We start from the raw sequence: 144,179 nt of genomic DNA, 5'->3' as shown, positions 1-144,179 counted from the left end.
GGCTCAGTGGATGCGTGACAGAGTCCTAACTGGGCTGGGTGCCAATTTCCTACACAGGATCTAAGCCTGGGGTTTAATGTCTCCGTGTGATGACAGCTCTCTTGTCTGTAATATTAAGTCTGAAGCGTATTGTTGGAACAAATGACGAGTGCCTGTGGTTGGATTTTTTTCTCGTGGATCTGGGGTTTTATTCCTCTTAATGTCTATATGTGAGGGTACGTCATTTCTGTCGCCATATTATGTAACAGGCTGTGGTGGAGGTTTTCAGAGAGAAAGTACTGATTTTTCTATGCTTTAGTTGGCATCAATAGGCAGAAGAGAAACCTGCCATTCTGTTTATCACCATTGCTTAATCCGGATGGGTGATGGTTTTGTTACATGCAGGAATATAAGCCTTGCCAGCTCTTAACCTTGGCAGCGAAGCAAGCATTGACAGGCAGAGGGTTTGTCAGTTTAGGTTCTTCGGCATGCAGTCACTTCCTAGAATGACAATGGAAAAATCCCTCTCCACTAAACTTCACTGCATTCGTAATGGTTACACCATCTCTTTAAGGATCTTGCAAACCTACAGTGTGTGTCTAGCATGTTCCTCCATTCTGAAGAATTTGTGATTAATGCCAGTTAAGAAAGTTTGCATCCAGGCATTTAAAGTGTAATGGTGTTTAAAAGAGCAATTCTTTGCATTTTTTTTATTTCTCGTGATTCCATTTTGAAAGATTAAGGATGAGGCAGAAAGAGGAAGAAGAAATAAGGTGCAAATAGGCAAGCTACGCAGAGAGGGACAAAAAGACCCCATAGGGTGCAATACTGCTGCCCCTTGCACACTGAGAAAGGAGAAATGGGGGTCTGTGGTTTTCATGTCCCTGGGACCCTTTTCCCTCAACCATAAGGCCATGCCTCCCAGGACCCTAAGCAAGGTGCTTACGTAATTTAGGGGGAGTTTCTAGGCAGCCATCATCACCTTGGACTGCCGTTCCTTGATGCTTGTTGCACAATGTGTGCAAAGTATCTGGAGGAAGGGTCTGCCTCTGGCTCTTGTGCTGTTTTGGACTACAGCTCCCATCAGCTTTATCTGGCAATAGGATAGAAATCTGGCAGTTATTTTTCAAAACATCTGGAGAGCCAAAGATTGCAAGCCCCTGTACTAGAGAGAGAGAGAGAGAGTGTCTGTCTGTGTATGTGTGTGTGTGTGTGTGTATGTGTGTGTGTGTATAAGCAGATGGAACTTCACAATATCTTGCTTCCCTATGGCACACTCTGCTGTATTGTATTATATCATAGAATCTTTGAAACCGTGTGCATTTTGTGCAACAATGTATGATGCTTATACTTTCCTGCTATGTCTGTGCCTTTTTGCAACATTTTCAACTTTATTCTGCCTCTCACTAGAGGGTCTGGAGAGAGCAAGTATGCCTGTGCTTTGGATTATATTTTAGTTTATTTGCTGCATAAAAACACAGCTGTGAGACTTATGGTAATACTACTATGACGGCCTGGTCTGATCTAGGGGGTCTGTCCCCCGATTGGGAGACATGGCTGGAGTGGAAAACCAGGTTGCACAAAAACAGGAGGGCAACCCATTGATTAGATCCATGGGTAATCAAAATGTTTATACAAAGAAAGGGGATCTCTGTACGTACTTGCAGAAATTTCAAAAGCAACAATTAAAAAGGTGTGTTCAAAATCAACAGTGTAAAACTTTAGACCGAAATATATAAGTATTTTATTCCATGGAATATAAAAACATACATTCTAAACAGTCATCAATTTGAAGAGCTGATGATCCACATACATATATATTGTGTAGCATCACGCGTCAGACAATCACCTAAACAAATTTAACGACCTACATAACATTTAGACATAAACAATCGAATCACCAGAAGTTCCAGAAGCTGCTCAAGACGTTCTTCTTCTCCTTCTCTCGCCCTCTCCCTTGCTAATCTACCTGTCTGCTTCTCCTCACTGGTGGCCTGGTTGTCCTCAGAGTCACACAGGGTACCTCTACCCGCCCCTCTGCCCCCTTCAACCAGTCACCATGCACTGCCTCTGGCCTACCCAACACTTTCGGTCTGGGATTGCACCCATGTAGTCTTCTGTCGTCCTTGCAATTACTCAGAGCCCTGCTGCCCTGACTGCACTTACCGTCGTACCCCTCCCCTGCACTTCACCCGCACCCTCCCCCCTGCACTTCACGTTTGCACTTGGAAAATCTGAATGTCACAAGGCCTAGTAAGATAGATTGTCTTGTCATCCGACTGTCTCACCTCCTTGTCTTGTGGCGCCTGGAAACACTTGTGTATTGGCGCATTATAAATACCAAATATTATCATTTGAAAATAGCCATAATCGCCAAATGTCTGCATAGGCAGAAAGTGATGGTCCATTTTATTTTTACTGGACTCATTAGATTTGTTTAAAATTCATTTGGCTCTGTATCCATCAGCTGGATGAATCCAAACTATTGTTGCCATCAGTTAAGGAGATGTGTTACCAACTTAAGTTTCGGTTATGTAAGGCATTAGTTTAAAGCTCAGCCTTCTTCAGGGCCTAGTGTACTCACATTTTATGGTTATAGGAAGCATTGTGGATCTAGAATGAACATTAATTCTAATTAATATTTAGAGTTTATTATGTCTAGCATTAGTACAGTTATTTAAATAACACTCATGTAGTCACTTGCAGCAAATTCACTGTAATTTAAACTTTTCACATATGTGACAAACCTGAAGGTGTCTCGCCCACTAGTCCCCGGGGATCTCTCATCCAGGTGGCCAGGACACGGCCATCGCTATTGGATCCAGTTCCTGGGGGTGGACCAGTGCAGGAGGATCACCTGGATGGGGAGTCTTTGCGGAGGGGAAGTGGAAGTGGGACACCGAAGGGTGAGACACAGTATCCCCTTCCTTATGACACCTTTTCCGCAACTTGCCCAGTAGGATATTTAGAAACTCTACTCCCCCACACCCCCATTTCCAACGCGAACCCTTTCTCATACTGTGAGCGACAACAAACTAAAACCAGAGCCGTTTACCTTACATGTCCCAACACAAGGGTCAGGCAGAGTCCGGCAATTGCCGACAACTACACATACCTGACTGCCCTTTCCCTTCTCCATAGCGATAAAAGGCAGAGCACACTCTGAGCAAGTCCAAACACACGAGGAAGCAGCTATTACAGGACGACAGTTCAAACGGAGGAGAAAGGCGGCGAGACCTGAAAGGACGTCAAGGAGGGAATTTACCTTGCCCTTTTCAACCCAGACCCACAAAGCCTCGGACAAAGGAAACATAAGACCGGGAATCGCAGCTGGCGAATGGAACCCTCTTGCACCGATAGCCAGGGCTGCGAGACATGATTGCCATCGTGGTACCGTCCTTGACTCCAGCAGCAAAAGAAACGCCAAAGAGTTCAGCACAGCCGGTGAGTTGGAAGAACTGGATAGTGGACCAGACTGTGTTAGGCTCAAGGTTGCAGTGGCAACATTAAGAAGATTAACAGACGGTGGTATTTTTTGTGAATTAACTTGGTACCAGAGATAGAGTGGTCCGGCGGCATGTGGGCGCTCAATCGAAGGACTCTAGCTGCTAGCCCTCTCCTGAACAAAGAGTATGTGAAATTACAAAAGTATTGATACTACAAGTACCAAGAGGCCACAGGTCAAGCCAAACCCCTTGTACAATCGAAAGTCCTTGACACGTTGCAGAGGTTTTGACGGTTTGAACCTGGCTGAGGGTAATGCCGTGCGAACTGTGATTTTGTGAAGCCTGCACTTGCCATAGGCTAACAGAGTGACCCAGCGAGATGTGATCGCCCTTCGGAAGCCTCTGTTTAAATTGGCAAGTGCCTTGAGAGGCTAATGCTGAAAGACGGATCAGTGCCGTCTGAGGGGGATGCTAGGGTGAAGAGTAATCACCAGACGTGAAGGTTACCAGAAGGAACTGTTTGTTTTGCATATCAGGCCCTCTGAAGCAAGAGACTTTGCATGACACAGGACTTGGGCACAGAAGGCCCCAATATAGAGAAAAGGAACTGTAAGCTTGTGGCGGAGAAGCCTAGGAGTGTGTTGTGCTCAAGAGGTCCACCTTTTCCCGTGCTAAAAACATGGGGAAGGGAGACCCCCAACCATAACATCCTGACTTATCATTTTGTGAACACTTCTTTCTTTTCTTGTGAACATTATCCCACACTATTCTGTAGCATAGCGGTAAGGATTGGCAATAGTGTAGGCTCTTTTTATTTGACCACACTCTAGTAGGACTGTATTATTATTATTTGATGGTCAAGCTTGCTCCCATCTTAGATTTAGGTTTAGACTAGGACTTTATCTCACCCCTTTTTACAGTCTAATAAACACCCTTGAACTGTGATCACTTGTGTCACTGGGATCACTTGTGTCTGTTTTACTTTGATACCATGCCTTCCTTACACGTAGAAACCAAACATGCTGTTAGCAATCCCCAACATCAATTTAATTGGGTTGTATGTGTCGGTTTTGCCCAGTGTAATTGTGCCAACCCTATGGTAATAGTTTTCTGAGTGTGTTGGTGTCTGGACTACCTGTCTGCAACAGGTGGGGAAGACTGGAACACCTTGCCTGCCAGATTGAAATATAGTACAAAAATGTTTTTAAATGGATTGCCTTTCTCCTGTAGATTCCTCATCTGATTGATATTCCCTCCCGCTTCGCTCTTCAGAAAGTTTTTGACAGGGGGCATAGTGGACCTCGACCCGGCCGTCGACCATCAATCCGTCTTGCTCAGCGGCTGATCGTAGGCTTCAGACATGACGCCAGGTGTTGTATAAATTCCATGTCACTACACCCCAACCTCAGTTCCTTTTTTCTGTGCGCGAACACATTGCTTTGCAACACAGAGCTTCGACACTCAATTTTTTGTCAGAAAAATCCTCGACGCAAGATGTTGGTCGCTCGGGTATCAGGTTTCAAATGGTGTACCGATTGTGGCACCAAGATGTCCATCACTGACACACACGAGTTGTGTCTCTGGTGCCTCGGCACGGGTCACGGGACTGACGGGTGTCCATCGTTCACCTAAATGCAAGCTAAATGCCTTCGCGATCGAGCTGCAAAACTCGCTCTTGGTCGACCACCCTCAAAATCTCGACGGTACGGTCTTCGGAGGCCAAAATAGAGGGGCATACCCACCAGAAAGAAAACAGGCGGATGAAGAAACTGTCCCTCTAAAGGAGCCACTCGTCCTCGTCGTGGAAGAAGAAAAGGCGCCATCGTCAGGATTCTGAGTAGTCGATTACGGATAAAGGTAAGCCGTTGGCTGGGCTTTCCACCCGCCAAGAGTGGGAGGATTTAAAATCCTCGATGCTTCCAATGTTCAAGCAGCATGCTGCAGTCAGCGCAACTAGCCCCCCCCACACAGAATGCTTCAGAGCCAAGAGCAGAGCTCAGTATACCCTACCCCTCTAGTGCCCCAGTACCGACAGTGTCTGCGCCAATATATCTTTCGACGTCGAAAGAAATCCAATGGAAGCTGGATTATCTCTGTGCATCCAAGGATGTCGACGCTACAGCATCTCGACCTTGATCGTCACCAACATCCACCATATCGACGGCAAAAGACAAACCCTTGACGGTTGTCGAGAAAACATTGACTCTGCATACTCGGCCCGAATTTTTTGATGCCATAGAAGGTTTCTTCGGCGGTCATGATGCCGATGACCAAGCGGATGTCCACCCGATGTATTTTACCACTGATGACCAAGGGGATGTCCACCCAATGTATTTGGGTTCATGAGGGGTTGATTATTTTGACAACCAGAATCAGCTTTTACAGCTGGCTCAAGGCCTCCATGATGCCAGCGGTCTGGACACCTCACAAAGCCTCAAATTTCAGCAGTCCCAGCCTATCTTCACAATACCTCTAAATAAAGCGCTCTGGTAGAAAGGGTTATTGACACTCTGGATTGCACTGTTCATTGGCATCTGTCTAAGGTTACAAGCTCACCGACATTCTAGATGAAGGCCTTACCACTGAACGTAATATGCCCTTAAACCCTGCCATTGCCGATCCTTTAGCAGTTATGTGGCAACCCCCTAGTTCCCTTCCTCCCATCAGATCCACCATTTCTGGGAAATACCGGTCAGCTAGAGGAGACCCTTCATACATCTCCTCTCACCCTTCCCCGGAGTGGCTTGTTATGCAGGCTGCTACAGTCTCTTCTAGACCTGCATCTTCTACATCAACTCTGCCTCCAGATAGGGAAGCAAAGAAAGTAGATGCTTTGGCGATGAAGGCATTCACCTCAGGTAGCATGGCCATCAAAGCTACAAATGTGGCAAGCAGTTTTGCCAAATATTCCTTCAGTCTATGGACAGCAATGGAAAATGCTGCTCAGAATATCCCGGAACGAGTAATGCGTGAGGGCTTCCTACAGCTAGTGGAGGATGGGAAAGAGGTGGCCAGGCAGCTGCTGCAAACGGACCTGGACATTGTCGACTGTGGGCCGATCTATGACGTTGGAAATAACACTAAGAAGGCAGGCCTACTTAAAAACCTCTGATTTTTTGCCTAATTTCCAAATCAAGCTTCTGGACATGCCAAGAATCCAAGATCGCTGCCAAATCCTTAGGCCTAGCTACGCAGATGGCTAAACCTGCATTAAGCTTCATGGGGCATTATTATGGCAGGAGAGCGCAGCTCCCACCAGCCAGGCAAGGGCAGAAGCGTTTCTCACGCTCCGGATGGGGCAGAGGGGCTTCTAGAGGCCAACAGGCAGCGTCAGACCCAGCCTCCGAAGCCGCTTTGATTTTCCCCTCTCACAGTGAACCGGTTGGAGGACGGTTGACGGTACATTTGCTGGATACCGAGGTGGGGAAGGCCTTCCCTCCCGAGGAGAGAGTAGTCCGCTTGACACAAATGGTCGACTTGTTCCGGAATCGTGCCATTCGACCAGCAGCTTCCTTCCTCCGCCTCCTAGGCCTCTTGGCCTCAAGCAATTTTCTAGTGCCAGAGGCCAGGTTACGCATGAGATCCTGCAATGGCTACGGAGGGATCAGTGGTCTCAGTACCTCGGCTCTCTCTCGGATCTCCTCAGTGTGTCCGCATCAGTGGTCACCAACCTGTCCTGTTGGACGGACCGCAACAGTCTTTTGGCGGAGGATTCCTTTTGGCCTCCTTGGCCTTAGACACGAGTGGTCATGGATGCGTCTTCAAAGGGTTGGGGCGTTCACTGCAAGGATTTGCAGGTGAGCTGCCTCTGTGATGAAAGCCAAGTGGCACATCAACAGACTGGAGTTGCAAACTATCAGGATAGCCCTCAAAGCATTCGCCCCGTCTCTGAAAACATGCTTGTTCTGACGGACAACACAGTGGCGATACACTATCACAACAAGCAAGGTGGTGTGTACTCCTGCCCCCTCTGGACGGAGACAATGATGCTTTGGTTCCAGTTGCTGGAGAACAGGATCTCGGTCTTGGCAGTTCATATGGCGGGCACAGAGAACAACTTGGCGGATGCTCTGAGCAGGCAGAATATGGCCTCACACGAGTGGGAAGTGTTCCAGGAAGTCCTAGAGGAGGTCCTCGCTCTCTGGGGTACCACAGCAGTGGATCTGTTCGCACCAGAGTCCAACAGGAAATGCGAACAGTTCTGCTCAAGGGAATGCCCAGCGAACGATGCACTGGGGGATGCATTTCTGATGGATTGGACCTTCCCTTTCCTTTACGCGTTCCCTCCGATGCCCGTCATTCCATGGGTTCTCCGGAGGTTGAAGAGGTTTCGACCGACCATGATATTGATCACCCCGGACTGGGCGAGGAGAACATGGTACTCCGATCTTTTGGATCTATCCACCTCACCAGTTGCCTCCACGTCCAGATCTCCTAACCCAGTCGGAAGGTCGGATACTCCATCCGACCCCGGAATCCCTCAACCTATATGCGTGGCTCTTGAGAGGATGAGATATGATGACTGGGACCTCTCTGAAGAAGTACTTGAGGTGTTGCTGGCTGCACGCAGACCATCTGCAAGATCTTTGTACGCGTGCAGAGGGAGAAGATTGGAGGCGTGGTGCAGGGAACTCGAGATTTATACGATCTCTTGCCCCACCACTATAGTGATGGAGTTCCTTCAGTCACTGGCCTCTTCAGGTTACCACAGTCGAAGGATATTTGGCGGCCGTGTCTGTGTTTGAGATCCCCGGCTCAAGGTTTGTTTTTTACCTGAAAGGCCTTGTAAATAAGTTTCTGCCAACTACCTTTGTTGTCCCAGATTGGGACCTTAATCTGGTTCTGTCATTTCTGATGCCGGCTCCATTTGAGCCTGTGCACTCTTGTCCCTTACAGTTTCTCTCTTTGAAACAGCCTTCCTGGTGGCTATTACATCCACTAGGCGGATTAGTGAACCGGTCTTCTATTCTCCTCTGCACCCTCCTAAACTGAAGGAGCAGTTACATCGCCTAGACCCAAAAAGTTATATTGCCAAAACAGCTGATTTCAGGAGAGCTGACCAGCTCTTCGTAGCCTTTTCCTTAACCCAAAAGGGCCTGCACATAACGAAGCAGACTTAATTCCATTGAATCATTTTCTGCATAGATCAATGTTACCAGGCCGCTGGGAAGGAATAACCAGCAGGCATCAGGGCCCATTCCACAAGGGGAGTGTCAGCATCCACAACATTGCAGAGGGGGGTAGCTGTCCGGGACATTTGTAGCGCTGCAACATGATAATTCCTGCATACCGTTGCAAAACATTATAGCCTGGATGTGGCTCGTACTTCTGATGCACGTTTTGGCAGGGCAGTGCTGCAAGATTTATTGGTATAACTTTCTTCCCGCCTCCTTCATTTACTGCTTTGGGAGTCTATCAGATGAGGAATCTGCGGGAGAAAGGCAATCCATTCAAAGAGAAATTACTTACCGTAATGTTCTTTCTATGGATTCTTCTCCTACAGATTCCTCATCTCCTTTCCCATCCATCCCTGCTCAGAAAGTTGGTGGTTGGTGTGCATCTTCTCTTTCATGTTAACTTGGTGATGGTCCTCTGTATCTGGTTTCTATCTCCCTGCCAGTTTCTTAGAACAAAGTTTTTTCTAACGGTACATGTAGTGTTTGCTCAATTATTCCCCCTTTGGAGGTTTATACTTATTGGGCCTGATTACGACCCTGGCGCTGATGGAATGAAGTGGGCCGGTACGGGACCGGCCCACTTCATTCTGTCAGGGCCGATTATGAGGTTCCCTTTGCGGGACCCGGATCAGACGTCTGGTAAAACCAGACGTCTTTTCTGGGTTCCGCGAGGGGAAGAGGGAGGTCACAACGGGACACTTGGAATGTGTCCGTTGTTACCTCCTTCCCTGTTCCCATTGAGCCGTATTGGGGCTCAATGGGAATGGTGAATGGTTCCTGCAAGGAGGAATTACCGGGTCCTCCTGTCTCGGAATGACCCCGTTATTCCTCATTGCAGGAACCCGGTAATGGAGCCCGGTTTGGAGGCCCACTGTCTTTTAAGGGCTCCTTAGCCTGTTTGTTCGCTCTGTTTTCCTATGCAGTGTGTGGTGCTTGGGGAAAAAAGGGGAACTGAGGTTGGGGCGCAGTGACGTGTTATTTATACGACGCCTGATTTCATGAGCCTGATCCTCTTAAGTTCTGGAAACTCCTCAAGACCTTTCTCTTCTCCTCCTTCTCTCTCAGCCTACCCTGCTAACCTAGCTCTCTGCTCTTTCCATCTCTCCCTCCTCTTCCATACAGCTTTTCTGACTGGCAGCCTGGTGTACCTCAGAGTCTCACAGGTCCCGCACACCCCCGCTAGTCCTCTTTGCACTTGACGCAGGGCCCTGCAGCCCATACCCCTCACTGCACTTCTGAATAAATCCATGAGAGCTCCTCTCTCCGCACTTATCCCAGCCTCTACCGACTGGGTGCACTTGGACCCCGCAGCCCCCTCCCTTGACTGTCTTGTACTTGGAACAATTTGAATTTATCTCTGCCTGAAAATCGTCTGTCTGTTTCCATGTCTTCACCCCTTAATGTGCACTTGATAAAAACCACAGAATTGCTGTTGGGCCTATTTGCTGTAGCCAAACTGTTAAATTTATCTTTTTTACTTACTCTGCCTGTGCAGACCGTTATCATCTCAGAATTTCAAGGGCTCTGAGCGACTTGTTTTTTTCCCCTGTGTTCTCACCCTCCTTGAGCGCTTTGAAACACTGCCTGTGTATAGGCGATTTATACATAAACAATACCATACCAAACAATACCATGTCCGGAGCCGATGGCCAGACGCCGAGCAAGACGGATCGATGGTCGACGGGCGGGTCGAGGTCCACTACGCCCCCTGTCGAAAATGTTCCAAAGCAGCAAAGCTGGAGGAAATGTCTATCAGATGAGGAATCTGTGGGTGAAGAATCCATAGAAAGAACAGTACGGTAAGTAATTTCTCCTTCTGCCCACAATAGTGCGATCATTGTCCTGTTGTGTCTTGGCAAATCATTTGTACCTTGAATTGTATATTTCCTTTGTCTGGTTTTATTTGGTATTATACTTGGAACATTGCATCATACTCCAAGTAAACAGACATTTAATTATGTGACTTCTTTGACATTCTATATAGCTTACATGCATTTGCTGTGCATAGCCAACAATCACCTTTGGCGCACATGCATTGATGTTTCGACAATTATTTAGCTTTGTCAAGGCTAAAATTGCTGGTTAATGATCTTTACAACAGTGTCTATATTTATAACATTGGTATCTTTGACCCAGTGGGTCTGCTACTTTCTGTTTGCAACCAATTTAGGTAAGTACAATTTGTGCATACTATTCATTTTACACATTCATAGGGAATCAGTAATGTTAACTATTTATGGTAATTCCATCTGCTGATGAGCGATCTGGTGGATGACTGGTGTAGGGAAGGCATAGTATCACAAGTATTAACACTGACACGATGGATGCAATTTGTAAAACCTTTATTGAAAATGTTGGGGTCCGAGAAACTCCTATTTTGCCCTATAACTAAGATGGGAGTAGTCTCGACCATCAAACGATAAACAAAACAGTCCTAGTGAAGTCTGTCAAATAAAAATGGCCTATGCTAACAAAACCTTATGCCTACCCTATCACTTGTACAAAAAGTGCAAAAAGAGAAAGGTATACAAACGGAAAAATCACTGTTAAAATTATAATGTGGCTGAACCAGCTCTCCTCCCCACGTTCGGACTCGCAAAGTAAGGCGATCCTTGTAGGTAGGATGACACACTCTTGCTCGGTTTCTAACACAGTACACAGTTCAAAACCGTGGATCAAGGCCCACCTGGCCTTCCACGTTAATGTCTCTTTCTCTGACTTCAAAATTAATGTTTCAACCAAAATGTTCACAAAGGTCCCCATCTGCTGGGCTCAGACCTTCCACCACACAGTTGTTGAAGGTCCCACTCTGCCGGGCTTAGAACTCTCACCACACAGTTCTCGTAGGTCAATCTCTTCCGGGCTCAGACCTCTCACGATAAAGTTCAACACCAAGTTGCAATGGGGCTCCCTAGCCCAAGCTTAGAATACCTCGGGTCTCCCTCAGTCAGGCTCGGACCACTTTCGGATGTCGAAGTCTTTGGAATGTGTGTGGCTTTCTTACAGACCACTGCAGGACAACTTCGACTCAACGTTCACTATTTTACTTTCACTCTTGCTGTTTATTCTCCTTTTAGCTTCAAACAGTGTACCTCTCACAGAGACTTTCGAATGGGCTATTTCCTTTCACCAGACCACTCTGTTATTTAGTATTGCTGATCTTGCAGCTGCATTTTACTTTAAAGTTTATTCACGGGTCTGCCTACCTTCGCATCTCATCCACACGCGTGCAGCCTTCACTTGTCATATAATGTTGCTACTTCATACACTTTAACACAAACCAATCTCTCAGGTCGTTTGCCAACTCACATCTGTGTGCGCTTCTTTCTTTTATTGCGGTTTCCAATTTTTGAGTCAAGGTTAGTACCACAGGACCGGGAGGGTCGCTGGCAACCTTGACACACAATGCAATTTTCACTTGTGGGATCTGGCCTTCTCCAGGTGTCTTTCATGGGCTGTCATAGGCAACGACCTCCAGTATGGATGCCTTGGGGTTTTCGACATGCTGCTCTCATCTGTTGCTCTGCTCCATAACTGCTGAACCCATATGCATGCATTAGTAATGGCCGAAACCCAAACCCTCACCCATAATGATAGGCACACAAATTGTTTCAAGTGTTGGCAATAAAAAGGCCGTAGGATTTTATTGTACAGATATGGGTTATGACAATAACAATATCACATATCATGATGGTATCATACTTTTTGGCACCGGGTCCTGAGGTTACCCCCTCGGACCCGTGCCGCCTTCTTGTGTCCCACGACTTGTTGTGGGCACTGTACAGTGCCTTGTGCTTCTTTTTGTTCTTCTCCCCTTTTGTAGGGTGGGTGGGTTCTGTGGTAAAGAGGCAAGAAGATTTGGAAGACACTGAATAAACAGTGCACCTCCTGTTTGCTTGGGTCCCCGTTCAGGGTCCACAAACAGATTGTGATTACTCTGAGCATGCTGCTCTCATTTATAGGACCCAGGGAGGCCCTGGGTCTTTGTTGTGTATGTTATGGGGGCCGCTGTTGTCGCAGCCCCCGGCCGGATAGCCGACTGTCTGACCCCATGGTGGGGGCATATCTTTGAACCTGATGGTTGTTTCCTTGTGGCGCTTTAGCAGCTTGCTGTTTGGAGGAAGGGTGCGATGACTGTTCGCACCTTACCCTTCCGTGGCTTTTGTGCTGGCGAGACTCTGTAGTCTCCGTGTCTCCGTAGCTGGGGGGAAGGAGAGGAGCAGGCGCGCGGGGTTGGGACTGCCCCTCTCCCAGCTGCCGATGGTAACAGCAGTTACCCTGCCTCGCTTGTGGGATGCCCATGCAGCTTTGCCCATAACTGCTGAACCCATATGCATACATTAGTAGTGGCCGAAACCCAAACCCTCACCCATAATGATAGGCTCACAAATTGTTTCAAGTGTTGGCAATAAAAAGGCCGTAGGATTTTATTGTACAGATATGGGTTATGACAATAACAATATCACATATCATGATGGTATCATACTTTTGGGCACCGGGTCCTGAGGTTACCCCCTCGCACCCGTGCCGCTACACACGGGCAGGTTCCCGGCTGACCGTGTTCCCCCAAGAGTATGCCCTATAGACAGCCCCTGTGAGCAAGCGTTGTATTGATTTCCCGAAAGAAATGCTCCATGCCCTGGTTAGACAGATGGGTGCCGTCATGGAGAAAAAGGTCTGGGTTGCCTAGTGTAATGGCTGGGTGTTTTATGAAACCCAGTCCTCTTGTCATACAGAATCTCTCTATCGTCCTGTTCAGTTTTCTTCTAGATATGTCTATAGATTTGTAGCAGTTGGCCCCTAGCCATACCTTTCTTGGTAAGATGGCTGAGAAGTATATTTCCGTCCCCCCTCCAGTTGTGTGAAATGCCTGCTAGGGAGGAGCAGATTTCTTCGCATAGGGTGCGTCTAGCTGTGTTAACTAGATCGTTGCCCCCTAGATGGATGATCAGGAATTCTGGGGGGTCCCTGTATGCCACCAGTTCTGCTAGTGTTTCGTGGATGTCAGCCTAGCGTAGGCCTCTGTATCCCCACCATGAAGTAATGGTGTTTCTGAACGGTTTCCCTTCTTTGGTCTCTTCAGCCCATCTGCCTGTCCTGAAAACGAAAGAATGGTGTGCTGATCGTAGTGTGGTCCTCGATTCACCTGTTGTTTCTGTGGTGGTGGGAGGAGGGGAAAAGAAAGAAAATTTTAGGGCGGAAGGCTATATCAATTTCGGTCTGATATATCTTTTATAACAGTCTGACTTCCATCCCCCTATGTTTTTTAGTAGTTAGTAGTTGCGGTGCTAAACCTCCTTGCCATGCTGCCATGGCGGCACCTATCCTGAAGGAGTGGGTGCTGAATTGTTTGGGATCCCACGCTGCTCTGCTGATTGCTTTTGTCAGCACTCCTTTGAACTGGTAGCGGCTTAGGGCCGACGTATCCTTGTGGATTAAAAAGCTCCCCCCTACTTTGGGTCGTTGCGCGTAATAGAGGTTGGTGATACAAACTGGGCAGTTTGTTGCCTTGTCGCTGCAACAAATATTAATGGTTCTTTTCGCACCCGCTTCCGACTGTTGCATTTCTATGTTAACTCTCTCTTGCCTCACCCTGATTTCCATGACACCCAGTCCGTTTGTGGCCTTGGTGCTGGAAGCGATGAGTTCTCCCACCTGGAAAGCCCCGAAGTAGGCTAGTAAAAAAGCTGTTTTAAATAACGTTATCTCGTATGGGTGCCAAAATATGGCTTCCAAATGGCTTGCTATCTGCACCAGTTTGCTGAAATCAAGGGGTCGGCAGGTGTCCACTTGTGGACCCTCTATTCTGCCCCATCCCTTCATTGCGTAAGAGATGAGGGTGTTCTGGGTGGGGTCTGAATTGCCCCGAATTTTTGTAAAGTATGAAATTGCCACCAGGTGTCTTTTTGCCCAATCCCTTTTGAAACCTTGTTTCCGGGCCCATTTTAAAAATACTTCTATATCTTTAATCGTAATAAGTTCTACATGGTTTACACCTGTGGCCTTAAACACTGTTTGCAAACACTTACTGTACTGCATTGCAGTGGTGCTTGCCACCGCCCTCTCTGTCATCTCTGTTAGGAAGCCTGTGAGGTTGTTGGCACCCGTTGTTGATGTGCCTGATTCTTGTTGGGCATCCCGGCCTGGGCTCTCTGGTGCAGGCGTTGATGCCAATGTGTTGTTGGCACCCGTTTTACAGGTGCCTGCTTTGTATTGGTCATCCCGGCCTGTGCTCTCTGGCGTTGGCGTTGATGCCTTTATTATTGTATTCCCATTATTGTCCAGCATTCTGCTGGTATTGGCATCATCTGTTCTTGGGCGTGCAGCGCTAGCTCTCGGAATCTTGTCCACTGGAAACGAGATAAGGCATCATCAATGTTATTATCTGCCCCTGAAATGTGCTTCGCTTTGAGTACAACGTTTACTTGTAGTGTGGCTGTTGTAATGGCTCGTAGTACTTTTAGTACTAGAGGGCATTTTGTAGAGCTTCTGTTTAAGGAGACCACTACAGCCATGTTATCGCACCAGATCAAAAGTTCCGTATTCGCTAGTCGCCTGCCCCAGATGTGTAATGTTAGCCAGATGGGGAATATTTCTAGTAGGGTGATGTTTCTTGTCCACCCTGCTGTTTGCCATGAATTGGGCCAGTGTCCTGCCACCCATTTGGAGTCTAGTATGTCGCCAAACCCCTTGCTCCCAGCTGCGTCGGTGTATAGGACCATGTTTGACCGGGTATTTAGAGGCGTTTGCCAAAATAAAACCCTGTTGAAATCTCTGAGGAATTTTCCCCATGTTTCCAGGTCTTGTTTCACCTCTCTGCCTAGCCGGATATGCAAGTGTGGTTTGGTGAGTGATTTGATTTCGAATTCCAGGCTTCTGGCAAATATCCTTCCTTGAGGTATTATTTTGGATGCGAAATTGAGGCTGCCTGCCAAGGATTGTATTTCCTTTACGGTCCCCTTTTCTCTCATTATCAGGTTTTATATTTTTGCCAGGAGTTCTGATATTTTTGTTTTGGGGATTCTGCGGAGTCCCTTTGCTGAATCTATTTCGATGCCCAGAAAAATTATGTTTGTGTCTGGTTTGGTGGTTTTTTCCTTCGCTAGGGGAACTCCCCACTGTGCGGCCGTGTGTTCGAGGTTTGCTAAAGCCCAGCCGCATTCCTCGGAGTTTGGTGGCCCTATGACCATGAAATCGTCTAGGTAGTGCACTATTTTTGTCCCTGGTCTCTGTTTTAGGAAAGCCCATTGAAAAAAGGAACTGAATTGTTCAAATAGTGCACAGGATACTGCGCACCCCATGGGGAGGCATCGATCTATGTAGAATTTGTTGTTAAAGGTGAAACCTAACCACTGCTGTGACTCTGGATGGACTGGCAAGAGTCTGAAAGCAGATTCGATGTCCAGTTTTGCCATCAGCGCGTTTCTGCCGCACTCTTGCATGAGCCTTACCGCCTCTTGAAAATGCGTGTAAGATACAGCGGATTCTGTGTGTGGGATGGCGTTGTTTAAAGACTGGCCTTTAGGGTAGGAGAGGTGATGAATTAGTCTCATTTTTCCGGGTTCTTTTTTGGGGACCAGGCCTAGTGGAGATATTAAATAGTCTTTTAAACGCATGAAATCTCAGGGACCTGCTACCCTTCCAAGTTGCAGTTCTTTCTTGATTTTGGATTCTACTATCTGGGGTTTGTCCCTGGCTGACTTTAGGTTCATCGGGATGTGATGTGACCCAGTGCCGTTAAATGGAATGAAAAACCCTTCGGTGAAACCTTGCAATATTATCCCACTGGTTTCCTTGTCAGGGTAGCTGTTTAGGGCGTCCCTAAAATTGCCCGGGTTGATGGGCATAAGTCCTGGTTCTAAAACTGGGATATCATTCTTTCTTGGCTGGTAGTCTGGTGCAGTTGCTTGCTGCATGGTCGCCGTTGCAGTTTGTGCAGGCGTGTTTGTACCAGCATTCTTTGCCCCACGTACACTTGTTTTTCCCAAAATTTCTGCATGGGATGTTGGATTTGACAGCCTGCTGTTTGTTCTGTCTGTGGGCATTATTTTTAGCCGGCCAAGGCTGGTTCCTCCGAAAAGGCTGCTCCCCTTTTTTGGATTCATCATTGTCATGGGATTTGCTTACTTGGGAATTTTTGCTATTTTTGGAAGAAGACTGCATGGTATCTTCTTCCCGGAAAGGTTTGGCGTTGAGGGTATATAAATCGTTCTGAACTTCATCCCACTCAATGGTCGGCATTTCTGACATGCTCCTTCTAAATCTAATGTCATATGCAAGCCATGTCTTCCCCCGCTGTGTTACTTTTACTTCCCTTATTTTATCAATGTATGCCCAGATCTTCCTGCCATCTAAAGGGAATTTTTCTTCGTATATTGTTGCTAAAATGGCAAAAGCCTGTAACCAGTTGTCCCAATTTTGTTCTACCTGGGTGTTTCTGGCAATAACTTTTTCTTCTATTTTTTTGGGGTCTCTGAAAGCGTCTTTCCCGTTGCGCTGGGCTTCTATTAGGGAAAAGATTTCTATAAAGTATTTGGCCCATATCGCTTCTTTGATTGTGGTATCAATGTTCCATGCCAGGCATCTTTTATATCTATTTAATATCTCTGTTTGGAAGGATTTCATTTTCTGGTCTAATTGTGCATTTCAAATTGTTACAATGTCAGTTGTTTTGCTGCCGGGTGTCCCTGTCGCGCCCGTGTTGTCTGTGCCTGGGGTTGTCCAAGCTTTTAGGGCACCTGCTGGATCAGTTGCTGGAGTTGTGGAGGCTGTTGTATTTATAGCTGCAGGGGCTATTGGCAACTGCTGTGTTTGTTGTGGCGGGATTGCTGTAGGTGGTGTTACGGGTGGGTTGGCAGCCGTTATTGCAGGTTCTATTGCGATGGTGGAGTTTGAGGCCCCAGGTTCCCTTGTGGGCGGTGTCTGCTTCCCCCTTATTTCTATCATTAGATGCTGTAATTCCGCTACATTCTCGCATAGTTCTGACAATTTTTTGGTACCTTTTCTGGCGCCTTCGGATACTTTTCTCCTTTTTAATAGTGCCGAAACCTCCTCCTGGCTGGGTGGGCTGGTAATTCCTTCCCTGGGTAGGCCGTACATGTTTTCTCTAACCCATGCCCATCCCTAGTGCTCTGCCGCTTCAATGGCTGCTACCAGTTGTGGAGATTTGGGCTTCTGCGCCGATGTTGGGGGTGCACGTGTTTTCCGTTTGGGCCCCATGTTTTTCTATGCCTGCTATAGGAAAAAGAAAAAAGGGTGGGTTTTATCAAGGAGTTAAACCGTTGTTATCGGCGAGTTCTTTGCGCCTGTTCTATTTGTTGCCCGTGCTGGGTAACTGTTGACTGGTGCCTTCTTGCCCGGGTTCAGAAAATTGGGCAGCCCCCAGGTTTGATTTAACTTGGTTTCGCTGTGAAGTCGCCCGGCAATATTACAGAAATTAATTTAAATCTGCAGTTTTTGGGCCCGCCGCGCTTGGAACTGTGTGGTTGTAAAGCAAAGACGAGGTCCCAAGCTGGCTTTTGACTCAGCTCGAGTTTAAAACCGCCCTGTGTTATCTTGCCCCATCTGCCTTACAACGCGGGGGTTATGGTCCACTGGAAACAAAAACTTACGGACATAAATGTCTATTTATCCTCCCTCATAGCCCCAGCGCGGTGGCTCACCTTAAAAAATGTTGAATCGTAAGCCGTCGGCGCCGTGCCTGTTCGTGTGCAGCTTCTCCCTCGTTTGCACTGGTTTTGGGGATGATTCCGCGGCACGCGTCTTTGTTTTTTTTTGTTTTGGACATGCTCGCCGCTCGCTTTTCGTTCTGTGCTGAAAATGTTGAAATTGACAGCGTCCGCGCTGGCCGTTCGGTTGTCGCTTCTTCCTTCGTTAAAGCTGTATTGAAAATCCTTTGAACAGTACAATGTTCGGGAAGGAAAAAGACACTGCAATATACAGCAAACCTCCTCTTTGCTTGGGTCCCCGTTCAGGGTCCACAAACAGATTGTGTTTACTCTGAGCATGCTGCTCTCATTTATAGGACCCAGGGAGACCCTGGGTCTTTGTTGTGTATGTTATGGGGGCCGCTGTTGTCGCAGCCCCCGGCCGGAAAGCCGACTGTCTGACCCCCTGGTGGGGGCAGATCTTTGAACCTGGTGGTTGTTTCCTTGTGGCGCTTGAGCACCTTGCTGTTTGGAGGAAGGGTGCGATGACTGTTCGCACCTTACCCTTCCGTGGCTTTTGTGCTGCAGAGACTGTGTGTCTCTGTAGCTGGGGGGAAGGAGAGGAGCAGGCGCGGGGGGTTGGGGCTGCCCCTCACCCAGCTGCCGATGGTAACAGCAGTTACCCTGCCTCGCTTGTGGGATGCAGCATTGCCCAGTAGGTGTGCCTTCGCCCCAGAAGTTCTGCTCGTTCTCTGCCTTGCTGTCATGTCCTCTTAGAAGATCTGGGATAGCTGGCGGCGCCATTGAACATTCCATCACGTTTTATACCGTTCTGTTAGTAATGGTCTAGTTGTTTTTCTAAGATGGCCGCCACCAGGCTTATACAGACACAACACTGGCGCCTTGGTGTGTTGCACCTTGGATTCTTTCTTTGCTTTCACGCTTGCGATAGTGTTTATTCCTACCCTTCTTGCTTGGGAATTCCTCTCGGGAGTTCTTCCCTTCTTTTCCTCTTAGTTTTCTTAGTCTATCATACTTGCTCCTTTTTGTCCTTTCTTCCTGTTTATTTTTTCTTTCTTTCTCCTCGTGGTCCGTCCACGTTTACTTACCCTTCGCCTTACTTTGTTTCTCATCTCTGCTTCAGTCGCCAGTTCTGTCTCCGATCCTCTGAGATTTCCGTGGCTTTTTCTCCTCTGCACTGTCTCTTCTTCGGTATCTCGCCGAAGCTCTGATTTTGTGATGAATGCCATCCATGAGCTAGCACAATGCGAGGAGATTACTACACGGAGTTCGATTCCTCCTCACAATATGGAGAAGTTTCTGTTTGCCGGCAACGGACTAGTGATTCCGACTGCCGACGACGTGCTGGGAGCCCTGCCTCCCGACACACGCACTGCATATCAGGATACACGGAAGGTGCTCCAGTGCGTTGCTACTCTACAGAGAGATCAGCCACGCTTCGTGAGTTCGTTTTCTCTACTTGCTAAGGAATCTGTAGTATCACATTTGCATTAGATCAGGGGGTCCCTGTAGTTATAATCTGTCTGTGTTTCTATTTTTTTCTTAGCTCGGGGCTGGGCAAACAAAGGACTGTTCACGGCTTTGTTTACTTTCACTTTCACTGCGTGACGGAGACGCTGCTCCCGATAACCAGCACGCAGCGGGTAGGTTTCATCAGCGGTTTAATATTTCCAATCTCCCCGCTCTCTTTCCCCCAGGTCGCAAGGCATCCGAATAGCGTTTCCTTTTCACCATTATTTTCACCATTATTCCCTCTATTTTTCTAGATGTCAGAAGTTTAACTTGATCTATGGGGAATGCGCCCGTTCCGATCCTAAGTACTTGCAACTTCCAGAACACACCGTTCTTCGCCTTTCTTCCCTGAGGGTAACGTGAATTCAGTCTCAGTCTCAGTAAGATTTTCTCTATAGTTACTTGGTATTATCAAGCCTTGAAAACCCCTCTGTTCCTTGTTCCTTCTTTACAGTCCCATGGTGACTGCTCCTTAGCTTCCTGTTTCAAAGACCACTTCCTCCGATGTTCGGAGATTTCTGATTCCTTAATCAGGGTAAGCCACATTTTTACTATTGGAGTTCTCTCTTGGTTTCCTCCTAGTTCAGGGTAGCTCCTTTGGTAGTGAAGTATATTTTTACCTCTGTATTTGTTCTTCAATCCTCATTAGCACCTATCAGCCTTGTGAACAGACTTGACCACCTTGAAAGAAATACCATTCAGACCTGACAAGGAAGGCGGTTCTCTGGCCACTGCGAACCCTCCAGCCCTTCCCTGCACATGGTTTTTTCCCCTTTCGGGGGGTTTTCCCTGGAGGTCCCACCGCGGACCGGATCATTCAGTTCCGGTCAGCGGAGGGGTTTCTAGGTATTTCCCCATTTTCTTCCTGTTCAGAAGGAAACCGCACAAGAGAAGAACTCAGGTGGGTGAATCCAATTCAGTGTTTGAACCTTGTTAAAACGTATGTGTTAATGATTATTACAGATTTACTGGCTTCTGCTGCTACTGAAAGCTACTCCTGCCTGGCAAGGCGGACTCCTCCCATCTTGAGTCCGCCCCTTCTCGATACCTTACCTTCGGTGGCTGCTGCTCGCACACTGTTTCCAGAGTGTTTAGGGAAGCTGTTTTCCTAGAGACTTCACTTCACAATGTTTCCTTCGGAACCAACGTATCAGTAAAGCCATGCCAGCAATTCCAGCTTCTATATTGCCTCTTCTTCGATATCCCTTCATCTGCATAACTTCAAAGTTGGACATGCAGGGTTTTTCAGCCCGGAGGCTTTTCCCTGTAGTTTTGGGCTTACTCCAGGGAAGACAACTCTGTTGGGGACTTCCCTACCAACAGAATGGCATCCTGAGGAGAGAGACCCTATTTACACCAAAAGAAAGAAAAGAAGGGAAGTACCCAGCAAAGAACTGCTAGAAGAAAGAAGAGGAATCCAAAAGAAAACTCTGCTGAAGAAACAGGTGAGGAGGAATGGAGGGAGGTATCAACAGATCTTGACAGTGTGCAACGCCAAAGGGACACTATGGCCTCATTGGAACAATACCATGAACTAGTTACAGCCATACAAGGCTTGATTGCAGAGGTGCAGACCCTCCGCTCGGAGAATGTAGCCTTAAGACAGCAGGTTACAGCCAGAGCCGATGGAACCCGGGTTGACCTACCTCCCTACCTGTTACCCTTCCGGAAGTACGATGGCAACCCAAAGTCTATAAAAGAATTACTGGATGCTTGCTTTATGTACTTTACCTTCCGGCCTCAGGTTTTTGATTCGGACAGAGCCAGAGTAGGATTTTTGGTATCTAACTTGGTAGGCAATGCCCTAGCCTGGGCGACCCCCTTGATAACCCAATCTGATCCTGTCATGAATGACTGTGCCTTGTTCACCCAACGGTTCAAGGCACGTTTTGAGAGACCCGAAGTTCAATTCTCCACATACGAAGCCTTGCTAGACCTTTGACAGGGCTCACAAGATGTATAGACCTGATTTTTCAGCCTCTGGCAGCTAACGCTGGATGGCCGGATTCGGCACAACAAACACTTTTCCGTCGTGGACTCCACAAAGACATCAAGGACGAGTTGGCAAGAACGGCTCGACCTCAGACCTTCCAGGAGTTAGTAACCCTCGCCCTACAGATGGAAATCCGTCTAGGGGAAAGAAGACTTGAAAGAAGGAGAAGCCGTGCTAACCCATCACCTCTGGTTAACCCTACTCCGATGGGTGAGAAGCCTGCAACCCCTTCAGGAGAAGAGCCGATGCAAATCGGAGCAGCCTCGGACCCTTGACCCCTGAAGAACGGAAAAGAAGGAAGGAACTTAGCTTAAGCATGTACTGCGGCTCTCAGAAGCACCTTTTAATGAACTGTCCAGTGGTTCCTCCACGACGGCCGGGAAACGCTGCCCACCAAACCTAAACAGGGATAGGTGGGGGGTGGTTGCCATCAGTCCCTGTAGTCTCTCCAAAGCACCTAGAAATCCAGAAGACAATCGTTTTATGGTTATAAAGGTGAAATTATCTTCTGACATACGAGAATGGGAAGCCCTAGCCATGCTGGATTTTAGAGCAGCCGGTAACTTCCTAGATATTGGCTGGCCAGAAGAAAACCTACTTCCTATTCGCCTAAAGACTCAACCGATTCCTGTGGAAGGCGTAGATGTCTCTTCTTTATCTCTCTGGAGAGAGAGAGAGAGAGAGAGAGAGAGGGAGGGAGGGAGGGAGGGAGGGAGGGAGGGAGGGAGGGGAGGGAGGGAGGGAGAGAGAGAGAGAGAGAGAGAGAGAGAGAGAGAGAGAGAAGAGAGAGAGAGAGAGAGAGAGAGAGAGAGAGAGAGAGAGAGAGAGAGAGAGAGAGAGAGAGAGAGAGAGAGAGAGAGAGAGAGAGAGAGAGAGAGAGAGAGAGAGAGAGAGAGAGAGAGAGAGAGAGAGAGAGAGAGAGAGAGAGAGAGAGAGAGAGAGAGAGAGAGAGAGAGAGAGAGAGAGAGAGAGAGAGAGAGAGAGAGAGAGAGAGAGAGAGAGAGAGAGAGAGAGAGAGAGAGAGAGACACTTACTGGCGACCATCTTCCAACATCAGGAGAAAGTGGTGTTTGATCTCATTAAGGTGGCCCACTTCACCATTATTCTGGGAATGCCTTGGCTGCGTCGGCACAACCCTTCCATAGACTGGGCTGATAAAACATTAACCTTTACATCCTCCTACTGCAGAGACCACTGTTTGAACTGTCCCAAGCCAGTAGCCCTCCAGGGTGTTCAGGGAGAAGGATCACCCGTTGTTGTCAGTTCTGTGCCTATCCATTACCAGGAAGTGTTCAAAGACAAGGTCCATCACCTCATTCCTCCTCACAGAGTTGAAGATTGTGTAATAGATACCACTCCTGGAGCCTCCATTCCCTTCGGGAGGATGTACCCTCTTTCCATTCCAGAACGTCAAGCCCTCAAAGAATATCTACAGACCAATCTGAAGCATAGGCTTATACGAGAGTCCAAATCGCCTGAGGGAGCATCACTTTTTTTCATTCCAAAGAAGGGATCCACAGAGTTAAGACCTTGCATAGGCTATTGTCGGCTAGATCAACACACCATCAAGGACCGATACCCCATGCCACTAATTAAGGATATCCAGGAAGCTGTTCAGGGGCCTCCATTTTCACAAAGTTCGTGTTTTTTAAGCCTGCAAACTTTTATCGTCGGTTTATAGCCAACTTCTCTGACAAAGCTTTGGGTTTCACTGCTCTGCTAAAGAAGGGGGTACAGTTTCAGTGAAGTCCAGAGGCCGAGAAAGCCTTTACCCATCTCAAGCATGACTTCACCACTGCACCCATCCTCAGGCAACCTGACCAAAGCCTCCCGTTCGTGGTCTAGACTGATGCCTCGGATGGAGCAGTTGGGGCAGTTCTTCTCCAGAAAGGGGATGATGGATTAGAACACCCTATCGCTTACCATTCAGGGACCCTGACCACGAGTGAACTCAACTATCCAGTGATAGAGAAAGAACTGTTAGCCATACGCCAGGCTTGTGGAGAAGGGCGTCACCTTCTACAAGGAGCATTGCATCGCTTATCGGTAAGAACAGATCATCGCAATCTCTGAATCCTACAATAAATGGAGTGTCGTAATGCTCGTCATGCCCGCTGGGCATATTTCTTTTGTCAGTTTGATTTCACACTTACTTACATACCAGGCAAAGAAAACACCCTAGCCGACGCACTGTCTCGAAGCACGGGAGACAGGCTCGACTCATCTCACAGAGGTGAAAGGCTATTTGTAGGTAATGAAATCATTGCTGTGGTCAACACCTTTCTTCAAGACGTACAAGACTATTCTGTTCCAGGAGCATTATCACTTGTACGAAAGAACCCTCTTCTCCAAAAGGATGGCCTCTACTTAAAGGGACAATCATTGTTTCTGCCGACTAAACAACTCCAGGATCAAGCTCTAGCCTGGTGTCACGACCTCCCTTCAGCGGGTCACAAGGGACAAAAGGCTACCACCAGCCTCTTATCACAGTATTTTTGTTGGGCGGGAATGCGGAAAGATATTGCGGTCTATGTTTCTACCTGCCCAACATGTGCACTGGATAACCATATGACGAGTAAACCAGTTGGGCTTTTACAGCAGGAAGCTCTTCCTTCTCAAGCATGGACTTTAGCCCACTTTTCTCCTCTACCGAGTCTTCCATCAGTCCCACAGATGGATGCTCTTTTTCTAAAGGATATTGTCCGCCTGCACGGCCTCCCGGTCACCATTGTATCTGATCGTGGATCTCAATTCATGTCTTCCTTTTGGTCTTCATTATGTCAACAGATGGGGATTCAGCTGGCTCTCTCTTCAGGATGTTATCCTCAAAGTAATGACCAGAATGAAAGGTTAAACGCTACCTTAGAACAGTACTTACAATGTTTTTGCTGTCATAAGCAAGATCCGTAGAACAGTTTCCGTCATATGGCCGAATTCACTTACAGTAATACAATGCATACTGCCATAGGGATGAGCCCATTTCAATGTCCCTATGGTTTCCACCCCAGACACCTTCCTCTGAATCTGTCAACGTCCACTAAGATACCTTCTATTGAACACCTGGTAGATACCATCAAGGAGACCCACAACAGGCCATCGAAACACTGGAAGAAAGCAGAAAGGGCTACAAGAAGAAGGCAGATGAGGATAGACAGCCAAATCCTTTTTGGGACAGGGAAACACAGGTGTGCTGGTCCACCAGATTCCTACCTAGATGGATTAGAAGAGGAACATTTTCTCCCAGATACATTGGTCCTTTCTACATACAAGAACGCATAAATCCAGTGGCGTTCCGTCTCGTCTACCAGCAAGTATGAAAAAGATACATCCATTGTTCCACTCTTCATTATTGAAGGAATACCACTCAGATCCTTACCAACGAAAAATTCTGAAGCCGGAATTCTCCACTCCACCTTAAGAGGAAGAATATGAAGTCTCCCATCTCGTAGATTCCACGTACTGGAGAGGAATACTCCAGTACTTGGTGTTAGGGAGAATTCTCTCTTTAGGCTGAATTTCCTAACCTAGTGAGTCCCCCAGCAGCTTTGCTGTATTTCTGGAGTTTGTTTTTTTCTCCTGCCAAGAGTGAGACTCTTTTTCTCCCACTCTTGGACATGATTTATGGTGTTCCTTTGACTGTTTATGTGTTTTATGGGCTATGGGGTCCTTTGCTCCATAGGGTCTCATGTGTTTTTACTATGTGTGTTACACAGCACCCTCTGTGCAGTGACACAGGGGTGTCATAGTGACACCCCACCATAGACTCCATTCCCTGGGACTGACTACTCTCTCCCATGGCATGTAAAGTCACCATTGGCTTTACTAGTCCCAAAATATTAACAGAAACCAGTACAAACCATCATATTGTGGACGTACTGGTCTGGGCAATTCGATTGCCCTGGGGTCTGTTAGTCGAGAGGGCAAGTTTCTGTCCCCCCTGATCGAGTTTTGGCTGGTGGCAGTGGAAACTACTTTTTATATTCGACCGCGAATATTTCCCTATGGGATTTTCCCATTGTTCGAGGCTACCAACTTTAATTATTTAATTCTCATAACCTCGAACATACCGCCGGTTTATTTAATTAATATTAATTTGCCGGTTGGTATTTTTTGCCTGGACTCGATTCTAAAATGGCGTTTGTGTTCTCTTCTGTGACTCCAACCCCAGTCGAGCCCTTTGTTCCACTTTTTGGCGGGCTTCTCCACAGAAGCCTCCAAAAGTGGTGTCACTCTGTCTGGGTACCACAGGGTGTGTGGGAGAGGGTTTAGGCACCCTGGACTGAGTTACCTTGGTAACTCAAGTCGCACTCTTGTGTGATTGGCCCAAGTGGTGAGCCGGCCGGCTCACCACTTAGCATGTTTGATTGACAGCTAGGCTGAGTGAATGGGGGTGTGCTGCATAAAAGCAGGGCTTTGGGGACTGGAACTTCAGAAGTCGCCTCAGGACCTGAGAATACGATGAGGGAGAAGCTGAGCCGACCTACCACGACGACACCACCTGTGCAGCTCTGCGGAACCGACTCACCACTTCCCGACGACAGAGAAGATCTCCCGGCTGGAGAGGCTTCTTCCCCTGACTGGTGGGCACAACCAGTTTACCTTCTTCTCTTCGCACCCCAGACTGGTTTGTGGTCGAATTGCCCGTGCCAAGCACCCCGGCAGCCGGATAGCCACTTACCCCTGGACATCGAATCAACGGACCGCTCCTTGTACCTGAGAAACTCTGCGGCTGGTTTCTTCCCTGGCAGTGCAACAGACTCCTGTCTTCCTCCCCAACAAGATCCTCTCTTCCCCCGGACGAAGCACCGACTTGCATCCGCTGCCAGGAACAACTGCCCCCGCTGGAGTATTCTCACCACTTTAAGGTACCATGTCCGCCAGGCCTCCCTTTCTAAAGATTGCTACAAGGTAATAATAACCCCTTAACCTTCTGGACTGCGCTGGCCGCCTTGACCCTCTAACTGGTCCCTTTCTTCGGTCCAACTCCTTTTTGAACTGTTACAAGACTTTTGTGCACTGCAACCGTGTGACCTTGGACACATTTCGTTTTGATCCTCTTAAAGTGGATCCAGCCTATTGAACTCTAACTTCACGGTTATACTTTGCCTTCCTCTCTTATTGTGTTCTTGTAAAAGTGTTGGGACCTGTTTCAATTTATTCTCTGTTTTTCTCTCCCTTTTAAAAACGAATTATTAGAGTGCCATCTACGTTAAGCGCTCACCGCTGTCTGAAAATAAGTGGGGCTTTACTTACGACTTGTCTAAAATTCTTTTAAGGGAGTGTATATCTTTTAGTGACCGTGTTTGTGAATTGCCTACTATTAGTGCCTGTATGTTTTTCTAGATGTGGTTTTAAATAAATAATTATATCTCTTTTACACCAAGCCCTGGTTAGTGTTTACTTGTTCTATTGTGTACTCTTGACCTATTGTGAATACTCTGTATACTGCCTAACTCCTCTTGAGGGACGTCTGACTGCTTAGCCACAGCTACCAAGTGAATCTGTGTGGTACAGACTGCTACCAAGTGGGTTTACTGCCAAACACCTGTAGTCCTAAATCTTTTGCAGTGGTCCCAGAGGGAATTAGACAGGTTTCTGCCTAACACTTGGTACATTGGAAAGGGTACCCTGAGGCTGAAAGTACTTGGGAACCAATAACTAACATTCATGCCCCTCTTCTTATTCAGAGATAGGCGGTACCCAGGAAAGCCGGGAGCACAGCTGAGAAAGAGGGGTTATACTGTTATGCCCGCTTGGAAGATCTAGGATAGCTGGCAGCGCCATTAGACGTTCCATCATGTTTTCTACCGTTCTGTTAGTAACGGTCTAGTTGTTTTTCTAAAATGGCCGCCACCTGGCTTATACAGACACAACACCGGCGCCTCTGTGTGTTGCACCTTGGATTCTTTCCGTGCTTTCACGCTCACTCCTTATCGCTTGCGATAGTGTTTATTCCTACCCTTCTTGCTTCGGAATTCCTCTCGGGAGTTCTGCCCTTCGTTTCCTCTTAGTTTTCCTAGTCTATCTTGCTTGCTCCTTTTCGTCCTCTCTTCCTGTTTCTTTTCTTTCTTTCTCCTCGCGGTCTGTCCGCGTTTACTTACCATTGGCCTTACTTTGTTTCTCATTTCTGCTTCAGTTGCCAGTTCTGTCTCCGATCCTTGGAGATTTCCGTGCCTTTTTCTCCTCTGCACTGTCTCTTCTTCAGGATCTCGCCGAAGCCCTGATTTACTGGCTTCCGCTGCTACTGGAAGCTACTCCTGCCTGGCAAGGCGGACTCCTCCCATCCTGAGTCCGCTCCTGTGGGTGGGTTATTCAAATTGTGTTCTAATTGGGATGGATTAATCATAGCGTACGGCTACTTCCTTGTATGTAGAATGAGCCTTTGGTGGCTTCATCTATTTGTTGGTCTGGCGTGTGGCAAAGCCCTCTAGGGGTTCCTCTGGGCTATGCGCGTTACAGTGCAGGACACCCAGAAGCACCATCCATTTAGAACCAGCATGAAACAAGGACCCACTGCATAGCCCAGAGGATCCCCTAGAGGGCTTTGCCACACGCCAGACCAACAAATAGATGCAGCCACCAGAGGCTCACTCTACAAACAAGGAAGTAGCCGTACGCTATGATGAATCCATCCCAATAAGAACGCAATCAGAATAACCCACCCATTCAAGGAAGACAAGAGGTTTTCTACCGACTTGCCCCGACACTGGCCAGTCATACACCAGATTGCTCATCAGCAGATGGAATTACCATAAATGCCTATGTTAAAATGAATGACTCACTATGAATGTGTAAACTGAATAGTATGCACCAATTGTACTTGCCTAGATTGGGTGCAAACAGAAAGTAGCAGACCCACTGCATCAAAGACCGTAATGTTGTAAAAATAGATATTGTTGTAAAGATCATTAACCTGCAATTTCAGCCTTGACAAAGCCAATTAATTGGCAAAACATCAATACACGTGCGCCGAAGGTGATAGTTGACTATACAAAGCAAATGCATAGAATGTCACAGAAGTCACACAGTTAAATGTCTGTTTCCTTGGGATATGATGCAATATTCCAAGTATAATACCAAATAAAATCAGACAAAGGAAATATACAATTAAAGGTACACATTATTTTCAGAGAGACAACAGGACAACGATCGCGCTATTGTGGGGGTGAAAAACTATTTTGTACTACCCATCATGAATGTACTCTGAGGAGAACAAACAAGGGGTCGACTATGAAGTCTTTACCACCATTTGGGAATGTGGCTAAAAGAAAATTAGGGGTGTTGTGACATAAAGAATCGTCATTACCTCTTGACCAATTTGTAAGTCACATTATGACTCAAAGTTCTGTTCTACAGTTGCAATTTGAGGTTTTAAGGCTGTAATCACATGAAAACAAACAGGCACTCATAGGGTAGGTAGACATTTTTTTAGATTTGTGTTGCATTTTCAAGGAACGCATCCGTGCTCGGAGTTCATAGTGGTATATTTACTAACAGTTAAACTGCAGCTTCATGTGTTGGCCTCCATGCTTGCCGTTGCACGCTAACAAGCTTAATTTCACTTACCTACAAAACGGAGATGAATCCGATGGCAAGTTCCTCTGCAACTACGTTGCCGCTGCCTGCTGTATTTTTAATAGTGTCTGCTGTGTTGAGCCGCATATGCATATGCTAAACTCCCCAGAGCTAGACCACAGTTTCGTTTTGGTGCATGGGATCATCCCTACACCATTCTTCTAGATCAACCAAGCAGTTGCGGATGTGAGCACATCTACATGCCTGGGGGGTTTAGTAAGAGGCTTAGATGAGTAAATCTCCAGGCGATCGCATCTCTGTTACAAAGAGTTCCTTATACCAGTTTTTACAGGAGATGATGAAAGAGAACTCAGCCTTAATTAGTGTGTCTTCCATCGGCTGTAATTATCAGCAATTGAGGGGTCGACAATTGGTCATTCTATTATCGGCACCAATGCGCTAGAGATATGCTTATACCATATGACAAATGTAAAATGTTGCTGAACTGTGGACATAATAGCAAATCAGAATAAGCCAATGGATATCTTCATTAAGTCCGCTGACATGCGTGGAAAGGTGACAAATCCATATTTGTTCTTTTTTTAATTAACAATTTGGCATGGAAAAATTGTGCAAGTCTGATCACAAACCATCAGTTGGTATCCATGTCATATTATTTTTTAAATGCCCAAATTCCAAAAAGTGTCTGTCTAACAGAGCCTGTGTTTTAGCATTACCTATCAGTGAACAATGTCCTGCTAGACCGGTAGAAATATCTCTGGTGGTCATACCTATATACACTTTATTACAGGTAATAGTATAGATACTGTTTTAGAGTGTGTGGTGAATCTGATGATGTCATCACTTCTTTCCCGGCAGTGACCACTCCTCATGTGGCCAGGGCCCAGCAGCCGCTATCTGATCCTGACCCTGGGAGTGGCTGTTTGAGGGAGGGTCACCTGAGGGGAGGAGACCCGTAGGGGGATGGCAAGACATCATCAGGTGAGACACGATATCCCTGCAAATTAAGAGACACTAGAAACCCCTTCCTACAACCCTAGGGATAATCCTTTCCCTAATGGACTCATGGCTTGTACTTATTCTACTATTCCCCTAAAAAGTACTGGGACGAGGAAGAATATGAATAATCTACATGAAGATCCCTTTCCCAGTACTGTGACGAGGAAGATCCCCAATGCGTCACAAAGGAGTTGTGAGATTGATACTGTGACAAAGAAGAATGGAGGAATGAGGATTGTATGTAAGAACAACATGTAGCAGTCTAGTCTTTCCCAAAATCCTATTGGCCACAGCCGGTATAAAAGCAAGGAAAGACTCAAAGTATGAGAGATGCCCTTCATGGAGGACCTGGCTGCAGGATTTGTTGCAGAAGAAGGGGACTTGGACTGCTGTTCCAGAGAAGAAAAGGGGAAACGCTTGCACATCAACAACTTGTGGAGAACTGGGGACCGCTGGGGGAACTTCTGTGGCCTCCAAAAGGGTGTAAACCCCTGGCCACCAGTAGTGTGCCAGAGAGAAACTGGAGGCTCCCTCACTGGTGAACTGCCACTGAAAGCAGGAAGTTCAAATCTGCTATTGCTACAGCTGAGAGGAAGAGGCTGTCATGGAGGTCCTGTCCTCTCTGTGCTGACCGAGGAACTGATGGGGTGCTGCAAGGTCCGTGGAGCCAACTGGCTCACAGAAGAAGCTAAGGGGAGCAGACTGCACGCTACATTACACTGCAAGGACGCCAGAACGGAAAGGAAGGCTTCTTCGCATGCACAGGCACCGAACGGCAGCCTCCACATTGCTTGAGTGGAAAGAAACCCAAAGCAGGTGAACAGAAGCCACGGAGCAGAGGCGGCGAACCAAGAGAGAGAATGCGGGATGCCGAAGATCCGCTACAGGCTTGTCGTGGAAAGGCCAACACACGTTACAGAGAGCCGATGAGCCCACCCAAGGGAAGCAGGGACACTGGGGCATGTCCGCAATACTACCTAAGGCACATACTAAACGAAGCATATCAAAAGGAACGAGAGATTCCACATTTCTTAAAGCGACAAAAGGGAACAAATGTAAGAGACTGTCAAGTTTACAAATGTGTGCAATGTAATTATATGAGCAAAGCCCTAGCAGGTGAGTGTACCAGACAGATTCAGGTTGCAAGATTACTTTCATGAGAACAACCCTGGCAGGATAGTTTACCAGGCGAATTCAAGTTGCAAGTGTGTTCATAGAAGAAATACCTGTTAAAGGAGTGTACCAGGCAATGTCAAGTTGAACAGTGTGTAAAGTTTTTCACATGAGGAGATCCTGAGAAGTATACATCAGGACTGAGTGTAATATATGAAAGAGGATGCGAGACCTGGCAGGAGAGTACACCAGATATCCTACCAAGTATCAGCCAAGTTGTTTTGCCTACTAGTTTTTACTGATCTAAAGAAACCCAAGGAATTGGCATCCTTAAAAACTACTATAAAGCAGAGGGAAGAGAAATCCAGGGGAAGGGAACTACCCTTTGGAACTTGGAACGTTATCCTACTGGAAGTTTTGTGTTGGAGTTACACATTTCCTTTGTGAACACTTATACACTTTTCAAGGCCAAAGACATTACCCTTTTCACCTTATATTGATTTTTCGACTGTGAGTGCGAGAATAGTACTTTGGACACAGGACATTTTGCTTTGGACATCTTAACAACAGACAGACCCTTAGTTTTGTTTTTAGGTAGGGAAATACCACCTATAGAGGCATTTTACAAACCCCTTTCACTTTAATAAAGGTCTATAGCCAAAAGTTTGAACCCCCTGTGTCCACGTCTTACTCCTGGCTCCTCACAAGTGGCACTTAAACATTTTTTATTTCCCACACAAAAGAATTGTGGGAGAAAGCAGCTGTCTTCTTTGTGAGTGGACATGCCACACAATTGTTATAGCTCCCATCAGCAATATTCATCATTAGGGAAGGAATATGAGGTATTGTTCAAAACATCTGGAGAGAAACAGGTTACAAGCTCCTGTACGAGAGAGAGAGAGGGGGGGTGTGTGTGTGAGTGTGTGTGTGTGTGTGTGTGTGTGTGTATGTGTGATATCATGCTATGTTTAAAGCTTTGCACAGTGTGTGCAAAGTTTTATGATGTTTATACTCTGCAGCTGAGTCTGTGCCTTTTTGCGTTGTTTGCAACTTTAGTCTGCCTCTCTCCTAGAAGGACTGGCGAGAGCCATTATGCCTGTGTGTTTTGGATTATATTTCGGTGTATTTGCTGCATAAAAACTTAACTGCGAGGCTTGTACTAGTACTGCTTTGGCCTGTTCTGATCTAGGAGGTCTCTCCGTCTTTTGGGTGGCATGCCTGGAGTGGCAAGCCAGACTGTGTTCAATTGTTTTCAACCCAATTTGTTGCATAAAAACTCAAATGTTAAGGCCCTTGCTGATAATAATAATAATATCTTCGTATTTACCCCTCTTCTCTTGGCCATCATGCAGTTGGCTAGGTGTTAGCCCCACTTAGCCATCTGTGTCAAGCTGCTAGCAACCATTTTAGCACCTAGGCACCTCTTTTTTTTCAGTGGATACCCAGTACAGTAAGTGTTTTTGTTTGGTGGATATTGTCTACTGATATCCTCCTTAAAAGTACTAAATCAAAAATATTGACTATGATCAGAAGTGCAGAGAAACAAATAATATTCAAGCTTGCCTTATGAAGCAGGTAAACACTGGCATCGAAAATGGAGGGATATTGTGAGAAGCGTTGCTTACTTAATGACATGCTACATTTGGGATCCTCCCAACAGAGGCAGAAAAATGAGGGACTCGTTTAGGCCAATCCAGGTTCAACAGTGCAATTAGGAAGGTTACATTCCATGAAACTCACAGAAATATAATTTAAGCAAGCGCATAGCTGCGGATCCACTTACAAATTATTAATGAATGGGCGTGCCTTTCCCTTTCTAACCCTTTCTCCGTGCCAGTAGTCTTCTGTATCCCATCTCTTCCTGACCTTCCCAGAGTACCATCAATACTCTGTCCTTCTTATTCTATCCATTATATTGGACCCCATCATTGTGCCCTCTTGTACAATGCTCTCGTGTTTCATAGTTGGGTTTACACTATATAAAACCCTGGCTACACACACACACCCATACTACACTGAGATGCCAGAATGAGGGATGGGGAAGAGTAAGGGAAGAGATGGGAGCGATGGGGGGTGGACGTAGAGATGGGGGGCATGGTTAGCCGGCATACCCTGAGGATGCAGTTAATGGCAGCTCCTGGATGTAACCCTGCAAAGTAATAATTGAACCCCAGTGATTTCATCCTCTGAATGATGAAACTGATGTACTGCTGACGAAACTTGGAAACACCATGAGGGTCGAGTGAGGAGGGTCGAGTGAGCTGACGAGTGCCTGCGATTTGAGAAAGGCAGCAGGTGGTAAGCGGGAGACGGGCACAACCAAGATGGCGGTCAGTATCGACTAGGGAGGGTGCTCTGCAGCGAGGCAAACCATCAGAGACGTTGGGCACCTCTGTTGCTTGAAATAGCACTGATACACAGACAAGTGCTCCTCTGGCCTGCACGGGGGAAGCACGGATAAAAACACAGCACCTGCTGTGATCCAGCAGCTGAGCTTGAAACAGACGTGCTGGGAAGCAGGAGAAGGTAGACTCTCCTACAGTGCTGCAGCGTTAACCAAGGCAGTGCAGCAGACAGAGGTTTGGGCATCTCCTGTAAGTTAAGCAATGAGCTGGATTGACTGTTGTGGTTAGTGCAGCCACCATTTGCTAACATAATATTATATTGTTAGATGCCTGGCTGGACTTGTATGGGGTGATCTTGTGGAGGTGGTGTAGCATCTGAGGGGAGACCTGTAAGGTGCATTGGGTACTAGGGCAGCATACCCACCCTGATTTGGATTATAAGCAAGATTACTGGCAGTTGGGGTTTGATACATATGCCTAACCCCAAATATAAAGGAGGGTCGAAGCAGACCAAAATGTACTGCTTTGCACAAAGTGGCGCCCAGAAGGATGCCCCATCAGTGCAGCTGGAGATACAGGAAGTGTAACAGAACTGGTTGTAACCTTTGTTAATGATAATAAGGTCCTTGAAGTTATTGTGGCGTTGCGCACCTCGGTTGAAGCCAAAATTGATGAGGTGAAGATAGATGTTAGCCTCCTGCGCCAAGATGTTCGATCATTAGCGGATAGAGTGGCTAATACTGTCGGATACTATGGATGCTACAGAATCACTAAAGAATGCTGTGGAGGCCGTAAAGCTACGAATAAGGTTCTGGAGTATAAAGTTAAAGATGCCGAAGGGAGGTCGAGGCACAATAATGTCCCTATTTTAGGGCTCCCAGAAGGTGAAGAGTGGCGCAACCCGACCAACTACATCGAAAACATGCTCATCCAGGAAATTCGCCTGGGTATGCGCCCCCAGGGGTTCACGATAGAGAGGGAACATCACTCAATTATGCGGAGACCTCCACCGGGTGCCCCTCTTAGGCCTGCTATAGCTTGAGTGCTCAACTTTAAAGACAGGAACAGAACCTTTTTTCCAGGGATGGCAGCAGAATAAGATGGGGATCCATCACACTGACGATTTACCCAGAGTACACCGCGCAAGTAAAGAGGAAGCGCAACATGTTTATTTCTTTGAAAGAGAGGTTCCGCCAACAGGGACTCAAATGTATGTTGATAGAAGTGGCTTCACAGAGGGAAGGCTCTGTTCTATAAACCCCAGGGGAAGCGAACCATTGGATGGACAATAACGGAATTACCAATATACTAATGGGGAGAGATCGGGCAGATGAGATCTGTCTGAGCCCCTAAATAATTGCGGCTGGAGGTATCGCCCGACTGGACACTTGCTGCATTGAATTGCAGGCGAAGACCCACACAGGTAGGTATTGAGCAATCATCTGGTGGCTGTCTGACAGCCCTTACGAAAGGGAGTCTATCGGACACAGACGCATGACCGTGGGTGGTAGCCGCAAACCCTTTTTTGGATTTCTTTTTGGGATACCTAGGTTGGATATCAAGTTACCTGCTAGGGTTTCCGTTCTTCATTGGACCAAAAAGTCAGGTTGGCTTCAATGGTGACACACTGTTGAGCCTATTGTTTGTCTGGGTTTTATTCTCTTAGTTTGCACAGCTTGCTTGGATATGATGGAATGTTTTTTATGAAAATGGGTGTACAGTTTCATTGATACGGGTCGAAAAGTGGGTTTGCAGATTTTACAGGGATCTCTTCGAAGCCTGTGTTCTGTCTTGACGGGCATAAAGCCCAAAGGGGTGGGGGCTTATGGAGATGGACAGAGATGGACATACATAGGTAGGGAATGGGTGGATTAGACATACATGGCATGCATTAAGATCAAGACATAGAAATGGAATGTTAGCGGTTTCAATGGTTTCCTTTAAAGAAATGGGGTGGGTTCATATGTATGTAGGAAAAACGTAGAGATTGCTCTATTACTAGAAACACAACTCTTTAAAGATTTGCAAAACAACATCACTGTGAAATGGGGTCTTGTGGGATATGGCTCTAGTTATTCTACTTACGCTAGAGGAGTTCTTTGGATTGCTGGATCTTTCCCCTTTAGACTGATAGATGTTTACACAGATGATGAGGGCATATTTGTGGTTGCCCATGGGTATGTTGAACATAGGGAGGTGCGCATTTTCAATTCATATCCCCTCCACGCTTTCTTCCTTTCACTGTATGGCAGGTTGGCATATGCGGGGGATGCATTATGGATTTGGGGAGGAGATTTTAATTGCACATTGAACTCAAACATGGGCAGGTCGGATGATTAAAAACACAACACCATCCGTGCCAGCAAAGATTCTCAATAATATATTGATAGATTTAGGCTTGGTAGATGTCTGGCTTGGTAGATGTCTTGGGGGCTAACTATGTGGATGGTCGGAGGTACGCTCGCTTCACCATAGAGTACATACACACATTGATTACTTATTCACATGGGTGGAACATATATGTGAGTTTATTGGCGTGGAATATATGGGTAGATCGATATCTGACTATTCGCCCTTGCTTGCAACATGGAGCTTGAGAGGGTCAGTACCTCCAGTGCCAACTTGGTGTATGCAAGCTCAATCATTGACTGAAAAGGGGTTTAAAGATCACCTAGAAGATATGATGATTGAGTTTTTCGTGACCAACGAAGGAAATGTAGATAAATGGCAGACGCTCTGGGAAGCCTTCAAAGTAGTGGTAAGAGGTGTGATGATAGCCAAGCAAGGAGGGATTCGGAAATCTCTGACAAAAGAGCTGGAACAGGTAGAAAAACATATTTCATTATTGGTGGGATTAAAGAAAGGGATCTAAAGAAAGGGAACTGGTGGCCCTTTGACAACAATTTATCAGAGTCTTAGGAAATTTGACTTTAGTGTGTACACGAGCAGGATGCATTGGGAGTGGGGGAGGGGACAAAACGTATACATTGGGCCTCATTACGACCCTGGCGCTAAGGGATTACCGGTACCGGTAAGGGTACCCATACCGGTAATCCCTTAGCGCCTGATTACGAGGTCCCTTTGCGGGTTCCCACCTTAACGGCTGGTTTTACCAGCCGTTAAGGAATGGACACGCAAAGGGACCTTGGTGCTAATTACGGTACCGCAATTTGCGGTACCGTAATTACCGCCTTCCCCATTCCCATTATGCCCTATGGGGCAAAAATGGGAATGGGGAAGGGCCATGGAGGAAGGGGGAATTACCGCCCCGCCAACCTTGTAATGGGGTGGTAATTCGCCCTTTCTCCATGGCGGAGTCAGTAAGTTACCGGCATGGACCATGGTGCTAATAGCACCATGGTTTTCCGCCTGGGTCGTAATGAGGCCCATTGTTAGCATTGCTCTGCCATAGCGAGAATCCTCACCATGTGATTTCCTCTATTGTGGATGAGTGCGATAAGAGTTGGAGGTACAAGTCCGAGATAAATTAAACCTTTAGCAGATATTATAACTCAGTGTATGGGGATGCAGGAGGATTGTAGATGGAAGAGATTGGGTTTTTCAGGAAACACATACCTGATCAAGGCCGCAACAGTTCCCTTCTTCTGGGACGCTTGTGGCAGCCTTGTTGGACACAGCGTTATCTTGCTGGTGTCTCCAAGATGGCTGCCACAAACGGTCAATGCTGATACCAAGATGGCCACCCCTTTTCCACACCATACCCTCACCAAAATGGCCGCCCAGTGTTGCCATGCCGTGCCTCCACCAAAATGTCCGCCACCGTAGATCCAATTCTCTGCGTTGTGTTCGGCAGACCATTCATTATTAAAAAATTGACTCCAGCAGGAACAATCGTTTTGAAACTTCTTGTACCAGGACCCAGAGACTCGCTGAGCCTCTATAACAGACTCTCCCATCAAGATCCAGGCTCCAAGTATTAATTAGGTAATTAGAACCTTGTTGTTGTGTTATTTCCTTTTGGGGCTTCCATACTCTACATCAATGCCTCGCATGATTTTAGTTGGAGTAGCTAAGCAAGTGGATACCTTGTTTTGATCAAAGAGACGGCTTTCCAAATTCCCACGTAATTCCCATCCATTGAAGGGAGAGAGGGTTTTTGTCTGTGTATGCATACTTCATTATATGTCCCTCTCTCATTCCCAGTGCCAATCCTGAAACCATTCTGGTCCTGGAAGGTCATCACAACCACGCTCTATTGATGGCGAATGCAGTACATCCCATCCTACCAACCAAAGCCCCCCGCACATGGGGAGTAAGGCGAACCTACAGTTCTTATGTTAAAATAGGGGTTTCAGTTCCTTTGCTTTCTACATGGTTCCAGAGAGTTCAGGTCAGTGATTTTGGTTTATATCTGACAACGGTGTCTCAGATTAGGCTACTTCGGTTATCCCCAGAGCAGGTGGAATTGTTAGATGCACACTGACTGAGATGGAATTGACTGCAGTAATAACCTCTCTGAAGATTGGTAAAACACCATGGGGAGACAGTGTGCCGTCAGAGTTTTAAAAACCTATGGTGATCTTCCGGTGCCAAAACTGTTGAAATTGTTTGAGAAAGCATATGAGGTGACATCCATGCCCGGAAGCATGTGTGAATCTGTGATTTTGTCGGTGCTCAAGCCAGGGAAACAGCAGTCCCTTTGTGAATCGTATAGGCCACTATCATTGTTGAATCAAGACTATAAAATTCGGACTGCTCTCCTTGCTGGAAGACTGCAACAGGTGGTTGGATCAATCGCACCTCGAGATCAGACCAGGTTTACAGCTGCCAGGAACACTTATTTGAATTTTCGGAAGGGTCCATTATGTAATAGATCGAACCCAGTCGCATGACGCTGCATATGTGGTGACCTCATTAGATGCGGTCATGGAGGCATAGGATCATTTTGCCAAACCTTTAGGTATCTCGATAAGCAGAGACAAATCATTTATTTTCCCACTGCTTAGGTTACGTCAGAAAAGTGTGGAACAGTTACCTATGTTGGACATCAGATGGGCCACGTATTCTTTTTTCTGTATTTGGGGATTAATGTATGTCATGATATTGCGAATACACACACGCACAATACGGTTAAGGCACTTGATGGTGTAATAAAGTACATATGTTTTTGGAAGAAATTACCTTTCAGTGATGCACCGAGTGGCAGTGGTTAAGATGGTTGTCCTACCTCATTTACTATATTATTTTGTTAATGTGCCATTCAGTATTCCTAGAGCCTTTTTTAAGAAGTTGGATTCTACGATAAGAGGGTTTCTTTGGGGCTCTGGGAGGCACAAAATTGCACTGCTGACTTTATGTATGAGAAATGATGGCTGGGTGTAGCTTCTTTGGTTTGAATTATACTACTTGGTGGCCCAAATGCAATGTCTGACTTGGTCGCTGTCGGATGAGACGACATTGGACACGGATTTGATGCAGGCAGCTATTAGGCCAGTTATGTTGAAAGAGGTTTTACCGATATCAGAGAGTTGCATGCCATGCATACCTTTTCTTTTTTATTTCCACGTAGGAGTATATGGTTAGGATGCTGCCGTTGCTGAAAATACAGGACCCATATTCCCCACTTCTTCGGCTGGCGGTAATTGTGTGCAGGGATAGGAGTGGTCTTAAGAATATGAGGATGTGGAAAGATTTGGGACTTGCCACTTGGCAAGATGTTTTCAGCGATGGGACACTGATGGGATTCTAAGAGGTAATGAAAGTAAATGGGTTACGTCCGGGTCACTTCTTCTTGCACATGGGATTGCCAAAAGGAAGTGGCCGGATTTACCTGAGGAGACACAAAATGATGAAATGTTTGCATTGGTGTATGAGCTGGAAGTGGGTGTCGAGATTGTATGGTAGATTGCTGTCGGGCATGTGTTAAGACGCTTCGAGTAAAGCAGGCATGGGAAATGGATTTAGAATGGACAGTTGAGGATGAGGCATAGGATAATGCATTGATATACGTTAAGCAGGTTTCTAGGAATGTTAGACATAGATTGGTGCAGTAAAATATCCTACATAGGCCGTACATGATGCCACATAGAGTGACAGGATTCAGCATGCAGGCATCTTCCAATTGTCTGTTGTGTAGAACTGATATGGTGGACCTGCTGCATATGCTTTGGAGGTGCCGGGTAATCCAGTCGCCCGAAAAAAGGCTAAGCATGTGGTGAAGTTAATGGACCTGGCCTGCATACTAGTTAAACGCAGGATAGTCTTGTCATGGAAAAAGATAGCTGGTATGCTGTTTGAAGTATGGTGGGAATATATGAAGAGGTGGTCTGAGGCTGAAACTGCTGAGTGGTATAGAGCTCTACAGATAATATGGCAGTTTGGAATGCCCATATTCAAGCGCTGTTTTGTCCCTCAGACGATAGGCCTTGTTAAACACACTGAAAGGTTTAATATGAGGACTGTAAGTATTGTTTTACGTATCTATACAATAAGTTCAATAATATAGATATTCGTGGAGGTGCTGCCCTGATGTAAGCAATGGAGGTGGTTGTAATATCGAGAGAAAAAAGTAATCTAATGACATTAGGAGATGCCTGCATGTACCCGCCCTGAAGTATGTATACCTGGAAGTTTTGGCAAGCTGTTGTTTTCATGTAGTTAAGCTGACTGTTATGTTATTTTGATTATGTTGTAATGAAAATAATTTCTGTCATTGATTTGGAGGTTGATGTGAGATAATGTATACAAAGATTTAAAAACAAAGAAAGGGAAGAGATAGGGGTAGCTGTTGGGAAGATGGAAGAGGGCAATGCAAGAATTGAACATATAGGATTGATACGGAAGACTAAAGAAGTTTGGGATATATAGAAGTAGGAGGAGAAGAATGAAAGCAGAGTGTTGGTAAAAAGAAGGAAAGTGCATAGAGGAAGACTGGGCTGACTCAAAGAGGTGTGGAAAAGAACACATTGGGTGGTGAGCGTGAGGGAGGGGGAAGAAGATGGCAAAGAATAGAAAATGAAGAGTGCAGAGAAACGATGGGCATGATGGAAAGAGCAAGACCTGTGCAGACCAAAAGGAGGGGAATGAGAAAATAGAAGGCACTGTTTGGTTGTGGATGAGTGGACATGGCGGAGGTGGGGGGGGCGGGTGAAGTTAAGAGGAAATGAAAGGGCGAGAAGAGGGAGATGGCATGATAAGGGGAAGCAGAAAGGAAGAAAAGAGTCTAAAGATTAGAGAGACTGAAGAGAAAAAGGAGCCAATTGATTGATTAGTGGAGGGAACCAATGCAGAAGACACAGTAGGGCGAAATGAAAGGCATGGATAACAAAGGAAGGCATTGGCACCGAGGAAGATGAAGGAATGGTCAACTGAACCAAAGGCACAGAGACTGATGATAGAGGATGAACAGAGGAATTAAATCAAACAGAGGTAGGAAGGTCGGTAGACAGGTAATGGCGGGGGAGATCAGGGCAGGATCAGATAGTATTAGAAATGAGGGCTCAAAGAAGGTGAAAACATGAGAAATACGAAGATAGACATTAAATTGGGTGATCCAAGAAAATGTACATTTGCCATTTTAATTTAAAGGTTTTTGCCTTTGGCTGCAGATGTTGTTTTTTCGTTTTGAATTTTCTGGCTCTGACTGTAGTGTGAGCTTTGAACAGAGGAGGTTGGGCAGATGCGAAACCCAAAGCTGTTGGCACAGTTCCTGGGCACTGGAGTGTGTGCCAGGTTTTTTCTGTTCCCCTCCGCCTCGCAGTGCCTCATTCTCATGACGCCTGCCAGCCAGGCAACGCCTATTTCCTGGTGCTGAGATCGCTGGAAAAAATAAAACGAAAAGAGAAGCTGTTTATCCTTCAAGTGGGCCTGAAAACATTTCAAACGGTGAGTCTGGGAAACCTTAAGCTGATACATAGACTAAAATACTGTATTTTTGGTGAGTGTGCAGCTTTGTGCCTGGTGTGGGCAGTACAGGCTGCTGCCATTTTAGTGTATTCCTTAATGCTTCGTTTCTTCCCTCTGTGCCTGTATTATTCTTTCGAACTTTACTGCACTCAAAACAATTCTAGCCTTAACTCTAGCCATAAATAGAATGATCCCTTTATTTGTAGAATTCAAATTCTGCATATAGAATCAATGCACATCAGGTTTAGAATTGAACACAGCACAAACAACAACAACATTTCCAGTCCTGCTGCACTCCTTCCATGCCACCTTCTAATGAAGGTTTGTGATTCTGAGAGGCCATTTTCTTCAGAACACTCTGCCCCTGAAGTCTACTCGACTCTGCTGAGCGACAGGTTTTCTTCATGTTACGGAGAAGTTGAGGACAGATCAGCTTGTCACATTTCTGTTCAGAAACTTGCTATACTTTTTATTCTTTTTAGAAACGCTTGTATGTGTACTATTTTTAATGCCAAATAATAACTTAGCCACATCGTTGCTTGTGTAAATATAAGTGCTTGTGAGGGAAAGCCATCCTTCCCCAGGGCTTGAAAGGAGAAGAACAGGATCATGAACCTATGGATGAGTGCGGCCAGGGATCGCCAGCCCTCAGGCACAGGGTTTGTCATAGAGAAGTCTGAGTTATGTTATGGAATTATATTTTTGCACTAATTGTTTATCTATAGGCATGAGCTTAGATTACGTTTTGGGTGGATTGGGTGTGGGTGGATTGGCTGTTAGTGGCACATCTGTGCACTATCAAGTATTGTGCGTGGGTGCTTATACATTGTTCTACCTTAGAATGTGGTGTGGGTCAATGAGTGCCTCGTGGGTCTCATGCATGTTGAACTTTGAGGTTCAGCCTGTAATACAGTTATGTGTTGAAGCTCATGGCAGAGTGTGCCTTGCTTTGAGTCTGAGGTGTTTGGCACGCTCTGAAATTGATCATGGGCAGTATGGGTTTTCAGACGTTATTGTACATATTTCCCTTCAGAAATGGGTGCAGGGAAATCCGAGTGGCTAGAAGGCCTTGTTCATTTTGTACCGTAGGTTTTGGCATGGGTGATAGCATGGCCAAAGGATCAATACAATAGCTAACTCAAAGCCAGTATATGATTTTAGATTGTTTCTAAACAGAAAATAAGGGAATAGGTTTAACCAAGTTTATGTGGAGGAGTTTTGCAACAAAACTCATTTCCTTGGACCCTGAGTTGACTCCTCCATGCCTAGTCATCATCAGAAAGTCACATTTGTTATCTTCTGCTCTGCCTCAACCTAACATCACCACCCCTGCTGCCTTGGGTCATCTAAATCAGACTTTTGAGATTGTGTTGAACCCCGGGGTTCTGAGGCTTAATGCCTTCCACAGGCTTTGCAGACTTTCCGGGTTGTTGCTCCTCTGCCAACTTATGAGACTCTCCAGGAGCTTATGGCAGCAGGACATACCTCTTCTTCTCGTACTCCTGTCTTTGGGCACCTCTTCCTCCTTTTCCTTCACCTCTGCTCTTTCTACCGACTTACCTTTGCCTGTCCTCCTAGATTGATCTTCTGCCACACTCTACCTCTTCAACTCCTCTATTTCCTATCCTTTACTTGCCTTTCCCTCCTTTTTCTGAGGTTCTCAGGCCTCCTCTCTTGCCTCATCCACTTTCTTAATACTGCACTCCTCCTCCTCAGATCTGAACACTCTTTCCTCCTCCTCATCTTTAATATGTTTCACTGCTTCTCTACCTCCTCCTCAGATCTCCACTTCCTTCTCAACCTTAATACTCTACTGCTCCTCCTCTGATCTCAAACACATCTCCTCTTCACTCCTTTTCACCTCCTCATCTCTGCTTCTATCTCAGTAGCTCACCTCCTTGCTGCACATCACACTGCCCTTTGCCTCACACTACCAATTCACACATTCCCTGCTGACTTTTATCCTCATGCAGGAATTCACAGCCACCTAAATGTAGGTGGGGTTTCCCGTGTGTGATAGCGGTGAGCAAGTGCTGTGATTGATGCTCATACTATAGAACTACAACTCTGGAACCAATTTATTAGTGGGGCCTGGTCGGCTATGCAATCTATGGTTGCTTTAAGGGAGGACACTATCTTGGATTTAGACTATGTACTGTAGCAGTCACTGCCACTCTCCCTTCTCTCCATTTGAACTGTGTAAGCAATCGATTCCCTGTGTCATGAAGGTGAATACTGGCAGACTGTGGTCACAAAGAAGCAAAGAGGTGTGCAGTTAAATTGTAAAACTAATCCTCCATATGTATTTTGAGGCCTCTAGTAACATCTGTAGTCATGGATCTGCCATATATCCTTAAAGGGCCTGAATCCTGGAGCGAGTGGCAACACCCTGCCCACAAGTTCACCCTATTACCATAACCCAGCCTTCAATGTGGAACTGATGCCCTTCTCCAATTTGTACTTCTTTGTTGTGTGTGGGTTAGTAGAAGTTATATTATGTGTTCACGCATATTGTACTACTGAAAGGGTGCTGGTCTGTGATAGTGGTTAGAAGGTTTGGCACACTTTGCAACTCAGAATTGTACATGTTTTGGTGCAGGTGTTCAGAAGCGTTCTTACTTTTCGGTGCAGGTTAATCGAAAGACTGATATACTTGTGCATGCTGTGACTTGCGATTGGTGTGAGTGGTAGAAAATTCTTGTTAATGTTGTTCCTCAGTTTTCGGTGTGTTTGTTTCACAGGAAGGATGCACTCTTGCATCCTATACCTCAGACTGGGTGTGGGTTAGTATGATGCAATAATACACGTAGCACCTCAAAGTTTGGTGTGGGTGGTGAGAAACACTTGTGTATGATACAAATTAGGACAAAGTGTGCGTTTCAGGGAATAGACGAAAGTGCTTAGATGCTGCCCTTCATGTTTGGATTGGTGTGAATGAATGGACTTGTGTTTTGGGCTCATGTGGATCACTGCGAGTGCAAAGAATACCTAATGGAGTAGAATGCAACACTGAGGTGGTGGGGACAACAGGTGAGTGTTCAGAAGTCCTCATGCAGTGAGTTGTTTTACTTTGTGTTTGGGATGTATTTGATGTGAGCGAGTGGCAGGCCTTGTCTGTTGGTATCCTATGTGAATGATTGTGAGTGCACAGAAGACCTGTAGCAGTAGAGGGCTGGTGTAAATGGATATAAGCATATAGAGATATGTAAAGATATATAGTATAGTGTAAGGTTTCAGTGTCAAGTGGATTTAATGCTTTGAGCTGTGAGATCTTCTATAGATTGGTGTGAGCACTGTCACAAAGCAAAGTGGGCTCAATATGAGGCAGACACAGAATAGGTTTTAAATTATACTGATAATATTACGGATCGTTACACAAGCGGACCAACTAAGGAAAAATGTAATGCAACAAAAGGATGTCTTCTACTTGAGGTTCAAACAGAAAGTCTCAGAGTTTCCTTACCCTTTATCCATTGGTCTCCTCTCAGGATTTCTATTCCATTCTCAGTCACTCAGTCTTAGGACTTTGAGTGTCCACAAGCATCTTTATTGGCTCTTTGTTTTATAGATTCCTCGTCATTCACTTCTAGCAGATCTTTCACCTGGGTTTCAGGGCCCTATATGCACTTGTACATTAGGCCTTCACAAAAGCAGATGGTCTGTCTAGGTGACAGCAGGGTAACCAGCACGTGGCTGGTCACCTGAGCTTCTCTACAGGTTAGGTCTATATGACTTCTCCACACTATGTCTTAGGTTACTGGCTCTAGTCCCCAACAGTGCATCGTCATCTACCTTCTTGGCGAAACGCAATGATCTTTTGCCTAAGGGGATCTCTCTTGCACCTCCTACTCTCTCCTCTCTCACTTCAATTTCTTTGATACTTCACATAAGTGTTCTTCTCCTACACTCACACCCCAGAATTAGGATGCATCTTCTCCTCTCACCTCCTTCTGGTATTGTCTTTTCCTCCTCAACTCCTCTTCCAAACTCCTCCTTTTGCTGCCTACCAAATGTTCCTCTTCGAATGGATTGTGTCCTGACACATATTCTTCATCTTTATCTCCTTCCAGCGTCAGCTGCTTAGGAAATGTTTTCCTCTCGTTAGAGGGCGCTGTGCGGCATCAACTCAATGCCCCTCAACGGCCTCCGTCCGCCTTCAAGCATGACGTCACTGACTGTATATATGTATATGGCTGTTAGGGAGAATTCTCTGTTTAGGCTGAATTTCCTAACCTAGTGAGTCCCCCAGCAGCTTTGCTGGATTTTTGGGGTTTATTTTTTCTCCTGCCAAGAGTGAGACTTTTACCCTCACTCTTGGGCATGATTTGAGTGTGTTTCTTTGACTCTAGATGTGTTTAATGGGCTATGGGGTCTTTTACTCCATAGGGCTTCATGTGTTTTTGTGACGTGTGTTACACAGCACCCTCAGTGCAGTAACACAGGGGTGTCATAGTGACCCCCCAAGATAGACTCCATACCCTGGGACTGACTACTGTCTCCCAGGGCATGTAAAGTCACCATTGACTTTACTCGTCTCAAATTCTGAACAGAACCAGTACAAACCATCATATTGTGGACGTACTGGCCGGGGCAATTCGGTTGCTCCGGGGTCTGTTAGCCGAGGGGGCACGTCTCCGTCCCCCCTGATCGAGTTTTGGCTGGTGGCAGTGGATACTACTTTTTATATTCGACCGCAAATATATCTCTATGGGATTTCCCATTGTTCGAGGCTACCAACTTTAATTATTTAATTCCTATAGCCTCGAACATACCGCCGGTTTATTTATTCAATATTAATTCTCCGGTTGGTATTTTTTGCCAGAACTCGGTTCTAAAATGGCGTTTGTGTTCGCTTCTGTGACTCCAACTCAAGTTGAGCACTTTGTTCCACTTTTTGGCGGGCCTCTCCACAGAAGCCCTCCAAATTGGTGCCACTCTGTCTGGGGTACTTAGGAGGGGTGGAGGGGGATTTAGGCACCCTGGACTGAGTTGCCTAGGCAACTCAAGTCGCACTCCGTCCTGATTGGCCCAAGTGGTGAGCCGGCCACTTAGCATGTTTGAGTGACAGCTAGGCTGAGTGAATGGGTGTTTTCTGCATAAAAGCAGGGCTTTGGGGACTGGAACTTTAGAAGTCACCACAGGACCTAAGAATCCGACGAGGGAGAAGCTGAGCCGACCTGCTACGACGACACCACCGGTGGAGCCCTGCTGAACCGTCTCACCACTTTTCCCAACGACAGAGGAGATCTCCAGCCCGTAGAGTCTTCTTCCTTCGACTGGTGGGGATAACCAGTCTGCTTCCTTTTTCGCTTCCTGGAGCATCTCGTGGCTGCCTTGACTGTGCCAAGCACCCCGGCAACCGGGATACCACGTTTTACCACTACCGCGAATCAAAGGGTAATACCTTTAACCGGAAAACTCTGCGGCTGGTTTCTTCCCTGGCAGTGCAACGACCTTCAGCTTTCCTCCACGTCGAGATCTTCTCTTCCTCTGGACGACGCCGCGACTTGCACCCGCTGCCAGGAACAACTGCCCCCGCTGGAGGATCCTTTCCACTTAAGGTACCGTTTTCCGCCTGGCTTCCCTTGCAACCGACTGTACGGGGTAGATTTAGCCCCCGGCTTTCGAACCTGGGTTAGCCTGGGACACCCTAGCTAAACTTTTCTGAGCCTAACTAAAACCTTTCTGAACTCCCTGCAAGACTTTTTAAGCCTGTTGTCATTGTGTGATCTTGGGTGCATTTGTGCCCTGCTCTCTCCAAGAGTGGGCCCGGCCTATGGACTTTGGCTCACAAGTACCTTTTGACTTTACTCTCTTGCTTAAGAGTTAAGTATTAGTGTGGTGTATTTTCCTACATTCTGCCTTTTTCCCTCCCTTTTTAGTTAACTTATTGGAGTGTCATCTATAGTTAAGCGCTCACCTCTGTCTGGAAATAAGTGGTGTTAACTAAGACTTGTCTGATAAGTAATAAGGGATGTATATATAATAATAGTAACTGCGTTTAGAGTGATTTACAATAATCGTTCTGGAGTGTTTCAATAAGTGTGTTTTTAAATTAATAATTATATACCTTGATACCAAAGCTCTGGTCAGTGTTTGCTTGTGCTATTGTGTCTGAGTGCCTATTGTTATACTTTACATACTGCCTAACTCTTCTTGAGGGAAGTCTGACTGCTCAGCCACAGCTACCAGGTAAATCTGGGTGGTACAGACTGCTACCAAGTGGGTTTACTGCCAACACATGTAGTCATAAATCTTTTGCAGTTGTCCCCAAAGGAACTGCACAGGTTTCTGATTAACAACAGCACGCACTGTGCCTGTTAGTTCAGTTCTGTTTTTCCGCTGCACAGTTAACTTCAGATTGGTTCATTGTCCTCATAGCGACGGTTATTTTTGAAATGTTGACTCCAGAGACAGGCTTTAAGAAATGAGTGAATTGTGGGGCCAAAATGTCTATCAATTACCCCCAACGCATTTGCCTCTGGTGTCTCGGGCTCAAGCACAAGACAGAAGACTGCGGTTCCTGTCAATCCATGACAGGAAAGGCACTAAAAGAAGGAAGGGGAAACTTGCTACAGGTAGGTCTTTATTTAAATCCCCATCAATGACTCCTTCGAAGAGGAGATCTTCAGATGAAAGCAGTTTGAGGGGAGATACAACACTGCAGAAGCGTTCCAAGAATCGCTCGCAGTCTTGAAGTGGTTCACGCCACTCGTAGTCCTCGGCATCTTAAAATAAAGCCAAGAAAAGGAATCATAGGTCCAGCTCGACGTCTTCCGACTTCTCTCCCGAACGCAAAGTCTCTTGCCCAGGTAAGTCGGCCTCTAAGGACGAGTGGGAGTATTTTCGCCTCCAGATGTTAACGATTTTTCTAGAAGACGGCTTCTCCCGCCCCTTCCAAAGAGCTGTGGAAGGCCCATGACCTCATCACGCCTCGTAAAGCCAATAAGGTGTCTGTCAAGGTTTCAGCTCGCGTGCCCTCGAGCCCAGGCCCAAAACCTTTGACCTCCTCAAGTAGACTTGAAGTCTCGAGACAAGCAGAGGTCTAGGCCTCAATCCTCTGACACTCCTTTGAGTCGCGGGTTGGGTTCCTCGACGTCGAAGCCTTCAGCGTCTAAGCTATCAACGTCGTTGATGGAGCCAGTGAAAGTTTTCAAACCTCTACCAAAGAAATACTTTTTTAAGTTGGGCTTCTATTTTTGAAGCGGATGAGCCTTCAGACCAAGATACCCCTCCTTTTGTACTTGAGTTTGGGTCCCAAATGTGCCTGGGGCTTTGATTTGAGAGGAGTGCAGGATGGAACATTTAATTTGACACTTTAAAAGATGCAAGTGGCCTAGTTACCTCTCCTGAGGTGGTGTTTGCTTCATCAGACCCTACTGATCATGCAGAGGCCTCTTACAGGTCACTTATGAATAGTGTTACGGAGTTTCTAGGATGGGGAAGGCTTGCCACTCTTTACCAGCAGGATGACCTTACTGCTATTTTGGATAAGGTCCCCAAAATTATCCTGTTTTACCTTTCCACATTGCCTTAACATGTAGGGCAATGCCCAATTGGCAAGCCCAGACACAAACCCTGCAGTGAGTAAAAACCTCATTAGAAAATTCAAGTCATCTAGTGTGGACCCAGATTTTTTGTCCAAACAGCCGACTTCCGAAAGTTTGGTAGTGCAGGCTTCTATCTCATTTAGGGCTGCGCCTATTCGACTATACCACGTGACAGGGATGGCAAAAAGTTTGATACATTGGCCGAGAGAGTTTTCTCTGCCAGCAGCAAGGCGTTAAAATCCATTAACTCCACTTGTGCCTGGCCAAAATTACATTCACGCTATAGGATCTCATAGCTATGGCTGCGGAACATATCCCGGAAGGGGAGGAAAGGGATGCTTTCCTAAACATCATTAAGGATGGAAAGGAGGCCATGTGCGAATCTCTGCAGTCTTTCCTTGATTCTGCTGACAGTGTCAGCAGAGCTATGGCAGCCAGTACTGTTTCGCGCAGGTTTGCATGGCTGTGTAAATCAGCCTTTGCACCTGATGTTCAATCTAGAATATTGAGCATGCCTTTTTCGATGATTCCCACCTATTAGGAAGTAAGACAGATCAAAGTTTGGAGAAGCTCCAATCATCCAAAGTGGCAGCAAAATCGAATGGTGCGGCGATAAGACAGGAACAATCAACATATTCACCTCAGATAGCAATTTCAAGACACAGTCCTTAAACAGATATAGGCTGTATTCTGTGTTTCAAATCATCATCAGAAAACATTTTCTTCACAAAATATCATTTTTAATATATTAATCTCTTGTTAAGCACAAGTAATACAAAAATTCTTTAAAAAACATATACACATCACATAATCATATACATGATAAAATCACTACCACCTCACAGTATCGAAACTAGTATGCTGAAATATTCAACCAGCACACCACACTCATGGCAACTCAATGAATCTCATTTTAACCTATTTTGCAGGACGTTGAATTGATTGCAGATTGGAGGACTTTTGAAATAGCCCATGGTAGGTAAGAACTTCCAGGGTTAGGCAGACTCATAGGGTTGTATGAGCATTTTGCCTAGTACCTTTTTTATGAAATCTTTAACCTTAATATGACTCCCACGTTATTTGATAGGTTACAACTACCTATGATTGGGGTATTGGCCCTGTCAGTATAAATTGGAAAGACCTAATTATGGTTTGTGAATAGACTATTCATAGTACTCTATAGTGTTTTCTGCCTACTCTAGTAGTGAAGAGTCAGAATGTGTTTGACTTATGAGGTACAAGACATGAAATTCTTGTTACCATGGTTCAGATATATGATTTACTGTATACTGGACACCCTTTTGGTGATGGGGGATTGGCTATGGTGTATAAATTGAACCTATTATGCCCGTATCAGTGATACGTTTGTGTTATGTTTTTATCCTCAGAGATAGCTATTGGTGTATTAATGGGAAGACTCTACCTAAAGCACAGGACTACTTCTGCCCCTGATGAATGTCCGGTTACGTTGAACACAGAGGACAGAAACTTATATAAGTTGGGCTTTGTCACACAATGGAAAATGAGATTCATTGAGTTGCCATGAGTGTGGTGTGCTGGTTGAATATTTCAGCATACTAGTTTCGATACTGTGAGGTGGTAGTGATGTTTTCTGATGATGATTTGAAACACAGAATACAGCCTATATCTGTTTAAGGACTGTGTCTTGAAATTGCTATCTGAGGTGAATATGTTGATTGTTCCTTCCTTTTGTAGAAAAATATATCGTATATCCTCACTTAGTAGGAGGGAATATCACCAAAGTGTGGGGTTTCCCCTGTAGAATGATTTCTCGCGGCGATAAGACAACCATAACAGGCCCATGAAACTCATCAGGGTTGGAAGGGACAGCCCTGTCGATATTATTAATCTTTCGGAACGGCACGAGGGCCAGGCCAGCAAAATGGGCCAGAGAAGATTTCCTCGAGGTGGACAAGGTCGTAGTGGAAAGACTTCCCAAACAGCAGCCTCATTGCCTTCAGCCCCTACCACAACTACACCAAAACCAAAGCCTTAGTCCACAGGACTGTTGTGGGGGCAGGCTCAAATAGCATTTGGAAGAATGGCGGGGCATTACTTCTGATGCTTAGGCTTTGCAAACTGTAGACTGAGGGTTACTGCCTCCCTTTCTTAAAAAGGCCTCCAGATCATCCACTAGGGAGCCACTCCCTCAAGGTTTCAGATCTGTTCCTTCTGCAGGAGGTTTCCATCCTGCTGGAGAAAGGTGCCAAAGAGCTGTTACCTGTGACGTAGAGGAACCAGGGGTGGTACTTCCCTTATTTGTTTATCTCTACTTTCTCTGCTCCTCCTATTCCTGTGGCTGACTCACACCCCGACACAGCCCTTTCTAATCTGTATCTTTCTATTTCCAAACACCCTGGACATCTTTGCCGCTGTCATGAGAATTCGGCTGAAGCCTACCTCCAAGTGCAACTCTTGTTATGATTCCGGCCTCACCGTCCTGAAACGCAAGTGCAGGGTGACTGAGAGGAAGTGGAGGGCTTCAGGCGCATACGCTGACAAACTGGCCTGCTCCAAAGGCAATACAGACTCTCTGTCCTGTCCAAGAAAAGAGCACACATTCAAGCCCGTGTCTCTGCGGCCTCTAACAACATGGCCAAACTTTTTAAAATATGCAAGGAACTCGCCAATCCTGTTGCAGTCTCTACCTCTCCTATTCCCTCCCAGACCCTCTATACGGCTCTAGCCTTTCACTTCTCTGCTAAAACTCAGGACATCCTGTCCTCTATCTCCTCTTCCTCTCCTTCTTCCTCTCTTAGCCCCCCTTTGGCCATCTCTCTCTCTCCTCCTCTTTCTCCTCTTTCTCACTGACAAAACCTGAAAAGGTTTCTAGACAAGTCCAATCTATGAAAGTGATGTCCAAACAAGTGCTCCCCTGCTCCTCCAGAACCATCAAGGACCATATTAACACCCTTGCTCCAGGCTTTAACGATTTCTGTAATCACTCTTTCACCACTGGAACTTTCCCCTCTTCCCTTAAGCACTCCCTTGTGCACCCCCTCCTCAAGAAGCCGTCTGCCGATCCTACCTGCCCGGCAAACTATCGCCCAAGCTCCATCAATCCTTTCCTGGGCAAACACTTGAACAATCTGGCCATCTCCCATCTTACTCTCCACACTGAATCTGTTAGTTGTCTCCATGACCATCAGTCTGGCTTCAGAGCTGCCAGAGGCACGGAAACTGCTTTCCTGCACACCCGTGAAGATCTGCTCTCTAACCTTGATTCCAGCATTCCTTCTGTCTTCATCCTCCTTGATCTTTCCTCTACTTTCAACACAGTCAACCACGCCATCCTGATCAATCGACCCTGTGAAAACCTGGGCATCACGGATCAGGCCCTGGAGTGGCTGACCTCATTCCTCTTGAACCGCACCTCCCAGGTCCAACTTGGTCCGTTTGTCGCTGCCACTTCTATCTCTACATGTGGTGTTCCTCAGTGCTCTATCCTCTCACCCTGGTTTTTTAACCTATACCTTTCCCCTTTGGCCCACCTGATCTCGACCTTCTCCTCTAACTTTCAGTTTTAGGCGCATGACACTCGGCTTTCCATCAGGCTCCCCTCAGCCTTCCTCTCTCGCTCATTGCTGGCTGTCTATCCGCAATTCAGGATTAGTGCGCCTCCAACTATCTCTGTCTTAATGCCAGTAAGACGATCCTTCTCATTTGAATCCCTGCCCCTGCTTTCCCTCTCTCACTCTGGGTGGCCTGCCTTGGACCCTCTTACTTTGCGTGAGGCAAAAAACCTTGGTGTCGTCTTCGACTCCACACTCTCTTTCTCTCCTCACATCTCGGACGTCGCCAAGAAGTCCCAGTAGCAGCCGCTCCTCCTCAAAGGGACACTTCACTTTCTCACTTTCCACCAGAATCTCACTGTCTCCAGAGACCTGGTTCGTGCCAAGCTGGACTACTGCAACAGCCTCTTTCTCAATCTGCCTTCCTCTACTCTCTGCGCTCTGCAACTAATCCAGAACAGGACTGCAAGAATTATCCTTGGCATCAAGCCCAGGGACCGTATCTCTCCAGCCCTGAAATCTCTCCACTGACCCACGGTCGCTGCAAGGGTCAAGATCAAGACCCTTTGCATTGTCCACAAGGCTTTCTGGGGCCAGGCCGGGACCTGCACTACGTCCAGCGCTCTCTTCCAAAATACCTTCCTTCTCGAGCCCTTTGCTAAGATACCTCCAATGCTGTACGGCTTAGATGCTTCTCCAGGCAGATAGGGGGGGTATGTCATGATGCCTACCTCCAAGGAGCCAGGTCCGACCCAGCAACCCCAGAGGCAGGCATCATTTCCCCCAGGGAAGTGCCAGCGGGCCCAAGCTGGGGCCCTTTGGACACAGTCCTGGCGCCTTAGGCGCCAGGCTCATGTTGGACCCCTGTCCTGGCGCCTTAGGCGCCAGGCTCATAAAGCTAGACATGTGTTCAAGTGTTTTAATGTGCACTTACCTGATGCAGACCATGCTGCTACATCCAGGCCCTCTTGAGGCCTGAATGGAACTACTTTACCTGTGGGACTACTTTCCCTGGGTGTGGTCGGGGAAGGATACATACCTGATCGGTGGAAGGATACATACCTGGAACTTCTTCCAAAGCTATTTAAACCACACCCGATCAGCAACTCACGCTTCGCGTTGTTCTGCTCCTCGCAGCTGGACGCTCACCGTGTCATGTCCTGGTTTTTGACTTCAGCCACGCCTGTCAGCATCCTGGGTCACCTGCTAAGAGAGAATTGGAGAGAAAGAAGACCTTACCTGCTAAAGCAGCATCACGGAGACATCACACCGACAATCCTGAAAGGGAAGACATCATTTTAAAAGCATTTCGCTTCGATCGCTGCAGCGCTGCATTTCACTCACCTTTCCTGGGCACCTCCATCTTCAGCAGCGATCATCCAGATCCGCAGCCACTTCCCAGAGCCTAGAGAGAAAAAGACAAGAACACAAGGTGAGAGAAGGAAGGGAATAGGAAAAGCTCAGTTTCCTTCTAAGACTTACCTGTTGGGTAATTCCCATTTCATTTCAGGTCCTGCCGCTTCCTGGCATTCCGGACCCCGGCCCCTATGGGGAAAAAAGACAAAGATATTGAATGAGCGAATGCAAAGACATTACCCGAACGCTCATCCAGAACTTACCTGTCATTTACTGGAAATGCACGTTTCACTTCGGGTCGGCGCCATATCTCCAGCATTCCGAACCCCGGCCCCTAAGGGGAAAAAGACAAAAGCGTTAGCGCTTGCTGCAATAAGACAATGAACATTATTATTAAGCTTGAACTTTTGAACTTGCTACAGAACTCTTACAGCGCCTCACCTGAATAGTCAAGCTTATTTGAACTCCCATCAAACCTCAATCCAGTGAAGTAACTGGGTTTCAACGCGCCCCTGCATCAGAAGCAGGATGGCAAGCTCATCCTTCCTGAACCTAAGGTGAGACTTCACGGGGAATCGAGGAAGGGTATCGTGGAGGGTTGGAAGGGAGTGGGAGGCTTGAGCATTATTCCGTCAGTAGGTAATACTCCCTTTTCACGCACAGGGGAATATTCCTGCGAGCCAGTGAGTCCATCTTCAGAGTCCTGCGCTTCACCATTGAAGAAGGATCAGCACTCGAAGCCAGACCTGCGCCTCCGTGGGAATCAGGTGAGCGTGACAGGGTAGAGCTCTCTCCTCTGCTGGTGCCTCCCCCTGGAATGGCCTCCCTACTCCTCTCAAACTTGAGCCTGACCATATGAAGTTCCGGAAGCAGCTCAAAACTTTCCTCTTGTTTCTCTCTCTCCCTCCCCTACTGACCTACCTGTCTGCTGAACCGACTGGTTGCTTGGCTATGCTCAGAGTCTCACTGGGTACCAGGCTATTTCTTGATCAGTCACCAGGCCTGCCACACACTTAGGGGCTGTAACTGTAACCCTTGTTCTCCTAGCACTACCCAGAGCAGCGCTGCCCTGGCAGCACTTCCTAAGAGCATTGCTGCCCTGCTTTCCCCTCCCCTCTCCCTTGCACTCCCCCTCCCTTTCCCCTTGCACTTCTCGTTCTCGCACATGCACAATCTGAATGACACAAGGTCTAGTAAGATTGTTTGTCTTGTCCTCCCTCTGCCTTCCCTCCCTTGTCTAGTCGCGCCTAGAAACACTTGTTTTCAGGCGCGTTATAAATGGCTCATCATATCATATCCCCCAAAAAGGACGAAGGCTTGAGACGCATTTTGAACTTGATATGCTTGAACAAGTTCCTCAGGAAGGACAAGTACAAATTGGTCACTCTTTCTCAAATCCTTCAGGCCCTCCAGCTCCAGGATTGGATGTTATCATTGAACCTTCAGGATGCTTACTTTTACGTGCCTATCCATCACAAGCACAGGAAGTACCTGAGGTTTGCCATTGGCAGTTCTCATTTTCAATTTCGGGTTCTGCCACTCTGCCCATAGAGTTTTCATCAAGTTAATGGCTGTAGTGACAGCAAATCTCAGAAGGGGGTGGGGATTCACATCTAACCCTACCTAGACGATTTGCTGATCAGGACCCATTCTCCGGAACAGGTCCTTGAACATCTTAGCATCATTCTCGCCACAGACTGGGCTTCTCCCTCTATTTCAAGAAGTCCCACATGATTACCTTCCCCAAAAGCTTCAATTTATTGGAGCAGTCCTGGATACTTTCTCTGGGAAAGCCTTGCCACCCAAGGTGAGGACTCAGCACATTTGACAGATGGTCATCAAGTTTCAGAACGCCCAACATCTACCGGCCTTTGACTTTCTGAGGTTACTCTGTCCATTGGCATCTTGCATTTTCCTTGTGCCAGAAGCTCGTGTGAGAATTAGGTCTCTTCAATGGGCCATCAGATCCCAGTGGTCTCAGTTCTTTGGCAGAATGATGGACCTACTTCAGGTACCAAGCAAGGTTGCGCACAATCTCCTGTGGTGGGCCTGCGAGAAGAACGTATGAAGGGTGAGCCCTTTTGGCAACCATGGCCGAAGATGACAGTAGCTACGGACGCCTCCCACACCAGCGATCTGGCGATCAGCGGTCGTTAGTCTCCATCTGAGTCCAAACTACACATCAGACTTTTGGAGCTGAGGTCAATCAGACTAGCGCAGATGGACTTTCTGCCCTCTGTACGGGGAAAGAATGTTCTGATAATGACGGGCAAGACACCATGCATTACCTCAACAAAAGACGAGGTTTGGGGTCACTACCACTGTGCAGAGGGGCAATGCAGCTCTGGTTTTGGGCACTCCAAGAAGGGATCTCTCTCACAGCCGTTCACCTAGCCGGAGAGGAGAACACAGCAGCGGATGCTCAGACCACAATCTCCTATGAATGGGAGCTAGCACAGGAAGTCCTTCTAGAAATATCCGCCCCCTTGGACAACTCCTCAGGTGGATCTGTTTGCATCCAGTGTCAAAAGGAAGTTCGACCTGTTCTGCTCCAGGGAATTTCCTCAGAGAGGAGCTATGGGCTATGCCTATGTAGTGATTTCCACTCCTGTATGCGTTTCCTCCAGTCCCTGTCATTCCTCACGTTATCCCAAGGTTGAGGACGTTTGGGAACTCCATGATCCTGATTGCTCTGTACAAGAACGACGTGTCTGTTATTTGCCCTACCCTAACTTGAGCCGTGTTTTCCTGATTTAGCAACGCCATCAAGCTCACTAAATGGCTTCTCATGTGCTCCTTCACAGATTTCTTTCAATAACTACCTGCGCGTTCTTTCCATACACACTGCAGCCATTCCTTGACGTCCCGCTTCACAACTGAAGGGTGGACTTCTGCACCTTCGTCACTCTACAGAAAACCGCTTTGAATCTTTGTTGTCTAAATAACTGATGGTAAGCGCTTTTCTTCAGCTAATACGGCGCATATGTAGGTACCACAGATGTCTAAATTTAGATGTTTTAACCACAGCTCGTTAGAATCATGACTCACAACAGTCTAAATTTGAGTAAGAACCATCCGACCATCCTTTGTGAATAACTACATATCACTGTGTCCAATGTCGGTTTGGCTTCTCTCTTCCTTTCTCTACTGCTCTCTACTTGTGCTTACTCGAGGTACAATTAGGTTGCCCTTATTTAACATCATCCTGAATGACTAGCCAGTTTAGGTTGATATATTGTTGATTCTGAACATATGCTCAAAAGACAAATGGACATTGACCCCATTGTCTTCTCTATTGCAGGTGATACGCCGAGCCACCATTTGTCGCGTCGTGGACACATTCTCAACCTTGCATTTACCTTTAAGGTGTATGAAGTGTTTTTTTAGCACTTCTCAAGTGCTTTATGCAATCTAGACTGTTTCTTCATTAGACGGATACTTTCTTGATTGCATCTTTTGTTGCATACTCTGCAGATTCCAGTGCTTAGTTTTACCCCAGACAGTCCCTGACGAATTGCCTTGCACCTTTGCACTTTTTGTTTTGGAAAGAAACATGTTGGATGTATATTGTTGATAGTATGTGGATGAATGAGTGATGGTGAGAATGATTGGCGTGTTGGATGTAGTTAAAATTGCGTATTGGCACAGCACAAAACACTATTGTTGACACCGCAGGACTTTATAGGGCTGAGTTATTGCTCATAAATTGTACTAAATTACTGTCTGACACCACTTTGCACTGTTTCATTGGTGCTGAGTAGATATTCAAGTCGGATGTTTACAAACTGTGCGCTTATCATATCCATACTGTCATGCCAAAAAACGACCTCAACCGTTTTAACATTTGTGACCATTATGTGGCGTTTTTTTGTACTTTTGTGTATTTTTTGACAGATTTGAAATTGCTTCATAATTTAATGGACTAAGAAGCATCTGCTATTGTGTATTACTGGTTTGGCCTTGGCAACCACTTGGTAACAATAGAGTTTGTTGCCCTTTAAACCCTTTTGTTTGTTTCTAAAGGTGATGTACCTTAATGAACGTAGGTTAGAAGGGGGCTCCCACTCCCTCAACCTCTTGTTGTGTTTGTTGCTCTGGATTTGGCCAGGAGCACGTGGTACCCAGACCTTCTGGACACGTCCATCTGCCCTCCAATTCATCTTTCTCAAAAAGAGGATCTACTCTTGCAAGAGGGAGGTCACATTGTTCACCCAGAGATCAGGACTCTCAACCTTCACACCTGGTTTCCGAAAGGTTGAGGTACAAAGATTGGGACCTCCCAGAAGACGTAATGGAAGTGTTGCTTCCATTACCAGCGCCAAAGTCTCTGTAGCACTACTATTGGAATATATTTTGCAGCTGGTGCAGAGCTAAGAATGGGGATCCTTTTGCTTGTTACACACCGGTGGTGTTGTCCTTTTTGCTTCATTTGATCCATCAGGGACCTCAGGTTGACACTGTTAAAGGCTATCTGGCAGCGCTATCTATTTTTAAGCGCTCACTTGGCGGGGATCCTATTTTAAGATCCCTATTGTAATCCTGTTTTCAAAGGGGCTTACTAATGTGTTACCACAGTAGCTTTCATTACACCAGTTTGGGACCTTAACCTTGTTCTGAAATTCCTTATGGGTGCTCCTTTTGAGCCATTACATTCATGTCGTCAAAGGATGTTGACCCTCAAACCTGTTTTCTTAACGGCCATTACATAGGCGCGTAAAGTCAGTGAATTGCAAGCTCTTTCGTGCAAGCCTCCTTTTACCACCTTTTACAAGGAGAAGGTTGTTTTGAGGGTCCGTCCTACCTTCCTACCTAAGATAGTTTCTGAATTTCATCTAGCTCAAACAATTGGACTTCCTACCTTTTACCTGCCACCTCATCCCTCTAAGGAGGAGGAAAAGAGACTTCATTGTCTTGCTCCTAAGAGGGCCTTGAGCTTTTACATCTCCAGACTGGCAAAGCTTAGGCAAGACAACCAACTTTTTGTGGGTTATGCGGGTTATCAGCTAGGACTGGCTGTGACCAAGCAAACCGTGTCCCACTGGATTATACTCTGCATATCAGAATGCTACGGTTCAGTGGGTAAAGGCGTTTTTATTGGCTCACGGGCACACTCAACTAGGGGTGTGGCCACTTCATCGGCTTCACAGCGAGGCGTACCATTACAGGGCATTTGTACTGTGGCCCCTTGGTCCTCTCTGCATACGTTTACAAAATATTATTGCCTGGATTCTGTGGCGGAACAGGAGGCAACATTTGGGAAAGCTGTTTTACAGTGTTAATGATAAATACATTATTTTTCCCACCTCCTACATCATACTGTTTTGGCAGTGTATCAAAGATGAGGAATACACGGGAGGACACAATCCACTCAAAGAACAAATTACTTACGCGCTGGTTGTGTTCTTTGGATTGGATGTTCCTCCTATGTATTCCTCATTGCCCCTCCCGTTCTTCCCCTCAGAAGAATTTCTGTGTATTACACCTACCTCTCTTTTACCATCTGGTCGTTTTGGCCTTGTAAATGCCTGTGCTTTTGAAGAGAGGGGAAAAACTAGAACTGAACCAATGGGCACAGTGCGTGTTATATATATATACAGTTAGTGACGTCGTGCTCAAAGGTGGATGGAGGCCGTTGAGGGGCATCGAGTTGACGCATGGCGCCCTCCACTGATAGAAAAATGTTTCTGAAGCAGCTGACGCTGGAGGGAGATATTAAAGATGAGGAATGCATGGGAGGAATAACCAATCAAAAGAACATTATTTGTTCTTCTCAGTTCCTCTCCGAACCTCCTCCACTTCGCCTTGGTGTAGCCCCTTCCAACCTCCTCCCGAACACACTCATCCACTGCGATGCCATCTCCAACATCCTTGCAAACACACTGATGTCGTTGTCACATCTCATGTCCTCTATACTATACAACTGACTCCTCCCTTTCCTCCTTAAGCTTGCCCTCCAACAAGCTCAGTCCTCCTGATTTTTCCTTTCACCACCTCTGTACTGCTCTCCACCTCCATAGTCGTCCTCTTCTGGCCACCTCTCCCTAGCTGTCTTATTTGCTTCACCTCCATGTCCTTCTGCCTTCAGCTACAACTCTCTCCATAGCTCCTTTGCCATCTCCAATCACAGACTCCTTCGTCAAAATGCCAGAGACTCCTATAGGGAGCTGGCCCTGACTACAAGTACCACCCATGCCTAACTACACCCAGGTATTCACTTTCAGCAATCTTGGAATTAGATAGGTTAACCCTCTCTGTGCTGAACCGCATTAATAGCCTTGATTACTGCCGGCCGCCATTTTGGGATTTAACTTTGGGAATTCCAGTGGTGGGGCTTCTGCCAATGAAGCTACATGTCCAGATTTAAAGGAAGTATTGCTCAGCCATACATGCAAGACGGCAGAATAACTTTTCTTTCATTCGCGGCTGCCCGTGCAGTGTTGAATGTAGGGAGCAGTAATATGGACAGTATTTTTTTCCATATTCTAGTAATTATGCCGCTGTTTCAGATGTTCAGTTCCACGTAGTGGGTGCCGGGACTTGCTGCATGTGGCCAACCCTCCCTCTACCTCAAGACAAAGGCAAACGATTTTGTCACCGTATACAGAAGACTTCTTGTGCTAGAGTGGCTTCATCACATTAGGCAAACGACCTAGCTGCCTTCTTCCAGAGCAAGGTACTTGAAATATCTCATAACATCCAGTACTCAGGCTAGATTCAACTTAACACGACTGCTGCCCATCCTATGCACCATTGTATTGTTGAAAGCTCTATGTTTTTAGTTTTTTGCAGAACTGGAGGGTGTTGGGGGCATTAACAGCCTCTTACGGGGTTGAGTTTTAGATGTTCGGGCGTGGCAGGAGACGGACTGCTTGCGCATGTTCTCCTTACATGCTTGCTTAGGCTCCAACACATTGATAGTTTTGCTACATGAGGTGGAGAGATACTGCAGAGGTGTGGACTTTAGACGCCAAATACGTTGGTGTTCCATTTAAGACTGCTTTGGAGGTGATGCATGCCGTTTTGAATACAATCTGGCTGGTATGGTGAGCCAGTGAAGCTTGTGCAATGTTGACATTTATTTTTTGCCCATTCTTTCATGCTTTCTTAGGCTGCTTCACTTCTTCTAAAAGGTTTACGACTTCTGACATACCTAATATTCTTCAACCTCTGCTCAAATATTTAATCAGCTGATTACCGGATAACCTTCTAGAAAACCTAGGCATGGGTTTCCCCAGTGAACACACATCAACACAGTATTAACCATGTAGAAACATCAACTTCCAAGTGGACATTTCAAGATGTGCCAAACTAAACCTGAGAACATGGGCCCAGATAAACCTAGAAATAAACATTCACGCAAGGGTGGTTAACTGTCTAGCATCCTCTGTGTGCCATCAAAGGGAGGGAGATACAGGTAAATGGAGATGATGCTCAGACACTTAGTGTGGTCTGGGAGAAATAGGTAGTTAATAGCTTTTCAAAAGATTAAACTAAACCTGCAAAAGGAAGGTTTTTCTTTGCCGCTGCTTAAAAATACTGCCATGCCTTCTATGAGACATTGATTCAAAGAATTCAGCCAGGAAGAAATGGGTTGATGCAATTTGAGTGAATCTCTGTAGTACACAGTACTCTTGTGGTGATGCCACACAACAAACGGAAGATAACAAGGCACATTCCAACACCAACAATGGATTGTTTAAAAAGACATATCACTAGATTTGGGCAATGCTAGATAAACACCCATAACATAGGCTTAAAGTTCATCAGTATATAGGAATCCAATGGTCAACCTCCCAGGCCCGTCACAGGTGTGAGAAAACGGGTTTAAAGGGAAACTGTACACCATAAGGCATCTGGTGCAGGGAAATTAGGTAATAGCCTTCCAGATCCTACAAGTTAGGTATCACGTTCCCGAAAAGTGAATTGGCACAAGATAAAATGGTGGAAAGAATCCTGCAACTTCATGTGCTGTGATTATTTGGTAGTACAAGGGACATTTATGCGAATACCTAAATCCATGATATCAGAATAAAAGAGAGCTACATGCCGGCATCATATATATATTTCTGAGGCTTGTGGAATCTGCTTAGATCACATGCTGTGCATAGGCCGACATCTAGTGGAAGCTGCGGAGTATTACAGTTTGTTTTTCGAAGTCGAAAAATGGGCGTCGACACAGGGCGTGCCAGTAATACTATCCCTAGTGTGACGTCCCCTGTACCCATGATCCCTCACGCGTCTAGGATCCCCAGATTGTTTTTTTCCGCCATTCTGGTCGGAAGCACTTCATCGGAGTTCCCTGGCTTTGCCATATTTTCACTCTAAACTAATTCTAATTTGCCCCGTTTGGCCAACCTTTCGTCGATCAACATCTCGACGCCGAACCGGGGAGGAGATCAACGTCGAATACCCGACGGATTGGGCCTTGAGGCTTCCGCCTCGGCTCGGGCCTGGGCCGCTGGCCTCGGCCCTACAAGTAGGGAGAGTGGGGGTGGTACACTTCCACACTCGACACCTTATTACCTACACACACTTGCCCGCTGCCCACAGGCGCGTATGGAGGGTACGCCCTTTCAGTTTTGCCCCAAGTGTAATAAGAAATACCCTTGGGTAGATAAGCACGCTACGTGCAACCTTTGCCTACCCAGAGACCACCCCGAGACGGGTTGCAGGGCCTGTAGCAGGTTTAAGGCAAAAACTCTTAAGGACCGCTCCACCAAGCGTTGGGCCCACCACGCCAAGCTAGCAGCTATGGAGGCGGAGGGTACCTTCAGCGACGGCAGCGACGCCGAACTTTCGGACGGCGAGGGCACCAAGGCGTCGAAGGACAGCCGAACGCACGTCCCCGGCCTCGGAAGGTCGTCCGTCCCGGCGACTATGGGGAAGTCCCCCGGCGACAAAAGCGTTACACATACACACGCTAAACACAAAAAATCCACCCGAGATTCGACGTCGTCGAAACCTCGGAAAGAGGCACAGAAGGAGCGGTCCGAAAGGACGTCCTCTGGGCGGTCCCGGTCGAGGTCGCCGCACGACGTCAGGCAAGCCTCCACACTTGCACAGAGTGCCTCGACCATTAATATCCCGGAAGATCAATCGTCCGGAGACGAACACGACTTCCACCCCCAGACTGCACCCCAGGAAAAGGGTACATCACTTGGGAGTAAAGAGGGGCCAGTTTCGAAGGCTAGTTCGAAAAACAGGGATTCCACCTCCGATCCTCGACGCCAGGCGTCGAAAGATAAGGGAAAGGGGAAACACACTTCCACCCACGGGGAAGGGGGTAAACAGCAAAGGAAACAACCCTTGCAGTCCTCCACTACAAAAGAACTGACCAAGTCTTCTCAGGGCCAATCCATAGAAAGTCCCAGCAAGGTCACCCCAAGCTCAAAACTCTGGTCATGCGAGGACATTGACAGAGTAATGTCAAGGATGTCTTCCTTGGCGAATTTTTTCGAAAGACACCCTGAACAACTCCTAGCTTTAAACCCTCAGGAAGATTCTCCCTCAGGGTCAAGGGACCCTATCCCCTCAAATAAAAGACCCCGGGTCGAGACACCATTTAGGCCTTTAGACCCCATCGAGGTCCAACCCTATTCTTACCTCTTCCCTACAGACCAAGGAAACTCTTCCCTTATAGAAGGTCAGGAAATTGACACGCCAGAAGATCCTGCAGGATCAGACTATTACGGCGAAGACGAAGACGAGGATGAGCCAGAAAATAGCCCAGATATTTTCAGAATGGACTCACCAGTCGAAAGGGAAGCCCCAGTGTCTGACTCCCCAATAGATAATCAGCCCCTCCTGAATGAACTGCTCTTTCGGGCAGCTAACCACTTCCACATAGACACACAAGGTGTCCAGGAAGAAAGGGACTTTGCGGAAGAACTAATAAGGGAAAGGAAGCCAGTAGCCCAGACCATTCCCATCCTAAAATCTGTTCAACGCAGAATAGCACCATCCCTTGTCAACCCAAACCTGACAAGACCTGTAAATCCGAGAGTGGAGAAGCTGTTTAAAGCAGCCCAGTCGGACCCCCTATATATTAGAGGTCAACTTAAGCCAGACTCTCTAGTAGTAACCAACACCCGCAAAAGAGCTGGTACACCATTATCTTCCTCTGAGGCTCCCCCCGACAAAGAAAGTAAAAAACTTTATGGTTTTGGCAGGAAAGTAGCTTCCACGGCAGCCTACCAAGCCAGAATCGCGAATTCCACCACACTGTTGGCTAGCTACAACTGTCACCAGTGGGAAGAAGTGGCAGCACTAATAGACTCTGCTCCCGAACCCCTTAAAAGCCAGCTAGCTCGCATTTGTGCGGAAGGAAGGAACGTGTCAGGCTGCACTGTAAAAGCAACTCTGGACGCCGCTGACAATGCGGGTAGACTTATAGCAGAGGGGACTGTCATCAAAAGACATGCTTGGTTGAGGCAGTCGGGATTCAAAGCAGAAACACAAGCTGCGCTCTTAGACAAACCAGTGGAAAGTGATCTCCTGTTTGGGAAGGCAGTCGAGGACGCTCTAAAAAACGCTAAGGAAGAATTCGACACCCTCAAATCCCTTGGCCAGTTAACTACCAAACCACCTAACCAAAGAGGGAATGGCAATTTTCGTCGCCCCCGCGGCCAAAATTCCAATAGAGGAAATAGCTACTCCCACACCCAGGGTACACAGTGGAACACCAGCTCACAACAGTCTACCCAGGCGTATAGTAGGGGTAGTAAAAGAGGACGTGGTAGAGGCAGAGGCAGCCCCAGTAAAGGAGGAGGCACGCCTCCACCAAAGCAGTGACGCTCAGTTCAGGGTCCCTTCCCATGCAACCCCAGTAGGGGGACGAATATCAAGTTTCACCCAGGCATGGGAAGGGATAACATCCGACAGATGGGTGCTGTCAACAGTATCCAATGGGTACTGCATAGAACTACTGCAACGTCCCCTAAACCATCCTCCAAGACAAAAAGTCCACTCTTTACAACATCAGAAGATCCTCCTCGAGGAGATCGCCATTCTGCTAGAAAAGGACGCGATAGAACTCGTCCCGGGACACCAGGTAAACAAGGGTATCTATTCAACTTACTTCCTTGTGCCAAAGAAAGATTTAACAATGCGCCCAGTTTTAGACTTACGGCCTGCCAACAAGTATGTCAAGCCCCAAAAATTCCGTATGACCACACTACAAGAGGTAATCCCACTCCTAAAAAAGGGGGATTACATGGCAACCTTGGATATGAAAGATGCCTATTTTCATATTTCCATGCTCCCGGCGCACAGAAAATACTTGCGCTTCAAGGTGGACAGTCGCCACTACCAATTCAAGGTACTGCCCTTCGGGATAGCTTCTGCACCAAGGGTATTCACCAAGGTACTGGCGGTGGCAGCTGCACACCTACGCAGGGAGGCAATCCCAGTGTACCCTTATCTGGACGACTGGCTCATAACGGGGGAAACACCAGGAATCTGCAGGTCAAACATTCAGAGGACCATCGACCTCCTCCACGAATTAGGCTTCTCCATCAACGAGAAAAAGTCAAGTCTGGTGCCAAGCACCTCAAAACAGTTTCTAGGAGCTATCCTAGATACTCAGAAAGGATTGACCTTCCCTTCGGAAGAAAGAATTCGGAACATACTTCTGCAAATTCCGCATTATCAGTCAGGTCAACAGATAACAGTACGCAAAGCTATGCGGTTACTCGGCATGATGGCGTCATGCATTTACCTGGTCCCCCACGCGCGTCTGCGCATGCGTCCCATGCAGGAATGGTTGGCGAAACAGTGGTCTCAGGCAAGTGGTCAGTGGGACGATCTAGTGGTCGTTTCGCCAACACTCGTACAGAACCTACACTGGTGGACAAGAGAGAATCTCGCAAAGGGGAAACCCTTTTACGATCCCGAAGTACAGGCAGTGGTAACTACAGATGCATGCCTGACGGGGTGGGGAGCTCACCATCTCCACCACACAGCTCAGGGTCTCTGGTCTCACTCAGTAGCCAAGAACCACATCAATCTGCTAGAGCTTCTGGCAGTATTCCGAGCGCTGCAGGCGTTCGAGCCCCATCTACTAAACTTGTCGGTGCAGATCAGGACGGACAGCACGACAGCCATGTTCTATCTGAACAAGCAAGGAGGGACTCGTTCGCCAAATCTGTCCAAGCTTGCCCAGAAAATATGGAGATGGGCACTCAGACGGAACATCTTCCTGTCATCGCAACATGTTCCAGGGGAGCTCAATTCCCTAGCGGATGCTCTAAGCAGAGACTCCCTCCCAGAAGAACACGAATGGGTCCTTCACAGAGACGTAGTAGAAGATCTCTTCTCTCAGTGGGGTTTCCCCACTATAGACCTATTCGCCACAAGCGAAAACAAACAATGCCCAGGATTTGCATCCAGGTTCCCACAACCGGACTCCCAGGGGAATGCCCTGTGGATGAACTGGTCAGGGATGTTTGCGTACGCTTTCCCACCAACTCCTCTCATCAGGAAGGTGGTGTACAAGATGAACAAGGAATCGATGACGCTCATCCTAGTTGCTCCCATGTGGGCGAGACAACCATGGTTTCCACACCTACGCAGGATGGCGGTATGCGAGCCCATCAGACTCCCAGCCTGGTACAACCTTCTGTCCCAGCAACAAGGTCAAACAGTGCATCAGGAACCCAACTCTATGAACCTAGCAGCATGGCTCCTGAAGTCATAGAGTTTGGACATCTCAAATTACCACAGAGGTGTATGGACATTCTAAAAGAGTCTAGGAAACCAAATACAAGGCACTGTTACTTTGACAAGTGGAAAAGATTCGTTATCTGGTGCCAGAGTAAACAAATCAACCCGGTTGATTGCACTCCTTCCAACGTTGTAACATACATGCTCCACCTGCTGGATGCAGGGTTGGTTTTTAACTCTCTGAAAGTACACCTGGCAGCCCTCTCAGCCTACACCACATCCCATAACAAGGTTTCGTGGTGGAAAGTACCAGTGGTTAAAGCCTTCATGGAAGGAGTAAAGAGACTTCACCCTCCTATCTCGAACCCACCGCCAGGATGGGATCTCAATGTGGTGCTATCTAAGCTCATGGGGCCCCCCTTCGAACCCATGCATAAAAGTAGTCTCAAACACCTGACTTATAAAACGGCCTTCTTAGTAGCCATTACCTCCATAAGAAGGGTCAGTGAAATTCAGGCTCTGTCAGTGCAAGATCCTTTCTTTACTATCCACAAGGACAAACTGGTTTTACGCACACACCCTAGATTCTCACCAAAATTCATATCCAAGTTCCATGTAAACCAGTCCATCGAGCTTCCGGCTTTCTTCCAAAACCCACAAAGCTCAGCTGAGGTGAAACTACACACCCTAGATGTGCGTAGGGCGGTCTTATACTATGTAAATAAAACCAGACCGCTAAGGAAAACAGATCAACTGTTTGTCTCCGTAGCTACAGGCAGAGAGGGGGATCGCGTCTCTAAGGGCGCTATCTCAAAGTGGATTATCAACTGTATACAGCTGTGTTACTCTCTTTCTGAAAAAACTCTGCCTTTTACGCCAAGGGCCCACTCTACCAGAGGCATTGGGGCCACTCTGGCTTTCATTGCAAATGTTCCCCTTGACACCATTTGCAAAGCAGCTACTTGGAGCTCTATTCACACTTTTACTCAGCATTACTGCATTGACACTCATTCCAAGGCAGATACACAAGTGGGACAAGCGGTTCTAAGACACCTGTTTGCTCATGACCCTTCTCACATCCCACCTCCTTCTTCTGGTACTGCTCGCTAATCTATGCACAGCATGTGATCTAAGCAGATTCCACAAGCCTCAGAAGGGATACATTACTCACCGTAATCGTATTTCTGATGCTTGTATCTGCTTAGATTCACATGCGACCCACCCTTCCTCCCCTCCGAGAGAAGGCGCATGGTTGCTTGTAGTCTTACCTTTCTGTCTATCTGCTTGGACTATCTGTACTCACGCTACTCCTCATGCTACCTCATGTCAGGAAAAACACAATCTGGGGATCCTAGACGCGTGAGGGATCATGGGTACAGGGGACGTCACACTAGGGATAGTATTACTGGCACGCCCTGTGTCGACGCCCATTTTTCGACTTCGAAAAACAAACTGTAATACTCCGCAGCTTCCACTAGATGTCGGCCTATGCACAGCATGTGAATCTAAGCAGATACAAGCATCAGAAATACGATTACGGTGAGTAATGTATCCCATATATAAGTATTATAAGTTTGGAAATTAACTGTCTGAGTAAAACAAAGGGACTGCGAAAAAGAACTGCAAACTTATTTGTCAGAGGAATTCCGGTCGAGGCACTTAAGTGGAATTCCGAAGACAGGGTGGGCCTGAATATGATTCTTACTGATTTTTATTTTTTATTTTTTTATTGGACATTTGTAAGGTGCTTATACATCAGGAAATTGAGTTTCAAAGCACCCCACTCATCAGAAAATTGTCCTGAAAGTATACTGGTCTGCACAACTTTACAGGTATGGACTAAACTAAGATGACACTTGCTGGAGTTGCAAGAAGGCAGTGTGACCTTTACTTGCATGTTAGTGTCTTTGCCTCTGATGGTGAGATGATGGAAGGAAATAGGTAGACGATTCTTTCTCATAATGGGTAAGAGTTGGGATTTCGAAAGAGATGTTGCTCTTAATGATAGAATATTCAACAGGAGAGCTCTACGAACAACATGAGTTAGTTCAAAGCACCATGATGGTGGCATACAAGTCAATCCTGTGTATATGGAGTTCCCTGAAGATAAAAAGGAAGAACCATAGCTTTGATGCCATGTGCAGTGAATTCCTGGAATTTCTTAAATAAGGTAAGATAAAAAATGCACAACATTTATTGACACTTTGATCTAGTAAGGCTGTGTTATGGTTGTCATATCTTCGTCCCCCTGTAAGTCTTTCACTTGACTGTCTTCCTCCTACTCGCCTTTTTATATAGTGCTGAATGCTCCGATAGAAACAGATGAGTTAGACCTTTAATAGCATGTTTGAAAAGTGTGACAACTCCCAGGGTATTGTCACATCTTCCTCTTACAACACCACACTTTATGCTTTTGCCAAGAATGGTACTCACGGATCTTTGGGTTAACTGGAGACTTGTAGAAAAAAGAAGCGTCACCCCGGAAGTCCAGAGACTATAAACTATGCTCTGTGCAACCAGGGGGCCACCCCCTGGGAAACCCTTGTGGGGAAGAAAACCCAGATACAGATGTAGGTAGGTATCCAACTGTAAGGTGTAGGAATGTCCACTGAAGAAGATTGAATGGAAGCAATAGATCCCTGAAGCTTCGTTCCAGTAGAAGAGAAGACAGGAACTGGATACTCCGATGGAACTGATCTAAATGATCCAACCGAAAAGGACAGAAGAAAGGATGAAGAAGGAGGCAAAAAAGGAAAGGAGCCGAATCTCCGGTATGAAGAAAAGCAGAAGAAGGAATCCGAAGACTGGCAAACTGGTAGAACGGAGAGTAAGAACTGAGAGTAAAGAAGCCGAGGGTCAGCGAAAGCGGCTGGGAGCCGAGGGGTATAGAGAAATCCGAGAGCGGTAAGTGTGGCCAGGAGCCGAAGGGCAGAGAGGAGCCGAGGGTGGCCGAGAACCGAAGGGTGGAAAGAACGCCGAAAGCGGCGAGAGCTAGAAGGGCAGCAGCAACAGAACGCCGCGTAGAAAAACAAAGCATAATGCAAAGCACTAATAAGGAAAACCTTTTAAAGGTTTAGCAGGAAGGAGAATTAAGGACCAATGCTATCGAAGGGTTAGAGTAGCAACGCAGTTACCCATTGTGTCTTGGAACATAAGTAGGAGTGAATCCAGCATGCATTTCCTATCGACTGGAACACTAGACCTTCACTGCTTGTTAGTGGAAACGTTGTCTAGTAGGCGCCATCTTGGATTCCACTGAGTGCATTGTGGATGGTGAATCTTCCATTGTTTCCAAAGGCTTCTAGGAGTTCTTCTAACACTTCCATGGGGGAGGCCCCTTTCCATGAAGCCAGGGAGGTGAGGCCGCTACCCGATAGTCCCCCTCGGGGTGGTACTCAGCGGGTGGATCTCATGGAGAGGGAAACCTTTAATGGGATTGGTAACAATGGCCCTAGGAGAACGCTGTATTCATGCATCGTTTTGGTGTCCCCACCTTCCTTAACCCCCACTCCAGGCCCTCTGATCCCCCACACCACTATTTGTTATAGTTTTGCAGAGGGCTGTGAGAAACCTGAGGTCGTCCTCACATCTACTCCCCTTGGATCCTCTTCCCAGTTGGCCAGGGAAAGGCCATCGCTTTTGGATCCTGACCCTGGAGGTGGAGAAGTGATGGAGGATCACCCGGGTGAAGGGTCCTTGGGGATTGGAGATGAAACGTCCTTAGGTGAGACAGGGTAACACTTATTTCCATTTCAGGAGGACCCCTTAATCCCAGAAACAGTAATGGGGTATTGTAACCCCTGCCCCCGGGCCAAGAAAACACCTGGAGATCTTATCAATATAAGAACACGGTGGGCGTCGCTAACTAGCCATGTAGGAGGTTGGGCTGCTGCGGAGCTCCCGAGGATCCGGCCATTATACTGCTGATGCTCGCCGCCTAATTCACTGAAAACTGTTCAAAAAGCAGGCGAATGGATGAGGAAGAAAGCGGCACGAAACGAGATGTCCAGAAGTTGCAACAATGTGGCACTGAGGAAACTGACCCAGTTGGAAGAAACGAACCGACGCAAGGAACGCTACAACAAAATGGCCGCTCTGTAGAACAAAGGGCTCGGGAGACTGAGCGCTGTGATGACAAGTGAGCGCAGACCCGCATATGAGAAGGTCTAACGAACCCTGGGCAGCGCTCGACTGTGGATCTGACTGCGTGTAGTGAAAAGAGCATGCATTTCCTATCGACTGGAACACTAGACATTCACTGCTTGTTAGTGGAAACGTCTAGTAGGCGCCATCTTGGATTCCACTGAGTGCATTGTGGATGGTGAATCTTCCAGTGTTTCCAAAGGCTTCTAGGAGTTCTTCTAACAGTATGCCCTCCTCGTGGGATGGAAGGCCCGGGTTTCCACGGGTAAGACCTATGGAATTTATAAACTAAGGCAGGTGCATGAACAGCGGAAGCTGGTTCCCAGGTTCTATCAGAAGGTCCATAGCCTTTCCAATCGACGAGATATTGTAGGGTTCCTCGATGGTACCTAGAGTCAGCTATGGCTGATACTTCATATTCTGGTCCTTCGGGTGTGTCGATTGGCGGAGGAGTGATTGTTCTTCACCTGTGAAACCTGTCAGATACATGAGCCTTTAACTGAGAGACGTGGAATACATTATGTATCCGGGACCATGATGGAGGTAACAGAATCTTATAGGCCACCTTCCCTATGACCTTGGATACCTGAAAAGGACCAAAGAATTTGGGGGATAATTTAGAAGGTATTAGTCTCTTTTGGAGATATCTAGAAGATAACCAGACTAGGTCCCCTTGATGGTAAGTGGGTTCCTGGGTTCTTTTCTTGTCAGCTTGTATCTTGGTCTTTTGTTGTGTCTCCTTCAGAACAGTACGGGCAAGGGCATGTCCAGATTGAATGTTGGCCACCAATTCTTCAACCTTTGGAGAATTTGTAATCCTGGGGGGGGGTAGGTATTATTACAGGGTGAAACCCATACATACAGTAGAAGGGAGACATTTTGATCGCTGAGTGTTGGGAGTTGTTATATGCAACTTCTGCATAGGGAAGTAAGACATTCCAGTTGTCTTGGGCTGCGGAGATGAAGCATCTAACGTACTGCTCCAGAGATATTGCGGATTTTCGGATTACGCTCCAGAGATTGGTTTAGCCTTTCTGTCTGGCAGTTTGTTTATGGATGATATCCAGAGGTCAGGTTCCGTTGTATGCCTAAGGATTGGCATAAGTTTTTCCAAAATGTCGAAATATATTGTGGCCCCCTGTCAGAGGTAATGCTCTTGGGTAACCCATGTAATCGGAATATAGTCTGTAAAAAACATGAGGCCATTTGGGCTGCTGTGGGAAGTTTAACCATGGGAATGAAGTGAGCCATTTTAGTCAAATAATCAACTGTCACCATGATGATGGTGTTATGGTTTGAAGGAGGTAGATCTACTATAAAATCGGTAGAAATCCTTTCCCAAGGTTGATTGGGTATGGCTGGTTGGACCAGCTTTCCTACTGGTAGTCTCCTCGGTGTCTTTTCTTGCAGACATATTGCACATGATGAAACATAGTCCTTAACGTCTGCAGATAATGTAGGCCACCAGAAATGGCGACTGATCAATTCTTGGGTGTTGGCTATTCCTCTATGACCTCGATCTTGTGGTCATGACACATGTGCAGTACTTGTTGTTTTAGGGAATCAGTAGGCACATACAGTTCTGTGTGGTGGTAATATAATCCTTGTTCTTCCTGAAGCTGATATTTTTGAATATAAATTTCCTTGATTTGCTTCCCTTGTCTGCGGACTTCTTGAAGAAATGATTAAACTACAAAAACAAAAGTGGATTGTGGTAATATCTTCTCTGGAATACAGCAGTCCTCGGTTTGAAGAGCATCAGCCAATTGATTATAGGTGCCTGGGATGTGGGTAATATGAAAGTCAAAGGAAGAAAAAAAATATGCCCAGCGGGTTTAGCGGCTGTTTTGACATTCATAGTTTTGGAGGACCTTTAGGTTTCTGTGATCGGTTCTGATGGTTATGTGATGTCTTGCTCCAATCAGAAGATGTCTCCACTCTTGGCATGCCTTCTTGATAGAGAGTAATTCTTTTTCCAGAACCGTATAATTCTGTTCTGAAGAAGACAATGTCTTTGACATGTAGGCAATGGGGTGCTCTTTGCCGCTTAGGGAAGTCTGCTTCAGTACAGCTCCTATAGCCGAATGAGAAGCATCTGTCTCAAGGATGAATGGTTTGGTTTGGTCTGGTAACCTTAAAATAGGAGCAGTTGAAAAGGCTGTCTTGAGCTCGTTGAATGCTTGTTGTGTTTCTGTAGACCATACAAATCTTTTACCTTTTTGTAGAAGAGTAGTCAAAGGCTTGATGATTTTGCAGAAGTTGGGGATGAATTTCCTGTAAAAGTTTGAAAAGCCTACAAATCTTTGAATCTCTTTTACTCCTTTTGGGGCTTTCCACTGCAAAATGGCCTGTACCTTACAGGGGTCCATGGAAGCCCCTTTTGCAGAAAGGATAAATCCCAAGTAAGGAATACTATCTTGATGAAAGGAGCACTTCTCCAATTTGGCAAAGAGATGGTTGTCTTGAAGGCGATGCAGCACCTCTGAGACATGGTGAATGTGTTCTTGAAGATTGTTAGAGAAGATCAATATATTGTCAAGATATACGATTAATGAATGAAGCAGCAAATCTGAAAACAAGTGGTCCACGAATCTTTGGAAAACAGAAGGAGCGTTAGCTAGCCCGAAGGGCATTACGCGATATTCGTAATGCCCAAAAGGTGTGCGGAATACGGTCTTCCATTTGTCTCCACTTTTGATCCGGATTAAATGATATGCCCCTCTTAAATCCAGTTTCGTGAAGATGGAGGCACCCCTTACAGCTTCAAGGATATCTTGTATAAGGGGCAAGGGATATCGATCGTTGTAGGTGACTCTGTTTAACCCTATATAATTGATACAGGGCCTTAGTTCCTTGCAATCTTTTTTAGGTATAAAGAACAAGGACGTTCTGCTGGACTTTTAGATTCTGTGATAAGCCCATTGCGTAAGTTGGTCTAAAGATAGTCCTTCAATGCTTCCTTCTCAGGGTTAGACAGAGTATACATCCGTCCAAAAGGGACCTGAGCATCCGGCAAGAGATCAATACTGCAGTCTTCTCTTCTCTGGGGAGGCAATTCCTTAAATTCCTCGTTAGAGAAGACTTTCTGGTACTTATGATAGCATTCTGGTAATAAATGTAGGTTCAATACCACTGAGGAGGTGTTCTGAGAGGTGAAATGTGGATTGGAGGTTTGTACCCCTGTGGCACAGCTTGGTAGACATGTGGAGATACAGTATTCAGATCCCGGAAACATAGTTCCAGCCTTCCAATTGATGTAGATATTATGTTTGGTCAACCAGGGAATCCCTAGGATTATAGGGTAGTGAACTGCTTTAATAAGATCAAAGATCACCTCTTCTTCGTGGGTAGATATCTTCATTGTGATAACTGAGGTATTTTCTTTTATTGGTCCAGAGGATAATGGTTTTCCGTCAACTCCTTCGACTGGTACAGGTGAGGTTTTAGCTAAATGAGGTATCTTGTTCTTATAAGCCCAGTCGGCATCCATGAAAAGACCTGCTGCTCCGCAATCCACAAGAGCTTGAACCTTTTCGAGGGTAATGTCATTGAATTGGAGTGTTATCGGCAGAACCACCATCTGAGGTGAATTAGCCACCCCATTTAGGGAACTTGGAAAGTTGGACCCATTCATGGTTCCCTTTATGAACGGGTGGAGGCGTTTCCCGAACGCCGGGGAGGAACCAGGTTACAGTCCTTAAGTACATGCTTGTCAGATCCACAGTACATGCACAGGCCCAGAGTGCGTCTCCTGTTACTCTCTTCGGAAGTAAGAGGTCCTCGGGTGGTACCTATTTGCATAGGTTCATCCTCAGTGGTTCGTGAGGTCCTGGCGGATTCACTTTTTAGGGTTGGCAGAGGTCCTTTCGCCCATCCTTTTCGCTTTTCTAAGTTCCTTTCTTGGATTCTGTAATCCATTTGCAGGACAAGTGGAATCATCTCTGCAAGGTTGTGTGGGCGGGGAACTCGAGACAGCTCATCCTTCAATTCTTCGTTCATGTTCCTTCTGAAGATGGTTTAGAGGGTGTCATCTGACCATGCCGTCTCGTTTACCAACTGCTTGAATTGCGTGATGAATGCCAGAAGTTCCATTGTTCCTTGTTTCAAGTCGAGGATGTTTTCTTGTGCTGTAACCACTAATTCTCTGCGTCCAAACATGGCCTGTAGGCTGTTAGTAAAGCCGGATAGAGAGTCTAAGAGTTGTTTGTTAGTGGTCACCAGCGGAGTAGCCCAAGCCAGAGCACTTCCTGATAGGTTAGATATCATAAAACTAACCTTAGACCGGTCATTAGGAAAAAAGGCCAGTTTTAATGTAAATTGTACCGTACATAAGTCAATGAATTCTTAAAGTCTCTTAGGATTGCCTTCATATTTTCCCATAGGTAAAGGTCCTGGAGGTAGTTCTGCTCTTGAATGTACCATTTGGCGAAGCATGGTGTTTTCATTGCGCAATGTCTGCACTTCGGTATTGAGGTTTTGTACGGCTGCCACAAGTTGCTGGATTTGTTGTTCCATTTCTCTTTTCCTTTTTAGGCGTTGCTATCTCTTACAACACCACACTTTATGCTTTTGCCAAGAATGGTACTCACAGGTCTTCGTGTTAACTAGAGACTTGTAGAAAAAAGAAGCGTCCCCCCGGAAGTCCAGAGACCATAAACTGCTCTGTGCAACCAGGGGGCCACCCCCTGGGAAACCCTTGTGGGGAAGAAAACCCAGATACAGATGTAGGGAGGTATCCAACTGTAAGGTGTAGGAATGTCCACTGAAGAACATTGAATGGAAGTAGTAGATCCCTGAAACTTCGTTCCAGTAGAAGAGAAGACAGGAACTGGATACTCCGATGGAACTGATATAAATGATCCAAACCGAAAAGGACAGAAGAAAGGAGGAAGAAGGAGGCGAAAAAGGAAAGGAGCCGAATCTCCGGTATGAAGAAAAGCGGAAGAAGGAATCCGAAGACTGGCAAACTGGTAGAACGGAGAGTAAGCACTGAGAGTAAAGAAGCCGAGGGTGAACGAAAGCGGCTGGGAGCCGAGGGGTATAGAGAAATCTGAGAGCGTTAAGTGTGGCCAGGAGCCGAAGGGCAGGGAGGAGCTGAGGGCGGCGAGGGCGGCCGAGAGCCGAAGGGTGGAAAGAACGCTGAAAGCGGCGAGAGCTAGAAGGGCAGCAGCAACAGATCGCCGCGTAGAAAAACAAAGTATAATGAAAAGCACTAATAAGGAAAACCTCGTAAAGGTTTAGCGGGAAGGAGAATTAAGGAACAATGCTATCGAAGGGTTAGAGTAGCAACGCAGTTACCCGTTGTGTCTTGGAACATAAGTAGGAGTGAATCCAGCATGCATTTCCTATCGACTGGAACACTAGACCTTCACTGCTTGTTAGTGGAAACGTTGTCTAGTAGGCGCCATCTTGGATTCCACTGAGTGCATTGTGGATGGTGAATCTTCCAGTGTTTCCAAAGGCTTCTAGGAGTTCTTCTAACACTTCCATGGGGGAGACCCCTTTCCATGAAGCCAGGGAGGTGAGGCCGCTACCATGGGGAGGGAAAACTTTCATGGGATTGGTAACAATGGCCCTAGGAGAACGCTGTATTCATACATCGTTTTGGTGTCCCCACCTTCCTTAACCCCCACTCCAGGCACTCTGATCCCCCACACCACTAATTGTTATAGTTTTGCAGAGGGCTGTGAGAAACCTGAGGTCGTCCTCACATCTACTCCCCTTGGATCCTCTTCCCAGTTGGCCAGGGAAAGGCCATCGCTTTTGGATCCTGACCCTGGAGGTGGAGAAGTGAGGGAGGATCACCCGGGTGGAGGGTCTTTGGGGATTGGAGATGAAACATTCTTAGGTGAGACACGGTAACCCTTATTTCCATTTCAGGAGGACCCCTTAATCCCAGAAACAGTTATGGGGTATTGTAACCCCTGCCCCCCGGGCCAAGAAAACACCTGGAAATTTTATCAATATAAGAACACAGTGGGCGTGGCTAACTAGCCATGTAGGAGGTTGGGCTGCTCCGCAGCTCCTGAGGATCCGGCCATTATACTGCTGATGCTCGCCGCCTAATTCACTGAAAACGTTTAAAAAAGCAGGCGAATGGATGGGGAAGAAAGCGGCACAAAACGAGATGTCCAGAAGTTGCAACAATGTGGCACAGAGGAAACTGACCCAGTTGGAAGAAACGAACCGACGCAAGGAACGCTGCAACAAAATGGCCGCTCTGTAGAACAAAGGGCTCGGGAGACTGAGCGCCGTGGTGACAAGTGAACGCAGACCCGCAAATGAGAAGGAATAACGAACCCTGGACAGCGCTCGACTGTGGATCTGACTGCGTGTCGTGAAAAGGGCCCGCAGGGAATTGAAGAGAGGCCCCCTGCATAATGGTAGGACTCCGGGCATCGATGCGGACAAAATAGGCGGACCAGCTGATAACACTGGAGCTGGTACATGAAGGAAAGCGTGCCCAGGCAGGGAATCGGGTCCAGACAGCTCCATCGGAGCCGCACGCAACACGCGCCTGAACTGGAAAGGAGCGGAGACCAGCTGCACCCGATGCGACTGGAGCCTCTGCACTACAGCGGTATAGGACTGGCCGCGATAGGTTAGAGGGACATAAAGCTAACGCACGAAAAGCAACCCATGGAACCTGGAGAACGGCACCGCCAGCAGGCCAAGCTAGGCTAATTGGGGAAACACGAAGAAAAAGCAGGAGGGAGAGACACAGGAGGATAAAACCCTAGCCCCAGCTGAAAACGTGAAGAAGTGCAAGAGGCAAGACAGGGGCGCACGAGACCGGCGGAGGGGGCCCCATCCCAGAATTCCAAAACACGACAGACCACACCGTACAGAGGCTCAAGGACACAGTGCCAAGAAGGCCCACCGCACAGAAGGAAACTGGCACATAAGAGCCTTCAGGCAAGGCACAGTCCATGCCTCATGCAAATAGGGGAAAAGTCAAGGGCATAAAAGGCACCAAAGAATAGCAGGCGAAACAGGTGCCAGCACAACGCACGAGGAGGCGCATGACACAGCGCCCCAGGACACCTGTGAATGAACACCCCCAGTGGCAGGGCAGGACATCTGCCCATGGGACACAGTGAACCTCGACCCTAAAAGCACGCACAGGGCGAAACCACCAGTAATGAGCCTGAGTGGGGAGAGGAATCTAAAGGGATTGTGAGACACCTAGGCACCCTACATCCTGATAGCAGCACCACGCCTATGCAGTGAATAACCCCCGGATGGACTCTAGCATCAAGCAGGAGAGCGTGCGCAAATACAGGGAACCTTGGCCCCATCCACTTTGATTTGCAACCGTGTGACACACAGTGATGGCATCCAAGCTGCCCAAGTCGAAGGGGAAGCAGCCCACAATGGAGGACTTAACCAAAACTTTACAAATAATAGAAGGAACCAGAAACAAGGAGAGGACTGCTCAGGGAGACTGATCGCCAACACGTGGACATCGACAGATACTAGAGGCTATCGCAGACCTGAAAGCGACATGGGAAATGAAACTTGAAGCGGCCATGACTACACTCAGAGTCGCTAGAGGTCAAAATTGATGCGGTACAGGTGGACGTCAACTTATTGAGACAATATGTAAGGTCAGTAGCGGAGCACACAGGCGCGCTGGAAAAGGAAGCAAAATCAAACACGGCTGACAGTGCGACACACGCCTCGGAGATTCATGCATTGCGGCAACAAGTGAGCAACTTGGAAGATAGAGCCGAGGAAGCCAAAGGACGCACACTGAGGAACAACATACGTATTGTGGGGCTCCCGGAGGGGCAGGAAGGATCAAACCCCACTGAATACATTGAGACAATGTTGCTGCAAGAAATAGAAGGGGGAGCGCTTACCCAAGGATTTGCAGTGGAATGGGCGCATAGAGCCCTGGCAAGAAGACCCCTCCCCCCCACACCCTCCCCGAGGCCAGTCATAGCCAAGATACTGAACTATTGTGACAAGTAGTGGATCTTGGAATACTGTCGCAAAGCCAGTACAATACAAAGGGCTTTGGCATCCATCACGCCTATCCAGATTACACACTCCAGGTACAAAGATGGCGACTGAACTTCAGAACAGTGAAAAAGAGGCTGCGTGAAGCGGGCCTCAAATACATGTTGATGTATCCAGCGAAGCTAAAAGTGTTCCATAGGAACCAGGCAATATTCTTCGAGACCCCTGAGAATGCGATGGAGTGGCTGGATACACTGAACTGCCCGATGGGGACAGAGGATCAGAAGAAAGGCGGAGCTGAGAAATGAGGCATTGGCTCGAGAGACTGAGGTGCCGTATAAACTGGGACATTGGGACTTGATTATAGACCTGGAAAGCCAGACGAAGGCAGGCAGAACTTGATGTAGCAGTGGTTCGGGAGGTACGGAGGACCCAAACTCATACCCCAGTAAATAGTCTAGTTGGGATAACAGTAGTACGGTAACCCCCTGCTGGGCACCTAGCACCGGTTTAGCCAGGGTAGGGCCAAATGCGGGTTTCGCCTGAGATCCAGGGATGGAGCTGGGCAACAGTTGGGGCAGGGAAGGGAGGGGGTCGGGGGGAGTTGGGGAGTTTGTTGTGGGGTTTGAAGAGGAACGAGCATACACCCATGTGCTATTGCGTGTGATATGGATGACAACAGAGGTTAGAGGTGGAACAGGATACGGCTGAGAATGGGGGACCTCAAAATAATAACCTGGAATGTCGGGGGACTCAACAGTTATTTAAAAAGGAATAAAGTAATGATGTACCTGAAGAGACAGAAAATAGACATTGCCCTACTTCAGGAAAACCACTTCACAAGGGACAAGCAGGAAATGATACGGGGAAAATGGAAGGGAACCACCATTGGGGCAACCTACTCGACATATGCCAGGGGCGTGGCCACCTGGATTGCGCCTTTCCTTTTTCGCCTCCTTCTTCATCCTTTCTTCTGTACCCTTTCAGCTAATACAGTCCACAGAGGGCACAGATGGGAGGATGATAGTGATAAGGGGGCTGATCGAAAATAAGGAGGTGAGCATTATTAACACATACGCACCCAACCAGGATACTGTGGCATACTTTAAGACCCTATACGGTAAAATCAGCCCGTACCTAGGAGGGGTAGTTATATGGGGAGGTGACTTCAGCTGCACGCTGGACCCAGAGATGGATAGATCAGATGATAGACAAAGTTAACCCACCCCTGCTGCTAGAACCTTGAAGACCCTGCTAAGGGAACTACATCTTGAGGATATTTGGAGGTCACGCCACCCACAAGATAGACAGTACTCGCATTATGCGGCCCCACAAAACTTATACACCCGGCTGGATTACGTGTTCGTCTCTTCGTAGGTTATGGAGGAAATGGTGCAGGCAGAATACAAAGCAAGGGTCCTCTCAGACCACTCACCATTGATAGTAACATGGCAATACCTGCCCCCTAGACCAATGATCCCCACATGGCGGCTCAGAGTTGAGGCATTGAAAGATACAGTATTCAGAGAGGATCTTAGGGAGGATATTGTCAAATATTTTGAGAAAAACACCAGTAGTTTACGAACAGCAGGCACCCTGTGGGAGGCTTTTAAGGTGGTGGTGCAGTGGTCAGCCATATCCAAATCCAAAGGGCTCCAAGGGGAAATAATTCGGGACTTAAGAAAAGCAGAGGAGAAACTCAAAACAGCCATGAAAAAGGAAGACAGCTCCCAGGGGGGCGCTGAAGCCATAAGTAAACTGCAGAAAGAAAGGGAGAGATTATGTAATCTAAATTATAAGAAATATACAGAGAGACAACACATGGGTGAAGATAAACCGGGGAGGCTGCTGGCATAGCTGTACAAAAAGGAAATTCCCAGATCGGCTATCAGAGCGATAAAACGGGAGGATGCTCAAATGCTAGATACCCAAGAGGGAGTGAATGAAGGGTTTTTTAAATTCTATCAACAACTGTACCAAGACACAGGAAAAGGGGAGAGGAGCGAGATCACAGAAATATTGGAGGATATAGGCTTACCCAAAATAAGTGCGGGGGAAAGAGAGAATTTGGATTCCCTGATTACGCTAGAGGAGCTAGAAACAGTGGTTAAGCAGTTGCCCACCAGTAAGACCCCGGGGACGGATGGACTGCCTAGTGAATTTTATAAAATGTATAGCACGGAAGTACTCCCCCCTGCACCTCCCCCCATGCTAGATATGGTAAATGAGGCATTAGAAGTGGGGAGATTGCCAGAATCCCTCAGAGAGGCTATTATTATCCCACTCCTTAAGCCTAACAAACCAAGCGCGGACTGCGGGTCCTACAGACCGCTCTCCATGTTGAATCAGGATAGTAAGATTCTTACGGCGGCACTGGCAACAAGTCATAGGCAAGCTCATACATCCAGACCAAAACAGACACGTACCACACAGAAGCATAGCTGATAACTTAAGGAGGCTCCACCATGTTAAAGAACAAGTACAAGGTGACACGAAGGAAGTGGCTATAGCCTCGCTAGATGCGGTGAAGGCCTTTGACTCAGTCAGATGTCCTTGGTTGCTGGCCGCCTTGCAAGAATATGGAATAGGGCCAGGATACTTACGATGGGCTAAATTGTTGTACAGCTCCCCACTAGCCAGAGTCAAGACAGGAGCCATCATCTCGGATAGATGGCAGCTCTGCAGGGGCACCAGACAGGGCTTTCCCTGGTCCCCAATGCTGTACATCCTGGCATTGGAACCCCTAGTGATATATCTGAGACAGCAATATGAAACTGTGGGGATACGCACAAAGGGGGGACCACACCTCATATCGTTGTATGCCGATGATATACTGCAATACCTGAGATACCCAGAGGAAAATGTGCATTATTTCATGGAAGTGATGGAGCGTTTTGCATCGCTCTCTGGGATGGCGGTTAATCCCTTGAAATCCAGTGTGTTCCCCCTAGGCAGATACAGCAGGGCTCTGCTAGAGGGCCTACCAGTGTTACAGATACCTTGGCAGACCAGTACCTTTAGATACTTGGGGGTGGATATATACCACAGGGTGGAAGACCATACATACACAACACAGAAAGGGCAGTAGCAAACTTGGATAAGAGCATGAGATTCTGGGCGAAGCTCCCCCTGGCCATGGTAGGGAGGGTAGCACTGTTGAAAATGGTGGCACTGCCCAGGCTATTACACTTCTTTTTTAATATCCCCTACATGATACCCAAGCGATTCTTTAGTAAACTGCAAAACTTATGCAGAGGCTTCATGTGGCACAATACCAGAAACCTTATGGAAGTTGCAGAACACCTACGACGGAGGGGTATCAAATTACCCAATTTCGAGATGCACTACCTTGCTAGCCAATTGCAGCACGTGGCTACATGGTTAAAGGAGGACCCCACGGCTGAGTCCAATTTGCTACGGTCCGAATGTGTCCCCTACTTCCTGAAAGAAATGATATGGGTGCCCAAGATACAGCTGAGAGTGCGAGCGAGGCTGTTGGAGCAGGGATGGAGGGTATGGCGTAAGGCCTGTTGGGCCTTGGAGAGCCCGACTCTGAGCTCCCCTCAGGTGCCGCTCATGGCGCTGCAGGGAGTGGACAAACAGCTGTGAAAGACGATCAGGAAACACTGGGAAACGGTGGGTGTTGCAACAGTAGGAGACCTATGACAGGAGGGAAAGGCCATAGAATTTGACGAGCTGGTAGAGGGAACCGGAATACACCCCGGTCAATACATTACCTACACCAGGGAGGTCTAGCAGGTGAGAAAAACGTGGCCAGAGTTGGCACTGGAAGATCAGACAGATGCAACTGTTGAAACAATGTATGATATCTCGGAGGGAGGACATGAGGTCTCCCGAATCTATGAACTCCTGATGTCCAAGGTGGGAAGGGAGGTGTTGCAACTGAGGCGGGATTGGGAGGAGGAAGTAGGAGCACCATGCATAACGGGATGTGGGAGAGAGCCCAAAGATACCACAAAAAAGTGTCCAGGAACGCGAGGTTGCAGCAGATCCAACTATACGTAACCCACAGAGCATAAATGCCCCCCCAAAGGGTCGCTAGATTTAAAAACACAGGAACCCAATCTCGCCCCAAATGTGGAGATGTGAATGCTGGGATGGTGCACATGTTCTGGGCATGCCCAGAGATTGGGAAATTCTGGGGCGAAATTACCCAACGACGGGCCGAGAAAGGAATCCGGCTAGACATGGAATCAGTGTGGGCATGTATGGTGGGGGGTTTCACAAGACCACGCAATCTGAGGCATATAAGCAAAATCAAGGACCTGGCCTATATACTGGCCAAGCGTAAAATTGCCATGGGATGGAAGGCAAGCCACAGAATAGAGGTGTGGTGGCGGGACCTCCTGAAATGGGCAGAGGCGGAAACAACTGTGTGGTATGAGGCGGCCAATAGAGGCAGGGGAGGTGGAAGCGGAAACTCTGATGGCATGGAGACACTTAATAGCTACACTGCATGGGACCACCCAGGATTGGCCGAATGAACAGGATTCCTCTAACGATACAGAAGGAAGTGAACCTTGGGAAGACACCACGCTGGAGCGAGTGGGAGAGTAGGCTCAAGTTGGGGGGAGGGTTAAGGAAAGCATGGATAATCTTGTGTTAACGTTCAAATGTTTGATGAAAATGACATACACTGCTGGATTGTTGCTGTTTTTTCCTTTTTTATTGTTTTTCTGTTTTTGTTTTGTTTTGTATGTTGTTTGTTACATAAATAATAAAAACATCTTAAATAAGTATATATAAGAACACCAGGAAGAGGGTGAAGAAGAAAAGGTTTAAGGGGGTGGGGGCGGGTGAGACATGGTATTCCCTTTTTCCTTATGAAAACAAATCTAACCCTTTATCTGCTTTTATAGACCACTGCAATACATCTCCCAACATTTCCCCTCATTCAAAACACTCTAGTACTGCGACGAGCAAGAGGCGACTAGGAGTAGTGAATACTAGAAACATATTTCAACACGTTGCTACTGAGACGAGGAAAGAGCTTGCAGAGTTTTATAAGGGTCAGGCACGTCCCAAGATCTCCTCTAATTGCAACCAGGAATTTATAATTTGGAATTCACACCTGTAACTGGTCAAGTGGTTGCAGGTGTAGAAGAAGGGATGGAACCAGCAGTATGAGAGACCAAACCAGCAGGGAAGCTTGTTTGCGAGGAGGCTGCCGAGGTGGCACCCGCAGGAGAGACAGGATGCCGGCAAAAGGAGACACCAACGGACTGTGGAGCTCAGCAGTTGACGGGCTGCGATATAGCCACAATTGGGAGGCCTAAATGGTCCAAGGTGTGCCAAAGCGGTAAGCATAGTGAGAGGATGGTGAATGACCGACAGCATCGACAGAAGAAAAGCAAAGCTGTTGGTTGTGTGCAGAGCGAATATGAGGTGCTAGCAGGGCTCGCGTACGAAAAAGACATGCATGCGAAAGCGGAATCAAGGTGCACAGCTGGCCAATGGAGACGCCAAGGCTGGTGAGTGCAGAGGGATGCCTCTCAATCTGGGGCACGCCTGGGGCTGTAAGGGGAAATCAAAATGGAAACTGAATGAATGAAATGCATGCAGATGAGAAACCAAACTGGATAAAATATTAAGTCATTTAACCTGCACGCGCTGGAGTGAAAGATTGGGCAGATTGAATACCGAACTAAATGAATGCTTTTGGGCAAAGCTAAGTGACAAATGTACATGAACTAGAGATACTGCCTATTTGAAAGCCAAATATAAAACTGTATGAATCACAACAGAAAGCAGAGATGGGAAATTGAAAGTGAACACAAGAACAAAGTGGTAAAGAAACCATATTGACATAAAATATAAGCAAGAATACAGTGTGACTAGGCCAAAGACTGGCAAAGGAGTTGTGACACTTTGTGGCAAAGCCAAGTGGCTAACAAGGAGAACCTAGGGTTCCTGGTTGTGTGACCTGGAGTGGGTGGACCTTGCGGTCCGACAACAGCGCCTAGACCAGGGAGCCCCAACTGTGCGAAGATAAGAAGGTTAAGTGTGAATACTGATACTGATACAGATACAAACACAGACGAACCTGTGTGAACAGGAGAGCCTAGGACTCATAGTTGCACGACCTGTAGTGGGTGGACCATCCAACAACTTCGCCTAGGCCAGGGAGCCCCAACTGTGAGGAGTGAAGGAGGTTGCTGAAGCAAACCAAGGGAAAGCAACCTGATGAACTGGTAAGAAAACCAAAGCAGTATAAAGTTGATCTGGAACTAATTTTGAACATCTGAGAGACTGAGAACAAGTACAAGGTGCATATTTGAACTTGGGGAAGGGGACTCCAAGGTGTTGTGGAACTGTCATGAACTTGGGGAATGGAACCCCAAGGTTTTTGGGGAATTGCTTGAAATCCAGAGACTTTGATAGAACGGTCTTGAATTTGGGGAAGGGAAGCTGAAGATTAAGCCAGGAGCGGGAAAGAGGTCAGAACATTATTTTGAATACTGTTTTGTTTTATTATGGACATCGCTACACATGGTTTAGCTTTAGTTGTGAGGGCAAGTATAGGCTTTGGACACAGACAGACTTTTAAGTTGAACTTTCTGACTCAGACTTTTCTTAGTTTCTTTAGGTAGGGAAATCCCACCTTGAGATAGGGCAATTTAGGCCTTTCACCATCCCGACATTTAGTTAATCAAACCTTTTTGTTTGAATCTGGAATCTGTTGCCTGTGTCTTGCTTCATGATGTCTTCACAAGGCATCCTTAAAAAGACTGGGATGAGGAAGAGGGTGACTCACCCAAGCCTGATGCAGAATATCACTGTGACAAGGAAGATGAAGCAAGGAGGCGAAAGCCCATAGCAGAACCAACACACACGGTACAGCTGCCCAAAGACAAGGCTAATAGTAAAAAGGAAAGAAGGACTAATTCTGTGGTCAAACAGCCAGCCCTCGAGGAGCAGGGAAAGAGATGCTGGTCCAGTACATGGGAACCCGAAGACTGGAGGCAGGGACATGGACTGCCACAGGTACCAGGGCGGTCTTAGCGAGGTGGACCTGATTGGTGGCAGAGACACGGAAAGCCAGACTAGCAAAAACTGACCAGGAACAGAGACGCGGGCAGCCGAAGGCGAGAGAGACACGTTGGAGCTGCACAGCTGCGAGGAAAAGAACGCCGAGCGTGGCAGGAGCAGAGAAGCTTTGTGCCAACCCCAGAAGAGACCGGAGACCGCCCAGAGAGTTCCCAAAGGTAGGGAATGGGCCAGACTGGTCAGGGGGCATTGCAGGAGCTGAGGAGGCTCGTGAAAACGATCCTGAACATCCCAAGGGGGTGAAACGGATCCTGTGCAATATAATAAGAACTTTGCAAACTTTATTTTTTTTAAAAACAGAAGATTACAAGGGTATGAAAAGGGAAACATAAGATACGAACTTTAGAAACCCAATAAGAACATCCTGAAGAGCACAAAGGGGTGAGAAAGAGAATCTACAATATAATACAAACTCTGTGAAGCAGATATGCACGTCGTGAGGGACACAATGAAATAACAAAAGAGGCAGTCAGATATGAACATTGGGAGTGCACCTAGGTGGGAAAGTACCTGGCAGCTGAGTTTACCAGATCTGTCCAAGTGGACACTAGGTAACGCAGGGAGACGATCCTATCGAGCCAAAGGAGCAGGGTCTGGGCCCGTATGAAAGTGGGCTATACCCACTAATGAAATGCATAAAGGTCGAAGGCTCACCACAATACAAGAAGAATTATAACCAGTCGGTGAGAGACCAAAACCATATCTTGGAAAGTGAACATTTTGGAAATTCAGTCTGGCAGGTGAGTAAACCAGACTTGAAACACTATTGCAAAATTCTACGGTAAGGTCTGGCAGGTTAGTGAACCAGGCTTCACAAGAGACTGGGAAGGGTCATTTTGTGCTATGGACTGGGGAAGAGGAATTCCACAAAGGACTTTGAGGAACAGCCTTTTGTGAATAAGGGGAACCAGGAGCCCAGGAACGGGATCACCCATCCAACCCCCCGCTCCAGGAGAGCAGGGAACTCGGTTAACTTTAAGTTGGCTGATATTGGTGACCAGTGAACATAGAACCATTCATAATTCTTTTGCATAAGAACTGTGCTTTGGTGTCAGCATCCAGAACGAGATACCTCATTCTAGAATTAAGAAGACACCCCTTTTTCCTTTAGATAGATTGAAAGTGTAAGCGGCGGAAATAGGTTTAGACACAGGTGGGTGAACATTTTTGTGTGACGGACATCGCCGGGTCCATAGTATTCTTTTTTTGAGACAGGGTAACCCCTCATAGTAGATGGGGACAGTTAGGCCTTTCTCCAACCCCATTTCTTTTCTTTTTTGTGCAAATAAAAGTCTATAATAACCATTTCCACCATACTTGTATCAAGATTCTTACTTCTGCACCCTTACAAACATTACATTTTAAGTAGCATTAAATGGACATGAAATGTTGTATTTGTACTTTTGAATATTTGTATCCTTAATAACCAATACAAAAAACATAAAGAAGCAAACCTGTTGGTGAGTATTTTATTGTACGGTTCTGGGCATCCCTAATCGTTGCAGTCCTTCATGACCCGAGATATAGGCACTGTTACCACATTTGTAGAGCAGCCCAGTGGTGAGACCCCTTTCTAAAGGGGAATGTCTAAGGTACAAGAAAAGCCAAAATACAATAGAATACAGGAACCAGTCATCTGAAACCCTACCAAACAAAGAACTAGGTTGAGAAGCCTGCAGCAGTTCATCTGGGATCAATCCAAGAACAGAAATGGTTGTGATGTATCTTTGTCTACTTGCAATATATAGGTACATTTTTCCTGTAGGGAATTATTCACCTAATACATTGAGCCTCATTACGAGTCTGGCGGTAACCGAGCCAGAAAAACCAGTAGGTTACCGCCGGACCCGTATTACCATTCTGCCTCCGTGATTCCCGGAATCACGGAGCATTACGACCCTGGTGACCCGGGAAATCCGGAGGCGGAATTGTGTAAGTCCCCATTCCCATGGAGCCCCATAGGACTCCATGGGGATGGGGACAATGGAAACACCGGTTCTGTCTATTACAGAGCCGGTGTTTCCATGTCTGCCTGCAGGCGGGTGGTGTTAAACCCGCCAGGTCAGATCTGGCGGGAGTGACACCTCCCGCCTGCAGGACTCTTAATCAGCCGGTCTGGAAAGAACTGTGGTGGAGACGGTTTTACCACCACTGTTCTTTCCGGACTGGCAGGGTGGTAATGAGGCCCATTGTCTTGTTTTTTAAAGGATAAAATACAAATATATATATGGATAAAACAGCCCTTGCTCAACTCAAAATTTCTAGATTTCTTACAGCCCCAGTTCAAAAGCTGGAGCAGAAAACAATCATGGGTTTACTGGGGATGCCTTGTGTGTGCTTGTATTATTGGCCGTTGCTGTGAGTAATATCTTTCTCCTTAACCATGCCCGGTAAACATATTGTGATACAAAATGTAAAACATTTAAAGCTGAGGAAGATTTGCAAAAAGCAAAAGCCTCCGCTGTAAAGCGGATGCCATACAATCAAAATAAGGATTTAAGATAGCTCACAACCCTTCACAAATAAACATAAATTGGACAAGCGTCTCCTCCACTGCGCCACATAGCAAACAACTAGCTCCGGGCAAGGTTTTCCAGCAACTAGTATGTTTCCATACTTTTAAACAACCAAAGCGAAACTCCAGATACAAAGCCTGTACAATTGTAGGTCCAATGTCATTATGCAGGAGAGATATTCTGGCCCGTGGACATAAGTGAAGCAAGAGCTTTCCATTTTCCTCAGTCTGTTCCTGCGTATGGCCTCCTTCCCCCATGCTTTAGATTTCCCATTGATGCAGGATGGCTCGTCCTAAAGGCTACGTAGCCCCAGCATCAATTGGTAACTCTTGGCATGAGATAACCAGGGGATTTGACGTCCCCCTGCCAGAGATATAATATGGATAAGTGCCTCTTCAGAAATGGATTGACCTAGATCCGTAACCAATACAAGAAAGGTCTTAGCCTAGCTTCATCTTCAATAAGGCTCAGGTCAATTTCCATGTGAACAAGCGCAGTTGGTACACTTTGTGGTAAGTGGAGAATGCTTTTATATGAATGTATTTTCTATTTTGGTTAAGGATTGTGTGTTAGTTTAGCCCAGATGTCAGACCCATACAAAGCAGAGGACTTGGCCTTGCATAACAAACAAACGTTAGAGAATGCAAAGAGAGCTAAGATCACACTGAGAGGGTATAAACAGGCTATTTTTCTAGCAAAAAAATAGTTTCTTGGGAAAAAGTTAAATGCAGCAGATAATCTCCCTAGGGAACTATTCTTTATTATATCGAAATGTTGTAATCCAGCCTGTAACACCGATTGAACCTTCACTCATTCAGGCAAACCTGTTCAATTCTTTTTTTATAGATAAGATTGAATATATCAAAATATTGCTAAAAAGATCCAGCCTATAAGGGACGTGTTTGATGAATCCCTTAATAATCCAAGTACAGCTGATTCTAATGCTCTAATCGAGCAGAAGTCAAATTTTGATTTTCAACAAGTTGATTAAACAGAGATCCATCATCTGTTGGCTATGCTTAAGCCTACAAATGATTCTCTTTGCTCTTCCTGCCTATGTGGCCAAACATCTGGCTTCCGATTTGATGCCATTTGTAACCAAGTTTGTTAACAAATCTCTTTCACAGGGTTTATTTATTGTTAATATGCATTCAGCCTGCAAGGCTTACACATTTAAATTCTAAAAACATACAGAATTCCATCTTTTCCAACAAAATCTATAATATCAAATAAAAACAGTATATTTAAATTATTATTTTTGTTTTTTTATTGAACTTTACTCAGTGAAACTAAGTTTTGTCAAAAAGAAAGTGTTTCGATCGCCTTCAGAGTGCTGCCGTTAGGGCAACACGTACAATTTTCAACATGTTTGTAGACCGACAGTGGGGATTTGAAGTTAAAATCACAATATGCCACAGGACAGTTATTTTAAAATTGATAAAACTCCATCATAAAATGTCATCATATGAAGCATCAGGTTCTCATCATTACCTTGCAACAAAAGTTCCCATATTTCAATTAGATTACACCCATTCTTAGTGTTATCATAGGCTAACAAATGTTTAAGCCGTAAGTGTAACAAACTATCACATTCGCATACAATATGTTTGGCTGTCTCAATTAGGTTTATGCCGCACAATCTACAATATGTTTCTTCCTTTGGAATTCCCATTTTCGACCCTAAAACCTCCAAGATGTCATACATATTGTATTTAAACAATAAGTATACACGAATAGTTTTTCTGTCAGGATACGCCATCTGATATGCTGGTTTATCCATTTTCAGTGACCAAAATTCCAGACACAGCTCACTATTGGCTTTGGTCGCCAAATTGACCATATTTTCTTCTGTACCCACAGCATATATTGATTGTTTCAGTAACCATTTTGTCTTATTAATTGAACAGTTGTCACCAAAATCTAGTGTCCATTTACTAAATGTTTGATCCCATGTATATAATAAAATTAAGTCACATATGTTATTCAACTTGGCGTTTTGGGCTATCATTTCAACAATAAATGTATCATTATCTAGTCTTAGCAATTTTGCAAACAAGATAGCCACCATATATTGTATTCTGCTGTTTACACTATTTATATTGCATTCTAGTAGGATATATTCCCTAGGAAGATGTCTAGGCATACGCAATAGCACTCTCAATATTTTAGCTTCAAATCTCTCGGGATCTTTGACAAAAAAACCTTCCCCAGATCTCAGCTCCGTATAATAAAAATGATACTATCCTAGTAGACTACAACATTATATTGGTGCATATTGATAGATTACCTTGACTACCTATGCATTTACTCAGAGTCATTGTGGCGATCATACATTTTTTCTTAGTTGCACTCCAGTGTTGTTTCCAGCTAAGTCTGTTATTGACAATCACTTCTAAACATTTATATTGGTCTACCAGTTCAATCATTTGTTTATTAATAAACCACTTTGTACATTTTTGGTCTCTAATTTGTGTTTGCCTGTGGAATTTCATAATTTTTGTCTTACCTACATTAATAATGAGGTGATACTTTTCTATAAATCTTTGAGACATCCAGTTTTGTTTGCAAACCCTTTGATGTATAATCCAAAAGTAAAAGATCATCTGCATAGCGTAACCATCCCAACCTAGTAGTTCCAATTTTTATATTATTTTCACTACTTTCTAAATCATCTTGCATAAAATCAGCTAATTAAAGACTAAAAAGTGTGGCAGCTAAAGTGAATCCTTGTTTAACTCCACGTGTGGTAGGTATATTCTCTGACAATCTACCTTCAACATCCAGATGGATTTTCACAGATGTACCATTATATAGAAGCTGTATCATATATAGTAAACCTGGTGGTGTATCCCAGGCTTTGAGTTTGTCCCACAAAAGCTTGCGCACTATTGTATCAAAAGGCACCGTGAAATCTATATATGCAACTTATACTGGTAGCTCACGATTATAACAAGAGTATTCAATAGTAGCCACTAAAATGACAATATTGTGAGACGTTGCTGATCCCACTCTAAAGCCAGACTGGAAAGATGGTAGGATGTGGTTAGAGGCGATCCACTGATTAAGTTCTCTTAATAATATTTTGGCAAACATTTTGGCAGGGATGTCTAACATTGCTAACATTCTATAATTGGACGGGTCATTCCGTGCTCCTTTTTTATACACAGGTAAAATGATGCTATGTATCCATGAGTCTGGAACAACCCCATTGACTCCAATCCATTTAAATAGGATGTTTAAAGCTCATGTCCATTTCTCAGGAGATAGATGCAGCAAGGCATTACAAGTGCCATCAGGGCCTACCGCTCTTGACTTGGGGAGCATCCTAATCATCCGAGTTAGATTTTCTAGTGTATAAGAACCACACCATACCATTGCTTCCACGCCACTACCAGCATCTTCAGCATCCACACATCCTAATGTCCTTTTTACATGTAATATCCAGTCTCTTTCTGGATCACTGTAAATAGGAAGTAGTTTCTTTTTCGTTAGTAGCCCACATATCATGCATACTTTTCTTCTTGGCCTGAAACGCTAAGAGATGCCAGATCTCATCGCGTATGCTCTTACTGTGATGTCTCAGCCATATCTTGTACTGTTTGTTGGCTTGCGCTATCATCACTTTTGCTCGCAGGCTTTTATCATATTGATATTTTCTAATTCTGGCTCTAAGCCTTTTTTTGCGGCATGTATTGCAGCGTCCTAGGTATTCTCATGTCCATGGGATAGATTCCACCGTTCGCTATTTGATTTATACTTGCGTTTTAATGCTGAAACTGATTTTATTGCAGCAGTCCGTTCAAATTTTCGAATCGGAGAAATCTGCTACTTACTTGCACTAGTCTCTGCGGATGCAATACATTTTGTAACTTCACATTCCGCTTTGATTTTACCCATTGCTAGCTTAGTTGGGTTCCCCCGTATTCTATTTCCTACACTGTTAACACTGATTTCTCCATTTAGCTGGCTCACTGCTTTTTCAGGGGCATTGCTAGGTATCAGTAAAAGGTAGAGAGGTAGATGATCACTTTCCTCTCTACTACCAATTGCCATATCCAGAACCAAAGCATGTGCATGTTTGTTAACTATTATATAGCCCAGGGTTTTCAGACTATGGCCAGTTACCCGCGTGGCACTATTGGTACTATCACCTGCAGTATTCCCATTCAAAACTAATAGATGGTGTTCATTAAACATTGCCACCTATGCTTTCCCCACTCTATTTGAGTATTCACTAGTAGTGAGTTCAGAAATAGGAGCTTCAAATTGCTGCTCATTTACAAAAACAACCTTAGCATTCAAGTCCCCTACTTTCACAGGGTCGATTACATCTAGCCTGAAACACGCGATAGTCACTCCCTTGCTGAAGAAGCCCATATTAGACTCAAAAATTCTTCAGAATTCTCAGCCAATAGCAGGACTCCCTTAGCTGGCAACAATTTTAGAAGAAGTAGTCACTGCCCAACTCCAAGGGAATTGATACTGGACAAATTACAATCTGGGTTTAGTCCCAAGTTCGGAACTGAAACAGCCCCACTGGCCGTTCAGGATGACCTGTGGAAGGCTGCGGATCAGAGTGAGTTATCGTGTTTGGTGATGCTCGACGTATCTACGGCTTTTGACACGGTTGATCATACCATCCTCTTGGGTCGACTACAAGAAGTGGGAAGGGTATCTGAACATGCTTGTTGGTTTACATAATTTTTGACCAACCATTACCAACAAGTAGGACTGGAAGGTTTTTTATCAGATGCCATCAGGCTGATCTGTGGGGTACCACAGGGGTCCTCATTGTCACCATTACTATTCAACCTATATATTCACCCTCTTTTAGAGCTCTTGAGACGTCATGGACTGAACTTTCATTCTTACGCAGATGACATGCAAATATTTCTTAGAGTTACCAATTTTGATGATGCATTTGGTAAACTGGCACAGTGTCTGTATGAGGTTAGTACCTGGATGTCCCATAATCAGCTACAGTTGAATGCTGCCAAAACAGAGCTGATTTTACTTGGACCCAAACCTCTCCTAGCGGCTGCCAAGAAGCTACCCATCCCAACACTGCTGGGGTCAAACATGAAATTTGTCTATTAGGTTAAAAACCTCGGCTGCATCTGGCAGGATGACCTGGGTAGTGAGGCCCAAGTTGGGACCAAGTTAAGGTGATACATTTTGTCCTTAGGCTTCTTAGGCAGGTACTACCGTTCATCCACAGGGAGGATTAGTGGTAGTTGGTGCTCTAGCCAAGGGCTATTTGGACTACTGCAATCGCCAACTGCTAGGCATTCCTCACAAACAAATATTGAGACTGCAGAAAGTTAAAAATGCGGCAGTAAGAATTATTTTCAGCCTAGATCGATGCGTACATGTGTCATCATCGCGGCAAGCACTATATTGGCTGGCCGCGGAAGACCGGATCAGATTCAAAGTGGCATGTCTGGTCTTTCAATGTATAATTGGTCCTGCCCCAGAATATTTAAGAGATCTGGTTCAATTATATCAACCATCAAGACCTCTACGTTTAACGACCAACATCTTACGGTTATTCCCCGTTCTGTTTATAACTCAAGGGGACACAGAAGATTTGTTGTATTCGGCCAAAATTATGGAATTCACTTGTCACTCCCACAATTTTGGATAGCACTTAAGACTTTCCTATTTAGATAGTTTCCTTCCCCCATCTCCGTATGAGCTACCTATCTGTTGGACTTCAGTCCAACCTCTGTACAACTTTTGGTTCCCATCTGCGCCTCTATACGGTTTAGTCTGTCAAGAGCGTGCTATAAATGAAAAAAATCCAAATAAAAAATTCGTATAAAGCTCTAAGGTGGCTTTTATCGCGCCTCCTCCTTGACTATGGTAGAACATTTTAATCACTCCACTAGTTTTCTACAAGGGCAGTACTAGTTTTGAGTAGCTGCATGGAACAATTGGAATGGCCTGCAAAACAAATGCCTAAGTAATTATACCATGCTACTTGCTCAAGTTCGCCATCACCCACTGTTAGATGCAAAGGTTTGTTTTTTTAATTCTTGAGGCTGAAGACCATAGATTTGGTCTTTGTCGCATTGATTTCCAGTCCTAACTTGGCACACTGTCTAGCAAAACAACACACAACTACTCTTAACCCAGAGGGGTTGTTAACAAAAGAAAAGCGTTGTCCGTGAAAGAGAGAGCTGGAATTTTCTCAGGCCCCAACCAAGGCGGATCAGAACTACAAGTTACAAATTCGTCTATATTAGTTAATATAACCCGAAAACAAGAGTGGGGCTAACACAGCCTTGTCTTATGCCTCTGGCCACATTCAATGGTTGTGTAACATCCCCAGCCAGACTCTGTATAATTAATATATTCCAATGATTACGTCTTCTTATGAGAGAAGATGGAGCTCTACTCTTAAACTGTTTCTTGAGTTCCAGTTGAATGTAGTTGTCTCCTTTAGTCCTTGCTTTCGCCCACCTAGGAACCTGTATAGTTGATTTTGACAGTGTGTACCCCTTTCCATATTTTTAGGCATGTGTTACTTTCCATTATTGTCTCTAGGAGAGATTAACACCTCTAGAGGGTCTGGGTGGTGGATCCCTTTTACATCATCCTAATAGTTCAAAGGTTATATGTAACTTCTCGTTTAAAAAAAGACCCAGGCTGACTATGGAAATCTGTCTAGTTTCCTTTAAATTTGTCCAGTGAAAAAGCCACTGTTGGCGTGTGACTTACCGCTTGTAGTCCTCTATAACACCCCCTTCACCTCCAGGGTGCCTGATACCAGTTTTTTTTTGGTGATTAAATGGTGGAATGTGGTGATCGTTGAGTGGATATTTTTCAGAATGACTGCCGTTCCCTTTCTCTCCCGCGGATATACGATCTCTATTTCTGTATGTAGTAACAGTCGACTTTACATGGTGCAGATTTGTATTATTCCCACAAGCAGAATATGCTGTTGCCGCAATGCCATCAGTGAAGTCGTCACCTGGCGGTTACACTCTGAGCTCTCCGAACTAAACTCTTAATGAGAACCAATGCATACATGTCGCATTTCTCTTTGTTATGAAACATACATTAACACTCTGCTCTTGGACACTAGCATATTCAAGGAGAGCACTACGTGCCCTGAAGTCAGATTCCTCCTTGCTCGGGCCTCCATTTTGTGCGCTACCTCTGGCTTCCTGGAACCCAGACCACCACTTTCCATGGCAACTGGCTACTGCTCAGATCCCCCCTCACTTTCTTGACTGGCTTGCCACTGCAGCCTGATGCCACATCCGCTCCAGAATCCCCTACACAATGGAAATGGGCCTCCAGCTGAAACCCAAGCAGCCATTTCCATGGCAGCCTTATTATCATTATTTTTTTGTGAGCAAATGCGGCTTGCGTGCTTGCTGCAGTCCGGGTTCCCACAAGAACAAAGACACTGTCCACTGCAGCATGGCTTGTTACCTGAGGTGCTAATAGCAACAATACTGCGTTCGGTCAGTTGTACTGGGTGGTAACTATCGTCTGCCTGCATTATTACTTACTTAGAAAATTGCAGTGTTGGTGGGCTGATGTAAACAATAGCAGAGGGCATTTACCACTGTTACAAAGTCTGTTGCTTCACTCCCAACATTCTGCATCTGTGCTCAGTGCCTCCTTCAGGCAACCATCCACTTAACTCTCACTCCATGCTTTCATATTATAATTACATTACAACCATGGGGTGATTTGAACAGATGTTAACATCTTGTACCCTCATTTTGCGACAGTAACTGATTGTTACACTCTATGGCCATGGCATCCCTATTGGACACTTTTATGACAAGCGTTGTTTTCTAATGTTGGAAGAACATCATTTTTTTTCATTTTTTTTATTTACTTGTAAATAATAAAATTTCGATTTTTACAAGGTCTTGAACAAGTCAGTGTGAATATTAGAGTCGTGAAAGAACACAACTAAAACAAACAGATGGCAAAGATAGATGGAAAAGCATGACTGATGTAGAACAAAAGAAAAACAAGCAGATCCTAAGTAGAGCGTGAGAAACGCCGTCATAGGATCGGCCATAGTTTTTAGAGTCACTGAGACACAGTCTAGAGGAACATTACTGTATTTGTAGTACAGTCCCTTGTGAATTTGGAAGTCCCTTTTAATGAGACGTGTGCTCAGTTCTCATAAATAGAAAGGATGCTGTCAGCAAAGTTTTAATAAATAGCAAGGGGCGCAGGGTTAGACATTTCTGGAAGCTATCTAGGTCCTGCTTGTAGCCAACAGGAACCTGGTTACCTTGACATCATCAGCTACTTTTGACACCTACGCCTGCTAGTGCCTCACAAATATACCTCTATGACCTTTACTCTGTGTGTGTTTGGGAATATGTACACCGGGCATTAGGACAAATCAAGAAGACATTCAAAACATAATAGGTGATATATAATGAACAACACATTATAGTTTGCATCTCACATGGAATTTTGATGTGTGTTCCACTATGTAAGATCTCCTTCATTCCTAGAGGTAGTTCCTGCTTACTGCTTGGTACCTAAAACCCAGGAGCTTTAGTTCTGCTCATGCTTATTACATCTTTATTGTGTTCCCTCCGGAGGCATTGCTCACTTAAGGCTACCCTTGACAGCTCGCAACCTCTGGGATAGATCCTGCTTTTGTGGCTGAAAATGCTATTGCAGGTTGGTTTATCTCAATCCATCTTGATGGCAGATGCCACGGCTGTAGGGCACAGTGTACTTATCTGACTAGCGTTGGAGCCGATGAATTGATAGGCACCTCTGTCTTTTAATTAGGATCAACCAAGTTTATTATTTTACAGCACAAACCAGCTCATGGTATAGGGTGGACTGGGTAATCGATATAATAATGTTTTTCAAAGAGTTAAAAAACCAATGTCTTCTTGCTTAAGGACTGTAGTCTGTCCCTGCCCTGGGGATCTGCCCACTGACAGTCTAACAAGTGTCACTTATCCAATGGGGTTTTTAAGTGATTGGCTTGGTGTGTTACTTTCACTGTCAGTATTGTAGTCCCAATACTATGTTATTTTTATAGGTGTGTCCACCCTCTGGGCATGAAGGACCTGGCTTTTTCAGACAATGCCACACCTATATCTCACTGTGTGCATAGAGCTTTGGATTTGTGCCAGGGGTGCTGCTGGACGACTCTACCATAGTTGTTTCCAGGACAAAGTGGTTAGGCAGCAATTCAACTACTCTTCTCTAAACCCCTTCTCAGCCTCCTGCTGTGGTCCACACACTCTTATCGCCTCTTGAATGTCCTGCAACCATCGGGTCCTTTTCACCTCCCTGCTTAGCTTCTCTTCTCCCTTGGGATATGGCCTTTCACCATTCTGTACTCTTTACTTCTCTTCTTGTTCTTCACTTGTCACCAATCACATTCTCTACCTCCTTCCAACTTATTCCTTGCCACTTTCTGCCTCCTTTTCGCCCTACTGCGACCCCTCAGTTTTCCCACTCCATTTGACTTTTAACCACCTCTTCCTGTTATACCCTTTTCCAGTTCTTTCTCCACTCCACCATTTCCTCCTATATCCCTCTCCAGGTCTTTCCACTCTTTGCTTTTCACTGCCTTCTCCTGCTAATACTTTTGAAATGTCTTTCCTCTCCATCATTTCACTTTCTCCTTCCTCCCTCCTCTTTCTGCTTCAGCAACTTCTATGCCTCTCTCCTCAGTGCTTTCTTCTCTCACTTCTCCAGATCACCACTGTTTTCTTCCCACCAATACCTACACTTAGTATTGACTGAAGGCTCCTTACATAGGACCGCAGACCCACCTCTCTGGGCAATGTACTGTGACACACTCTCACCTATATTGCTGTGGTTAAGTGGGGGAATTGGGGAGCTGTAGTCAATAAGCACTACAGAAAGTCCATCTTGGTGTATGTTGATGGTCTTCTCGTTTAATGCCTTGTACCATATCTCGATCAAAATCCTGTTTGGAACAAAGCCAGAATCTGATTATCCCCTACCCATGTGATTAGTTGAAGCACGAGCACCTTTTCAAATAGCCCGGTTGGTGCTTCTGGTAATTCAATTTGTAATAACTTAACAGGTGTATTTGTAGAGTGCACTGTCACCACCATAATGGTATCTTAACGCTATTGACAGAGAGCATGTTTATTGTTATTCAACTTAATGGTACTCTTTATCGACCTTTGAACAATGAAAGGCTGAGTGAATCTGCCGGGATTCAAACCTGTTCCCGGCGTGGCCCGTGCATCCTGTGGATTTGGAGTGGGGCGCTGCAGCTTGCCCTGGGTCCTCGCCGCTTCACCGCCGCCCGCATCCACACTATAGTGGGCTCCTCCTCCGCTCTTCCTGGCGTGGCCCGCGCTTCCTGTGTCTTTGGATTGAGGCGCCGCAGCTTGGCCCGGGTCCTCTCCTGACTTCACCACCGCCCGCATCCATTCAATAGCGGGTCCTCCTTGTCAGTTCTCGGCTTGGCCCGGACCTCCGGTGACTTTGGTCTGAGGCGCTGCAGCTTGCCCCAGGTCCTCTCCACGTCCTTGCCTTGGACAGGGACTTCCTCTGTACTGCGGCGGGTGAGGCTGTCTTCCCCAGGCCTGAATTCCAAGGTTTTCCAGCTGTCCTGAATCGGATCCACTGTCAAGCCACTGCCAGCCTGTTCACTTGTTCCTCGGCCTCAGTCCCCAGGGACCAACGCGTGCTAGCCCGCCCTCCTCCTTGGACTGGAGCTTGTGCTCCCGGCATACTGCGGTGAGTGCAGTCCACCTCGCCCAGTCTGAGGCTCCTGCTTGCAACGGCCTCCTTCCTCCCAGCCCTGTCAGACTTTTGCGGGGAGCCACCTTCAAATTCCCCTAAGGCCCCATATCGGATTTCCCCAGCTGGTCCCCTGTGCGGCCTCTGTGTAACGCTCACCTGATTCCCACGGAGGCGCTGGTCTTGGCAGGAAGGTGTCTGTGACTCGAAAAGTGATGTGCAGGACTCGATCGGCTTCTGGGGTCGAACCTCTTCGCACTGTGTGTCGAACTCGTAGGGTGAGGTTTCTGCAGGTGAAAGAATATGGGGGTTAATGGTCTGGGTTGTTGAATGTCCCTCTCTCTCTCTCTTTCTCTTCCTAGCTTCTCCGTAGAGCCCCCAGGTCAACGTGCTCACCTTAAATAGGTGAATGCTGGACTCTCCATCTGCATCTGGTGCAGGGTGCCGTTGCCAGTTCCTTCACTGGTGAAACATAGGCCTCTTGAACTCAGAGGATCGTTACCGTCGTTAACTGCATGAGCGGTGAGTTTCCAGACACCTTTTTAGTCTTTATAGTCTTTAGGTGCGTGGCACGTTAATATTGAACAGGACTCTGTATAATGCTTTTCCCTTTTTGTCTTGCAGGACTCTTGAGATGGAAGATGGAGTGAAGCACCTGGAAATGCGTAAGTAAATGCAAGCGCTCTAACTGTCTTTTTCCCTTGCAGCTTAGTTCGTGCTGAAGAGACGCCGGAGTATTTGCAGGCGTTCTATTGCGACGAGCGCGATGGGCGTAAGTAAATACCTGTCTAATGTCTCTTCTTTTGTCTTTCAGAAGTTGGGTTGCAGCGCCGGAGTCCGCGGAATGCCCGTAAGTAATAACAATGCTTTTGTCTTCACAGGCGGCGATGCAGCGTGAAGAAATCCGGAATTCGCGGAGTGCCGGTAAGTAATAACAATGCTTTTGTCTTCACAGGCGGAGGTGCAGCGTGAAGAAATGGCCTCAGCCGATGGATCAGGTGAGTAAGCACCGCGAGTAAAGGTTGCCTTGCTAACCTGTTGTTTCTTGTCTTTGCAGGTGCTGCTGTTGACTGGGTACAGGAATGGTAAGTATAATTCTTGCAGGTTCAGGATCGAAAGAAGAAAGGCTGGAACAGACTCGGTGAGCGTTCTGCTGCAGATGCAGAATAACGCAAAGCACGTTTCATCTATCGGGTGTGGTTTAAATAGAGTTGGAGTGATGAGGCGTCTTCCTCCACGGCCCCGCCTAGGTAAGAAAAGAGTTCCAGTTCCAGAAGAGTTCCAGTGCTGTATCCAGGGAGTGGAGCTTGCCCCACCCAGGTAAGAAAGTAGTTCCTGTTCACAGAGGACTTCTAAGTGGCTGGTAAGTAAGCAGCATGGTCTGCTGCAGGTAAGTCCACCCAAGCATCTTCACACATATTATGAGCCCGGCGCTTCCAGTGCCGGAACCGATGGTTTTGATGAGCCTGGTGCCACCGGCGCCAGGACAAGGTCCAAAAGGTCCCAGTGGGGACCGGCTGGTGACAAGGATTAGGGTTAGGGGCCTGCTTCCAAGGACGTTGGGCTGGTCCTGGCTCCTTGGAAGCAGTGATCATGACACTCTCCCCCTCAGCTCCGACGCGGGCACCCAGGTCCTCAGAACCTCCTGTAACTCCCCAGTGTTTGGCATCACTGCCCGCTCTTCCTCACATCAGTGTGTTCCTGCTACTTGACTTCAATACCCCTTGAAGCCTCTCCCCACACAGCTCCTGTGCTGTCACTCTGGTCTTTAGTGCCCTCTGGATCCTCTTCCTACGCTGTTCCTGTGCTAGCGCTCTGGTCTTCAGGGCCCATCTGAACCCCTTTCTCTGCTGTTCCTGTGCTGGCACTCTTGACTGTGAATCTCTTCTGAGCCTCTTCCTGCGCTCATAACGCGCTGGCACTTTGGCCTATAGTGCCCAAAAAGTTTCTCCCTGTGCTGTTCCAGTGCTGGCACCCTTATCTTTATGGCCATTGGCTCCTCTTCCTGAGCTGTTCCTACGCTGGCACGCTGGTCTTCAGTGCCCATTGGACCCTCTTCCCACGCTGTTCCTGCGCTGGCACTCTGGTCTCTTGAGCCCTTCTGAGCCTCTTCCTGCGCTGCTCCCACGCTCGCACTCTGGACTTCATCTGAGCCTCTCCCTGTGAAGCCCTTTCGGAGCCTCCTCCTGCGCAGTTCTGCGCTGGCACCATGGTCTTCAGTGCCCACCTTCTCTCCTCACATACTGTCCCCCATCCAACAGACCCACAGCCCCCCCTCCTCTACCCACGGCATCCTTCCACTACAAGCCCTAGGTAGCCCCTCACCTGCCACCCTCCCAGCCTTCCTCAACCAGCCCTCCAACTTCTGTGTCCTTGTCCACCTTCCTCTCCACACCAGGGCGTCCTTCCTACTGAGGCCCTCTCTGCTGCCGGCTCCCTGATCCTCAAGGTCTCCGCCTGCCTCCTCTACTGACTGATCCACTTTGCAGCGTGCCCCCTCTGTTGTTCCCAACTCTGCCCCAGTGCGGTCACCTGACCTCTTTACCTACCTACCCCTTTCTACCTACTCGGTGCCCCTTCGCTGCTGCCCAGCTTTTCTGCCCAACTCATCTGCCAGCTCTGAATGCTCCTCCTCAGCTGAACCCAAATCGATCCCCCTGGGCGGCCTCCGGACCTCTTACCTGCCAGCCCCTCTTCTGCCAGCCCTCTCATCCTCACGGAACTGCCCACACGCTTGTCCATTCTGCAGTGTAACCCTCCTCTGCTGTAATACCTGCCCCCTCCATCTACCTTCCCTCCTCTGCTACCTGCTCTCCTACTACCTCTTTATCCCTCTCCTTCCTCTCCCCCTCGCGGTTATGAGCTTGGCCTAGTCTCCTCCCCACCGTCCTCTTCACCCTCTCCCCCACTCCCCTTTCCGCCTCCCCTGTCCTCTCCCACTCTACTTCTCCCTCCTCCTCATGTCCATTCCCCTCTTTAATTCCCCCCACCCTTCTTTTACTACACATACCCTCTCTCACCGACATAACCTTCTCTACCCCCCCCCCCCCACTGACCAGCCCTCCTCTCTCATCAACATTGCTCTATGGAACGCTAGATCCCTCTGCAATAAGACCGCAGCTGTTCTTGACATGTTCCTCCGTCTCAACCTTCATTTCCTCTGCCTCACTGAAACCTGTATCCCTCCTCACAACACTTCAATCCCTGCTTCCCTAACCGCCTCTTCATCCTCATAATCCTATGTCTCGTCCCCTTTCCTCCATACTTATGGGACATCTCTCTGTCCTGCGGGACGGGACCGGAGCACTTTGTAAAAAGCATCCAAAAAAATGTTTCAAACATTTGTCCTTCTTCTCTTTCAGCACGGGGCCCAGCACGCGGCCGTAACCCCGCCCACCTTGGCTCCGCCCCACGCATCGCCCATCAGTCCTTTTCTTCGCTCGTTGTGGACTAGAGGCACTTGCATCCTCGGAAGATTTTCTTCCCTTTTTTCCTCTCTGGCTCTCGCTAGCGATCGTGTACTAGTCTGTCTATGTCGTTCAAACTAGACTTTCCAGACTGTTCATCGTGTCACCGTCGTTTTGCGAGGGCGGATCCCCATCCTCTTTGCTTAGAGTGCTTGGGTCCGGATCACCGTTGGGAATCATGTTTTTACTTCGACTCCCTTTCGGTCCGGGCACTTCAATGTCGGTTGGAGCGGTGAGAGGAGGTGTTCTGACGAACTCCTCCTTCACATTTTCAGGCGTTCATCGACGAGAAGAAAAAACACCCGATAAGTTCTATACTTTTCAGAGCACCCCGGCCGGGGGAAACCTTTCCAGGTTCCTCTCGGGCCGGGAAGGGCGTTGATCGCTCTGTCACCGGGGTTCACCCTGAGGTGCCAGTTGGGCCTAATAATTGTACCAGAGTTTTCTCCGAGGGTCTCCGTAAGGGGCCTGTGGATACCGGAGCACGCTCCGAGGCCCCTCCTGTGGTGGCTGTTTGTAGACCCAGTTCTACTGAATCGTGGGATACCGGAGCTCGCTCTGAGGCCTCTCTGTCGGCTTCCCTCAAAAATAAGACCGGGGAGCGCCCCGAGGCCTTGGTGGGGCTTGCTGTTACCAAACGGATGTTCGAGGCCCGCATGGATAAGGCTGTCACCGGACATGGGTCCGAGGTCCCTTTTTCAGAGGCTGAAGTTACCAACATTTCTGAGAGGCCTGGCAAGGCCTTACCGGTGAATGCTGTTTCTCGCCGTTCCCGCTCTTGCGGCGACACCAGATCCATTGAGGGGGCAAAGAAGGAAAGCTCTTCTTTTACCGCCATGACCGCGGTGTCCATTTTGGGTGCTACCCCTACAACTACGCCCTCAGCCTCAGGTGTAGGGCTGGGTTCCTTGGGTGAACATAGAGTCCCTTGTGAGCATCCTTATCGGCCATTTTATGACTGGAACTCACGGATGCCTCTTCCGCACAATGTTTCGTTGCCTGCGGGTTCGGCACCTTTGATTTATGTGAATACGTCGGTGGAGGGGCCTGTGTGGCACCCTTCCCCGTTCCGTCCCTGGATTTGTCCACCTCGTGAGAGGCCTCCTCAGGTTCCGAAGCAGTCTCCGGAGGAGCCCTTTTTCGGTACTTTTCAAACGTTAATGCGTACTGACACCATGAGGGAATATTTCAAAGGGCTTTTCAGGGAGATATGTCCACCCGTGCCTCCGGCTCCACCCGTTCTCCGGTGGTTCCGCCGGCACCTCCCTTGCCTGCGGTGCCTCCCCCGACTCTTCCGCCTTTGCCCCCATTGTTCCCTGTGGACAAGGCCGCGCCCACCATGGTTCAGCAGGATCCTGACCCGTCGGATGAAGCGCAGGGCGATCAGGACAACGAGGACCTGCCCCGCTCTATTAAAGCTTTTCATGACCAGGTACTGGACATGATGTGCTTCTTAGATGTTCCGGTTCCCGAGGCACCCGCTCCGCAGGAGGGTGTGCTTTCTGGGGCCTTCACCATGTCTCCTTTGGAGCGTACCGTCCTGTTCTTGCAGAAGGACGTTATGGCCGAGGTCCGCAGGGTCTGGGAAAAGCCACACTCAGGACTTTTTGTCAATAAGAAGATTGACGTGAGATACAGGCTGCATTCTTCGGAAGAGGTGGCCCTGTCGTCTTGTCCGCCCTCCTCCTCCACAGTGGTGGCCGCGGCCACTTTGCAATCCAGGCCTGCAGCATCCTCTTCCACGACGGCTACTCAGGTTCTGGGAAAGGAGGACAAGCTCCTTGACTCCCTTGGGAGGAAAATCTTTGCCAACTCGGCCTTGGAGCTCAGGCAGGCCAATGCCGAAATTGGTATTAGCGGGAGCTAATATGCGGATGTGGAAAGGTCTGTCGGAGTTTGAGGAGTTTATCCCAGTCGAGAAGCTGGAAGACTTTAAAGGGGGCCTATCCGACGCCAGGGTCTTGGCCCAGGATCTCCTGGAGGCTGCGGCTCATCGCGTAGACACCTCGGCTCGGGGCCTTATGCTGGGGGTTGATACCTCACGGCAGGCGTGGTTGCATGCAACTAAATTCTCAAAAGAAGAGCAGGACAAGGTGTTGGACCTTCCGTTTGATTCTACAACAGATGTAGAGCTCACCAAGACGAAGGATAGCACTCAGACAGCTAAGTCCTTGTCGGTCCTGGTTAAGACTCCTTTCAAAACCCAGAGACCGTTGTCGCAAAGTCGACCTTCCTCTGGCTTTAGGGGCTTCCTCGACCGAAAATCTCGCAGAGTGGATACCCCTGTGGGGAACAACCGCCGTAGGCAACAACGGACGTGGTTTTTCTCCCGCTCCTCAGCCTACTCCTCAGGTTCAGGTGGGAATGACACGATAAACCTGCTAAATGACGGTTTTCCGCGCTCGCATGAGACCCCGGTGGGAGGACGCATTGCGTCTCATTGGGAGGCGTGGCAGACCATCACAGAAAACAGATGGGTCTTGTCAGTCGCTTGGGCGTGCTTCCGCTTACCTCTACCCCCTATCCCACCCCTCAACCCGCCTTTTCAGCTGTCGGGCTCGCCCTCCCTCAAAGCCGAGGTTCAGAAACTTCTGCACCTCAGAGCTGTGGAACCCGTTCCCCTTGGGGAGTGAGGGTAGGGCTTCTATTCCCGGCTGTTTACGGTGCCCAAACCCAACAAGGCTGGCCTGCGCACCATCCTAGACCTTTCCCAGTTCAATCTTTTCCTACCCCAAGAGAAATTGAAGATGATCACGCCCAGCCAGATATGGTCCTCCTGCAGATGGGCGATTGGCTCAGTGTGGTGGATCTTCAGGATGCATACATGCATATCCTGATTTGGAACCCACACAGGAGATATCTCTGCTTCTCTTTGGGAGAGGAGCACTTCCAGTTTCGAGTGCTTCCTTTTGGCCTCAGCTCGGCGCTGCGTTTCTTCACAAAGATGATGTCGGTGATTGCGGCCCATCTTCGTCTCCAGGGTATCCATGTGTATCTATATTTGGATGACTGGCTCTTACGCAGCCCTTGTCCGTTGGCAGCAGCGGGCAATCTCCAGTCTCTCCTTCAGCTCCTGTTCCATCTTGGGCTGTCGGTGAACTGGCGGACATCTTCCATGACGGTCTCGCAGGACCGGAATTTCCTGGGTTTTTCGCTGAAACACGATAGACTGCAGAGTGTACCTGACCGGGGACAGAATGGCCGATCTGTTAGCCAGGTGTCAGATGTTTGCGCAGTCGGAGAGCATGTCGGCCTGGTGGTTCCAGAGGCTTCTGGGCCTCATGGCCTTTTGTGTGCTGGCTCTTCCTCTTGCTCTTCTCAAGATGAGACGGACCCAGATGGCTCTTCGGAGTTCCTGGCGCCAGGCTGTGGACCCGGATTCCAAGCTGATAATGATTCCGGATTCCATGAGAGTGGACTTGAAATGGTGGTCATCTCTCAGCAATCTGTCGGTGGGTGCGGAGTTTCAGGACCCAACTCCTATGGTGACGATCACGACGGACTCCTCCCTCCTGGGGTCGGGTGCGACGTTAGATCTTTTACAAGTCTCGGACCTCTGGTCGCCTCAGGACAAGCTCCTGTGCATAAATCATTTGGAGCTTCTGGCGAACTTTCTAGCACTCAGGGCGTTCAGACCGGTCATTGCCAACAAGGTGGTCTGCATACGTACGGACAAAGTGGCGTTGATGTATATGTCTTGATGTTCAAGCAAGAGGGAACAAAGTCTCCCCCCCCCTTGTGGACCTGTCCATCCAGATTTGGGAGTGGGCCGTGCTTCATGGTGTCTGGCTGCTTGCAGTGCACATCCCGGGCCAGCTGAATGTCACAGCAGATCCCCTCAGCCGGCAGACAGTGGTCAGCTACGAGTGGGAGTTGAATGGCAGAGGTCCTCTCATGGATCTTCTTGCGTTGGGGCACACTGGAGGTGGATCTCTTCGCTACGGCGGTGAACAGGAAGCTTCCTCTCTGGGGGATGCTCTCGAGATTCCATGGCACAACATGAGAGCTTATGCCTTCCCCCCTCTACCTCTAGTCCATCGAACAATTTGGAAGCTGAAGAACTCGGTGAACTGCTCCCTTCTACTCATAGCCCCCTGGTGGCCGGCCAAGTTTTGGTTCTCAGAACTTCAACACCTGTCTGTGTATCCGCCGATCAGGTTACCGATGACCCCCGATCTTCTTCATCAAGGGGAACAGCAGATATGGCACCCCTCCCCACAATTGCTCGGCTTGGCGGCATGGTGAGTTCAGGTCTTTAGAGCATCTTAACTTGTTTACGGATAACATGCGTATTATCCAGGCAGCCAGGAAACCCTCAACCAGATCCCAATACAGGAGTAAATGGCTCAGATTCTGTCATTGGTGTTTGGGAAAGCAGTTGGACCCAAGGGTGGCTACAATTGACACTGTGCTGTCCTTTGTGTCCTCCCTAGAAGAGTCGGGTGTTCACGTTCTGTCCTGCAGAACTTACCTTTCAGCGGTCTCTGCTTATCTTTCTACAGACCAATGTTCCTACTCTCTGAGTAACTCAGTCGTCAAGAGGCATTTTGCAGGCTTGACACTCCTCTAGCCTCCAGTTCGTAGTCTGCACCCACTGTGGGACCTAAATGTAGTCCTGACGGCGCTGTGCCATAAGCCTTTTGAACCCATGGCTACGTTGGACCTCAAGTACCTATCATGGAAAGTGTCCTTTCTGGTCGCCGTTACCTCAGCAAGGCGGGTGAGTGAGCTCCAGGCCTTGTCAGTGGAGCATACCTTCTTGGTCTTTCACAAGGACAAGGTGGTCCTACGGACAAACCCTGCCTTTCCTTCTCGTCTTCTCTCTCCCCAACCCCTGATCCCTCAACCTCCTACCACCCTATCTCCCTCTGACTTCGCTAACTACTTCTCCTCCAAGATTCTTGCCCTTTGGCAAAAAATCAATCCCTCCTCAATCCCCCCTCCCCCTTCTCCCACCTCACCCTCTACTTGCATGTCTGTATTCTCCCCAGTCTCCCCTTCTGATGTTTCTCTCCTCCTCTCCAATGCCCACCCCTCGTCTGCTCCATTTGACCCTATCCCCTCCCTTCTTATCACTAAGATCTACCCTCTTCTTATTTCCTGCCTTACCTCCTTCTTCAACACCTGCCTTTCCTCTGCCACCTTCCCCTCTGCTTTCAAACATGCCACCATCATTCCGATTCTGAAGAAACCTTCTGCTGATCCCCTGCTCACCTCTAACTTCCGTCCTATCTCGCTTCTCCCATTCCTCTCTAAACCTCTTGAGCGCCTTGCCTACTCGCAGCTCTCTACCTTTGTCACTAATCTCTCTCTTCCCCCTTCTCAATCTGGCTTTCGTCCCAAACACTCTCCTGAAACAGCCCTCACTTACATCCTTAACTCCCTCCTCTCTGCCCGACACTCTAAGCAATCCTCTGTCCTTATTCTTCTTGATCTCTCTGCTGCCTTCGACACTGTTGATCATCCCCTTCTTCTCAACACTCTCTCCTCCTTTGGTTTCAAAGGATCTGTACTGAACTGGCTATCCTCTTATCTCTCCTCCCGCTCCTTTACTGTTTCCTGGGCTGGCCGCTCCTCTCCCACCGACCCTCTCGTATACGGAGTTCCCCAAGGCTCGGTGCTTGGTCCGTTCCTTTTTTCGCTCTACACCTCCCTCCTTGCCCATCTTATCTCCTCATTTGGCATCTCTCATCATTTCTATGCCGACGACACACAGCTCTTTCTTTCCTTCTCTTCCTTCTCTCCTGATCTCCACCTTAAACTTTCCTCCTGTCTTACTGCTTTTAAAAACTGGATGTCTTCTCGCTTTCTTTCGCTCAACTCTGACAAAACTGAAGTCGTTTTCTTCCCTCTCCTCCTCCTTTCATTCATTTTCCTCCCTCTAATCTCACTTTCTCCCCTCACGCTCGCAACTTAGGCTTTCACTTCAACTCTTCTCTCCCCTTTTCCCACCACATCTCACTCACCTCTCGTGCCTGTCGCTACCACCTCAATAATATTCGCAAAGTTCGCCCCTTACTTTCCATGCTACTAAATTTTTAATCTCCTCCCTTATCTTTTCTCGCCTATTCTGCTGCTCCTTCTTCACATCTTGCCCCCATCAAATCTATCCCTCTGCCATCCGTACCCTCTGTCTCATCTCCCCCCGAGACTCCATCTCTGCTTCCTTATCCTCCATTGGCTGGCTCCCCTTTCACTCTCAACTTAAATTTCATTTTCTCTGCCTAGTCTTCAAATCACTCCAGGATCTTGCTCCCCCTTATCTCTCTTCCCTTCTCTCTTTCTACACTCCCTCTCGCTCCCTCTGTTCCGCTGACCACTTCCTCCTCACTGTTCCTCCCTCCCCTTGTGCCTCCTCCTGTTGCCACTCCTTCCAACACCTGGCCCCCCTCCACTGGAACTCCTTACCTCTCTCAATCCGCTCTATCCCTACCTTTTCCTCTTTCTGCACGTCCCTTAAATCCCTCCTTCTCCATTCCCCTCCATGATACCCCTCCCTCTTCTTGCTCCCCCTCTCCATCCCTTTCCCTCTTCCCCCCCTTAAGCCTCTCCCTTCTTTTTCCCCCTCCCCATCCTCACCCTCACCCCTCCTTGCCTCCTACTCCTGCTACCCTCCCCCCTCCCCCCCACTTCTCTCCCCCTTCCCTCTGACTGAACAGGGCCACAGCGAGTGTGCCGGCACTCGCAACCTGTAGTAGTGCAGTAGTTTTACCCCTGAGCCGGTGTGCTCCCCCGCCACGATTGTGGTGTCATGAATTTCCCATCTGGGAATAAGTCAGCGACTGCTCTGTAGCCTAGCTCTCCCCAGTGTGTCGCCACTGTGGTGTCCCAAGTGGGACCCAATCCAGGGAATCTCCATAGAGGGAGCCATTTGTAATTTGGATGTACCTTAGTACTCGATGCTAGTATGTGGCACCAGGCCAGTAGAGTGGCAGAGACTGGATCATACAGGCAGTCCTCTTTATATGTGCGATTCATGATGAGTGTTTTGAGATCTGATTCGCCAGTTGCTAGGCGCTCATGTTTTACATGTTGTGGTTGTTGATTTTCCCCATACCAGCAAGAGGCATACTGGGCTCGTGCCGCCAGCCAGCATAGTTCTAGGTTGGGGGCTGCGAAGTCCCTCTTGTCATATGGCAGAGTCATGTCCAACCATTTCTTCCATACCGCAACGACGTGCCACAGGAATTGCGCAGTGTCCGTGTAGTTTGGTGAAGACGGGCTTTCCCGGCCAAACAGGGACATTGGCAAATATTTATAGGAGTTTTGGTACTAGCACCATCTTTACCATGGATAATTTGCCAGCCATCATGATTGGGAGCGCACGGCATCTAGTCAGATTGCTCTCCACATAGGTCTCCATTGCACCATAGTTATCTATCAGTAGAGCTGGTTTCGCCCCAGACACCCTTACCCCTAGGTATTTTATCCCGTTGTGAAACCATCAGAGGGGATATATGCCTCTCGGTTCCATGGTGTTGCTAGTGAGTGGGAATATTTTTGATTTGGTATAATTTATTGTGAACCCAGGAAAGTCTCCCAAGTGAATCACAACACGAAGGATAGGGTCGAGATTTTCCTGAGGGTCTCTTACATATAGCAGGACATCATCTTCTTAAAGTGATACTATCTCCGTCTGGCCCTTTGAGGCGGATTCCCAGATGACCATGACGGGAACGGATCATGTCAGCCATCGGTTCAGTGGCTAGAGCAAAGAGGATCGTGGAAAGTGAGCATCCCTGCCGTGTGCCCCTACTTAGATCAATGGGTAACGATTTGTAAGAGTTGACTAATACATAGGCTGTGGGGCATGTGTATAGAAGTTTAATGTACTGAAGCATTTCAGGGCCAAATCCCATTTTTCCGAGGACCGCCCATGGATACTCCCAAGAGACCATGTCGAACGATTTATAGCTGCCACTGCCTCCGCCTTCAGGTCTATTCTTGCCATGACGTCAAATAGACTCCTAATGTTCAGCAATGTTGACCTGCCCGGTACAAAGCCCCCCTGGTCATTGTGTATGATGTGGGGCATTAGATGGAGAAGTCTGTTTGCAAGAGCGTTGGTGAAAACTTTAGTGTCCACATTCATAAGGGGAGGGGTCTGTAAGACCTGTATTTGCTACTTGGCATTTGTTACTTGGCTTGTCGGGTTTGAGGAGGGTGGTTATGGTGGCATCTCGCAAGGAGGTAGGGAGGATGGTGTCACAAAGTGACTCCATCCATACCTCAAGAAGGCGCGGAGCAAGTAGGGCTCTATGCTCTTGTTGGAATTCGGTTGTGGGGCCTTACTCTTTGGTAGGTTGGTTATCACCGTTAGTGTCTCCTCCAATGACAAGGGGGCCTCGAGACCTTCCATAGCTTGCGTGCTCAAGCATGATGAGGGGATCCCTTCGAGGAGGAACTGTACGGCATGTGTGTCATGTTGTTGCACAGAGGCGTACAGGGAGCTGTAAAAGTCTGAGAACACTCATAGGATTTCCTGGTCTGACCACTGGGGGTTTCCCAGAGCATCTGTAATACAGTCTACCTGGGTACGTCCGCTCTCAGATTTGGTTAGTCTGACTAGGCTTCTATCCAGTCTCTCCCCCTCTCTATATTTCCTAGCTGCTTGTGGACGCGAGAATTAGCGCACCTCCCTAAGGGCATGCGCCTCGAATTGCTCCAGTTCGGAGCGTATCTGCGCTGGAACCTGTGGGTTTGAGTGGTCGGAGTATTCTTGTTTCAGGGATTTGTGTTTAGTTTCGGAGCGCTGAAGGTAATTTCTTGTTGTTTCCAGGACCCCTGCTTCCCTAGAAATTGACATACCACAGATGTAAACTTTGTTGGCCTCTCAACGAACTCCAGTGGTGGTTTCCCCAGCTTCATTACAGGCAAAGTATGTCTCTATGGCTGAGCGAATCTCTGCCTTGAATACTACGTCCTTGAGTGCTTCTGATTTGAACAGCCAGGCGTTACCCACCCCAGGGGGCCTTCCTGTAGATCGGGTCAGTACCACTGGGGAGTGGTCAGACAGGGTGCTGGGTAGTATTGTAACGTTCCCTACTCTGCCCATTATATGTCTATACATGATGAGCTGTTGTGCACTGATGAGTAGAATGTGTATTGTCGCTCTTGTGGGTGGAGTGCCTGCCATTTGTCACTCACTTCCAGGTATTCCATGTGTGTCAGGAGTTGCTGAGCCTCCCGCGATTGGGGTCTGGGAGCCACACTGGTCCTGTCCATATCCTGGTCCAGGATTAGGTTCCTATCGCCCCCTCCCTCACCCCCACAGGATTGGAATCCCAGTGTACCCAGTGAGGATTGATACTACTTTATCAAAGAATTCCGGGGTGTCAATGTTGGGGCAGTAGGTGTTGACCAGTAACAATTTGAGCGGATATATACCTCTTGGTTGCGTGGTGTTGCTAGTGAGTGGGAATATTTCTGATTTGGTATAATTTATTGTGAACCCAGAAAAGCCTCCCAAGTGAATCACATCACGAAGGATAGGGTCAAGATTTTCCTGAGGGTCTCTTACAAATAGCAGGACATCGTCTGCATATAGTGATACTATCTCTGTCTAACGCAGCCATTGCCGACTGTGAGAGGGCTGGAGCCCGTCCTGCCTTAAACTGCAGGAGCAGTTCGCTGAGCCGCCTGACCCGTATTAACTACGGTATTTTCTGCAGGCACCCCTTCCCATCACATCCATTTGCTAGTGTTACCCCTTTTGGGTGTGTGCCCTATATGCACCTATATGCCCATGCTGCTTGCTGAATCTAACTGAAGCATCTGCTTCCATCGTCCTGTGATGGAGCGGGCATCAACGCCTAACCTCAAAATTACTGGCACGATGCGGGATGAAACCGAGGCTACTCGGTTTCTAGGCAACAGCGTGCCTTATCTGCTAGCCCCCGCCTCTGTCAGGCAGAAGCCGGCCTTGAGGAAGAAGGCCTAAGGAAAAGGGCTTCCTGTTTGCCGACAGACCCTGCATAACGTCCGACAAAGGTACGCACTCCTCTTGATCACACCTTCCTCTCACAAGTCATTCAAGTCATATTGTTGCAGAGACCCACCCGCGACCATTCCTAAATGCACATACTCTGCCGCCAAAACTTTTTGCTCCTCCGTGCTGTCGTCTAAGGCCCAACAATACTCTGCATTGACCACCGCGCATGTTGACTATGCCTGAAATTAACACTGCCACTATCGGTCACCTGTCATGCCACTCTCCCCCTGTGGAGGATTATTATTGTCTGACTGCATACTGTAGCGCTGTCCACCTGTGCTAACTGTTAACTGTCTTATTCTCCTGGGTTTCTATTTTGCCCATTTTGTGCCCACTGAAGTAGCTTACTGCTCATTTTGTGCCCATTGAACTAGCCTACTGCTCACATTGTGCCTATTGAACTAGCCTGCTGCTCATTTGTGCCCATTGAACTAGCCTACTGCTCATTGTGTGCCCATTGAACTAGCCTACTGCTCATTTTGTGCCCATTGAACTAGCCTAATACTCATTTTGTGCCCATTGAACTAGCCTACTGCTCATTTTGTGCCCATTGAACTAGCGTACTGCCCATTTTGTGCCCATTGAACTAGCGTACTGCTCATTTTGTGCCCATTGAACTAGCGTACTGCTCATTTTGTGCCCATTGAACTAGCCTACTGTTCATTTTGTGCCCATTGGACTAGCCTACTGCTCATTTTGTGCCCATTGAACTAGCCTACCGCTCATTGTGTGCCCATTGAACTAGCCTACTGCCTATTGTGTGCTGCTTGAAGTACCCCAACTATTAGCAAATCTCCCGCCACAAAATGCACACCAATACCCACAGCCTTTACGTTATCAGTACACTATTTGTAACTAGTCTCCTTGTGTACTGCGACTGGCTCCCACCCTCTGGTGCTGCACAAGCCCCACCTAACCTGACCAAAATGTCAGTATATAGCCTTCCTGTCATTGGCCAACCTAGCTACTCGACCATATCGAGCTCACATGCAAGCAATCCTTGCACCTTAAAAGACAGAGGGCCTCATTACACGGTAGGCGGTAGGGTTTTACCGGTACCGGTAAGGGCACCGGTACCAGTACACCCCCACTGACTTACTACGAGTTCCCTTTGTGGGACCCGACTTTAACGGCTGGTTTTACCAGCCATTAAAGTAGTGTGCCGCAAAGGGACCTCAGAGCTAATTACGGTACCGCAATTTGCGGTACCGTAATTAGCACCTTCCCCATTCCCATTATGCCCTATGGGGGCAAAAATGGGAATGGGGAAGAGCCTTGGTGAATGAGGAATTACCGCCCCCGCTCACCTTGGAGTAGGGCGGTAATTCCGCCATCCACCAAGGCGGACACGGTAAAAAACCGGCGGCAACCATGGCGCTAATAGCGCCATGGTTACCGCCTACCGTGTAATGAGGCCCAGAAACTCCAGACTCCGCGCCAGACTAACCAAACTTTACGAACCCCTGACGAGATATTCAACAAACAAGAAAATGAACCTCCATACCTGTGAGAAGTTCAACAATGCCAACCATGTCACTATCCTGCCTCACCCGTATGCCACCTCAAAGCAGCATACCGTGCATAAACCCAAGATAGTTGACTTAATACCGACCACTTCTATCCATACCATAGCCACAACTGAGGCCCACCCACTTAAAGGAGCCCTTATAAACGCTAGTTATCAGGTTGCCCATGCAACAGACATTTCTGACCCTGATATTAGCAGACAACCTGTACTTCCTTGCCATCTCTGATACATGGCTACATGATGCGGCAGGACCATTGCGCTCGCTAGCTGTCCAAGACGGTTGTACAATATTTAGACAGGACAGAGATAAAATACGAGGCAGAAGTATTGCCATTATATCCAAAACAAGCGCCTCTCTGAGACCAGCTCCCCCACAAATTATGCAACCCTGCAAAGTCCTCACCGTTAATCTCCCTCTAATCAACTCTCAGACCCTCACTATCCATTTAATCTACAGACCTCCTCGGCCACTTGGGACATTTTAGGAGGACATCTACACCTTGCTATCCAACAACCTTAAAACCACTACCCAACTATTACTACTAGGCGACTTTAACTTAGGATTTAATGACCCGTCAGATAAGCACACCTTAAATATAGCTAATATCCTGTCAGAACTTGACCTTTCCCAAAAAATTAACAAACCCACTCACAATAAAGGGAGAACCCTAGATTGGGTAGCTGACTACAATTGTACTGCCAACATCACCTCCATCTCCCCACAATTGTGGACATACCACTTCCTTGTGTCTTTCACACTGTCTACTACTAGACCACACCCTCTGGTCACACCAATTGCCCCACCTTGTTTAACAAGGAATAAATAGAACATCACATTGGACAAAGTGATCCCTGCCATTCTCCCGACCCTTAAACCATTGGCTGACAACCTGGATCCGGGCACATTGGTCAATGAGTACAATACAATTATTCTAACCGCTCTTGACAAATGTGCTCCACTTAAACTCACACCTAGCAAGCCTAAATCTCACCTAAACAAGTGTTTCACCCCTCAGCTAAGGGACCTATGACTCCTAAAGAGGAGAAACCGCCCGGAGACTACTCCCTTCAGAAGATAACAAGTCCAAACTAACTAAAATCTCTTCCCAACATAAAAATGAAATCTGCCTGGCTGAACGTAATTTCTACAATGAACAGATCTCAAACGCCAATTGCAGCATGAAGGAAATATTCATCATATTAAAAGAATTAGTCTTCCATCCCTACACCTGATATCTGCATCAAAAATAAAACATGGTGCTCAGATATTCAACAGGCACTTTCCAACAAAGTAACTACGCTCCAGAACAAAATAGTAAAAAAAAAAGCCTCCCTTAACTCGCTATCACAACCGAACAATCTAAACCTCCCCCCTAGTGAAACATCATCTGACCGTCCCGTCAGATTCCACTTCACTAAAACATCCATACTTGAGGTAGAAAAGGTCATTCTCTCAAGCCTTCCAACTGCCAAGCCGACCTATGCCCAGCACAGATTATAAAAGATGCAGCAAGAGATCTTGCCCCTTTTTATCTCCAAACCTATCAATGCCTCTTTCTCATCTGGCATCATTCCCACTAACCTGACGGAATCCTGGGTGCTCCCACTGTTAAAGAAGCAACCCCTAGATCCACTAATTTCTACCAATTATCGTCCCATCACGACGGTACCCTACCTGCTCAAAATACTTGATAAAATTGCTTATACTCAGATCCATAAATATTTGGAACTCCTTAAACTCTTGGGTGCAAGACAATCAGAATTCTGCCCCTTACATTGTACGGAAACCGCCCTCATCGACTTGAAAACTCAGGTTGATGAGCTAAGAGACAAAATTGCCCTCCTCTTACTACTAGACAATTCGGCCGCATTCAACCTCGTGGATCACAAGGTTTTATGCGGCCACCTGGACTCAGCGGCCCACTTCTCCACAGAGGCCATTAGATGGATAGAATCTTTCTTGAGCGACAGAACCATGAGGGTCTTCTCCCCCTCAGCAGTGGCTGACCCTATCACGTGTGGTGTCCCCCAGGGCTCTTGTGTCTCCCCTACGTTATACAATATATTCTCTAAGCCCCTGTTCGATGATCTGGACTTTCTGGGTATCGCCTACACTAACTACGCAGATGATACTCAGATTCTCCTCTCACTTTCCGGGGATTACGACAAGGATTTGGCACTGGTGAACAGAGTGTATCTCATCATCCAGGCATGGATGGCCACCCACGGTCTATGCCTGAATGATGACAAGACAGAGTTTATCATCCTGGGCACCAACACCAACCTTAAGAAATTAGGCCAGGAGTACTCATCATTCACCATTGACGGGAACCTCATCAAGGTGGCTAAAGAGGTAAAGACCATTGGCTTCTACCTTGACACCACCCTCTCCTTCGACAAACAAGTGAAATCAATGGCCTCTGCCACTGCCTACACTTGTAAGCTCATTAGGACTGGCAAGCCTTTCTTGTCAAATGACAACTGAATGATCCTGGCCAGAGCTCTAATACTCTCTAGGCTAGATTATTGCAAGCCCTCTAAATCGGCGTCAAAAGGACATTATTCAGAGGATACAAATCCTCCAAAACAACAACATAAGAGCTGCACTTGGTGTGACCAGAAGATCACACATCTCAGCGACCAGGCGCCAAAACAACTGGCTCTCGGCCCATAATAAAATCCTTCTAAAAACTGCATCCCTCACCCACAAAGCACTAAACAATGCGGCCCCCAGCTATCTCACGGATAGACTACATAGGAGAACATCCACCAGACCTATGCGACTTGGCAACGCCAATTGCCTCATCATACCCAGATTTAGGCTCGCTAAGGCTGGTGGTAGTAGCTTTCCTGTGAAAACAGCCAAACTTTGGAACTCCTTGCCACACCCTCTTAGAGAAGATCAACCTTTCCTGAATTTTAGACGCAACTACATTAACTTGCTCAAATCCACGGATCTTTAGGTTTAATTGCTGTACTATTCACTCAAAGTATTTCTTGACACATGCCTGCTGTATTTATGTATCTTTCCTGCTTATAACCTGTATATATGTTTTATTCTTGCCTATATCCTGTAACTCTGTAACTTGAGGCTTGCACATGCTTATTGCTGCGCCCTGATACCTCTGGGTCTGGTGGGCATTAGAAATGAGTAAACAAACAAACAAACTCCATCCAGAAGGCAGTGTAGAATAACATAGCACCTGCCGGGGTCTAAGTATTTATATTTTAGGGCAGATTTGTGAATTAGTGAAATGACCCCCCCCCCAGATTGGGTGGAGTACGAAGTGGAAAACCTATTTGCCCTCCATGTTGGTGCGATGCCCGAGGACGACGACGACTCCTTGGTGTGTGTCTCCTATAGGAGAAGAACTTTTACTTGATGCCTATTCGCATAAGCCATGATTTTGCATGATTTAGTGAAGTTCCCTTTCACCCTAACATTCCACATCATCACTTTCAATTCCATTGTGGTAGATTTGTTGTTTTGGTTGGGTGCCCCACCGACCTATGACTGCTAGTTTCGTCTTTACAGATTCAACCATTTCCAACATTGTACTCTGCTGCCATTGTCTGGGATCAGTATCTGAGCTTCTATGAATTTAACCGCCTCGTTCGGGACCGTAATAAAAGTACATTTGGCCTTGGAATCTCAGACGGTCTGGAAACAGCATTGTGTATTGGATGTCTCGGGCCGGAGTCATTTCTTGGCTCCAATGAACTGATGCCTCTCATGCTGAACCGAAATTGAGAAATTTTGAGAAAATCCATATTGTCTGAGAGCCGAGTCGCAGTTTTTCTCTCTGATGAGGCGTAGGAGATGATCTCTGTCACGGAAACCTAGGATTTTCGTGATGATGGGTTGCAGGAAATCGCCTGGTTTAGGTTTAGGTTTGGGGGCAAGCACATGGTGGGGCTGCTCCACCGCGAAGAACGGGGAGAGTACAGAAGCTCCAAGTAGATTCTTGTGTAAATTGTCCACTGCCTGTTCCATGCCCCCCGATAGTGCATCCTCAGGGACCCCGACTATCTTAATGTTATTTCTCCTGGAGCGTGATTCTAAATCGTCACAATTGGATTTCACGACTTTCATGTCCTTCACCAGGATTGCCACTGTATCTTGGAGGCCTTGTACAGTGTCTTCCGTCGCCCCAATCCTTGTGTCCGCCTCTATGATGCGTACAGCTTCCTTAGCAAGCTGTGACCTCATGGATGATACATTATACCGTCCAACTTCTCATGAACAATTGCAAAACCCTTGGCCATGGCCTCCATCATGTGAGTGAGGTCGGGAGGAGGGTTCATGGTTGATTGCATTTGCTCCAAATGAGAGCTAGTTGAGAGCTCTGGGGCTTCACATGGAGCCACTGTAGCAAATGTGTCCATGGCCCATGTCTTCTTCCTGCTACCTGTGCCTTTAGTCATGGTGGTTGGGCTGGTGGGCTGCCATGGGGGAGGCACCAGGATCTCAGACAGGGAGCCCCCACCAGCCACTGCCTCTCCTTGAGCACAAGTCAATGCCCCAAAATTGGTGCAGGTTCCTTTGAGGGAGGTTGCTGGCACAGTGCAGTATGCCCTGGATCCTATGGGTTTGGGGTCCCGCAAGGAGAGCTAGTAGCGGCTGGGTGGTTCAGTAGGTGGGCGAGCCATGGGTGTCCTCTCCCTCCCTGTTGCTCATCAACCATGCGGGTATCTGGGTGGGTATATAGACTGGGCAGAGGGTCACAGGGCTGCTGGTCCAGTGCAGCCAGGGGCCCATTCCACTGCCTATATGTGTAGGTGATTGGGAGTTGATGTTGCACATGGTCCGGGGCACTCACCGGAAGCACCCTGTGGCGAGCGGGTGATAAGCTCTCTCTGTCTGGCCGGTTTCAGGATGTGATGCGAGGCAGAAATGGGGCTGCAGGCCGCGGGCTCATCCAGCTGCGCAATGTCCCAGGTTGCTGGGGTTCAGCGTCTGCAGAAGCGAGGCTGTGGCCGTGGTGGCCGATGTCCCATGCACGCGCCTTGCTGCCTTAGTGTTTCCGCAGCTCCTCCCCCTTTGGCGCGGCGAGGCTGTAGCAGGCTGCTAGGTCAGTTTCTCTCTCCGCAGGGGCCAGTTGGTCTCCTCACTGATGCCCCAAGTTGAAATGCCCACATTAAAATATTGCTGCCGCCACCACTTCCAAATTTTCGGCAGAGCTGCAGGACTCGGCAGCCATCATGCTGAATGCTCAGCAGCAGCCCTTTGCAAAGTTGCCTTCAGCCAGCCCGCAAAGGGTAGAAAAAGCTCACCCAAACACCACCATGCAGGAAGGCCAATGCCTTTGACTTCACATTGGAAAGCCATTCATCATTTTTGAAGGAAAAAGATATGATGCCATACAGCAACAGAGAGCGCAACAAGTAAGGACTAAGACCCTCATCGTGGGTGCTGCCCATCTTCCATGGATAGGATCGCCATCTTGGAAGTACTGCAGCATGTACAGGGTCATGTAGAAAGACCAATTGACATACACACTCTGACGTTTGTGTCACTCATACATTTCCTTGCCACTGATAGCCTCCAGCACTCGATAGGCATGTTGTATAGCATGTCACAGTGACTAATGTCACACATGTTGTGTTGGTGCTCACATTGCACTACCCACCACCACAGAAGCTATCAGGGCCATCAAAGAACAATTATTGGCCAATTTTCTAACATCCTTAGTGTCCTGGACTGAAAACAGGTACCAAGAGCAGATCTACAGGGATCATATTATATATCAGACCCTCATATTGCAGATGACCTGTGATACTGACCTAGCCATGACCCACTTGTGTACCTGGTTTCCAAGATTGACTCATGATGCCATGGTAATGGACAACAGCACCCTGCCAGCCTAAATGGCCACAGACAGTCTCCTTCTTGGAGACTTTAATATCCACCTGGATGCTTCCTGTCCTTCCTTTGGACTCTTTTGCGACCTCTGCAACTCTCTCACTCTCTATCCTCCCCTCTGGCCCAACTCACTCTGCAGGGCACACTCTTGATGCTCTGACCTCTACAGACCACCTCCTTTCTGTCTCTCTCACCACTCCTCTCTCCTGAAGTGACCACTTTGTCCTCTCCTCCCAGCTCACTCTCTCCACCCCCCAGGCCAAGCCAACTCCAGCACTGCCATCTACCTTCTCGGTTACCCGACCAGTGAAACGCGTGTCAGTTGAGGCTTTCGCCACCACTTTCTCGTGCCCCTCCCCCTTCGGCTGAGTCACACCCTGACACAGCCCTTTCTATGCTCCACTCTGCTATGTCCGATATTCTTGATGTTTTTGCCTCTGTATGAGGATCCGCTTGAAGCCCAAAGCTAAGTGCAACTCCTGGTATGACTCAGACCTCGTCACCCTTAAACGCAAGTGCACGGTGGCTGAGAGGAAATGGCGTGCTTCCTGTACATCCTCTGACAAACTGACCTGCCGCCTGCTCCAAAGGCAATACCGGCTCTCTGTCCGCACCAAGAAGAGAGCCCACATCCAAGCCCGTGTCTCGGCGCCATCCAAAAACTCAGCCAAACTCATTAAAATCTGCAAGGAGCTGGCCAACCCTGCTGCAGTCTCTACCTCTCCTGTCCCCTCCCAGGCTCTCTGCACAGCCATGGCTTCTCATTTCATCTCTAAAACTCAGGACATCCTGTCCTCTCTCTCCTTCTACTCCCCTCTCTTCTCTTCCTCTGGCCCTTCTGTGGCGACCTCTCCTCCATCCTTCTCTGCCTTTCCCATGTTCTCCCCATACAAGGTCTCTAGACAAATTTGATCTATGAAAGTCTTGTTAAAACAGGTTCTCCCCTGTTCCTCTAAAACCATCAAGGACCATATTGACACCCTGGCCCCTGCGTTGGCTGACGTCTGCAATCACTCCTTTGCCACTGGAGTCTTACCCTTCCCCCTGAAGCACTCCCTTATGTACCCTCTTCTTAATAAACCCACTGCTGACCCCTGCTGTCCTGCCAACTACCGCCCAATCTCCATCACTCCCTTCCTGCGCAAACTCCTGGAAAAGCTGGCCATCTCCCAGCTTAATCTTCACACTGAATTGGTTGGTTGTCTCCATGACCATCAGTCTGGCTTCAGAGCTGCCAGAAGCATGGAAACTGCTCTCCTGAACATCCGTGAAGCCCTGCTTTCCAACCTTGACTCCAATACCCCCTGTGTCCTCATCTTACTTGATCTGTCTTCTGCCTTTGACACCGTCAACCATGCCATCCTGCTCAACCGTCTCTGTGATAACCTGGGTATCACTGATCAGGCCCTGGCTTGGCTGACCTCTTTCCTCTGCAATCGACCCTCCCAGGTTTAACTGGGGTCCTTCCTCTCCTCTATCTCTACCTGTGGTGTTCCCCAGGGGTCTAACCACTCTCCCTGACTGTTCAACCAATACCTTGCACTTCTTGCCCACCGCATTGCCGCTCGCTTCCCCAACTTTCAGTGCTATCCGGATGACACTCAGCTCATTTTCAGGCTCCCTTCCGCCACCTCTTCTTCTTGTCTTATTTCTGACTGCCTGTCTGCTATCCAGGAGTGGTGTGCCGCCAATGATCTCTGCCTTAATGCCAGTAAGACTGAGATTCTCCTCATCGGCACACCTGCTCCCTCCTTTCCTCTCGCTCTCTGGCCGAACGCTCTTGGCCCTCTTCCTTCTCCCACCTGTGAGGCTAAAAATATCGGTTTCATCTTCGACTCCACTCTCTCCTTCTCTACTCACATCTCTGACGTCTCTAAGAAGTCATACTACCAGCTGGACCTCCTCAGAGGTATTCTTCCTTTCCTCTCCTTCCCCCAGAAGCTCACTGTCTCCAGAGCTCTGGTTCTCTCTAGGCTGGATTACTGTAACAGCCTCTTTCTAAATCTGCATTGTCCACAAGGTCTTCTGGGGTCTGGGGCCTCAATAACTCCAACTCTCTCTTCCTAAATATCTTCCCTCTCGAGCTCTTCGCTCATCCGCCTCCAACTCCCTCAGGGTCAGTCGCTTCTCCAAGCAACAAGTTAGTGGTGGATCTATTTCTTCAGCTGGGGCCTCCCTCTGGAACAGCCTCTCTGCCTCCCTGAAACTTGAGGCGAACCATCTCCGGTTCCGGAAGCACCTCAAGACCTTGCTTCTGCTTTCTCTCCTCCTCCCCCCTGCTGAATTCCGATTCTGATCTCTGGCCCAGGTCCACTCCCCGCCAGCTGCACACCTGCACTGCCTCCCGGGCAACCTGTGCACTTGGGGGCTGTTTCTGTATCCCTACAGTCCCCACCAGCTACTGACATTTGATGTCTGCACTCCTGCACTTGCCACTAGCTGGCCGCACTTTTACGTCTGTTTTATTTATTTTATTTATTCTTTACTGTTGATCATGTGTATTGCCCTGCCCCTTCTCCATTCCCCTTGCACTGACCCTCTCCCCCTGCCCTTGCACTTGCGCGATCTCATGTCACTGGGCCTCGTAAGATCATTGTCTTTGTCTTCCCTCTGTCCCCCCTCCCTTGCCTCGTCGCGCCTTGAAACACTTGTGTGTAGGTGCGTTATAAATGCCATATCATATCACACACAACAGCAGATGTACCTTTTAGGTATATGAGTACACCAGTAAATTAATGGTCAGAAAAAGAAGGGTGTTTATCCTGTTGGAATACAGTGGAGAATGGGGTTGTGCATGCAGATGGAGTACAACAGATGTGAGGGGCTGTACGTTAAACAAACTGGATTCTGCACTGCAGGAGTAAAAGGAGGAGTACGGGTAAAATGGCCCACTCCACACTCACATTCCTACAAACCAAAACACAACGCAATCATAAAGGTAAAACAGGGACAGTTAAGAGATAAACCTTCTTTGCCTCTTTGTGGTAACGTGGGCCGCTGCAAGGCTTTACTCTTAGGAGGGGTGCGAAGGCGAACCAGTAGTGACCCAAACAACACAGTATCACAGTCCAAAATAAAGGGAATGTCCAATCAAGGTTCTATAAAAATATGTATACTTTAATCAAACACACCACCTGCAAGTAGGGCGAATAGAAAAATACTACACAAAAGCTCACCCCAGGAGACCACCAGGGGGCGCAGACGCGATGGTCGCCTAAACCACCGTCTCCCTCTCCGAGCCTGCAAAATGACATCTTTTCGGTGATTCAGGGAGAACTTATTGGGAATTTGTCACGAGGAAAACTCCAAAGGACGAATGAGCACCTTAAAATTGAGCGTCCTACAGAAGAAACTTGAGAAAACGCTGTGATCAGCATCTCTCTGGTGCACCCAGGCGAAGGAAAGGAGAAAGCCGGGACAGAGGGAAAATGGCGGCCGCCGCTCGCACTACACGCCGAGATCTGTGACCCGGCGTCCCCGCCAGCGAGACCAGCAGCGGCCGTTGTCTGAAACGCAGGAGACTGCCCTGGCCCTTGGTGGGGTGCTGGGGCGGGGGAGGCGGGGCCCGGATCGGACGTCAGCTGGCCATGCGCTCTGTTCGCTGGCACACACAGAAACCGGCTGAGAGACTGATGCCGGTGGGAGCGACCCGGCGGGGTTAAGCGGTGGATCCCCCTGGGATTGCTGGCGTCTATCCTGCCCCCCCCGCCGGCCCCTGCTTCGGGCCCTCATTTTACAAAGGCGGCATTGGTTGATAGTGATCTGCGCGCGGGGGCGAGCCCCTCCGCACCTCCGTGTCCACAGGGCAGCCTCTGATCCTTGGCTCCTGTCCCCACGGTGGAGTGCCCCCCTTCGGTTCCGAGCACCAGATCCTCGCCCATCACCCCACGGGGCTTGCGACATACAGCCCGGCTGCGCTCAGGGCTCCCAGGAAACACAAACCATCCTCGCCCAGGGTTGGGAGGCCCTCGGTTTCACGCGCGGCCCCCCGCATCCGCCTCTTCATCCTGGACACAGAGCCATACAGCAATGGCTCCTCATTATATTGTATAAGGACAGAGTCCTCTCTTCTTCTCCTCTTTTGGAAGTACACTTCAATACTCCCCACGGAGTGTGCACCCTACGAAGTGCCTGTATAGCTGCCCAGAAGTGCTCTGCGCCCTCCTCAGTGGTCATGGGGTGTGACTGGGCAGTAGTGTGCAAGCAGCGGTAAGTGGAATAGCAAGGGGCAATGGACTGCAGAGCGGCATCATAAGTGCAATTTCAGTGTTCAATTAACCGCCAATACACAGTAAGAGCTAACTGAAGTAACGTAGCACAATAACCTGAACAAGGAAAAGATTCCCTCTGAAGTCTGCTGATCCTTCTTGCAGTAACAGGTGCCTGGGCGCTTTGCCAGAGACAAGGCTGGATCCACGAACCCCGACGGCTTTGCGGAGGTTTAGGCGTACCAACATAATCATGGAATCAGAAGAAGTCCAGAGCTCCTCAGATATCACAGGCAACGATGGTGACAGTGCAACCAAATCGGACATTCCCCTTCTGCTCGGAGAAATAAGGTCAATGAAAAATAGCCTCACTGAAACAATCTCAGACCTGCAAACAAAGGTGTCTAAGGTCGAAGACCGCTTAGGGGCGGTTGAGAACAACCAGCAATCGTATGACGTCTCGGCCATGCAATATGAAGCTAGACTTCTAGATCTAGAGCAGTAAGAACACGATATGGAATCCAAAATTGATGACCTGGAAAACCGAGAGCGATGGTCCAACATTTGCGTAATTGGCCTGGAGAAGGAACCAGGGGAGACCCCTTTAAGCCTGGAGAACACAGTAAAAGCCTTGATATCGACTCTCTACAGTGACACAAGTCCCCCTAAGATTGAGTTTGACAGGGTGCACAGGGCGGGTGGCCCGCGGAGAGGTCCCCGCTCGGTCCTCGTGAAATGTCATTACTATGTGCAGAGACAGGACATTCTGCAGAAAGCAAGAATAAAAAGACACAATTGAATTTCGAGGGTCGAAAGTGAAGCTCTTCCAAGATCTCTCTGCTATGACACTGGCAAAAAGAAGAGGGTGCCGTCCCCTGACGAGTTGGCTCCAGGAAAAGGGTGTGAGGTACTGCTGTGGCCACCCTTTTGCACTCACTTTTGAATATAGTGGTGAAGAGTTTAGGAGCACCTCAGTGGAGGAGGGGGAGCGGACCCGCCATCATCTACAAGGTCCTGTTGTAGGTTCGGACAGGGAGAGCCGGAGAGAACCAACGGGACCGTGTCGGGAGCAAGCCGACAGGCCACCAAGGAGAGGGAGAGCACAACAAAAATGGAAATATAAACACCTGAACACTCCTTAGACATTTTATTCTGCTCTCACTGAGGATGTCAAGTCACTGTGCTCCAACTCTCACCGAAGCAGCCACTGCAAAGTCCCAAAGTTGTTTGACAGTTGTTATAATGTGTTGAATTTCGAAGGTTAGGTTATTTTTCAGGAGTGCTCTGTGCATTCTTCCTCGCGCAAATGAAGAATTGTTCTCTCCCTGTGCAACCATTGTGGTTTGAATTAGGGCTCGGAGAGGGGCTCACCTAGAGTGGCCCTTTTTGGTCTAGGGCGTCTCTTGTCATAGTTTCTTTTCTTCTTTTTCTTTTCTTTTACCTTCAGGTGAGAATGCTCCTGGCAGCATCTTGTGCAAGGAGTGAGGATGGCAGGGGGGAGGGGTTCACTCACCCATTCAATGTACCAGGCTTACACTACATTAAGATTCTACGTACACATCACTCAACATGGCAACTGACTTACACCCTCACTGCAAGGGGGAGGGGTCAAACAAGCACTGGGCCAGTGATCGCTGCTCTTTCCAGTAGTAATGGCATGCTCTGACGGCATAGTCTTTGGCTCCCTCAATGTCAAAGGTTTAAATTCCCCGCAAAAAAGGTCGAAGTTAGCGCGACAGTTTGCACAATCCAAGCAAATTGATCTGTGGGGCAGATTTTAATGTGGTGGCAGACTGGGAGCTTGACTGGCTCCCTGCAAAACAGTGTTGTGCCCCCTAGCAATCTCCAAGGCAGTAGATTCCTGAGTCAATTGAGAGAGCACCACTTGATAGACACCTGGCGTGCAGCACACCCGGGAGAAAAATCTTTTACTTTTTTTTCACCACCTCACCACACCTTTTCAAGAATTGACTACCTTCTGTTAGGAGCTGAAAATGAAGGTGACATTCTAGAATCATCCATCCAGGTGGTGGCTTGGGCGGACCATGACTTATGCACGCTAGAGTTAGACCTAGGCCCTCTTCCGGCCCAGGACCGCCGGTGGAGGTGTAATGATTTTCTATGTAGAGACCTCATTTTCAAAGAAACCCTTTCTGAGGCCATTAAAGACTATTTTGATACCAACAACACAGACGGCATGCCGTTGAATACGGTTTGAGAGGAAGGGAAAGCCACAATAAGGGGAATTCTAATATCAGAGGGGGCAGCTAAGGAAAGGCTTCGTATGCTTAAGGAAAGTGAGCTAAAAGCAAGCACCTCCCGGCTAGAACACACCCTTAGGGAACACCCCACAAATGAAATTGAAACTGTAATTAAAATTAAAAAGATGAGGGAAGAACAAAAAGACCTATGGAACAGTAAAGCTCTCACGCAACTTAAATATCTCATACGATGTTGGCTAACAGGCTTCGGAAACAGAGGGTGGATAGAGCAGTGTTTAGAGTCAAAGACGAATTAGGTACCCCTCTCTCAAACCCACAAGACATAGGGCCTCATTACGACCCTGGCGGTAAGCGAAAAACGATGGCGGTAAATGATTACCGGCATTGTTTTCCGCTAGGTCCGATCATGACCCGTGACCGTTAACTACGATGCCATTAGCAGCATCGTAGTTAACGCTGCCGCTAACTGCACCAAGGACGCGCGCACGCGACCCGCCACGCCGTAAATACCGGCATGGCGCAAAGCTACGCAAATGACGACCCAAGCGGACATGCACCTAACGCCATCACCCAGCCCGTTAAGTACCTTACCGCCATGGTGCTAATTACGCCATCGCGAACCAACCGTAAAGGGCCTTGTGCAGTGAATCCAGCTGCCACAGGTGCACAGAATCAGCACAGGTGGAGGCAATACAGACTCAGGAAGTACAAAAAGAGCATACCCAACCCTTTCCCACACCCAGTCACACTCCACAATGATTCCAATAGGACTAGCAATGTTGGGGCTGGAGGACCTGATAGCAATGCAAGTGCTACAACTTCAACAACAGCAACAACAACAGGCTGCACAGAGGAGACGCAGGAGGAGAAGGAGGGCAAGGCAGGGCCAGCAAGCCCCACCAGCACAGCCAGTGGCACCACGCAGGCAGCCCACAATCCCACGCATCAGAGCCAGTCCATTCAACCTCACCGCTGAGCAGATCCACACCCTGTACCGTTTGGTCCGGGACACCATCACTGCCATCGTAGACATGATACACAACGACATCGTCAGCATGATAGAAACACCAACCGCCATCCCACCCCTACTGAAGGTAGTGTCTGTACTCCACTTCCTGGCCACAGGCACCTACCAGCACACAGTGGGACACTTGCATGGCATTTCACAACCATTATTCTCACGTACACTGATCCAAGTGCTTGATGCCCTCCTCAAGCACACAGACGACTACATCTCATTACCACGGTCTGCCCAGGAGATTGCAAACACCAAGGTAGGTTTCCATGCACTAGCCGGCATACCTGGTTGCATTGGTGCCATTGACTGCACCCATGTAGAATTGGTGGTGCCACATGCCATGGAGGTACCGTACCGCAACCGTAAACTATTTCACTCAATCAACGTGCAAATGGTCTGTGACTCCAACAGGATCATCACACATTGCTGTGCCCGATTCCCCGGAGCAACCCATGATTCAGTGGTCCTTCGGAATTCCACAATACCACGCTACATAGAGCGACATGCAGGGCCAAGATCCTGGCTACTCGGTGAGTCACATGTCATGACCATGGAAAAGTGAAGTGGGTAGGTGAACGACGTACCAATGCATACTCCAGCGGGGGGGGGAATGATGCATACTCCACCTGGCTGAAAGGGAGGGGAATGATGCATACTCCACCTGGCTGAAAGGGGGGGGGGATGATGCATACTCCACCTGGCTGAAGGGGGGGGGGAATGATGCATACTCCACCTGGCTGAAAGGGGGGGGAATGATGCATACTCCACCTGGCTGAAAGGGGGGGGGGGTGATGCATACTCCACCTGGCTGAAAGGGGGGGGAATGATGCATACTCCACCTGGCTGAAAGGGGGGGGGGAATGATGCATACTCCACCTGGCTGTTAGTAGTAGAGACAACGGAGCCAGATCATACCCTAAAGCAGCACAAACTTCAGCTGACACCACTAAACCTAATGGCCGATGTATGCTGCCCCACTATGTGAATGAAGGTTTGCCCCAACCATGACACAACCATCTGCAAGTGCATTGTTTTTTTTTATTATTTTATTTTTTTTGGTTTGTACAAACCTTTAAAATACATCGTTTGTCAGAGTCCAATGGTAAATACAAAGCATGACAAGACTAGACAAGGCAGAACATATAAGCATGAGATAGGCATGAGATAAAGTTCCATCCTTTTGTCAAGGGTCAAGCCATTGGTACTAACGGAGCCTTATCGAGGAGGTCCCAATGTACTTCATCTGAGAGTTTACACAGTGTTAAGCACTGCCCTGAGGTCCCTGTACTGCGGCGTCAGATAACTCAAGGCTCCTTTCAATCTCATGCAGAAGTAAGGTCAGCGCCCTTGTCAGTTTTGTGTTGGAGCCCGTAAACATCAAGTGCCACCATTCTTCAGCACTCCTCAGTGAGTATTCATTTAACATTTGGCCTAAGTGTTTAGTTCTTAGGGATCTATGGAAAGGGCAGAATAGGACAAGATGTTTGAGTGTTTCAATGCAGGCTTTGCAGAACCTGCATACTGTGTCCGACTTGTCCTTTCCAGCCCAGTTCTTTGTTCGTTCTTTTGTTCTAAACAGATTTAGGCGAAATCTCATGAAAGTGGCCCTCCTCCTGTTGTCTGGGAATAAGACCACATAATTTTGCAGTTTGTTAAACGCTCTTGCTTCACTAGGGGCATCTCTCATTGTTTTCGAAGTCCTTCGGTCTGTGCTAGTTTGAATCCAGTCTAGTTCCCAAATCTTTTTCTTTACCATCAGTGGATTGTCGTGCAGCGTTTTGATATTGGTCTCGTACGTGGTCAAAAGCTCTTCACATTTTTTTGACCATATGCCTAACAGCCCATCTGGGTTCGCGTTTCCAGGATTGCTCAATATTTTATATTGGGGAGCGGCGTCAGGCAGCGTGATTTTCCTAAATAGAGCCAGGGCGTTCCACGCAATACGAGCCTCAATGGATATCAGGCCTAGCTCGTATCGTAAGCACACTGTTGAAGTGCTATTTGGTAGGTGTAAGGTTTTCACCCAGAAGATGTGTTCTAGGGTTGACCAGAGTTCCACTGGACACCCAAAGGCATTTTCGGCTCCGTATATGAGAGCTGGGACAACCTTCTGTTGGTAGAAGGATATCACTGGCTTAAGCGAAAACTTCCCATATCTTTTATTTAAGATCATGGCTTGGGAAGCAAAATTTCGGCATTTTGTTTTCGCAATCTCCACCCAAGGGCTGTCATTTAAGTTTGTGTTAACTTGCATGCCGAGATATCTTGTGCTTTCTACCGTAATTAGTTTTTCTTTTCCTAAATGCCAACAAAATGTATTGCTTTTCCGGTGACGGCCCGTTTGCAGGTTTTGCAGCGTCAGAATTTCACTTTTTGTGTTGTTGATGAACAGACCGTTGGTATCCGCATAGCGTTCTACTGCATACATTTTGCGCTGAAGGCCGATTGGAGTAGTGTCTAGCAGGATTAGGTCGTCAGCGTACAACATCCAGCTCAGAGCAGAGCCATGTATTTTAGGGGAAAAGGATTGAGGCTTATCAATAGCAATGCCGATATCCGAGAGGAATAAATTAAATATGATTGCCGCCAGGGGGCAGCCTTGTTTAACTCCACAAAAGGTGTTGATTTCTTCTGTAAGAGTTCCACGTTGGTCAAGTCGCACTCTAATGCTTGTTGCAGTGTGGATTTCTTTAATGGCGGCTAATAAGCTCTCCGGACAGCCCCAGTTTGTCATCTTGGTCCACAGAAGTTCTCGGTCGATGGAGTCGAAAGCATGGGAGAAGTCTATCAGGGCCAAGTAGACCTTTTTGCCAGATCTAATTGCTTCCATCTTCAGCAGATTTATTAGCAAGAGGTTTAGGCCGCAGCCGACCCCTTTTACAAAGCCCGTCTGTCGTACGTCGTAATGGTTGCTGTCTTTAATCCATTGTGACAATTTCTGTTGGAGCATTGTTGCATACACTTTGCCTAATACGTCCAGAAGCGCTATTGGTCGGTAGTTTTTGGGCTCAAGGCGATTTCCTTTTTTGAAGATAGGAACTATTATTGCAGATTTCCAAGAATTTGGAGTTACACATCTTCTGCTGATTCGGGTGAATAGTTCTTCACAGAACTCTGCCCATTGCTCGGGATTTTGCTTTATAGTAAAATTAGTAAGGCCGTCCGGCCCTGGGGCCCTCGAGGCGCTCACATTCTTGATGATTTGAAATAGATCCGCTTTGGGAAAAGTGAGGTCCCATTTTGTTAGATTTGGTGTTATCGGGGACAACCATTTCCCTTTTTTGCTGTACAGATTTTCAAAATGTGAGGTCCAACCTGCTTCTGAAACTGTGTTTGTCGTCAGTGCTCTTTGGGGAGCGCCTTCATTGTTAATTAGGCTCCAAAATTCAGATGAGTTTTTATTTCTCATCTTTTGCAGCATCAGTTCAGCGTCGTTTTGGAGCATTAGAGCCTTGTGAGAGCGAATCCAGTTTTTGTAGTTCTGTTTTGCAGCATGTATACCTTGCATAAACGTTGTAGGATCTCTGAGTTTTATGTGTCTGATAGTTGCACAAAGTTCTCTCTTCCTCCGCATAACCTCTGCGTCGAATTTGTGTTTGTTTGCAAATCCAGGGTTTCTCGATCCATGTTTTTTTTCCACAAACAGTTTGAGAAGGTGGACGTATTCCACTCCAAGGTCAGTCTTGATAAATCTTTCTGAGATTTTGGCGACTTCGTCGGGGTGGAGTGAGAGCCTCACACGGTTAGGCTCTACCAAGATCTGATGGTTCCAGCATTTGTTAAGGGGTTGTTTCGCAGCTCGCAAGGTTAGAATTATCATCTCATGATCACTTTGGGTCATCTGTTTTACTACAAATGACAAGGTTGATTGTTGGATCTTTTCTGAGACGGAAAAGTAGTCCAAGGTGGATTTTTGTTTGAGTCGTCTCCATGTTGTTGCGGCAGGTATGTCGCCGGCAGTATTTCCGTTAAGCATTTCAAGATCTCTGGCTTCCATTTCTACCATCCATTTTACGGCCAGGTTATTTGATGCATTGAGGACTTCATTTTTTTTCCGTCTTAGGTCGATACAGTTGATATTCAAGTCTCTGCATATGATTATGTTATGTGACTTAATTTTGATCATTAGGTCGTCAATTATTGAAGAGACTTTATCAATAAACAGAGTTGTCCCGGCCTGGGTATGGTTCCAGTATAGATTCAGTAGATGGAAATGTATTATATTGTCCGGTTTAGGGTCTGCCGAAGCTATTGTTGTTACTTGAATAAATGGCGACAAATTTGCAGTGTTTATTATGCGGCATCCAGAACTTTTTTTGACTAGAGTCAGCAGGCCTGCCATGGGTCTTCCTCTGGTTTTTTTGGAGGCCGGATTAAAGGCCACTTCATAGGTGTCCACGGTCGGGCAGGTAGTTAGCCATGTTTCCTGAAGGCAGACCACATCAAGCTCATCCGACCAGGGATCTTCAAGGAGGTGGGAGAAGCCCCTGGTGTTCCAGGATCCAATCCTGAACTCCAGTTGCTCCTCTACCACATGGCATTATCTTCTTGAGGGTCTGCATAAAGCTTCCGCCAGCCAGGACCAATCTTTTTGATTAGTGCTTGAATTTTTAAGGATTTTTAAGTCACCACTACTTTGTTCAGTGGCACCAATACCTTTAATAGTGATCTTGATGTTGTCGTCTTTTGAGAGTTTTCCCAAAACATTCCCAGTAAAACTACAGGATGATAGAATTTTCTTGGAATCGGGTCCAAGCTGTAGTTCACTCTCACTAAGTATTTCTAGGTTGTCGAACGAAGTGGTTTCAGAGTCTCTATTTACAGAAGACAGTTCTTGATGTACATTGTCCGGTTTAATTTTTTGAGTTTCTGTCGAGTAATCCGTTTTGGCGTTCTCAGACACTTCTGAAATGTCGTAGCCCATGGACATGAGTGCAGATGCAGCATCCGTGACAATATTCAGGACAATTCTGGATCTAAAGTGGAGGATGACTTTATCATTTTGATCCTCGTTCTCAAATTCTACGGTCTTGATGTCGTCGGAACGAATCGTTCTAAGAGATGGTACGTGCTGGAATAAGCATAGAACGTTTGTTCGATTTAAGATGAGATTGTCGCTATGTTCAATGCGTTCCAACCGGGCTTTGTGGAGTGATAAGCCTTTTTCGCTGCATCCTTTGTCCATTCTGTTTTTTTGACGCCCTTCATTAAGATATAAGCCATGAACTAAATCCTTGGTCTCGTGTCGGGCCGGTCTTGATCTAATTTTGTTCTCTTTGTTAGGATCAGGCCTATCATAGGTTTCTCCTTTTGGAGCGCCATAATTTCTTAGGCCCTCTTCCAGATCTAGAGCCCTTTTCGTCATCGATTTAGAGGTTGGCTGTGAGTACACAAGGGCTTTTCGTCTGTCCTCCAAAGTTTTAAAAGTAGGACTCACAGTGACGACCTTTTGCATCTCCTGTACAGTGGACATTTCAGGTAAAGTACAGATTCTTGAGACTCCAGTTGGTAGTTGAGTGATTTCCAAATCATATTCGTCGTTTGTTTTTTTTTGTGATTCAGGAGCAACTGCCTGGACGTCTACTTCCGTGTCAGCAGCTAGGACCTCGGAATCCAGGTCCTCATACACAGAGAGGTTAGTGAGGTCAATAGAAGTTTCATCTGCAGGTTCAGAAGGCAATATCGGGATCTTACTCTTTACAGTTGCACTGTCAATGGAAAGATCTTTTTTAGGTGCAGAACCTCGTTCATCTGTGAGAGTATTGTTAACAGTGACATTGACAGTTTTTAAGTTCCGGAGAAATTTTCTTGAGTTATTTCCAAGTCTCTGGTTTTTAGTTTTTTGATTTTTTGTTTTTTTTTATCTGTGCTGGTTTGGGGGCCCTTGGGCCTGTTTTCTGAAATGTGGTTCCTTTAAATATATCAAATATTTGACTTTTTGACTCGTCTGTTTGTGGAATTGAGGATACCCTGGACACGCAAGGGACACCCGTGTCCGATGTAGATACTGATGTCGAAGGTGTTTGTGGGTCCAGCGTCGCAGGGTTGGATGAGCTCTTGCTACTTTCCAAGACACTGGCAAAGTTTATTTGTTTGAGTACGTCGTCGGTCGATGTTTTTTGACCGAGGGCAGGGGCCTCCGGCAAGAGTTTTGTGATGTCAGGTGATGGGCCCTGATTACACCAGATTGCAGGTGCTGAGTCGATCAAACTCCCTGAGGGGCTGGTCGGTTTGTTTGGGACTAAGCAGTCAGCATTAGGTGCTGTTGTTGTTAGAGCATCTGTTGGCTCGCCAGAGAACTTTGTAGATCCCAGGGCTTCTATAGTGATTTGCGGCCTCCGAGCTCCAGTGTCCTTATAAAGATTGCTGGCAGATATGGAGACAGGGGGGTCAATGGAAAATTGCCCATTGCAGTTTTTAAGGTGGCCTTGGGGCTCCAAACTCGCTTGTTGGTTCGTGTCCTGATGTAAGACCTGTTGTTGTTTGAGCGCGCTTAGAGCTTCTTTGGCGATCTCAGCCAGGAGTTTTCTGTCCAGTTTGTTGTTTTCTTTCTGATCTGTTAGAGTTTGCAGGGCTTCGGTTATTTTGGCTTTAACAGTCTCGTTTTCCCTTATTTCGGTGTTCAAATCTTTTTCAATGTTAATTAATTTCGAGTTCATAAGCGCCACTAATGTTGACAGGTCCTTCACGTTATCATTTAATTGCTCATAAAGCTTTAGAAAGGGGGCAATCGAAATTCCAGTAGAGGACATTAATATTGATTGAAGATCTTTTATGCAGGTCGCGTCGAGCCTAACGTTTGAGCAGCGAGTTTGTTTGTGTGCTTGGGCTTTAGATCTTCTGACTTTTGGATAGTCACGTTCTATGAGTGAAGAAACAGAGGAGCGAGTCTCAGACGAGGTCGAACTGGAAGTGGAAGAATCGCTTGCCACGCCATTTTGTGTGCTCATGTATTTTACACTTCTAGAATTGATTGGTCGCGTTTGCAAAATGTCGTACCTTTGGGGGGCCCGTGCTTGAGAGCAGGATATGCTGGGTGAAGCTGGACACACAGATTTTTCTTGATGGGGCGGTGTGTTACTCAAAGTGACCGTCGGGTTTTGGTATAGGGTGGTCCTGTTTGCCCCTAATTGTGCATCATTAGTGGGTACTGAGGGTGTCCATTGTTTTTCTCGATCTGCTGGAGAGCTGGCTCTTCGAGTTGCGAGATTGCGGTCTCGATTTATTTGTGAAATTCCCTGTAGGATTTTGTTTACCACTTCTAATGAGTCTCTCCTGTTGTTCATGGGAGCCGGAGAGGCGTGACCTTCATGTGGTGTGGTTAAGGGGTGTAGTGGCGTGGCCAGGGGACAAAATACATCTTCTATTTCAGAGGTTATCTCAGCATTGCTATTCTCTAAGTCAGTTTGATCACAGGCTTTCGATGCTGCTTTAAAGGGCGCACAATGTGAGGGGTATGTTCGTGATTCAAAAGGTTCTGACCGATTTAGGTCTGGTATGCCCTTGATTTTGTCAGTATTTCCGCAGTTTTGCGCTGTGTGGGCACGCCAAGCTAGTACCATTAGTTTAGGCAAAGAAGCTGTGGGAAGATTTCCGGCGTGATGCAATATAGAGGGTGGTGAGTAAAGTATATTCGAACTAGAACAGGGAGCACTGGGAGTGGACACAGCTTCCCGCTCCATGCCACACACGTCCGACACGGGTGCGGACACACGGGACTCCGCTCCGGACTCCGCTCCCCCCAGCGCCCGCCGCCGAGTCAGACGCGGACACCTCCAGAGCAGAGGCAGGGGCAGAGGCAGGCAAGCAGCAGCAAGGAGCAACCCCGTCATCGTCCACCGATCCGGCCACAGGGCCGCACCCACCGGGGGTGACCCCGACAGCCCTCACAGCCCCCCGAATCAAGGCACATGGGCCAAAGTGAGTGGAATGAGGCGGTGCTGGGTTTTTTGCTGTGTTCACGGCCGTGAAGCAGTCTTCATGGCCGCCGGCCTCCTTCTTCTCATACCCCCCCTCCTTCTCTGGACACGGTAGCAACACTCGCAATGAGGGGTCTTTGGTACCCTCTACAGAATTGCGTAGTGGAGAGCAAGGGAGAGGGGTGGGCAGGGGACCAGGCGATGAACAATGCTTTGGGTGAGGGTGGGCACACGAAAGCATGTCTACAGATGAAGGCTTGGAGACCAGTGATGGGGTTAGAGGCTGGAGGGCGTTTTTCTTCGCCGTGTAGGTCTTGAAACACGGCTGACTCGACTGAATCGCAGGTAAGCCTGCGTCTGAGTGAGTTCCAATAGGGCACACATGGGTGTCTTTTGCAGGTTTCGTGACAGTGTCAGTGTCATTAAGAAGAGTTAGTTTAGTACTTACACGAGATGTGGCCAATACTTCAGTGTAGCTGTGAACCGCCACGCTATTCCCGCGCCGCCGCTGTAGTCTAGTGTGGGGGGGGGGAGGGCAGACGGTTGATGTAAGTTTTCCCACGGTGGCTGGGCAAGGTTTCCTCCATCGATGAGGAGCTACCTGCCCCTCACCCTCACCTCCACACCAGAACACCAAAACACACTGCGCACACCGCGCGCTCCGCGTGTGTTAGGGGTTTTAAACTACTTCCTCCTGGAAGCAGTAACAGTGATGGTAAACAGACTCCAGGTAGCAGGTAAGGCAGGTAAGGCAGCAGAAGAAAGAGCCTGGGCAGTCTCAGGCTCACCAAAACACACTGCGCACACCGCGCGCTCCGCGTGTGTTAGGGGTTTTAAACTACTTCCTCCTGGAAGCAGTAACAGTGATGGTAAACAGACTCCAGGTAGCCGGTAAGGCAGGTAAGGCAGCAGAAGAAAGAGCCTGGGCAGTCTCAGGCTCACCAAAACACACTGCGCACCAATTGTACCAATTCACACCACATTGACCTCAACGAAATGCACCTACATGCACGTCACCAGACACCATCCACTGAAAGGCCTGTCCCCCATAACTGCGCACGAATGAGGCACATGACGGACAGAAACATCAACACACCATCACACAGACAGCAAGGCCCACAAAATGCCCCTATCAACATCAGCATTGCTCACTGGGGTCATGATGAGGCTGACAGCAATGTTGCAATGATGTGAGCGTTGACATCACAGGATACGTGCCAGGCCACCAAAACAAACGGCATGAACGAACACAGTGGATGGACACTCACAAGGCACTTAACCCCCCTGCATACATTGGTTGATGGCATGCACAACATTCCATAAGAGCCATGAGCATATACTGGTCGCATAGTGTGAATCAATTAGTGCATTTACAAGAGGTCCGAAGTAACAGTTGGATGCAAGCCATGGTGGCACGTCATGTTCTGAAATAGACGTCATGACTGACACATACATTCTCGCCCACATACAGGTGATGCAGGCTATCCCCTGAAGAGGTGGCTCCTTACACCAGTCCGGAACCCACAGAACCAGCAAGAGGAGGACTACAACCGTGCACATACATGTACCCGTGTGGTGATTGAGCAGGCATTTGGCCTATTGAAGGGACGGTTACGCTGCCTCAGCAGGTCTGGTGGGGCACTCCTGTACCGCCATGAGAAGGTGGCAAAGATCGTCATGGCATGTGTCATGCTACACAATATGTGCGTCAGATGCAATGTGGCCCTGCCCCCTGACGCTGAACTGCAACCACCTGACGACGAGGATGAGGAGGGTGTGAATGGGGCAGCACCTCATGGAGGCCGCGATGCACAGGAGGGGCGTGAAATGCGTCAAAATATCATTGACCAATGCTTCTAGCACACACGGCTGGTGTGTGTAACATGGAAACGGCACTTGGGGCACTGTGAGTGTCTGGACTGTACACCAATAAAGCACACATACGAAATGAGCAATGTCCACATATTTGATTTGTGCAAAAGAAAAAAGTGTATTATGAATGTGAATAGGTTTGACACACCCAATCCCCCTTCCCTCCTCCCCCCTGAACTCCCCAACACACCCAATCCCCCCTCCCCCCTGAACTCCCCAACACACCCAATCCCTCCTCCCACCTCCCCCCTGAACTCCCTGCAAAGGTGTGACGGTGCCCGTGATGAAGTGAATAGTGTTCCATTTGTCCACTGGGTGGCCACTATTTGCAGCCCCCTCTCCCGGACCCTGGGGCCCCCCTGCCTGTATTCCGCAGGTTCCTGGCTGACCTGCGGACGGGGCTGGTTGCGGCAGAACTTGCAGCGGAGGAGGTACTGGCTGCTCGGTATGCCGCGTGTCCCTTATTGTCTGTACAAGCTCACCAAGCACATTCCGCACCATGGCTAGTTCCGCACATATGTCTTTGCTTGCAGATTGGATGGCTGCCTTGACAGTCTCAGCACATCTTTCCATGTGTGCACTGGCACCTCCACAATCAGCCACATGCTGCGTGAGTAGTGAGGACAGTTGTTGTTGCCTCGTAATTATTTGGTCCAGCGACTGTTGGAAATCTGGGGCATTGGATGTTGCAATTGCTGGGGTAATTGGGCTACTCTCCTCCTCCCCTCCTCCCACTGGGCTGGGAGTGGCTGGCCATGACTCTTCAGGGGATAGCCCCTGTGTGCCGTCTCCGTGCGGGCTACTTAGGGACAGGTGGGGGGAATGAAGGTGGGCAGTGGAGGGACCTTCTGTGTCATCCTCCTCATTCCCCCACATCGCTGTCAGAGCAGGCTGCGATGGCAGCAGTCTCCCCAATTGTACTGCTCCCTGCAGACACATTCCCCTCAGTGGGCAGCAGTTGTTGTGTGTCTCCTGTGGGTGGTGCCATGCTGCTTGCCTCAGGGATCATGGCTGCACTGGGCTGTATTGCGACAGGCAATTTTGGCTGCTGTGGTTGGTCTTTGGGTCCAGCAGAGGTGGAGGGTTAGTGGGCTCTTGCCTCTGGCCTGGCCTTCTTGGCAGGTGTGGTGCCACCCTCGTCCCTGCCGGTGTCCGATTGGGAGCCTGTGGTGGAGCAGAGGAGGGAAAGTGTTATTGATGGGTCAGCGGACATTGACCAGGCATTTTGATGACTGCCATGAATTTGATGGATAGATGGTGCACTTTGTAGGCTGTGACATACAGGTTGTCTCCCTTTTGGGTGGGTTGAACATGCAGGAATGTGGGTGCCTGCTGTGGAGTGTTCATGCTGCATGTGTGCAGGGTGTAGGTCTTCTGCTGATGTGTTGCGTTAACCCTATAGGGCAACATTGTGATGCACATGTAAGTGGAATTCAGGGGGTTTTGCATCGATAAATTAGAGGCACCTACCTGTGTCTCCTGATGTCGGGGCTCCTCTCTCCCTTCCACCGACCCCCTCGATGCTCTCCATGCCGATCATCGAGGCACATATCTCCTCCCAGGGCTGCATCTTAATTGGGGAGTCTGCTCCTCTGCCAGTTGCCATGGCCATGTTGCGGTTGGCCGACAGTATGCTCCTTACTCGGAGCCGGAGGTCATCCCACCTTTTGCGGCAGTGTTTTGAGGTGCGTGCGGTGGTTCCTACAGCACTGACCTGTTGTGCTACGAGTTCCCATTTGGCCTTTTTGCGGGCTATGGCTGGTCTTGTCATTTCTGCGAAGAAGACGATGTCCGCCTTTTCCTGTAGCGTTTCAGCCAACATTGTTAGTTCCTCCCTGCTGAAGCGGTCCTGCCGCTGCCGATCACAGGCTTTCTTGACAACTTTTGGCATTGTGGGGATGCGTGGATGTGGCTGTAGCTTTCTGCAAGGTCTCGGGGTCAGATGTGCAGTGGTAGTGGAGGATTGCAATGGATTGTGTTTTTAAAGATGGCCGCTGTGCTCTTTCCCGTTCCGCCGCGATGACGCTACTTCCGGTTCCGCTTACTGGCGGTGACCGCTAATTACGGTGACCGCTAATTACGGTCAGTGCTAAGATCCGTGGCCGGGATGGCGGTAGTGCACCTTACGCGGCAGGCGATGCCGGTAGGTGCCGTTTTGGGGGCATTTACGCCATGGCGCTGTTTACATTACCGCCATGGCGCAATGCTCGTGCCCGATGGGTCGTAATGTGCCGCTTTTTAAGGCTTCGATTCAGCACGGAAACGTTAATTACGCCATGGCGGTAATGTACACTACTTACCGCCAGGGTCGTAATGAGGCCCATAGTCAACCGCTTCTCTGAATCCTACTCAAAGCTGTACTTAGCTGAAAATAGCAGTACCCATTCTGCAATTGAAAAGTACTTAGCGGCCCTCCCCCGTCCACTCATCACTGAAGACCACCTGGAAATGCTCAATGCCCCAGTCACGGCAATAGAAGTGCAGGGAGCCATCTCGGCTCTTAAGGCAGGCTTGGCTCCAAGTCAGGCTGGATTCACGCCAGCCTTCTATAAAGCAAATTCCAGCACGGTCGCCCTATTCCTTGCTAAACTGTTCAATTCCATCTTGGAGTACGGACAAGCCCCCAAGTCCTTCACAGAATCTATAATTATTGTTATCCCCAAATAAGGTAAAGACTCCACGGAATGTTCATCATATCGGCCAATTTCCCTGATTAATGTAGATGCTAAGATCTACTCTAGCATACTGGCTGCCCGTCTTGCTCAAGTCCTCCCCCAACAGGTTCATACTGACCAGGTAGGATATGTGAGAGGTCGGCAAGGAGCAGATAATGTTAGAAAAACCTTTGACCTTGTGGCAACGCTCCGAGAAGCGGGAAAAGACCCCCTCTTACTATCTGTAGACGCCAAAAAGGCATTTGACCGTGTAGAATGGCCTTTTTTGGGAGCAGTCCTGAATTGGACGGGGTGGGGGCAGCTTGGATACAAGGAGCAAGAGCACTGTACCGGTCTGCCCAAGCTAGGGTCTCAATCAACGCGGTCTCCTCGCACCCTTTCGATCTCACCCGGGGTACAAGGCAGGGATGCCCACTCTCGCCACTTGTTTATGCCCTAGTAGTGGAACCCTTTGCTCCTGCCATCCGGTCCAATTCCATGATCAAGGGTATTGCCCGAGGAGGTAAAGAATACAGACTAGCTATGTTCGCGGACAATATCCTCCTGTACCTTACCGAACTGTCAAACACCATTTTGGTATTCTTTCAAGAACTATTGAGATACGGCGCCATTTCAGGTTTCCGGGTCAGCCTACAAAAAACTATAGCAGTCCCCTTAAAAGAGAATGCCGAACTAGTGGAGCGTTTGAAAACAAACTGGAATTTTCAAGTACACATTGACTCAGTTCGATATTTGGGGGTAAATATAACAGTTTCACTCCCCGACCTCTTCGAAGCCAATTACACCCCACTATGGAAAGCCATCCAACATGACATTTCTAGATGGCTCAAACTACCCATGTCCTGGGCGGCGCGTTTCACCACCATAAAAATGAACATCCTACCACTGTTCTTATTTTTATTCCAATCCCTCCCTGTTCTGATCCCAGAGTCCTTATTTGCAGAAGTAAAGCGCAAATTACTGAGATTTCCATAGGCCGATAATAGAGCGAGGATCCCGTATTCCACATTGATCCTACCCAAAGAGCAGGGAGGCATGGGCTTCCCAGACCTCGAAGAATATTATAGGGCAGCGCAACTTCGAATGCTCCCGGATCACCTATGGGAAAACCCAGAAAAACAGTGGGTAGCAATAGAGAACGATATCTTTGCACCAGTCACGCTGGGAGAGTGGTTATGGGTCCCGTTATTGGCCATGACGCAAAGAATTAGAAAGCACCCCATCCTCAAAGTACTGTGGTCCCTCTGGCGCCCATCTCGAGCCATGCAGGGGGTCACGACCTGGCACTCTCCCCTGAGCTGTATTTGGTCTCCAACTATTCAGGAATTGTTCAGTGAGGTCCAACGATTCCAGCCTTGGTATGAAGCTAGTCTAAGCCGAGCCGGACAGCTGTGGAAAAACAAGGTTTTTACCACCATGGAAGAATTTAAGACCAACTTGCAAGGCGTAGATGTTCCCCCCCTATGCTTTTCCTCCAGTTGAGAAGCGTCATGCATGATACTAGGTGGGGTGACTCCCTAAAGCGTTCCTTAAGACCGTTTGAGCAAATATTGAGTTCACTGCTCATAAGGGGTTATTGCCGACGCCCACGGTCGGAAGTAAAATGGGAAACCGAGCTAGCCATAGAAGCTCAACCAGAAATATGGAAGGGTATATATAGGGCGGTGTAGACGTCATTGGTCTCCATGCAATATGAAATGCACAACGCACGGTTGCTGATGAGGTGGCATTACACTCCCCTTAAGCTGTCCAAAATGTTTCCTGGGACATCTCCCCACTGCTGGAGAGGCTACGGAGAGAGTTGTGATTACTGGCACCAGTGGTGGAGATGCGATAGAGTGCAGATGTACTGGCGGAAGGTACTGGTGTGAATCTGAACCATAAATGGGGTTTCCAGGAAACTGACACCATTGCTAGTGCTGTTTGGCGTAGAATCAGAAGAAGATGAAGCGTACAAATTATTGACGCAGTTGCCACGTAATCTGTTACTAGCGGCCAGAGTGTGCCTGACCGTCAAGTGGAAGTCAGCTGTACTCCCCTCAAAAAAAGAATGGTTGATTAAAGCGCATGCCATTTATCAAATGGAGAGCCTCACAGCCGCTGTAAACGAATCACGCAGAAACATTGACATGATATGGCTGCCCTTCCTAGAATACTATACATCATTTTGGGAGCCCACAGACTAATTGGACCTAAGCTCTAATGAGACCAGTCAGCCAATACGAGAGCAGCGCCCTGCGCTGTCTGCCAATTGTTCACCCCAAGTCACAGACTATTTATCCATACTTCATGTTCTGGCATGAGGAATAATAGCAGTAACCAACGCTGAATCCGTACAATACTGTTAATTTTTGATTTCTGTATTGTTTTTGCCTTTTCTTTTTCTGAAATGGGATGAGTGGATAAGGGGGGGGGGAGAGGCTGAGGTGGGAGGGGTTTAATACACAAGGCCTGAATTGATCGTCGTTTCGCATTTATTGTCTTAACTGTTTTTTTGAGATGACACTATAGCAAAATACGGTGAATTTAACATGTAACTACATTGTCTTGTGGAAAAAAGGTTAATAATAAAAACACATTTGAAAAAAAAAAACACCCCAAAGGAAGAACAGAGAAGATGCAACAGACAGGAGAAAGTAGCACTCTGAGCCTGGTTCCAGGAGTGGTAGGTAAAGTACTAACCACAAAAAGGATATTGTGAATCTTTACAAGTATGCCGGTGCGGAATTAACGGGCCAACAATTCCGTTTACTGGCACGTTTCTTTACCAGAATACTACAAGTTTGCCAGTGGGGTGGTCGGAATTACCTCCAGCCTAGAGCTGGCGGTAATAGCGCCACCCCACTGGCAAAGAAAAAGCCAGTATTACCAGTGCCGGTAATACCAGCATTCCCCCCATGGAGTCCTATGAGACTCCATGAAGTGGGGAATTACCACAGTTGCCGGCAATTGGAATATGCTGGTAATTCCGGCATTCCAAGTGCCTGTAATGGTAATACGATATGGTGGTATCCTGCAGGATTTACCAGCACAATACCAGCAGGTCTTGGTCCCAGGAACCCTTCACAATTGGCTGGATTGGGCTTAAGCCGCTGGGTGGGGTCGATGAGTGACACTCCAGCAGTTCGAGATGGTGGGCGAAGGTGGAGGTGGCGATCTTGGGTATGTCGATATGTATCAATGAGGCAGCAATTCAAGGGCTAGCTGGGCCAAGTCGTGATTGTAACCCCTGGTTAGAGTCGGCGTGTGACTCTCCAGCAATTTGGTTTGGGTCCTGGCATTGAGCAGTCGCTTCGGCCCACCAGTGTTGCGATTTGGCTGAGACGCAGTGCTGTGTCGAGCTGATCAAAGGTGCAAGCAATGTTCGATGTGGTGGAGAAGCGCAGCAACCAGCACCGGAATCTCCCCTCTTCTTCTGGGTGCAGTGAACACAGAGAGACCACTTTGTTGGGGTGAACAGGGAGCTCCGGCTGGTCTGGTTCTCTGGTTGATGAGAGGCCCACTCGGGGGGACTCGAGGATAGGATGTTTCTGTTTAGGGTCTGCTCTCCCAGGTCAGGAGATTCCAGTACAGAGTGGTATGTCCTGATCCAGAGCCGAGATTACTCCTGATGTGCCCTGGGAGTGTTAAGGGACAGATCTAGCTTCTATCTTGGATGATTCCTTCTTCACCTCAGACTGAGGACTTCGGCGAATACAACTCTCCCAAAGGTAGTCCAGTGTGATTTTCAGAACGAATCTGCAGCCTTAAAGGATCCGTGAGGAACTGAGTAAATCTCCTGAAGGGGTGGAAGACCCCTTCTTTTAAGGGTAAAAGTCATCAGGTGATTGAACTAAAGCTAGCCTTCTTTTGTGGTCCAATAGGCCGGGAGGATAGCTCGGGGGCAACGCGTGTGTCTTGTAAGCAAGACAACGCATAGCATAACCGGTTTGAATCCCGGTTCCACTCTTAGAAACTGCTTGGGCTCCGGTATTAAGTGCGTTATAAAAGAATAATTAGAATTATGCCCTACCATTTGGCGAATTGCACCCGGCTGACCAGACTACATATCACCTTCCACAGTGCAGCTGACTCACAGGAGCTGCCACTTGTGGGATATCAATTGGAAGGTAGTGGTCGTGATCATAAGATGGGCGATTTATGATCATCATAGTTTTGGGTGCAGGGGGCATATCTTAAATGCCTCCTCTATGCCGCAGAGACTTAGCTGTCTCTGCAGCTGTCAAGTGGACATCTCGTGACCTTCAAATCTGCTTTGTGCCACAAGTA

The 144,179-nt window shown here is 47.6% G+C and overlaps 1 long non-coding RNA gene across 1 annotated transcript; it reads left to right on the top strand.

Moving 5' to 3' along the window:
* Positions 1-41,489: 41,489 nt before the first annotated feature.
* On the top strand, positions 41,490-137,314 carry LOC138520093 (uncharacterized). Its single transcript, XR_011282787.1, has 2 exons — positions 41,490-41,613; positions 136,835-137,314. It is a non-coding gene; the product is annotated as an uncharacterized lncRNA (long non-coding RNA).
* The last annotated feature ends 6,865 nt before the right edge of the window (positions 137,315-144,179 follow it).

The sequence above is a fragment of the Ambystoma mexicanum genome, chromosome 13 (genome assembly GCF_040938575.1).
Source record: "Ambystoma mexicanum isolate Mex_15411 chromosome 13, UKY_AmexF1_1, whole genome shotgun sequence".
NCBI lineage: Eukaryota > Metazoa > Chordata > Amphibia > Caudata > Ambystomatidae > Ambystoma > Ambystoma mexicanum.
The sequence above is the reverse complement of the archived record's forward strand: the minus strand, read 5'-3'. Positions and strand labels throughout refer to the sequence as shown.